Source organism: Anser anser, assembly GCF_964211835.1.
Source record: "Anser anser genome assembly, chromosome: 1".
Lineage (NCBI taxonomy): Eukaryota > Metazoa > Chordata > Aves > Anseriformes > Anatidae > Anser > Anser anser.
The window spans coordinates 33,974,158-34,118,336 of record NC_139720.1 but is presented as its reverse complement, the minus strand read 5'-3'; the positions used below and the strand labels follow the sequence as shown (position 1 = coordinate 34,118,336).

At 38.0% G+C, this 144,179-nt stretch overlaps 2 protein-coding genes and 1 long non-coding RNA gene across 4 annotated transcripts in view; 2 read left to right on the top strand and 1 right to left on the bottom strand.

Annotated features, from left to right (window-relative positions):
- The first annotated feature begins 35,205 nt into the window (after window positions 1-35,205).
- On the top strand, window positions 35,206-91,336 carry LOC310904847. The gene is made up of 4 exons (XR_014588622.1): window positions 35,206-35,334; window positions 79,373-79,428; window positions 88,336-88,418; window positions 91,142-91,336. It is a non-coding gene; the product is annotated as an uncharacterized lncRNA (long non-coding RNA).
- Window positions 91,337-120,526: 29,190 nt separating this feature from the next.
- Window positions 120,527-129,030, top strand: AMIGO2 (adhesion molecule with Ig like domain 2). Of its 2 annotated transcripts, XM_083803897.1 has the most exons (3): window positions 120,553-120,889; window positions 121,972-122,083; window positions 127,288-129,030. In XM_083803897.1, the coding sequence occupies exon 3, from the start codon at window positions 127,361-127,363 to the stop codon at window positions 128,924-128,926; it is 1,566 nt and encodes a 521-aa protein (XP_083660023.1). In that variant the 5' UTR covers window positions 120,553-120,889; window positions 121,972-122,083; window positions 127,288-127,360; the 3' UTR covers window positions 128,927-129,030. The 2 variants fall into 2 exon arrangements, with proteins under 2 accessions (XP_083660022.1, XP_083660023.1); XM_083803896.1 differs by lacking the exon at window positions 121,972-122,083 and having other exon boundaries at window positions 120,527-120,889.
- The window catches only part of LOC310883482 (uncharacterized protein), a 121,384-nt gene continuing 99,300 nt past the window's right edge, over window positions 122,096-144,179 (bottom strand). Inside the window, exons 11-12 of the mRNA XM_083803925.1 lie at window positions 143,149-143,303; window positions 122,096-124,299 (exon numbers count right to left, since the gene is read on the bottom strand). The gene's annotated coding sequence lies outside the window, so the exon portion shown is untranslated. The remainder of the gene's footprint in view (window positions 124,300-143,148; window positions 143,304-144,179) is intronic.

The window sequence follows — 144,179 nt, the reverse complement described above, 5'->3', positions numbered from 1 at the left end:
CCAGTTGAAATCAATACAAGTGCTCCAGACTGCCGTCCAAATTCTGCAAGGTGATTAATTAAACATGTCAGCAAAGAGTTTAATCCTGTTAAAGCCAATGAGATCAAGCATATACTGAAACATGCATGCATGCAAAAAATAATAATAATAATAATAATAATAATGAAAGGAAGCCAAGAATATTAAGGCCATATTTGAAATCTTGAGTCCAAAATTTCAGGTTTTCCTTTCACTTCTGATGGTATAAAACCTCTGAGAACTATTGATGAGGCAGGATCTGTTTCACTCCTCCAGGCTGAGTATATCAAATGACTTTTTCAGAGGTATCCCCAAGGCATTTAGGCTGCAAGTGAGAAGTGGGGTGCTCAGCACATAAGGTATCTATCTGTTTCCTTCATAAGAGTGCATTTGGGAGAAAAGTTGGAGTGTGTTTGGCTTCCAGTTTGGGATTTAGGTGCCACCAGTACGTACACCTTGCTTAACATGTCAAACTCCCCTCATAAATCTAGGTAATAGCCATAGGAGAATGGTATGTATGATTATTCTGCAACTAACAGGCATTATTATGCCTGGACCAACAGCTAAAGACAAGTTTGTAGGATGTACAGATAGTGAAGGAGAGCTCACTAGTTTCCACCCCAGATGTCTTTACCTTTTCATAGGTTACTAGAGTTTACTTTATGGGCTTTTATCATTCTCTGGGGTATAATTTTTTTTTTTTTCCACAAGAAGGATTACACTAGCACTCAAATATCTAGGAGAAAAATAATGAGTATAAGCCCATGGATAATTGCAGTATGTGTATGCCAATTTCCAGCCTCCTGAACTACAGTGAACTGTGCAGATAGACAAGGATATCTAAACCAGCCAACAGCAGGGAAGTCTAAACTGATTAAACCTTTACAGCAAATTTATGTGATTTACCATCATAAAGGCTTTAGTTATATTATTGAAAATGATCCTATTAAACTGTATATAATCGACTGTGTTGGTGTGTTTTATTAAAACCACTTGAATGATAAAAGACTTTTTAACAGAGATAAAAGTAACCCAGAAAGTGCAATTGTCCCTCTAGTCTTGAGACCAGCTTTGCCAACTGCTCACGTCAAAAGAATTTATAGTGTATAAATATAAAATAACATGCTGTTAGTTCACAGACTTGAGAGCAGAAAGAACTTTAACAAGCAGCCTTTCAGAACTTCTGCTCCTGCAGCTTTTTTGTTGCTGTGAAACAGAATAACGAGAACTGAACACCCTTGATGCCTTGCACGGTCACTTCAGCAAAGTCTATAAAGATACCAGAAGATTTTTATTTTATTTTATTTTATTTTGGTATTTTATTTTATTCTCTTAGTTACAGAGGTCCACAATCAAACAGAGTTATAGGTTATACATATTGTAAAGTCAGGCACTTAGATGTTAGGGTAAGCCAATGTTATATACAACTGTATAAACAACATTAATTTCACTCCAGCTTGTGCCCACCTTGTTTATGAATGGATTTAAGACACTGTGAAAAAAAATCCCTTGGAAATCCTGCAGTAGAAGTCTGTACCACAATGTGTAGACACAACGGGGGAAGGAATAAGGAGGGCTGGGAAGCTGTGGTACTTTACAAGTGCCAAGGGTACACATTCGATAACACAGCTAACTCTGCCTTTGCTACAGCTGATCTCACATTTCTGTGAGGTTTTTAGTACAGGCTGTTCTCCAGAGCCAGTGATTTGGTTTAACATGTGATACCTCCAATAAATTGAAATAGAATTTCTTAGGACAAAGAAGAGATGTTTCTTTTTTTTTTTTTTTTTTCCTTTCTACAATATTTCAAAGCCTTGCTGCAAACAGTGGAGATGCTAGAACTTCTCAGAAAGATGAATAAAAAAAGGTCATCTCTATCTGTTACAAGCGAGCATTAGAAAATTGAAGGGTTTAGCTTTTTTTCAGTAAAGCAAAGTGTTTCAGAATGATTTCAAGTCCTTTTACCTGATTGCTTACATTTAGCACAGAATCAAGAACAACAGTGGCTCACAGATATTCCTTCCAATCTACATTACTTATTTTATTTGCTTGTTGTTCAGTTCTACCTGTTTCCAGGCCACCTAGTAGGTTAGCTTTGTGAACATCATCAGTATGCCCTTTGGACACTAGCAATTCAGATGCTCATTTCCTAAATGAACCAATTAACCAATTTATACATTTAGAATTCTCCAAATACATATACATATATGCATATGTATATATGTGAATATATGCATATGCATTTAATGTATATGCATATGTATACATATATTACCACTATGAATAGTTAGCTTTCTTTTACAAAACAGAAGAAAATAAAATAGCCAAAAAGATCTGAAGATTAATTCTGTAAATAATTTGCAATATATTTGTGTTTACCACAAAGGAAGGTACTAAAAGTTCCTTATATTTATCAAATTTAATAAATTTTTGGTAGGTTTGCTGCTCTTGCTTTACACACATGGTAGAAAATAACTATCAGCTGAAGTCTTTGAAATGTGTGAGACTTTGCAAAGATTAATCCATAGGACTTCTTTGTGATTGCTATTCTGTCATGATTTCTGGCTTGAAAAGTTCCTGTAAAGGATGGTGAATGGATTACTTTAGTGCATGTCTACAGTGTACATGGTGGGATACATTCAAGTCAGCTTTCAAGGTACAGCTCCAAAAAAGCACCCTGCAGAGACAGTAGTGTGGGTTCAGGGAGAAGCTGAGCTCTGCAGGTGGCACATCAAATTTATTAGCTTTTACCATCCAAGGAAGGCTCTCACAAGGAATGATGAGAAAGGCTGCAGTGATTTTCTTAGGGCTAGGACCAGGGATTCCTACATTGCACATTGTTCAGATGCAACAAATGTTCTTTGAAAAATTTGACTTTTCAGATAGTTTCATAAACAGTGCACAGATTGTCCTTTTACTTACACCACTAACTTTAGACATATGCATAGTCTTTGCCAGATGGAAAATTTATCTGCACACAGCATTTTGTATTGGTATGACTGGCTGGGCTTGTATTTATGTTTCTTGTTGGCATGTCTACACCAGTTAGCTATAAGAAAAAAAAAGAAAAAGAAAAAAAACACAAACAAACAAAAACACAAACAAACAAAAAACACAACCCAACCCCCCAAAAGACGTTTGCAAACAGAAAGTCTAGTAGGCATAAGATACTAGCAAAGCATTATTTTGCCTTACATAATTACTCCAGCATATAATTTAATTAGGAGAAATACTCTAAACTGTATTTAAGGAATTGTTGTGTTGCTGTCCAGTGGTACTTTTTCAAGCTACATTTGAATTATTCTGTGACTCTATAAATGGCATCTCTGCTAGGATGCACCTATGCCAGCAAGCTCTCTTAGGTGCAAAGAGCTAAACATCACTCAGAAAAGAATGGATCTTTACCGTTACAGCCCCTTAGTGAGGACACTTCTGCTTGTGGAAAGAATTACTATCATTATAAAACTCTTCAATTTAAAGAGAAAGTTATAACATTTTTTTTTTTTTCTGAAATCACTAAAGAAAGGAATAGATCATCAAGTCGGGTTGGACTAGATGATCTTCAGAGGTCCCTTCCAACCTTGTCCATTCTGTGATTAAGTATATCCTCTTGTTGCAAGGCAGGATGAACTGTTCACTTACCATTTCTAAAAGACAGATGCCTGGATTGCTTTTCAGGATTCCAGTGACAGCGTTCTCTTTTCACAATCAGTCTACTTCCAGTGATACACAGTCTGCCCTGTTAGAAAGTTTTTTCTAATATCTAACCAAAATATCTCTTACTGAAGTCCATTACTCTTCAGCATAATGACATTGAGGAAGATAAGTGGCTATTTCCCTCTATAGAAATGTTTTGGAATATTGAAGTCTTATCAGCTCTGTCATCAATTGCAATTTATCAAAATAAGTTTCTAAACCAGTAAAATGAGCAATGGAGGAAGCTGTGAATGTTCAGCAAAAAAAAAATCTGGAAAAAGAAAGACAGTTGTCGGTAGTTGAATAGCTAAATAAAGGGATCAGAACCTCAGCCCAAGAACTGAAAAGATTCCCCAAATCAAAAAGTATTGAGAATCACTGATGTTCTATTATTTATGCTCAAATTAGGTCATTTACATCTAGTTTGGGTGTTCCTAGTAAATACCAAAGTAATAAAACATTACTTAAGATTTCTTATTACTTAAGAATCTTGCTTTACCCAAAAGAAAGAAGTATCATTCTTTGCTGGTTTAGGTTTGTTGTCTGTCATTTTAACCTATATGCACAGATTGACCTAGGGGTGAATTCATCCAGCTGTGCTTTAGACTGAAAGAGAGCTTATAAAACAGGAAACATGACTACATGTGAAGCTCAGAGTAGAATGGAAAAAAGAAATGCATTAAAGGCTAAGAGGCAATACCAAAGTCTTAAATGCATAAAGCTTCTCAAAGTAGGAAAGAAGATTTAAAATAAGATGTGATTAGACATAAAGATCTGGAAGGATGATGGACATTCAAGTCAAGGAAAATCTTTCTAAATTAGGATGATTAAAAAAATAAAAAATTAAAAGAGTTATGGCTGTTTAGGAAATGACTTAGAAAAGACTTATGGCTTTTTTATACAGAATTCATCTGTAGAATTGAATTTTTATAGATCATACATAAGAAGCAACTTATTAGAGCTTGCAGAAAATTTTTGGGATGGGAAAAATCTTAAACAATCATATAATTGATATTTCAACAGAAATTATTTTTTTGGGGGGGATTCTGATAAGAGTTTGTGAAGGACTGAAAACAGTTTTGTTGAAAAATAAACATTCTGTAAAAATGAAAGGCTATCTTTTTCATTTCAGAAATATTTTCTGTAACAAGTTTCAGCATTATTCTCTGTGTCTGGCTATCATTAATCTTTTCTTAATCTTCACCAACTTTTCTATCTGTTTTTCAGGCATCTTGTGATCAGTAAAAAATATATTGTGGTTAAAAATCAGAATGTTACTCAAGTGAATAAGAATAGAATTTAAATGTAAAATTTAGTAGGATGTCAGCAAAATTTATAAGTAGAATCCTATAAATACTGAATTTTATAAAAAGATCCACCTCCTCATTAGATCTGATGCATTGTCTTTTTGAAGAAAAGATGTGGACTACAGGAAATATGCTTAGCTCAGACAGGAAGGCAGAAAAGAGAAAGAGAGAGAGAAGAAGGGAGAGAATCCCTAAGGCTTTATACCGAGAAGGAAGATTTTATTTTTTTCCTAAATATTCAAAACAAACACTGAAAATCTGCCCAGTAAAATCATTAGGACTTGATTTCTCTGGTACACAGATTAGATATGCTGGCATATACCAGAAAATATTCCAGTAACCAAAAGAGTAGATAAAACACATTTTATAGTTTCTTCATTTATCAAAAACAAATGATCAAACAAACAGATTAAAATAAAATAAAATAAAATAAAATAAAATAAAATAAAATAAAATAAAATAAAATAAAATAAAATAAAATAAAATCTTATTTATCCAGCCCTAGCATTGGCCAGATTTTGACAGCTTATATTTTAGAGGAAAAAACAGCTCTAAGAGAGGAAGTGAAAAAAGTTCTTGAGAGGCTCTGGAATTTGGAAATTATTTAATTTGACTCCTGCATCTCTACAAAACTAGAGTTTATTTTTCTGTTAAACTCAGTGAGAGGAAATATTTGCCCTACTGACAGTCAAGTATCATTAGAAACCTCTTCCCAAGTGTTAAAACATCATGAAATGTATATAATATATTCAAAGGGTTCAAGCATATGCAGCAATTTAAAGTGTGCTTGTCAACTCGAGTTAAAAATGCCTAAGCTGTGCTATAGCCAGAATAAAAATACAGATTGCTTTTTAAATGAAATGTTGGGATTACTCTTTAGTACAAAAAGGCTAATAGGAGAAATACTGTGTTTTCCATGTACTCTTTGCATCTCCTAGTTTGATAAGCCCTATTTATTGCTGTGGTAGACTTTGGGAGTATCTATAGCATCGTTTGAAACTGCTTTGCAGGAGTCTCTTCATTTGTTCCCAGTTATAGAGCTTGAGTTCGTGGCACGCAGCACTCTGAGAGTACAGAAGCAGGAATCCTCCTGGAGCAGATGGGGGAAGGTACACCTGGAGTCACCACCCTGTGTGCTCCAGTGGCTGATGGGAGAACAATACATGAGACCAGAGCAGGACCAGCCAAAAGAGAAGCCCTGTGACTCTGCAAAGTGGGCACCAGAGTACTTTGTGTCCTCCAGCACTGTATGGCTCTTTCTTGTAGACACAGCTTTACCTTGCTGGGTGTTTCATATTTTATCACAGAATCACAGAATCACAGAATCACAGAATCACAGAATGGGTGGGGCTGGAAGGGACCTCTGAAGTTCATCTAGTCCAACCCTCCTGCCGAGCAAGATCACCTAGAGCACATTGTGCAGGATGGCATCCAGGCGGGGTTTGAATATCTCCAGAGAAGGAGACTCCACAACATCTCTGGGCAACTTGTTCCAGTGCTCTGTCACCCTCACAGTAAAGAAGTGCCCCCTCATATTCAGATGGAACCTCCCGTGCTTCAGTTTGTGCCCATTGCCTCTCATCCTTTCACTGGGCACAACTGAAAAGAGACTCACTGCATCCTCTCGACACCCTCCCCTCAGATATTTATATATATTCATGAAGTCTCCCCTCAATCTTTTCTTTTCCAGGCTAAACAGGCCCAGCTCTTCCAGCCTGTCCTTATACAATAAGTGCTCCAGTCCTCTAATCATCTTCGTAGCCCTCCACTCCAGTAGCTCCATGTCCCTCTTGTACTGGGGAGCCCAGACCTGGACACAATACTCCAGGTGTGGCCTCATAAGGGCTGAGTAGAGGGGGAGAATCACTTAATCCTTGCATAAGATTGAGTAATTGAATAAATAAATAAATAAATAAATGAGTCCATCTCAAAACAGATTTTCCTCTTTTGGTTACATTTTTGAGAAAATAAATAGAAGAAAATTCTACCTGGAATTCCTATTCTTGAGAATCTCTAGTTAGGTATGAGATGTGGGTCCTCTGAAATACATTTCTTGGCAAAGTGTAAATGGAAACACCTTCATATCTAAGGGTCCTCATTGACAGCAGCCCTGTGGAGAAGGACTTGGGGGTTGTGGTGGATGCAAAGCTCAACAAAACCCAGCAGTACACACTTGCAGCCCAGAAAGCCAACTATATAATGGGCTGCATCAAAAGAAGTATGACCAGCAGGTCAAGGGAGGTGGTTCTCCCCATCTACTCTGATCTCTTGAAACCCCGCCTGGAGTACTGCATTCAGCTCTGGGGCCCCGAGCACAAGTAGAACATGGATGTATTAGGAGGAGTCCAGAGGAGGGCCACAAACATGGTCAAAGGGCTGGAACACCTCTCCTATGAAGAGAGGCTGAGGGAGTTGGGTTGTCCTGCCCGGAGAAGAGAAGGTTCTAGGGAGACTTTATGGTAACCTTCCAATACCTAAAGGGGGCCTACAAGAAAGCTGGAGATGGACTCTTTGCCAGGGACTGTAGTGATAGGTCAAGGGAGAACAGCTTTAAACTAAAAGAAGGTAGGTTTAGCTTAGATATAAGGAAGAAAATCTTTACTCTGAGGGTGCTGAGGCACCAGAGCAAGTTGCTCAGAGAAGCTGTGGATGCCCCATCCCTGGAGGTGTTCAAAGCCATGTTGGATGGGCCTTTGAGAAATCTGATCCAGTGGAAAGTGTCCTTGCTCATGGCAGGGGGTTTGGAATTAGATGATCTTTAAGATCCTTTCCAACTCAAACCATTCTATGATTCTATGATAGATCCCATTAGTACTATAGAGTACTGCAAATCTTGGTGTCTTCTACTCAGCATTCAACACAAATGAGAGGAAATGTCTTGGCACAGGATGAAGACTTCACAAAGAATAAGACTGGGAATATCTACAGTTTTTATTTTGTGAAGTATTTCTGTTATGAGAGGCAATCATCTAGAATGCAAAAATCTCTGTTTATAGAATACATTGTATAAGAAATTATTGCTGTATTTATGGTTTTTTTTTTTTTTTTTTTTTTCCATACCTGAGTCTCTTCATATTTTTTGGGGTTAAGCCTCTTCTTGGTGAATCCAATGAGGATATAACTAACAACATAAAATTAAAGTTGAATATATTTCGTCAAACCTCAGTTTAGCAAGACTCTGCCTGATGAGGAAGAGGGAGAGAGAACTGCAAGGGCCACAATCTAAGGCAGATGGCTGTATCTTCAGTCTCTGTTAGCCTAAAGTGTATTTTTTCACTCATAGTTCTGTATATGCATTTTACAGGCACTTCTGTGGATAAAATGAGATGTAATTGAATCAAGTTTGTTTCTGAAGCTGACAGTTTGCTGTCATCTTAGCCTTATTAGTGTGTTTTGTTAGAAGTCATTTTCTTTTATCAAGTAACAAGCAGTTTGTTAATCTTCATTTTACATGGTAGGTCTCCAAAAGAACAAGAAAAACAACAACAACAAAATGAAAATCACATGCTATGTATGAGTTATTTATTTCAATTTCCTTGCAAATATTTTACTTCTATTTTAACTCATTCCAGTCTTTGGTCTTGTTTGTTTTTTCTTTTGAAATATAGCAAATATTATTTAAACATTGTATTCAGATAACAGCAGAATAAGTTCTTATAAAAGTAATCAGAAATAAAAATAAAAAAGTTTTATTAAAGAAATTCTAATAAAACTGAAAAAAGTTATATTTGGTAATAATCTAAGAGTAGAAACTATTTCAACTATGAAAAACAGATTTTGGAAGTGTGTCAGAATTCTGATCATAAGTTTTGAAAATTATTTTCTATTTTCTGTTTTGAAACAAAAGATATTACAATTCTGTCAGTTTTCCACTCAACTGAGGACTCACTACGTGTCCAATTGTCCACGTCTTAGAAAGGCATTAAACCAAAAAATAAACAAAATAACAATAATAATAACAATAATAATAAATGAGGAAACCTACACCCTACAGTCTCATCTATGCAATTATATCTCCACGAAGGACTGTTTTGATACATGAATTAGCTCTTCTCATTTAGAGTAATAATCACTGCAAACAGCATCAACTGCTGAAATAGAATCATATATCAAAGCTGAAAAAGTAACAAAAAAAATGTTTCGGTTTTCAAGAGAAATACTGAGCTCAAATCTTAAATAGTCTGAGGCTATTTTATATCACTTGGATAATGCACAGGTGATATGAATTGCTCATTACATTCACTCTGTTTATACAAGTCCAGTTTTTATTATGGTACAGCTACAGAAAGTCTATAGTGTACTATAAAATGAGTGTCTATGTGACATAAGTTTTTCACATTCTGAGAGCATGCTTAGGTTACATTTTTACCAAAAATGAAGCTTTTTTACGGAAGGCTTCTGAAAAGTGACGACAGCTTTTGCAATCAAATCACATGCAAACTAAATTGTTCATCTTTACTAAATTTTGATATTACAGCTCAGATATTTTATGTTCTCAGAAAAAGTGATTTCCAGAAGAGACACATTTAAAACATTTCCTTCTGAGTAGTCAAGCTGCTTTGATTAGGTTGGTGAAGATGCAGAATATATAAGACTGTAGGTTAAAAACTCAGCTGAGGCAAAATGAGATATACAGTCACTATGGAGCGTAGATTTACTAATAATTCTTGGAATCTGAATAGCACATAGTCCACCCAGAACCTAGTAGGAAATCAATCTTGTGGAAAGACAAAAATTAATATATATATTTCCCCTTAAAGTACTTTCTCAAATAGCCATCACTAGTTAATGGGGAAGAGTACAAAGAAGATACAGTATTTAAGCATTACTTTTGTGGCTATTTAACTGGCATAAGAATAAGAACAGAAAACCAGTTCTTACAATCTGATGCAAACATAAAAAATGACCACAATGAACCTAATGAATATATAAGAAACACTGAATTAGAATTAAATAAATTATCAAAAGAGAGAATGGAATTTTGGTAGATATTTGAATAATCTTAAGTTTAAATCCAGAATTAGCAGGATGCCTTTTTGTCTAAGAGTTTTACAGGAGATTTACAGTTGAGAAAAAGGAAAAGAAGCTTGAATGAAACAGCCAGGATGTGCAGACAAAAACAGAGAACTTATGTAGCTGACTCTGTGTCACCCCTCCTGATTTTGTAGGATAAGAAGGTGCACTTTTAAAAGCATACCTTAACTTTTGAATAAGGCTGAAAGAATGTTGTCTATTCCCAAGATTTTTTTGGTAAATTCTGGGACTGGTAAAATCTGATAGAATTTCCTTTTTTTTTAAAAAAAATATATATTTTTTTTATTTTTTTTCCACACACACTTTTCCTTACTTATCTCCCAACATCAGGTGTCAGGAGAGGTGGGTGATTTTTGTTTGTTTGTTTGTTTGTAGTGGATTTGGGGTAAAGCAATGAAGATATATGTAAGGCAATATAAAGGAATTATACAAGCAAGAGAGCTATGAAGCTTGAAAATAAAACTATGCATTGTACCAGTAAAACACCAGTTCTCTAGAGTGTTTTGTTTCTTGAAGAGTATTATTAACCTTCTACAGGAAAGACAAAAGAAAGAAACGGCTATTTGACTCATTAGGATGACTTTTCTTAATTATATTTTTAATTTTATTTTTTCCTTGTACTTTTGTTTATATATAGACATGAGGAGAAAGGGTTTTGTCTTGTGTGGAAATATATGGCAAACAGTTTTGTCTACAGATTAGAAATATTGTTTCTCACTTCCCATTAAACTTCTTTAAAATAAGAGCCCTTCACACTGGACAGTTCCTAATGTCACTTCTTTCTTAGGACGTTCACGTGTAAGTCAGCTGACAGGCCAAAGATTTGAAGGTGATCTCTTCCAATAGAAAAGTCGGGAGATTAATAAAAAAATAAAGAGGTTATATTGATGCTATATAAAGCAACACCAAAAATTGAGGAGACACTATAAAGAATGTAATTTCGTGTCATTTAGACAGTGTCCCCCGTGATATCCTTATCTTCAAATTGGAGAGACATGGATTTGATGGATGGACCATTCAATGGGTAAGGAATTGGCTGGATGGTCGCACTCAAAGAATTGCAGTCAACAGCTCAATGTCCAAGTAACATTAGTAATGAGTGATTAGTAACGAGTAGTGTTCCTCAGGGGTCAGTACTGGGACTGGCGTTACTTAATTTCTTTGTTGATGACATAGGCAGTGGGATTGAGTGCACCCTCAGCAAGTTTGATGATGACACCAAGCTGTGTGGTACGGTCAACATGCTGGACAGAAGGGATACCATCCAGAGGGACCTGGATAGACTTGAGAGGTGGGCCTGTGCAATCCTCATGAAGTTTAACAAGGACAAGTGCAAGGTCCCGCATCTGGGCCAGAGCAATCCCAAGCACAAATATAGTCTGGGCAGAGAATGGATTGAGAACAGCACTGAGGAGAAGGACCTGGGGGTGTTTGTTGAAGAGAAGCTCAATATAAGCTGGCAAGGTGCACTTGCAGCCCAGAAAGCCATCTATATAACGGGCTGCATCAAAAGAAATATGACCAGCAGGTCATACAGTTGAAACCAAGTGTAATAGTCTGCCTGCATCCAAAATGCTGAGGCTTTCATAAGAGCCTTCGCAAGGTAAAATAAATTGTATGATGATTACTTGATAGTCCAGCTGGCATCATTCAGAGCACTAACCTTTTCTCTAACAGAATGTGGAAGGGCTAGAAATAGGTTTCTGCTGATTATATTTGATTTACGGTCACAGAAAAAGGATACAAATGAAATGACTAAGACTTTTTATTATTTTTTTATACAATATCTTATATGAGCATAATGTGTAATAGGCCATCAAGCAAAGGTTGATTTTTATAGAACTTGTTAATCACAAAGGTCCAGAACTTCAAAAGTTATTGATTTCATCAAGAATGAGTCATTTAAACACCTTCGAACATCTAGTTTTAAATTAACGTGGAATGATATCTTTAATTCAAACTTAAGTAGAGAGCCCATTGATTGATTTGAAAATGCAGAACCAAATGTGTTATCAGAAAATTAATGTGACCCTCTGTTCTTGTACCAAATCATCAGTAGTTTGAGTTATTCTTAATGGCATAATAATTATACATTTGGGCCAAAAATTTCTATTTCAAAAAGGTTTTGTCCCCTGAGTTTACATGGTTCTGTTTAGGTAGGCTAAATCACCCTCAGAAAATCTGTCTCTCTACATTGACTTTGCAAAAAAAAAACATAGGATGTCTTTTGTAGAAAACCTAGGATGACTAAATTCCCACCTGGATTAAATGGAGTGGGATTAATTAGATGAGATAAATTGAGTACTGAAGACCTCAGCTGTCTTTGAAACTCTCCAGAGATTCTTCAGTTGCAGAATCCTAAATAGGTAGCTTATTCTAAAACCTAATGACATGTCCTTTCATTTTTTTTTCTTTTTTTAATTTTCTTCTATTTAAAGTGTTTCCATTTGCTTTTCTTTATACCATCCCTCAGTTTAATACAGGTTTTAATACTGAGGGCTAGACAAACCATTTTGGAGAGAGTGAAAATACATCTGAAGGAACTGGGTTCAAATCTACCAATTCATTTTACAGGTTCTGAATCAAGAGACAGAAGCACTATAGGCACCACCACGAATAAGTGATTACAATAAAATCCTTAGCAGGTCTGAGATCAACTTTGTGCCTAAATTGAATCACACATTATCTGCAGGAGTCAACCCAGAGCCCAATTTATGGCAAATAGCTGAATGTCAAGGAGAAACCCTTCTTGAATTTTGCTAGCTTTAGCATTCATTTCAACATACCAACATGGCTGAAATTAGGTTTTCCATGCCAACACTAGTTGCCCCCAGGCAGCCCACTTTCTCTAATGTGATGATACATGGCCAACATCAAGCAGACCAGACTGCCTGGGAATCTGCCTGAAGGGCCCCAACATAACTTGTCAGAAAAGCAGTGGGGAAAGAGGTAAAATTTAAAATTACAGAAAGAATTCTGATTTGCTTAAAATTGAGTCTCAGAAGTGCACCCAGCACTGTCTCTTCTCAGGTCAACCCAGATGACTGACGGCTCTGAAATATAATGCTGTTCTGACCTCTTCCAGGGCTGAATTACAAATTCATGAAGTCAAAGACACAGTGAAATGGAAGGTCAGTTAGCACAAAATTGGGGCAATTGAGAGCTGTGAAGATCTTGTCCTTTACCTTCAGAAAACAGCAAAAGGGACTGCTTGCAACAATTCAGCTGAAAACAAACAAACAAACAAAAACACCAACAAAAACAGGTAGATGAATAAAATCAATCTGATATAAAATAAAGAAATTCACATGTAAATAAAGAAATTTATTCATGTGCCTTCTAACGAGAAAGTAGAAATTGTACAGCAAGCATGAGGAATACCTGTTTGATCACAGAGTGGCAATATTTTCTAATATATTAATAGAGTATCATATAATTGAGTTTTGTAATTCAGTATGATCCTGAAACACAGTGTCAAGACAACACATGGCTCTGCACTCAAGTTCACACAGAAAATTTCCTCCATCCTTTCTACAGAAAATTTGGCAGAATCAGGGAATCTTGGAAGCTCTCCTTTACAGCACAAAGCATTAGATCTCATCAGTATTTGTCCTCAAATGACAATCTTAAGGAAAATTGTTGTGGTTTAACCCGGCTGGCAGCTAAGCACCACACAGCCGTTCTCTCACCCTCCCCCCCCCCACCTCTGGGATGGGGGAGAGAAACGGAAAAATGAAGCCTGTGGGTTGAGACAGAGACAGTTTATTAAGACAGGAAAAAAAAATAATGATAATAGTACTACCAATAATAATGTGTACAGAACGTTGGGCACCAAAAAGGACTGTTGTGGTCCTCTCTGGGATGGGGGAGAGAAACGGGAAAATGAAGCCTGTGAGTTGAGATAAAGACAGTTTATTAAGACAGGAAAATAATAACAATAATAATAATAATAATAATGGTAATAGTACTACTACTAATAATGTGTACGGAACAAGCGATGCACAATGCAATTGCTCACCACCCGCTGATCGATGCCCAGCCTATCCCTGAGCAGCCGGCCCCCCCACGCCGGCTAGCCACCCCTATATATTGTTTAGCATGACGTCAGATGGTATGGAATACCCCTTTGGCCAGTTTGGGTCAGCTGTCCTGGGTCTGTCTCCTCCCACCTCCTGCTGCACCCCTAGCCTGCCCGCTGGCAGGACAGAACGAGAAGCTGAAAAGTCCTTGGCTTGGTGTAAGCTCTGCTCTGCAACAATTAAAACATCAGCATGTTATCAACGCTCTTTTCATCCTAATCCAAAACATAGCATCCTACCAGCTACTAGGAGGAAAATTAACTCTATCCTAGCTGAAACCAGCACAAAAATGAAGACAAATAAGCAACACAACATGTACTACTATTAAATTGTAAGCTCTAAAGAAATGCTAAATATCTTGAACTCTTCAGCATTGTACTGTACTTCTTTGTATTGTATTGTACTTCAGCACAGTACAAAGAGCCTAAGTTTGTAGTCTCCCCTAGAAACATAAACAGCAATATGCTCTCCAGATGCTGGACTCCAGAAGAAAGCTGGAGACACTCCAATGTTAGCTCTTGACAATTGCTTAAAGGCTTTTTCACATTTCTAGTGCTAACTTGAAATATTTTACAGCCTTGGTTTCTCTCCAAATTGTATCTGTTAATCACAACAAACTGTCACACATTGTCAGTCTCCACCAGTGGAAATGATAATGAGCAGCTTCACTTTACAAAAACACATCTAACTGATTTCAGATTGATGGGGATGGCAAACAATTTTGCCCCAGTCTTTGATGAACATATTTGTGCAGCTTGGAAATTCCATCCCAAATGAGTAAATGTGCTCTTGGCAGTGGGAAGACAGATAGCACCAGGCTCTCTAGTAGCAGTGAACTAATCATGGAGCAGATGTTGATTTGCTGCACTTCATGCACTGTTCCCTAAACTTTGGGTCTCCATTAAGGCTGCAATCTGTAACGGCCTCTTCCACATATAGTTGCAGACTCCTGCGTAACAACTCCTCTCCTGGTAATGCTGTCTTAAAAATGCCATAGTTTCTTTTCCAAAATTCAAAATGTGGCAAATGTACTTGTTGATACTGCAAGTATTCTACCTTTTTACCTTATTACTTCTGGAAAGGCAGTACATGGCTAAAACCTCCCGCCAAGTTGAAGCAAACAGACCCTCTTAAAGGGTATGCTTACCTCATTGGCACATGTTCATTAGTTGTTGCACTTTACGTATTCTCTCTCTGGTGAAGGGGGAACATATGAAACTGGACACCCAAATAACCACTTCTGCAGTAACTGATAGTATGTTATTACCCTCCACAACAGCAAAATGATATTTTCTATAACAGCTCAGTGAAGCAGCTTGCTGGTTATACATTCTATACTTGGGCAACATCTTCCCCTCAGCGATGTAACAGGAGCTAGAAGTGATGTTTTGTATAGCCCAATGGTAGTGGTCATCATTGTATTTTAATTCTGTTTTAAGCAGCAGATATGACTTGGGTTTCAAACTCCTTCACCTCCCTCTGAACTTCAGGCTTTTATGATGTTTTCTAATAGCTGGAAAATTTAAAAGTATTATTAAAATACAAGTTGCTGACAGATCTTGATGCTGCCCACAGACACATTTGCATAAAATATGGTATGGAAATCATTCCACTGAAGTCTCAGGAGCTGGAAATCTATCGTGGTAATGTAGCAGAATGCAGCCATGTTTCTGCTTTGGACATAAAGAGTTAAATAAATGATTCACAGAAGGAACTGTCAAGGACTTCATCATGCAGAATACAGACCATATTGGAAACATGAAACACCTGCACAGGATGCAAGGCCAAGGACCCTACCTGCACACTGTTTCTATCTGCCCTCTATTTAATTCTGTTTGCGAACAAAATCCCATATTATTAAGGACTCTCTATGGAGTCAAAGTAATTCTTTTCTTTAATGCTCATAATGAACAGGATAATACATTTACTACACTCTATTCTCCAGTAGATTTTTGCAACTCATTTACAAAATTATAAATATTAAAGTAATGAAGGCTTTTGGCACTACACAATGGATGGCAAGTCTCTAATTACATTTCCTCTGTAAAATTTGATTGTTACAAAAATGCTTTCTTTATTGAAACTAGATGCTTGCTCGTTTGCCCACACCATGGTATAATACTACAGAGATCTCAAGCTGCTTGACTTTTCAAATGTATATTTGAAGGAAAATAATGATACTAATTCTGCATATATTTTTTATTTTTATATTTTTGTCATTTGAAGGAAATAAAAATTGAGCTTCATACAGGGACTGATAATTTAAGAGTCTTTGAATTAGTCCCAGATAAATTACTTTCTGAAACTTGAAAACTGAGCAGTAACAGTAGCAGTAACTGCAGAAAATTTAAGTAACTTCACAAGAACCCGATAACTAAGTCTGGTGGTATCATGAAAAATTCAGCACTGAGCTCACAGGAAGATGCTGTGAGCAATGTAGAAGCTAATACAGCTACCATGCATACCCAGACAGGCAAATGGTGCTCAGAATGATAAATAACAGAGAATGTTATCATCATCCTGTTAAATTATGTCAGGTTACTGATATTTACAGCCTTCTAAACTATCAAAGCAGTCACTGTATAACTACACTTCCAATACTAACACTGAGTTTTTCAGAGAGATTTCTGTGCAGTGGAAAACAAAGTCCTGCAGTACATCTATGAGATAATTCAGGTATATTTATTTATGGAGAAGAAACAAGCTGCAAAAATGTATTTTCAGAGTGGCTGAGTTTTCTTGTGCAATATAGAATAGCTCAAGCCTGTTTCAAAAGGTACAGGATTATGTAGTTTTTGACTGTAGGTGGAGTTGCTGGTCATTAGCCCTTCTAAAATTGGGCATATACACATATAGTGATGACTTAAAATGATGGATGAAATGTAAAGAACATGTAGCTCCTGTTAGGGAACCTATCCATTTGTTAATAACGATCTGAGGAATGTTAGTATAGCTGTACACTGACCTACTTCAGTTACTGTGTACAGATTTGGAAGAAAGCAACCACTTTCGCAAATTCAATACTATGCAATCAGACTTCTGAGGATTATAGGCAGTTAAGCACTTCTAAAAATCCAACCTCTGGTGATTTTCCAGATACCTTGCATAAAATCAGCCACTAAGTCATGTTTAGCATTCAGACATTTCTGGCTTCTAGTTCACAGGCTTTTGACTATTCTAAATTACTAACTTGAAAAATTAATTTGAATGATTACAGATGGAATACAAGACAGCTAAACAGTATACACCTGCACATTTCATCCTACTGTGGGGACGTTTGCAACTAAATCTTCATCATATCTACTTATGTCTACATACTTACATCCATCATCACTTAGTAGCCTTTGATCTAGGGAAAATTTGCAAGTGGAAGAAATAGTCTCCAAATTCACTACAAGAAGCCATATCTATGCCACATCAAAATCTGCTGAATGAGGGGAACTTGTGCAAAGGATTAAGCTTCAAGGAGCTTCATGTGAAGCTTCATCACTCACAGAGGCTGGGAATCTGCTGGAAGCTGGGAAGCTGCTGGGTAGCTGGAACACTCCCTTGAGCACAGTCAGATGACCTTACCATTGCCCTACTCTATTGACAACAACATGACTAATTCATTATTTAGCTCTTAGCCATGCCCTTACCAGGACATGTGTAGATGCATATTTTTAACCACAGTTCAAGCCAGGCTGCTGTCATGGTTTAAGTTAATTAATAGCAAACCAGCAATAGCCCCAGGGGGTAATTAGATGTGAATGGAAATCCTCTCCCTTTCAAGCTTCCTCCAGATTTCATCACAGATGTATAATCCTGTTCCTTAAAAGCCGCAGCAGGAGCTGTGTTTGGGCATTTCTCTGATCAGCATGTCCTGTACCCTCCGTTCTGCTGCTTCTGCCACCCCAATAGGAGATTTCCTGCCTCCCTGCAGACAGTGATGAACTTCCCTTACATGAACTAGGTAGTGGCTGGAGATGCACATCGTCTTAGCAGCCCTTTGAAGCAAGAAGCACATCTAGCTGGTGTTGCTAATTTAGTGCATAACACCATATGCACCTGCAGTGCTATATTAATAACAAGCGTCTTCCAAGTGAAGTCCTTGCCTCCCCCTTCAGTGCCTAGTTTTGCTACACAATGCTATCTAAAAGATTAATTTCTTCCCACTGGCAGCATGTATTGGAGATATTTAAATAGCAAACATGCACTCTGTCAGGTTCTGGATGGAAAGCTGAAATACGGATTTCTAGCTTTTTTTCGACATTCAGCTACAGCACCAGGAAACTGAGAAACCAAGAGACAAAACTAAATGGTCTACAGGAATTTTACTTTATTCTAGTTTGTTTTTAACTATATATTTTAAGAACAGCTCTCATACTATACATTAATTTCGGTTTATTTTTAATCTATATATGTAATATATATCCCAATGCTTAAAGAGAATACACACATTTTCCTTTGGTAGGACTTTTCCCATGCAAAGCTATTCTTTAACTTTGTTTTGGTCACTTTTTCTTGTATTCTAGATTTATAAGACAAATGAGGGCAGCTCTTTTCTTTGATGTGAAATTCATGAGTATTTCAAAAAATAATGATAATACAAAAAGTGTCTTGATTTTATATGACCCTAATATTTAGTTGCTTAACTGTCATGGAAAAAATTCTAAAACCCTAAAGTAACCATGAAAGGAAGATAGCCTGGCTGTCTAAAATTCAGGGCTTACCTTCATCTCACTGGTTTTCAGGAACATACAAAGTTATTTATGGTTAATATGTGGTTTTTTTTTTAACACTTTTTACATTTTTTCTCTTTTACAGTTTTATAAGTTACTACATCATAAATCCTAAGAAATATAAGAATTGCTGAATTCATTCTCTACAGTTATGTAAACAAGTTTTGCTTAATTATTAGTAAACATTTTTCATAACTTGTAAAATATGCCACCAGACTTGTTGTTGAAATTATTCAACCCTAAATATCAACAGAAATTTTAACAACAAAGCCAAGTCTAATTGTAATTATTTCCATATGACCACTAAACAAGTTGTGGATTAAAGAAAATTATGCACTTATTAAATTAACTCTTGCATGCAGAGTTTTTTCTTATAAGCTAAATTTTGTAGGTCCACGGTCCCTGAAATATTTTTCTGTCTTTCATATTTTTTCCTTCCAAACCCATCTGACTTTTATTTCAAGTCACATCACATCAACGCAGACTAAAAAAGCAAAGCACAAAACTATGACACCAATTATTTTCTTCTCAACTGCCATTTAGTAACAATGAATGCTTATTTTTAAAGCACTTTGTCACCCTTAAAACCCTAAAATTAGTATGAAAGTATATATAAAAATAATAATAATAATAAATTGTTCCCAGAAAAAGTCTTTGGGTCTGTAAAGTACATACCAAATTAAACATGACTTGATATGTTTAATTAAACATGACATGATATGTTTATCTAATCAAAAGCAAGATATTTCTGTCACTTCATTATAGTTACTACTTATAATCATAAAATAAACATTATTCTAAAATGTCCTTGAATATTTTTAAACTATAATTTTAAAATGCTATCTTTCTCATGTCTGTCCCTTAATAAAAGTACTTTAATGAATGGTAGTATCATTTCTTACCTAGTTCTAATGACTAAAATCTCAAAAGCAAGTAAGAAATGAGAGTACTACACAAAGTACACTCAATACTGTGAATTATTCTGTAAGCTGTTGCTTGTTCTGGAAATAATTTTAAATTGTGCAATTGCTGATGCCAGAAGACCATCTCAGATTATCTGTACCACCATGTTTCTTAGTTTTGCAATAACTGATTTCCTTATTTCCTTACTATTTGCATGTACACCAAACAATAATGTACTCTGAACAGTAACATGCAGAGTGTATTAATGAACAACATAAAGCTGTCTGCTGCTTGTTCATCTTGAGGACAGTTCAAGAACTGTAGTCAGCAAATGTAATTCATTGCAGGTGGATAATTTTTTAATGATGTCAAATAATTTTTTAATAAAAAGAATCTAAAACCACATTACAAGATCCAAAATACTACATATGGGCCTAATTTCCACCTAGATATCTAAACTCAGAGAATCAAATTAGAAAACACTTACTTTGCTCTTCTACATCTTGAATCAACTCATGTACCTGCATTTTTTCAGTGAAACCTGTTTTGTGTCTGCAAAGCTGGGCTTTTGCACACACCAAAAGAATCTGTTGCTTAGGCTGATGAAACCTATGTCCTGCTTACAGTTTTGTAATTTGAAAACTAGGTGATTCTTACAGTTACATCCCTTGAACATCAGGAATTTGCTGCATTCTGGGTGCCAATTCTGACAGCAGAGGAGTCAGCATTCCTGCTCACTATCATTTAAAACAAACAGTAGATGAGGGATGATGTTTAATGGTTTCAGACGTAAAGTGTGATTTAGTTCCTCTGACCTGTCAGTTTGTGGGATACTGTCCTAATCAGCCAGTGATACACTAGACAGAGGGAGACCTTTCTACTGTTCTTTGTTGCAGCTGCACAATTCTACAGACAGGGATGCAGAGAAATCCAAAATCAGAGAGGAGATATCTGCAGAAGCATGATTTAATACCTTGGCAAATGTGCTCTCGGAGAAGAATGGTTCCTGTCCTCCATGGTACTTCTGTGGTTTTACCAATGGAAATATAAATATAATATAATGATATAGAAACAAACAAACAAACAGAACAGGTACTAGAAGCCCCTCATACCCCTTTCCCCAGGACTCCTCTTCCTGTTTATACTGAGCAAGTTTTACAGAGAGAGACAGAAGGTGCCTCCTGCCAGAACACTGCAAAGCCTCCCAGCTTGAGCTCTTGGTACGATCTACAAGTTCATTGGTTTTCTCTTCCTCCCTCCTCCAGAACTGAACTGGGATCCAACTTTCTTGCTTCTTAACCAAATGTTCCCAGTAACCCAAACAGAGAACATCAGTGTGACCTCCTTCACCTGTGTTGTGGTAGGAAAGGTAATCTAGAGATCACCATATGGTTTTATTGTCAACATGAACCAGGGACATCCTAGCACTGCAGGTTCACTTAATCAGAGCACCAAGTCAGACAGTAAATCCACTCGGTGAGGCTCAGATGGTGCTTCAATTGCACCATTCTCTGAAACAGGTCCGTTAATTTGGCACAGGCCTTGTCGTCATTGTCCTGCCTGAAACTCATTTAACATAGAAAATATCCTAAATTCCACCCCAGATCATGAAGTCTTTCTTTTAGACCTGCTCTTTTTTTCAGACTTTCTAAACTTCAAACTATACACAAACCATTGTTACACAGTTTCATTACCTCATATTTCCAGATGATATAATTGGAGTTGTTCTGTGGAGTGTACTTGTAATAATTCCTTGTGTCTGAGTCCCAGTACCTGAAGTGCAACCCTTTTAAACAGTATGAACGAGTTTTACCACAGACATTGACTCAGGACATGGTGTGCAGAGCTTCCCACATCAAAAACACCAACCACTCTGAAAGACTGGAGTTATTTTCACTAATTGCCAGATTAGTCAAGATACTTTATCAGTGACTCCTCACATTTAACAGAAAAATTCCATGCTCAGCAAGACTTCTCATATTATAATCCTGCCTTGCTCCTAAATTTGGCAATTAAACAACTTCCCTGTCTGTGTTGTACAGACAAACGGAACACTTTAATTGTGTAAGGGAATTGAAACGTAGACTTAGACCTCCCTGGTTTTATGTTCAATCTTTTTAAATAGAAGTGTATTATTTATGAAAATGAAAATATTTCATTAACAGAAAATGCAAGTACTTCTAGTCCAAAACAACAACAAAAAAAAACATTTTATTAGCTGGAAATTGCTAGATCAATGACCAGGTTACAAATACACCTACAAAAAAAAACAAAACAAAACAAAAAAAACAGCAATACTCAACAGCCCTTTCCAAGAAAAATAAAAAGGAACCCAGATTATTAACAGGCAAAATGATTTCAGAATCCTTTATGCAGTAAATACGTGGTGTAGCTGGTAGGTTTCCACAAGGAGAGGTAGTGCACAACTGTCCAGTCATCAAGTGGAAAGCCCACCCCAAAACAGGCGATATTGCCTGCAGGGAGAGAGATGAGTGGCAGCATGAAGTGACCAGCAAGGCTCCCTGCAACTGCAGCAGCTATTTTCTCTGGCATTATGAGTGTCATTTAGATAACACAAACATAACTATCCCATTACTCCCCCAGAACATGCTCATAGCTGAACCATTGAGGAACTGGCAAATTGCTTTAAATTTGCTTTGCTGAGAGCTTATTGCTCACAAGGGACTGGTTCTTCCTCTATGATTCCAGCTGTTAAATTGCCTTCAAGGACACTTTTCCACACAAGCATTTTCTGCAGTGACTTTAAAGGAGTGGTGAAGTGATGTGGAGACTGTTGCTGCAGTTCAAACTATGTAAAATCTGTTTTAAAAACACTTTCATACTTGGAAAGTCAGGAAGTAGGAGTACATTCTTTACTTTTCAGTCTTTTTGAGTGTACTTTACAAACAATCTTATCACTCAGAGCATAAATTCATCCCCTCAAATAGAGGACCATATTTTTAACAATAAAGAATATCTGACTGTGACTCTTCTGAAAAGCTGAAAGGGCTGTGTTATCTCCTAACAGGTGGTATGTGGGTACTATCATGAATTAATGATATGGTATGTGGGTACTATTATGAATTAATGTGGATACATCATGAATTAATAGAGTATTTGATTCTTGGAAAAGCAAGGAGAGGGGTTAGCAGAACTGCCACCCTGGACTTCTGGAGGACAGACTTTGGCCTGTTTACGAGACTGATTGGTGGAGTCCTTTGAGAGTCAGTCCTGAAGGGCAAAGGAGTCCAGGAAGTCTCTGGACACTCTTCAAGAAAAAAATCCTAAAGGCACAAAAGCAGGCTGTCCCCATGTACCACGCCCATGACGAAGAAAACTGACATGGTTGAAGAGAGGTTTGTCTAGAGCTCAGGAAGAAAAAGAAGGTTTATGACGTTTGGAAGAAGGGGCAAGTCACTCAGGAAGACTACAGAGTTGTCGTGTGAGGCTGTGCAGGGAGAAAATTAGAAGGGCTAAAGCCCAGCTGGAGCTCTAACTGGCTACTGTGGTTAAAGATAATAAAAAATGTTTTTATAAATACATAAACAAGACGATGAGATCTAGGGAGAATCTCCATCCTTTATTGGATGTGAGGGGAAACACAGTGACAAGAGATGATGAAAAGGCTGAGGTACTTAGTGCCTTCTTTGCCTCAGTCTTTAGCAGCAAGACCAGTTGTTCTCCAGGTACAACTAGCCCCCAAAGCTGGTAGATCAGGGGAGCAGAATGAAGCCCTCATAATCAATGAGGAAATGGTTAGTGATCTGCTAAACCACTTAGATGTAAGCACGTCTATGGGGCCAGATGGGATCCTCATGAGTGTACTGAGGGATTTGGTGGAAGTCCTCATTAAGCTGTTTTCCATCATTTATCAGCAGTCCTGGCTATCAGAGGAGGGCCCAGTTGAATGGCGGCCTGTTATTCTGACTTCAGGGAGCTCATGGAGCAGACTGAGTGCCATCACGTGGCACCTACAGGACAACCATGTGATTGGGTCCAGTCAGCATAGGTTTATGAAAAGCAGGTCCTGCTTAAAGAACCTGATTTCTTTCTGTGACAAGGTGACACGCTCACTGTATGAGGGAAATGCTGTGGATGTGGTCTACCTAGGCTTCATTAAGGCTTTTCACACTGTTTCCCACAACATTCTCCTGGTGAGGCTGTCTGTTCATGGCTTGGATGGACGTATGCTTTGTTGTGTAAAAAAATGTGTGGGTGGCTGGGCCCAAAGACACTTGGTGAATGGAGATAAATCCAGCTGCAGGCCAGTCACTAGTGGTGTCGCCAGGTCTCAGTACTGGGGCCAATTCTCTTCAATATCTTTATCAATGATCTGGATGAGGTGATTGAGTACATCCTTAGTAAGTTTGCAGAAAACACCAAGTTAGGCACAAGTGTTGATCTGTTCAAGGGTAGAAAGTCTCTACAGAGGGATCTGGATAGGCTGGACTGATGGGCCAAGGCCATCTGTATGAGATTCAACATGGCTAAGTGCCAGGTCCTGCACTTGGGGCACAATAACCCCATGCAACACTACAGGTTGGGGGAAGAGTGGCTGAAAAGCTGCCTGACGGAAAGGGGCCTGGGGGTATTTGTCAATAGTCAGCTGAATATGAGCCAGCAGTGTTCTCGGGTGGCCAAGAAGGCCAACAGCATCCTGGCTTGTATCAGACATAGTGTGACCAGCATGACCAGGCAAGTGATTGTCCCTCTGTACTCCTCTCTAGTGAGGCCGCACCTTGAGTACCGTGTTCAGTTTTGGGCCCTTCACTACAAGAAGGACATCGAGGTGCTGGAGCGTGTCCAAAGAAGGGCAATGAAGCTGGTGAAGGGTCTGGAACACAAGTCTTATGAGGAGCAGCTGAGGGAGCAGGGGTTGTTTAGCATGGAGAATAGAAGGCTAAGGGGAGACCTTATTGTACCCTACAATTACCTTAAAGGACCCTATCACGAGGTGGGAATCAGGCTCTTCTCCCAAGCACCAAGTGATACGATAACGGGAAATGGCCTTAAGTTGCACCAGGAGATGTTTAGCTTTGATATTAGGAGAAAATTCTTCACTGAAAGAATTGTGAAGCGTTGGAACAGGTTGCCCAGGGAAGTGGTTGAGTCACCATCTCTGGAGATCTTTAAAAAACATGTAGATATAGTGACATGGTTTAATGGTGAACTTATCAGTGCTAAGTTGAAGGTCGAACCTGATGATCTTTCCAACCTAAATGATTCTGTGCTATGGTAATTGACTCCTGGGCATTCATTCATTACAGAGGCAACACCAAAACAACCCTGTAACCATCTTTCTCCACATGCCCCAGCTATCGACACACTGAAAGAATCCAACTTCAATGGGAAAAAAAATAAGCTAATACAAACCTTGTTTTGCAAAGAAGTGAAGATTAAAGTCAGAGATGAAACTATACTTCTATATAAAAACAACAACAACAACAAAGTTGAACAAAACCAAAAATGCAAAATGCAGACCCTCAACATGTGGGTATATTCTTGTGTTTGCAAGTGACCATTACTCATTTGGAAGAGGAAGGTGAACTATTTGGAGCTTAAAATTCTCATGGTACTTTTACACTGAATTCAATATTATATTTTACTGGCAAAAATAAAGGGTAATCTATTTAGAACAGACTTTTAAAAGATTAAACATCATTAGAATAAATGACTACCCACATGCAACATAAAATTGATACCCTAGTGCTATGTAAACACTAATGTTCATCAGTGCCTGAGATAGGAAGGTGAGGAGGTAATGCCCCCAGGCATCAGTGTCATGGTCCTAACACTAGTCATGCATTCATTATGTTGATGAGCCATTAGTATGTAATGCTTTACAGGCATCACAAATCGGACTAGAAACCTGAGATGTGCAAGGAAAAGAGCACAATGCACCTTGGAAAACCTTTTCCTGAGATCTGCAAATTTCACAGGTGCCCAGCACTGATTTCTCCGCCAGTTTGCCCTCCAAACACCTTATGATCCCATAAGTAATGAAAAGCACATCCATTGGCCAGGGAGCATGTTGAAGAAAAGTCAAACCTATGGAAAACAGTGTTGTTCCTATAGAAAATGTTAACATTTTTAGGTCCGCAGCTTGGAGGCAGAAGTAAGAAAAGACTGAAAGTAACTTTTCACTTTTGGTCTTGCCACAGTAGGGTATATCTGGCTAAACCATTAGGCAACACATTAGTACAATATTCAGCAAAGATTACCATCAGGGGTACCTCATTTGTGCATTCAATTGCTAAATAGCTCCTTCCAGTCAGCCATATGGACATCCTACCATGTTTATGTAATTTAGGCACAAATACACAGTCTTAGTGTGAGTCACCACAGTCTCTCCAATGTGTTATGAAATTCTTTGACTTTAGTCCCCAGCTATAAAACAAAGCTAATACTTTGCTTTCAATCAGCATCTTTGATTTCCAAGCTCACTAAGAGGTGCCCTCTTGCCTTCAGCATGGCCCCTCCAACATGGGGACCTCAGATGTCACTGAGCTGTCTGCCACTCCCAGAAACAGCCTGAAGACATTGCAGTTTCATAGGAAAGTCAAGTAAGCTTCAGTTGTCCCTTAAGAATCCTCTGATATGAGGTATCTCCTGAAATGTTATGCTCCTTCCCAAGAGAATGCAGACCATGATGGGCTGTGTAGGAGGCAGTGGAACAGCATCAGCTTAAATAAGCCAAGGCCTGATTCTTTGTAACAGGGTTTCCATTGTTTTTCTCTTTCTTCTTTGTAGTTTCCCAGAGCAGCAAGCTCAACACCACTCTGAAATAGTCACTTATCAGAGCCCCTCGGCTCTGATGCTTGTAGAAAACTGCCAATAACCTCTGAAGAGTTTATTGTAAGCATACAGAAATTCTGCCCTGCAGCTCTGAGTGCCCTTACCTTTCTGCATCGCACTCCGGAGGGCACGCAAATTGCTGCTGACCTTCCTGAGCTGGACTGGGACTAAGAGCAATTTAGCTGCTTTGGGGGTAGCACAAAAGCCCAAGCTAATCATATCGGAAAATGTAGCACACATGGCCAGTGACACAGTGATACAGCAAAAATTAGGGACCATGGTGTATCCAGGGTTCTTCAGACAACCATCCTGAGTGTCTCTGCACTGCATTCAGAACCTGTACAGACAGCTTTATCCCCCAGCTAGGCAGTCTGGCTGTCAGAGTTGACTGTATTCATACTCTGAAGATAAAGATAATCCTTTTGCTAAACTTCATACACTTTAAAATACATTAGTAGGAGTACTTTCTTCTCTGGTAATGATTTGTAGTTGAGATTAACGGCCTGATTTTTAAAAGTACTTGCCAGTAACCATGAGCTCTCTTTATTTACAACAATGTGTGAGCTTCCTGAATAGATGGAGAGGCTGGCTGGATTGCACCTCTTAACAGTAACAAACATCCTTGGCTTCTTCACCCATAAATATTCTTCACTCAATATGGGCACATGGTCACACACTGACTTGCAGATCAGTGTTACTGTCTTATTGATACTTTTTAAATATGTCATTACATTTTAGAACAACGACATTTTCTTCTTCTCAATTGCTTGGGCAATATGAGTGTATAATCAATCATTTTTACTGTTACTGCTTAGGTGCTTTCTTCAGGTTTCTTCTTGTAGGATCAAATGTTTCATAGAGAAGTGTGATGTTTTTATACCTAAATGCTGTCTGTTTTTGTAAAAACTGGGAAGCTCAGTCTCACTCTGCTATTGGATGCAGAAGAGATAAACCTCAGCCAGTAAACTCAGAAAAGATTATAAACTTCTCCCTCCAAAAAAGGATAGTAGCAATACTCAGGAGTGTTATTTCAACATGATTATAAAGATGAAGACTATATTTCATTATTTTTAATACCCTTTTTCAGATCCATTTTCAATTTTCCTGAAAAAACAAAAGCAGTATGGTGCTACAAAATCGACATTTTTATATATCAGCTTGCTACATACCACTGCTCCCAGATTGCTGCAGTAATTACCTTTATGACATTACAAGTGCTAATTTAGGATGAAAGCAAAATGTAGCTAGGAGCAAGAGGATTTGAAAAATAAAGATTTAGGATCCACCTCTGATACTTTTTCTACTCCTTGACCAATAATCTTTCCTTTATACAAATTTATATATCCCCTGCTTATATATATATGAAATTGTTAAATATCTATTGCAGTCAAGTTCTGGGTCATCATATGGTTAAGAAGGCATTACTAAGAACCATAAGAAGGACCCAAGACTCTGTGAATCAAATCAGTAAAAAAAAATAATAAAATAAAAAGGTAAAAAACCAAGTAAATTAATTGTGTAACATAATTCCTGCTTTACTTGGACATTTTCAGGGAGTTTGCACTACACTCTTTATTGAAAGTAGGTAACTGAAGCATGCATGCTGTTAGACAGCGTATATGGTAGGGTGAATATTTTGGCAGCCCCAGAGAAGCCAAATGGAAACTTCAGGAGCCACAAATTGTCAAATAAATATGGTGCCAGAACATTCAAGCAGAAGTGAACAATTAACAAGTTACAATTAACAAGTTATCAGACCTCAAAGTGTTGCAAGTATTTGTTTATGTGGCATCCCACCGATGTAAAGACAGCAGTTGTGTTTCCTGAGGACAACTGTTTCAAAGTGAGCACTGCAGAGTCATGGGAACACTGTGAAGCCCTGAAGGACCAGCAATGTAATGATTTTAAATGTAATCATTAAGTTTAGAAAGCTAGGGACACTAAGTCAATTTTCTGGTAAATTCTATGCCTTCAAGACTACAAGTCACACATTAAATTTATCACATTACATTTCTTTGAGGAAGTACCTGCTTGAGGGAAACAAGTTGGCAAGGAGAATCTTAGAGGAGAATCTCAGAGTTGATGATTTAGGCTTCATTCCTGGGGGTGGAAAAAAATTAAATAAACATGGACAAGTGTTTTAGACCAACAGTCCAAGAGCCTTATATTCTGTTTCAGGACATCCATAAAGCAGTACTACTAGAGGAAGGACTGACATAGGGGTGGAAGACTAGACACACAAATAAGCTGTACTTTTAGTCTGTCTTTCTTACTCAACCAGGCTAGAAATACAACTCAGTTGTACACAAACCTCTGAGTTTCTTTTTGTGTCAATATTTATTTAATGGGTACAATGTCTGTCTGCAACCAGGATGATGCCTTGTTACTCATTTACTTACCTTAGTGTTCATTGAATCATCTCCCATTATATAAAACCTAGGAAGTTTTTCATTAAAAATCCCAAATCTTAGGAGACAACACCAATAAAAATAGACTTTTTAGACTCTTCTATGATGTTTTTGAGCAGAAGGCAAAAGCTTCCACAAAATCACTCAGCACAGCTTTCGTTCATCTTTTTCACAGCATTTTACAGCTCTGTGGGCTATGTGAAGCATTTTCATGGTATCTGCCATCTCCTGTACAGCAGGTCATTTGGGGAGGCCCTGTGAAAAGTGCATTGTAATTGTGAAAGGAAGATGTCATAAAACTGTGAAAGTAGATCCCTTCTTTTAAATCCATGTAAATACAAATCTCAGCTTATTTTTTTAGTAGACAAAGCGTACTTGTAAAATTTGGGCCTGAAAACATACTGCAACAAAGTAAAAGAAACATAAGCTAAAGGTTGAAATTTGGCCCTCCTGTTAGAAAAAGATTGAAAAGACTGAAAAGACCATAAAATGGAGCCTGAGATGGAAGGGGAGAGACACTTCAAAGACATCTGGCAGCACAGGTGAGTCTGGGGGTGTGGGGACACTGGGCAGGGGCCAGCGGGGCCTGATGCTTTCTTGGCTGATACATGTCCAGTGCATTGTTGTGAGCACATGCTCCCAGTAATGAGTGATAAATCGGTTAAAGAGAGATATAAGTAATGGCCAAACACAAAGCCTTTAGGCACTCCATCTGGTAGGCAAAGTAGAGATTGATGAGCTTCATTAAATGACCAATTTTAGCATACTCCAATGGGGAAAAGCACACTATGCCTAGGGGCTGCAGACAGATGGGCAAGCAGGGGCGCGAAGGTGAGGAGCTGAATTAAAACAATCCTGAGATTAATAGTAACACAAGAAATGCCCTGATGGGCATCTAGCTGTTTCCATTACCAGCTGTATTCCTTGCAAGAAGGCAGGACCAGGCAGAATGCCATTTCATTCCTGGTTACTTTCTACATCAGAACAAAACCCTGATACTCTTCAGTGCTTTCAAGAAATATCCATCTTTGTATTTAAAAAGAGAGGTTTTTGTATTATTCTCCTTCTCTCTCTGCATCTCTGTCTCTCTCCTTTCAAATAAAAATTGCTAGCATAATGCTGGTCTCAGAATTCTTGCCAGAAAGATAAAAAGAAGTTGAAGTCATTGTGTCTTCATGAAAAGCTTTAGCTAAGTGGTGTGTTCCAGCAAAAATACATTTCTCTGAAAATGTTGTAATTGACTCAATTTTTCTTCATCTGTCCAAAATACAATGGATGGCTTTGACTGACTCTGCTCCCAGAACACAGCAGCGAGGGAGGAACTACCCTGACAAGGAGTGGAGGCAGGTCTCAGTCAACTGGAAAGGGCCATAACAAAGTTCAGGACCTTCACTGAGACAAGAAGGGGTGAGAAGAAAGGTGAGAGCCTCTGTGGAAATCTCAGTGAAGACCCAGCTCTAAGATAGCTTAGAGAAAAGTTTATATTTGTCAGCAAAATTTTGCCTTTAAATATTGTGGCACAAGCTAGAAATAAAGGCAAGGCAAAGACAACAGAACTCTCTCCATTGCATGCAAACATGTCATGCTGTATTTTCACGTACTCATAACTAACTCATCTAAGACACAATTCAACCGTGTAAAGAATTTTCAGGAAAGTCATAAGAGACTTAGTTTTGAATGATAGTTTGAGCTCCTTTTTCAATGGCCAAAACAAGAATGCATTTTTAAAAGGTTTTAAAAGGGGCCCAATGCTGTAATCACTTTAGTTATTAAAATCATAGGCTTTGACTCTAATGAAAGCAGAAATTATCCTTAAGTGAATGATTAAAATTAAATGATGAGTTAACGGTACTTACAGACTCTATTATTACTGTCAGTGGGAAGAATAAGAATTCACAAGATTGGATGGCTGCAAATCTGTCATTGAAAAATTTTCCTTTCTTCTCCACCAAAACAAAACACAAAACAAAACAAAAAACATCCTTAAGGTTTCCCTGTGAAAGAACTCTGGTACAGAGTGAAAAAGAACAATTTTTCACGTCTACTTTATATAGAAACACCTATTCAATGGTTTAAGCTGGCAAGACCACATCCATTTCAGAAGCTTATTTGCCAAAGTGAGTTTTTTCTCTTACAATTTCTTACTAGAACGCTCTTTTGAGAAGATATTTTATGAGGGGCATTTCCAGACCTGATTGTCTTTTTGCTGTTGCTTTGGCTGCAGCACCTGCCAGTAACATTTCATCTTCAAGTTTTCCACATCGTTTGCTGCTATTGCTGTCTTATGGTAAAGAAGATCCAAAGGTAAAGGCAAAAAAAAAAAAAAAAAAAAGCAGAACACATTACTTACAAGAGCTCACATAGTCTTCCAGCTTCTAATTTTAGAAGCAAACCCTAAAAAAAATAGATTTGCATTACTGGTGCTAGGGAATCCGGGACAAGCCAGTGTTTTTGTGCTCTCAGGAATGGGGTGGAGGCAATGAGGTTAAAAAAAAAAAAAAAAAAAGAGAGAGATTGGCATTTCAACAGACACATCTTGACATCCACAAAAATTATATTTCTTGCAAGTACAGTCCTTTGTACTTAGGATGCCATGCGTATGGCAGCTGCAACAGATCTCCCTCTTGATCTCCCTCTGTGTGCTACAGGACGTCATAACAGTCCTCATTTTCAGCCTCATTCAGAGCATCCCGGCTGCCTGGACATATACTAAGACCAGTGGATCTGAAGCTCTCCCCTGGGGATTTAGAGGTGCAGAGCTTCACTGTTATCATACCCCAGTTGTCCCTGTTACATCTCCATCACTTGCAGCTAGGTCTGGATTGCCATATAGATGCGTGTTGAAATCAGAATCTTGTAGAGGTGGAGTAGAGTTAAAGATTTTATTACATTATTTTATTAATTTATTACATTATTTAATGAAAAATACTTGCATTTTTTAAATAAATAAAGCAGCCATTGTGGTTTGAGATTTATGATATTATATAACAGGGGTGATGAGGACAATCAAATCTGGTGTGATGAAGGACCTGGTTCTCTAGAAGCAGCTCAGCTGTTGTGGAAAGAGTGGGTGCTCCACAATGACACCTTGAGGTTCCCAGCAATTGCTGAGAACATGCTCAGAAATTCCCAGTACTGAGCAGTAGAAGAGTTGTTCTTGCTAGGTACCTGCACAGGAATAGCTACAAGTAGTCTGGCAGCACTTAGACATTGAAATACTGTGTTGAGCAAGAGCCTTATCAAATCCTCACAGGAAAATAAATAAATAAATAAATAAATCTGGAAAGCTTTTAGAGCTCACAGGAAGACCCATGACTTGGGAATTGTCCATTTGTTCTAGGTATTCCAGAAAAGCATCAAACTTCATTCTCTTGAGGCTGTAATTCTTCTAATAGCCAGTAATTCATATTTAAAGACATTGCTCATTATCCTTTGGCTGAGTGCAAATATAAGTCCCTTTCTTTTTCTTTTTTCTTTTTTTCTTCTGTATCATGCATAATAGAGCTGAATTTCCTAGGCCTTACTACAGGGAAAAAAAAAATGGTCTGTTTAATAATAGATTATTCAAAATTTTGAGAAAAAAACAAGATTTTTTATTTTAATGCTTATAATAATGTGAACTTTGATTAGGTCTTTGGAAAAAATCTGAAGTGCTATCTGAAATGAAGAAATTCAATACTAAAAAATAAATATACATATAAAGTGATCTTGGGCTGATGAAGTTAGCCATACAATGGCAGTAGCTACAAAAAGACTGACATAATTTTGTGGTATGTAAAAAGAAGAAAAAACTAATAGCTGCTCTACAAAAGCTTTTATCCAACCACCCCATTAAAAAGCATTCAGTTTGAGGCATCACATTTGAGCAGAACATAGTGAAAGATACTTGCAGAATTAATTTACCATTTCCAGGCATTCCATATCAATACTTAGTGGACAAGAAAATGAAGTTATAAGAAGTCAATACCTATTATTAGTCATTTAAAAACAACTGCTAGCCCATGTTTATTTTCTTCTTTGATACAGAACATTCGAATAGTACATGTAATATGAAATGTTGCATTCCAATCTAGAATTAAAATACATTGAAGCTAAACCAGATAGAAGTACTATCAACACGGAGTCATGTAGTACAGTATTATTAATATTTCAAAATACCAGACTAAAGTAAAGCTTCTTGAAGGAGTAACTTGAGTAAAGCTTCTTGAAGGAGGTGCTAAGTAAATGGAGGCAAGTTAAAGCTGTTGTCCGCTGCATAGAGGTATTACCTTAGTACTGTAATGTAAAAACCATAAATGTGAGAAGTAGAAAAATCTCAGGAAAATAAGAAAAGGGGGGGGGGGGGAGGTAAAAAGAGAGAAAACGATAGCAGAATGTAAAAGATTTAACAAGAAATATGTGGCATGACAGTACTTTGACTGGTCCACTGTTAATCATCCCCTAATTACTATAATCAGCATAATTAAAAGTAACATAGTCTTTTCACCTTTCCACACTATGAAAAGTAATTTTTCAGCTAATGTGGGAACCACAGAACAGGCAATGCTAAATTGGTCTATTGGCCTTTGATTCTGAGTACAAATTTTCTGAATCAAGCCTGATTTTTAGGAGCATTTCAAGAGAGCTTGAGAGCTATAATCAATAAAATAATTGGATCTAAAAAGCCTAGTTTCATACATTTAATACATTCAGGCCACTTTGTCCTAAAAAATACAAGCTTTAGAGATTCAAACACTTGTGTCTAGTGAGAAGCTGGTAGAATCAATACGGATCTGATTTTACTTTGCCAAGTAACAAATGTTCAGAAAAAATAAGTTCTAAATCATAATTTGATTTACATCACAGTGAGCTTAAGCAAACTGTTGTACTGGTTGCAATCAAAAAGACCACAATTTAGGACATTGAATTTTTTTAATTTGTTACAGATTGAGATCAAGAATGAATTCTCTCAGTAATTCACTGTGCTCTAAAGGCAGAAGGTGAATTTTCATTGCTAACACTAATTTTGGGCTTCAATGATAGAAGAAATGGCAATGCTGGTTGTAAGGAACTAGGATAGACCTTACCTTTAATGAGCCCTTTATGAAGGCGTGATTCAAAATATTCACACGGTTTCCTAAGAAATCTCTTCTTTGGTTGTATCTGGGGCACAAAATCTGCCTTTATAAAAACTGAGGTATTTTCTTGACATTAGAGTGTGCCTTATTTTTCCATATTAACTAGAGGTTAGGGTACTTCTGAAAAAGCTATTTTCTCTACTATGTGAGTTCAAATCTCTCTATCAGCTCTCCAGCTGGGAGGAGAGTAATCTATCCCACCTGGAGATGTCCTTGTTCATGCTGAAGTTGGGCCTCAGTGCAGAAAGCAAGTCTAGAAGGTGGGCTAAGTCAGGATGGCTTCACAGACATCTATAGTTCACAAAGCAAATATATTTTGTGAGAGAAAAAAAAAATCCTAGTGAGCTCATACTACAGACGGGTCAAATAAAGTCAATGTCCACTTTCTACATGTTCTGTGTAATATTTTAGAAAGGGGTTTATGCTGTTGCAGAAGGCATGCCTGAGGCAGAAGATGGTAAATAGGTCTGTGAGGTGATGAATCAAACTCTCAGGCAACATGATCTAAGGTCGCTGAATGCAAGCCAGGTATGGATCTGGGTTTAAGTCCTAATTGCAAGAAAGTTTTACTGCAGTGTGCCTTGAGTCTTTTTACACATTCTCTTTAGTGGAACTAATAGAAAAGGGTTGGGTTGCCTGTTTATAAAAGACCTAAGCCCACAGACCCTCAAGACATTGAAAGGTTCAGTGTGCTGGCCCTTTGGCAGGAAATCCTGCAGCTGCGTTTGCCTGCTGCTTTGTTTGGGTCAACGAGCCCTGTCTGTTATCAAAGGAGAGGCATATGGGGGAGAGAGATGGAAGTCAAATCAGTGTAAAGCCTGATATTACACCTGGACAAGAGACAGGAGTGTGCTCACTTCTTATCGTTCATAGGCGCTGTCTTTTAAGTTTCCTTTCTTTTCCTGCTTTCCTAAAGAGAGTGTACATTTATTCCCCCTTTTATCGGTATGTGTCCTGTACACTTGGCAAGAAGCTCTGATCGTCACCCAGATGGGTCAGAGCCAGATATCTGCTCCTCTAGTACAAAGCAAAGGCACTCTTTGTTCTCAGTCCAGTAATATAGGCATTTTCAAATGATGTAGGAAAGCAAGAACAGGCTACAGTAATTTTCAGAGGCAGGAAAGATGCTAGAAGAGTGAGCTCCACAGCTACATTTCATGGCAGTCCTGTTGTGAGCCTCAGAGATTGTCACTTAGGAGGAAGCTCCTATTTCCCTGCACTGCTGGATACAATCTACAGGAATCTTCTACTAGCAGGTTTGTTCGTTTAACTTTTTTCAATACAGCTCTTAATTGGTGAAACCCTTATTGTGCCACTCATTTGACAAAACACTTTTGCACAGTTTTGTAATAGCATTCACTATTCACCGCAGAAGGTAAGCTCTCTGATATCATACACAATTTATCAGGACAGACACTATATTTCCTAGCTCACAACTCTGCTCCAGCTCTTTCCTCAAATTCTTTCCTACGTCATTTCCTCCTGCTCCAGAGTCTCTTCCTCCCTCTCTTGACTTCTCCCATACTGATTTCATTGCCTGAAATACCCTTTCAGATACATGGTAAAAGGCAGTTGCTTTGTCTCCATTTAATTCCTGTCAAACAGACAGGGCTTATACATTTACAGCAGAAATGCTGCACAACCTTCATTTCAAAGAAAGGCAAAAGCCATTACTCCCTGGCTAAGCTCCTTTCCAGGTAGACAGCTCTGTGTTGCTGTTTGTCTTGTCCATTGCTGACAAACTGGGATTGAACGTTCCCTTCCTGCCCATAATGTCAGCACTGAATCACATCTGGAAGCACCATGCTGATTGTATTTTAGTTTATTTTCCTATAGGAGAAAGCACAATTTGTTACATATTTGTTTTGTAAATTCCATTTCCATTTTAATTAGAAGACAAGTTCCTGCAATTTCCATCATAATTACCATAATCTGTTTAGAGCCAATATGATGAGTACAGACAGGAGAAGCAGCTGTGGTACGTTTGTTTTATGCTGGGTGGAAATCTTTAAACAGATAAGTATTGGAAATAGTTCTACAATCACTCTTTTTGAGACAATATCCATGTGCAGGAGTTACTTGATGGATGGTGTATAGTAGAATCTACGTAGCAGGGAAGAAACAGTTTAAAATGTGTCTCTGGATGTATAACAAAGATTATAAGCAGCACTTATTTTTCTGGTTTTGTTGTTTATGGAGGAGATGATATTGAGGATGCTTACATTTTCTTGGGAAATGACTTATATGGGTAGGCACATATTATGGATTTATTCACTATTGAATTTTATGCCTGTGTAACTCAATTGAGTCCAGAGTTAGAGCAATACAGCAGTAAATCAGACTCTGTTATTCTTAGCTACATATATGGAATCACAAGCTAAATTCACTGTGATATAACCATGAAGATGTGTGTTGGAGGATGCTTTAAAGAAGCCCTTCAGAAAGCACCATCAATCTTTCTGATTGTACTCACCTCTGCTCGACAGCACACTGCAGCCAAAGGAGAGTTTCAGTGGGTACTTCTGAAAAACATCCTTGCCTCCTTAGAGCAGAGAAACTGCTGCAGAAAATGTGGGAGCTCTCCCTGCTCTCGCTCACCTATACTGGCTTCACTCTTCATCAACATCACAGAACTCAGCTGTAAAACTGATCTGGATGAAAGCAGTGTAACAAAACTAATGTCAGGACAATGTCAGGAAAGTGGGGGATGGTCTTATTTTATGAAATCTCTAGGCAAATTCGTAGCCTCCTTTCCCTCATGCTCTCACACCCACGTACTTACAAGCCCCAAAGTGTGTGTGCCCGGGTGGTCTGTCAGGATGAGTTGTGTGCAATAAAGAGGACAAGAGGCTCTGGCTGTTGAGCCTTTACACCTTTTCAGTTCCTCTTGACTGAAGATGACAAACCAGCTGTCAGACAAATCTTCTGTATTCTTTAGGAGTTGCAGATTTTGCAGGGTGGCCCTTTGCTTCAGAATTGCACATGCTTCAGACTCCACAAATCTTAGGCAGTTTTGCTGCTAACCCTCTGCTCAACCTTCTTTGAAATACATTTTGTAAACATATACATCTTTATGGCTATTGTCCATTTTCCCATTGGGCTAACACAAAAAGGAATGGCATATGTGGTGTGCAGTAACCTTGTTGCCCCCATCCTGTGGTCAGACACCAGGGTCTTCCCCTAACAATACATCTCTGCTGGACTCTCAGCAGTGTGCAAGCCTCTGGGGAATGAACAAATTCCATGTTCCTCAATTTGATTGACTGGGAAGAGTCAGTGCCAATAAAGGTCAGTCTTTTAACACTCACTGCAACCTTAACATTTTTTAAACTCCATCCAAACACAGTATTTCCAAGGCTTGAGCCCTTGATTTGCACTCAACTTGATTTTTAAGAAAAATTATTTTTTTTGTTTCTGCTATAAATGTATGCAACCAGAGGCAAAGAGCATTTCAGTTTTATTATTACTATTATTTTAAAGAGATTTTAATAACATTTGAGCACAAACTTAAAACAAACTAAATCTGAGGTGTTATTTATGACTTTTTAAAACGTGTTCAAATAGTCACTTCCATGGCTTGTATTTCTGGCCTTAAATTACTCTATGAATGTATTTAAGTTTTCATTGTTATTTGTTTCATGTTAGCTGCCATTTGCTAAAGTTAAATTTTAAGAAAGTTGTTTATTAATTGCATGGCAGTATGATTTTAGCAGTATCCTATTTAAAAAAAAAAAAGTAAAGAAAACATTCTAAATTGCTCTGGTTACCATTTACATGATGTTTCATTGCACATACCATTTAAAGAGTCATGATTTGTTTGGAAACCTCTTTGTGCAGATGTACTGAAGCAGCTAATGTGAAGTTAACCACGTAGAAAATGATTGTTTAATAGAATAAAAGGTGTAAGGTTTTTTATCAGGATTCCTCACCAGAGAAACGTGAAGTGTCCAAAACTTTGCTTATCACTGGATGGGCTAAGTTAAATTAGCCTGGTTTTCTTACTACATAAACTAAAATCAATTTTCTATGGTTATTGATACAGGATTTGTTTACTACCAACTCACTTAGAAAGACAAATATGCTCTGCATTAGACAGAGGCAAAGAACTGCGTACTTAGTTATAAACCTTATAAAAAATATTTCAGACTAAGTATTGCCTTCTGTCCCATAGCTTTCACAAAGGCATGAAGTTGGCATTAAGTGTTGGAGCCAAGCTAACAAACTCCACAGTGTATGGGAAATGTCCCCAGCCTTGCAGAAGTCCCAGAAAGGCTGAGGTTGGAAGGGACCTCTGAAGATCATTTAGTCCAACCCCCCTGCCAAGCAGGATCACCTAGAGCACATTGTGCAGAATGGACAGGCAGTTTTGATTACTTATTGTCATAAATCTGGATCCTACCCCTGCATTTATAAATATGTGTGGGTACTATGTGTCCCAGATCTACTGATTAATTAATTTGATGATGAAGTCTATCTTGTGCACAACTTTTGACCTTGTGATGTATAGGGATAGTGATAAACTCTACCATCAGGAGAAATTAAGATATGAAGTATCTTACTGTCTGAACTTCCCTATGTATGAAGGAGGAAATAAATATAATCTATAATCCTTTAAGTAATGTAGATAAATAAAAAAGCCACAGTTTTCAGATACACTGCAAACATGCCTGTCTGCTGCCATAACACAGCAGAACATCCAAAATAAGCATCACTCTGGTTTTGACTGCATCCAGAGAAGAGGTCAAGCACGTACTTGGGTATGCATCTCAGCTAAGAGACACTCTTGGCTCCTGAGCTTCTGTAGCTTGAAGAAAAGAAAAGTCTGACTTCACCCTGAACTATGATTTTCTTGGGAAAACTATGTTGGTAAATTCCCCAACAAAAGAGTCGGAGGAACACCTGCCAAGTGTTCAGAGTGCTGCTCCCTCTGCATGATTTATCAGTCAGTTTGCTACTGTCTAAGCCCTTGACTTGGCTAGAAACTGTAAAACATTAGCCACACCATCTGGGTCTGATGAGAATGAAGCATAAGGCAGCATTTTCAAAATGACAGAGTCCTACCCGTTCAAATGCTCAATCACTCATACCTTTTTCAGTCTCGGTCGTTTAGGTGAAGTTGATTTTTTTTTTTCCATAAAAATCTCTCTCACAGATTGATGCTATTCTATTGCTAAGTGCTTTCCCCTCCACACACACCCTGAGGCATCATGTGAGTCTTGAGCAAAACCGATGACAAAAGCAAGCCTGTGGGAGCCTCTGATCGGGCGGAGCTGGTAGAGGATTTCCTGAATGCTTCTCAGAGGCATGGAAGAGGTTAATTTGTTGAAAACTAAGTTTCCCAACAAATTCTCATTAAACTACAGGCAGAGTTTGTCTGGAAATCTGTCACAGCTTCTGCTGGTGCGTCTCACAGATGCTGGCTGTTTCAGCATTGCCTGGATCCAGGGCAGTCTTACCATGTGTCACGCTCTAGCACTCTAAACCACAAACTTCCACAGTTTTCATGCACATAGCCCATCCGCCACAGGGTGTGGGAGCACTGAGATAAGAAAGGTAGTGTAACAAGGTGTCTGGGGTAGCCACCAACCCCAGACCAAGCCAGACTGCCCTTCCATCTGGAGGAAGTGGCAGAAGACTGAAAACCCGCAGGGCTAAGCAGGTTGGTTGCAAAGCTACTGGCACACTCATTGCTCCCCATGGCTCCAGGACTCCCAGCTCCCCAACACCAACATGGTGCCAGAATTGGCATTTAAACTCCACACAGCAGACTCAGATTCAATTTCACCTTTTCAGTGTTTTAATATAATATTGTCATTAAGGTAATAATAATAATAACAACAACAACAACAATAATAACAAGCGCACACACACACACACAAAAAAAGGAATTATTCAGAATTTTAGAATTTCCTAAAGAATATAATCTGATTACTTACTGACTTTGGACCAAAAGAATGAGAGATGAGAGCTCAGCACTATTCATTCCATCAGCAGCACATAGAATAGGGAGAGGAACACCATCCCACCCAGATACTTGCTAACAGATATTCTGGCTCTTCCACAGTCTCCATCATAAAACTACAAATAAAAGGAAATAGAAGAAGGAGAAGGTGGCTAAACATAATAATAATAATAATAATTATTATTATTATTACTTAAATAGAAGGGTCAATGTCTACAGTTTGAATAAAGATCATTGCCTTTCAGTAAGAGAATCCTAACAATGTCCAAAATCAAACTTTTTTTTTTTTTAATAAGACAATGTTGTGGGTTTCATAGTGCAAAGTGCTGACTTTCTCCTGTGCTTTAAACAAGCTCCTTTAATGCTGCCTTGTTGCAATTTTCCACTAGAGAATGAATTCCTGGCATATATTTTTTTTCACTCTTCCTAAGGCCATATTTGCTTGCAGCAAGATGAGAATTCACTTTCAAGGTGGCAGCCCACAAACTTTGTAGAAAGTGATCTTTAAATAGGATTCTGATGAATTTATGGAGGCTTGGAATGAAACACCACAAAACATTTACCTTGAAGAGCTCCAGTTTCTTAAATCAGTTTTTCCAAAGTACATTTACAGTAGCTGTCACCAAAGATAGCTCATTGCTGATGAGCCTCAAATGAGCACTTCAAGTCCATGAGACAGAAGGTGCATAAGCAATCACATTAATGTCATCTAACCAAGCTAAATAGCGTAAGACAATTTTAATTTGCATGTGACGAGCTAAATTGCAGGGTTCACCTGTAGCAAAAATAAATCCAATGGTGATCATTGCTTTTGCTTTTCTTAAATTAGCATCTGCCAAGTACACAATAAAAATTCCAATAAAAATTCAGGTCACCAAAGGAAAAACATATTCCAAAGCCAAATGTCATCATTATTTCGAATTACTGTGACTTATGATACAGAAAGCAATATTTGGTAGCCGCTAGCTATACAGTGGCCTTTTCACAGTCATCTGCAAGAAACAGTAATAGTGTTGATAAAATATGATACATTTTTGTAATGTCACAGGCTTTCAAATACTTGGAAGAAAATCCCTGATAACAGATGGAATGTTTTTTTGACATTCAAATATGCATTTTTATACATGGGGTAGTCAATGAGAAGTGTCAGCTTAATAAATGGTGGTGCTTGTGGGTATCAGATAGTTTCAGTTGGCTTATTTTCTGTGAAATATTGTGGCTTTATGTTATTAACATCAATTACAAATGACTAGTAGTTTTAGCTCCATACATTGTTGTGCATAGGAGTCTCTTCTATAACATGTTAGGATGTTCAGCTGTAGAATATAGCACCACTGACATAGAAGTATACATTTACATGTTTTAATGAAGATGCTCCAAGGAGCTCTAAAAAAATGTCCATCACACTCTGAAAGTGTGAAGATGCTGAACATAGTTTTTTGAAGGAGTGGGTTTTGGGGAGGGAGAGAGTTGAGGAAAAAATGACCCTTATAGTAAAAACTTTCCACAAGAACAATCCTTTTTGGTTAAATGTTCCCTCCACCAAATATTTCTTCAGATCAGAGTGGAATTTCCCATAGAAATCAAAGAAATACAGCTGTCTGTATGCTAAATTCTCTCTCTCTTCCCACAGGATGTGTATCAGTTCGTTTAGCTAATCTCCTGGAATTTCCTTTTCTTTTTTATTATTTTCCCAGGGAAAAACAAAAATAAACAAAACAACAACAACAAAACAGGTCTTATGGTTTCTCCTTGAAATTCGAGCTTTGCATAGATTAGCTAAATTTCTAGCCTCATTCAGTTAGCAAATCATCAGAGAAAATACTGCAGAAGCTGGTACTGGCTCCTGTACAGCGTTTTTCCTGTCACATTTTGTGACTTTTTTGTAGTTTAATCAGAATACCATCTCTTTTGTATTCTTTGGCTGAGCCTTATGAAAACCCTGAACCTCAGTTCTCGTTGATGTTAATGTTGTAGTCACAGCCATTTCAAGTGACAATGGACTCCAGAGTGCCTAGGGAAAATAATCAGAAAATACATGAGAACATTAAAAATGTGTTGTTGTTTTTTTTTTTTTAATTTGCTTTTTTTTTTAAAAAAAAAAACCAAAACATTAAAGGCGAGCATTACTCTGAGATAATTAAAATGATTCCATGAATTTGAAGCAATTGTGCTGTTACGTGATTTCATGTTGCATAATCAAATAGCTTTGTATTGAAATCACCCACTTGATTTTTGTGTGATGAACCCCATGGCAAAACAGAATCTGCAGTGCAACCTCCTACTTCCCTCCCCCTTCCAAAATAAAAGTAAAGAGAATTAGAAGTCCCTAAGAAAAAATCTGGCCTAAATAACAAAGAGAGACTGTATCACAATTTACAATTTAATCATTTTTACTGCAGAGTGGTTCAGCTGAAAGGTAATCCATTTAAAACAGAAATTGGGTGTTTGTAATGCATTTCAGAATTTGGGTGCAACAGAGATAGAAAACCTACCATGACATAAGGAGAAACCACACAGTAACAAACATGCATATGGCAAATCTAACACAGATGTAATCATACAGATAAAGCAGAGGCATTCAGTGAAAAGCCAAAAGGCTAACCTGATACTTCATCATTTAATAATATAGATATATATATAGGTGCAAGAGAGTGGAGAATCAAGATGATAAGCATTGCATATTCTAGTTAGAACTGTAGCCTTTGTCGTAAAACCATTAGTTCACAAGACGTGCTTCTTGGGATCATTTTCAATTTACCCTAAATCTACACGTATATACCCCCCACCTGCACTTCAGCTCTTTCAAATGTATACAGAAACTGAAAAATGCTGTGCCTAGGTTCTTCTAGGAATCTGAATCCAAATAGATGATAGCAGAGACAGTAGAGATTCAGTCTGTCCCTGGAAGGATTTTAAGCACAACTCAAGTTGCTTGATAAAGAAATATATTCAATTTTTTTCTATGCCAGACTCACAGTATGAGAACAGATACTGGGTTAATGAAGATTCAATGCAGCAAAATCGAATGTAGGCATCAAGAACTTCCTGTAATCAGATATTAGAAGTTATTGTTTCATTTCTTTTCCCCTTCAGCAGCAGTGAGACAGAAAGAACAGGCAATTACCATACCCTTTTCTAACTGCCTCATACAGCCACAGCTGAGCCCTCACATACACAGCATTAATCTCCTTTTTAAAATTAATGAAGACTAATTAAGGAAAACAAGACTCCACAAGGGGAAAAAGAAAAAAAAAGGAAAAAAAAAAAAAAAGCTTTTGTGTAAAGATAACTATAGCAACTGCCACAATGCCATTCTATTGAAGAAGGCCATATACAGTGACTAGCCGTAATATGAACTGATAAATGTTATCTCTTTAGAAGAAGGTTGGATATGTGAATCAAAAGTTACTTTCAACTCTTATTTTAAATGAGATTAATAGTAACAATAATGGTATGAAGCTGCTGGATATTCTGATGTGAGTGAAATATGGTGCAATAGAGAAAAAAACACATTAATTGAGTTTTAAAGAAAATTTTACATTTTAAATATATTTTTAAGATATGTGCTGCTATTATAGGGTGTAAATTCTGAAATTTGGAGAGACTACAGGATAATGAAAAGAGACGTGTTTTCTAGGAGTATATTGATGAAGACATTTTTAGGAATAATATGCAACTGTTGCATACCAGTTGTGGTATAGACCAAGATTCAGAAATATTCAGCTGCTAAAACCTGTCCCTACAGAAAAACATGTCAACTAACGAAGGGGCGCTGGAGGCTGTGTAACTTCTCTCAAGTAATGCTGAGTCATTGTATTTCAGGCTGATATTCAGGGCAAAATCGTCATCTATAAACCCCTTTTAAATACATTTTTAAGCTCACGTCAATCTGTTATCCCAGTATTTACCATGTAATCTCTGTAATCTCATCTCATACTCAAAGAGAAATGTGAGAGAGAAATTGTTCCCTGTTCATCAAGTAATCTTCCCAGAACTAAGTCTCTGCAAGTGTAGGGACAACACTACCACCACAATATCACCCACATCAGCTGCAAGTGTGCTGTGATTACTCACTATCATTTGATTTATGGCAATCTCTTCCTCCCCATAAATCAGAAATCTGAGCATCAAATGTGGGATCTCTAAATGTTATGTGGGTTTACCAGAGATCAGTCAAGCCAGATCAATCTGCTGCCTTTGAAGAGATAAGTGAGTATCTAGAGTAGTGAGAGATGGAAAACTGCACTTATGTTTGGCATTTGGCCAGGCATAACATAAAATTTCACATAGGGAATTATCACTTATACTACGGAATATTAGGAAAATTGTGAGGTCAGTAAGGAAATGGTTCAAAAGAAGACAAAAATAGTGATGAATGGCAACTACTAGACTGAGCGAAATGTTTCGATGAAATTTAAAACAAAACCAGCTATGCAGACCAGGACTCTCTGGGCATCACTTTGTGTCACACAGACAGAGTCAAAACTGAAGACATCATCACCATGATTTCAGGGGCACAGAATATTTTACAGGAAGAACTATATGACTTCATTGTACTAATTATATAGTGTTATTTTACTAAACCTTAACTGAACTGAAGTTTCTTCCATTCTGCTGGAAATAACAGAAGATTGAAACCCTAGGAGCTGATTGTGGGATAACATTGGACTACACATATCATGAAGCAGGTTCAATTCTAAAATACATCCAGTTTGTTGCAGATGTGCAACTGCCATTGGCATTTTACCAAAATAAAATAAAATAAAATATCTGATCCGGGAAACTGTGTATGTTTCTGACTGCCCATTGTCAAAATAATTAATTTAAACAAAAACAGAGAAGGGTTACAAGGTTGACTAAGGAATCAAAAAAGGATCATAAGAGGACATCAAAAGAGATTTCCTCTGTTAACCAGAACATAGACTGGGAAAAAATATAATGTTTGTTTATAAATGCACTAAGATGATTCAAAATTGGAGGAGAAAATGCTTTATGATTTAAAAGGCATCAGCAATTACAAAAAAAAAAAAAAAAACAACTAAAAAGATTTAAGTTTTAAAGCCTCAGCATTTGACTTTAAAATTGCTTCTAACCATCTGAGAAGTGAGTTCAACAAATGCAGCTTTCCAGGTGAAGCACTGGAAACAATCACATCACATTGATTTTATGAGTGATGTTGTCTAATGTGTCCAGCTATTTGCATAATAAGTAAATAATAAAAGAAAAAGGAGGATTGCACAGGGCTACTCTGAAGTAAGAATGAGATTAAAGGTCATCTAGATATGGTCACTTTGATTTGATTAACTGCTTCTATGTCAAACCTGTTGGACAGAGACTTCAAACAAACAAACAGACAGACAAAAAACCACAACAACCAAACAAAAAAACAACAACCCTGGTATCTGATGCTGCATAATGTTACTTCAGCTGGGGAATTAGGCAACTATTTGCTACAAAACAGTATGAATTGAGTGCCTGCAAATTGCAACCAAGTTAAGAAAGCCAAAGCAGATTTTACTTTGATAAAAGTTTGCAAAACAATTCTTGATAAATTAGAAGTCTTCTGGAACTAAAGTTTACATAACATTCTAGATTAAACATACAATAAATGGATTGAGTTTACTAAGCTGTTAATATATTTTGAAGTAAGAGGAATGTGCTTAATGTTAAAGTTTATGGAAAAAAAAAAAAAAGAGGATAAATTTACTGTATTAATGGACTGGAGCTAGATCAACAGGAATGCCTCCTGCTGACCTGTGTGCTGACCAGCTGTGTTTATGACACAGGCATTTGGCCTGGTCTGCCTGGTCTTGCAGAATCTTAAAAACTATACCGCTATAGGAAACTTCTATTTAATTTTAACCATAAAATATTGTGAATAAGGTAGAAAAGAATGCCATAATCCCAAATAAACTAGAGCAAAGCATGAAGCACACACACACACACACACACACACAAAAATTAATTACTGTCAGTGATCTCTGTGACTCTCACACAGTCATAGATTTCCTCAGTGACAAGGGGCAATCTTCTCCAGAGGGGCTGGACTGCTTTGTCGTCTCTCTAAGGACTAGCTGTGATTTTTAACCACACAGGAGATCCTCTGTTCATTTCCTATATACAGAAATTGATTAAAAGATCCTGTAACAAGAAAGATTACTCAGGAAAGGCAGAGATACCAGAGAGCAAGCTCTATTTCTGGTTTAAACCTCTAAAAATGGGCTAGGCCCACAGGACATATATTGTGGTTCCCTAGGGTGCAGCTCTCAGATCTCCTTGTAACTTTACTATTCCAGTTCTCTTAGAGAAAGGGGGTCTTCTTCTTTTGTTAAATGAGTTAAAGGGGAAGGGGGATACACAATATTTGCCTTGGGGTGTGAGTAAAAGCAAGGCACTCATTTATAAAGTTCCTCATGGAATTTGGACACTAAAACATTCTGTGTGGGATTAGAGGCATGTATGTTAGCACATGCAAACAAACTGGAATAGGGAAGCATTTACTCAAACTGTGCTGATGGCTGACAGTGTTACATGGGAAATATTAGTTGGAAAAAAAATAAATAAATATGAACTGTATAGAAGAACTGAAAGATTAGAGGACTTGAACAGCATTGGATAGGAATAGGATCTTCCTGGAAGGAGATTCACTTGAGGAACTAGTTTTAGTACCAGAAGGTTGCCGAGAGAGGTTGTGGATGTCCCATCCCTGGAGGTGTTCAAGACCAGGTTAGATGAGGCCCTGAGCAACCTGATCTAGTGGGTGGTGTCCCTGCCTATGGCAGGGGGTTGGAACTAGATGATCCTTGAGGTTCCTTCCATCCCAGGCCATTCTAGGATTCTAGGATTCTGTGGTCCACAGGCAGTGTTCAGGCACATGGGCTCCCTAAATGTTATCTCCCGCTGCCACTGCTGGAGGCACAACTCTGGGCTAGATGGACGACTGGTCTGACTCAGTGCAGTATTTCTTATGTTCTTACAACAGCTTAATTTTTCATTACTGACTGCAACATGAAGTTTGGGAAGTTGCTAATGAAATCTGCCAGTAAAAGAAAGCTGCCTGCCAATGTAGAGTAAGAATGAGCAAGAGAGACCCGGATAACCTCAAGGACGTGAGCAACAGAAGTACCATCAAATTTATTAATGCAATAATGAAAACCCATGAATATATTGCTAAGGATTTTTGCTTTAAACTGTAGCTGAATATTGGTGAATGACAAAGTGTCCGGGAGATTAAAGAAATCAACATTGTGACTAGCAACTATTAAGCAGGTCTAACATTTATACCAATTTTAGTTTAACACACTCTGGTCAGATCTGTCATTATCTCAACCCTTTGTGCCCCACGTTGGGCACCAAAAAGGATTGTTGTGGTCCTCTCTGGGATGCGGGAGAGAAATGGGAAAATGAGGCCTGTGAGTTGAGATAAAGACAGTTTATTAAGACAGGAAAATAATAACAATAATAATAATAATAATAACGGTAATAGTACTACTAATAATAATGTGTACGGAACAAGCAATGCACAATGCAATTGCTCACCACCCGCTGACCGATGCCCAGCCTATTCCCGAGCAGCCGGCCCCCCACCCCGACCAGCCACCCCTATATATTGTTTAGCATGACGTCAGATGGTATGGAATACCCCTTTGGCCAGTTTGGGTCAGCTGTCCTGGGTCTGTCCCCTCCCACCTCCTGCTGCACCCCCAGCCTGCCCGCTGGCAGGACAGAGCGAGAAGCTGAAAAGTCCTTGGCTTGGTGTAAGCTCTGCTCTGCAACAATTAAAACATCAGCATGTTATCAACGCTCTTCTCATCCTAATCCAAAACATAGCACCCTACCAGCTACTAGGAGAAAATTAACTCTATACTAACTGAAACCAGGACACAAAGTAATAGATAGACAAAAGGATGTGGCCATGAAAATAGAGAAGCACAGCAAAAGTATCTTCAATGAGCACATTATTTTCATTTTATCTGTACTTTTGGGGAATATTTTTTGACACTCTGGACACTTATTTTCAAGAGGATTTACCCAAATTATACCAGTTTTAAGGAAGAGCTTGTAGGTTGCTCAGAGGAACAACACTCTTATGAGTGATCTTATGAGAGTCCAAAGATATCTCTGAACTACAGTCACAGTGCTACATAGAAATACTAGCTTTAACCTAGCAAGCCTGCATACTGTCAACAGCCCAGCTCCAACAATAAACAGTTCAGTGTGGGCTAAATTACTGTAAAGATTGCTACCCACATTCAAGATATTTAATTAAAAGCTGCTCACATATCTCTGCTCTTCACCTTGGTCACAACAACAACAAGAAGATAGATATCAGGTTTTGCACAAGGGTATCATTTATAGTGACAACATAAAGCAGCCTAGTTTGTTTGCTTATTACAAAACTCAGTAAAAATAAAAATAAATAAAAATAAAAATAAAATACAATAAAATAAAAATAAAAATAAAAATAAAAATAAAAATAAAAATAAAAATAAAAATAAAAATAAAAATAAAAATAAAAATAAAATAAAAATAAAAATAAAAATAAAAATAAAAATAAAAATAAAAATAAAAAGGGGGGAAATAAGATGTCAAAAAATACAAAGCAAGCATCGAGAAGAGAACTTGACATTAGGAGATATTTAACTTAATAAATTACCTCAGAAAAAAAGAAAAAAAAAGTATCCATGAATATATTCAGCCTGGAAATGAGGAAAATTTTCTAATTAACCAAAGGGTGAGACGTTAAAACAGAATTTCAGTCAGAACTGCAGGTCTAAAACCTAACTATTTTTAATATAGGGCTTTATTAGATTACAAATAGGATTTAACATTGAGATTATTTGCAGTAACAGTAATAAAAAAAGTTTCAGGTGCTGTTATGACTGAAAGCATTTATAGATTGCATTACTTACTTTGCTTTTCTTTAAATAAGAAACTAGCTCTCTCCCTTTTATATGAAAGGTAAGATTAACCCGAAGTCTTATAGCTAGACAGTTCCTTTCATCTTCCCAAGCATTAATCCTTACGATCAAGATTTTGGATGCATTCAGTAATCTGTTTACTCTTTAAAACGTTGCAAATTACAAGGTACAAGTGAAGATTTCCAATAATTACAACTTCATTTCTCATTCAAATTCAAAGGACAGAAGAATGCAGATTTGTATTCATTCCTTTCCAGTCTGTGCATAAACACTTCATTTAAAAAAATACTTTGCTATTCTGAAGGGAAGAAAACAGAATAATTCCTTCTTATTTAGAACAAATTCTGATATCTCATTAAGATCACAGCTCAGTATCTCTCCAGATACCATTGTGGCCTTATTCCAGTATAAGTACAATTGATCATGAAACAGAAAACTCTTAAATTTCTCTTAACATGGGAAAGCAGATGCAGAACATAGGTGTACAAAAGACAGACCTTATGAGTAATCTGCACATTTGAGTAATTTATTTATTTTACAAAGAAATGTTTGAAAGAAAACTACGCTCACTGACATAGAGAGGATTAACTAGGAGGAGATGCCAAGCAACAGTACTTCTAGATAGGAGGTCCCTGGAGCTCATGAAAAATTGAAGTGTATGAATTTCACAGGAAGCACATTTCATAACTAGAGAGAAGATTCTGAGATAATGGGAAAAAAATGCATCATCTACACGAAATATTCATATCTTGTCATAATAGAAGAGAAAGACAAATAACAGTTTTCATACTTTCAGAGGAAAATAAAATTTCTTGTTCCCTGCTACAACCTAACTGCAAAGGGAAATTCTAGAATGAACAAACAAATAAATAAATAAATAAATAACTTTTTTATATAAAGACTCACCATCTGTCATTGAATAACTCTTCTCAGCTAGATTACACAAGATAAATTACTTTAGGCTCTTTCAAATCAGCAACTGACTGTTCTGAATAATGGATTGATTGAGGGGACAATGCTATACTTGCAATAAATGACATGGAAGAGGTCAAAACAGACAATAAGCAAACCTACTAAAACTGAAATAAATGTTAAAGTGCCAGCTTTGAGGTAAGGAAAGTATATATGTATATGCATAAGTATAGATACATTTCCCTCTTGCATGTGTTAGTGATTTAATCACTGTCTAGCAGAAAGTCAATATCCCCACCACACCCTCCCCCCAGAAAAGGAAATTAAAGTGCTTTTCAGGGTAAAGAAATGTGGTGGTGACACTTTCTGTTTTTAAACTAGTAAAGCCATGAGGACTTTCTGAGAGGAAAATAGATTTCATTTGAAAAACCTGCCATCTGTACTATTCTGGATTTCTTTATATGAATTTTCTTTCTGAGACAAAGTCATCTGTACCATAACAGAGGATCATGTTCTCATTTACAACAGAGCTCCATTACACAGCTCAAAGAACGTTTCCCATTCATTTTTAATCCTGGCTGTGAACCACTCTAGCTGAAACTGGGTGAGAATCAGTCCTAAGAGCATGTACCTAAAGAACAGACAAAGAAAGATAACTAAGCTCAATGACATTAACACCATAACTTAAAAGTAACTGTGTTTTTGTTTTGTTTTATTTGAAAAGAAATACAAGGAGCTATAATGCTTTTTTTATTCTCCTGTTCTCTATGGAACATGAAAAAAAAAAAAAGTGTGCATCGCTAGGTTTTATAAGCTCTAAAAATAAACTGGAAGAAAAAGTCATTAATTGAGGTAGGAAAGAAGAATAACAGACTGGGAGTCTGGCCTTTGGGATTCATTAGTCTCTGCTTCTGTATCAAACATCTAGGGAGCAAGAAAGTATCTTTAGATAACATTTCACAAACTAATTTGGTCTTTGAGCTGTGCATTTCATCCAGCTGAGTAAATATTATTTGCAGCCAACCAACTAAGTCATTACATTAGCTATAGTGAAATTGCTGATTTTGAGCACTTAGAGTGAAGAAGGTCAATAGCAACAGAGTGAATTAATAGGTATGTGGCTTTTACGAAGTTCCACAAAGTTTAGCCTCCCCTCATTTGAAAATAATGCTTGGTTTGAATCTAGAATCTTCAAAGGCAAGGTAAATCTTGCCTTGGGTTGCTGTGACAACCTTAACACAGTTTCTGTGAGCAACCTGAAATTGTATCTGAGAATACTGTACAACCGCAAACTCCCTGCCAGACTTAAGGGTAAAGGGAGAATTAAAGGAGAGGATGATTTTTATGGCTTTTGTAGTCTTTGCTAAGAGAATTTGGCAGGTTTATGAACAGCAAAAAAAATAGAATTTAACTTCCGTTGGTTTGGGTTTCTTGATATTTTTTTCTGGTATTATAGGCTCAGGGTCTTCATTACCCTGGAAGGTTATGTCTACATTGAAACATTAGGACATCAAACCAGTAAACTCTGCAGTTTGCCCTGGAGGCTCAGCTTAACTATAGCACAGCCTGGCTCCATTTAATGCAGAATAACTCTATTTTCTTCCTAAGGAAATTAAAACTTCTGAAGGAAGAGAAGCAGAGCAGAGGGGAAGAAAAGGGAGTCCAGATTTAATTGAGATATTTACCCTGGTCAAGAAGATGGGAAATATTACTGAGGCATCTTTGTTCAAGAAACTTGAGGGTGTTTCTATTCATCACTACAATTACTATTTCAATTCCAAGGCCAGGCAAATCAAAAGAAAGGACACATCTAATATCTGTTCTGTGACTCTGTTTTTACTGAAGGATTAATACACCTAAACATATGAGTCCTCTGGCATGTCAGACAAAATCCTTAGATAAACTTATTGTCAGTAATACTAACAATTCCAGAAGAAATTACACAAAGAGAAGCAATGAAGTCATATTCTGTGTATCATGAAGATGCAACAGTGGGCAGAGATTTTCTTTATAAATATACATAAAATAGAATTCTTCATAAATCACTCTTCAGAACAACTTTGGTATTTGGAAAGTCTGTTCTTCAGAGAAGCTAAACATGCAGACTTTACTTTGAGTAGATGAGTGCGTCATGAATTGATATTTTGAATGTAGTTAGCTGTTTGTTTTTTTTTTAATCAACATTGTTTATTTCCATTAAATTTGGATTAAAACCAGGAATAATAATAACAACAACAATAATAACAATAATAATAATAGAATACATTGTCTACAGAAAACACTCATATCTGTCATAGAATAGAAAGACAAAACAAAACAACAACAAAGAAAAAAAAATGTTTATAGAATAAGAATCTTCTTAGATATCCTCAACAAATCTGTTCCAAAGTTTTCACCCCCCTCACACACAGCACACACAGAAATGCACTTCTGAATGAAAGAGCTAAATACTAAGATCATCATCAAAAGAGCTGATGTAAAATCAACATTGCTGAATAAACACAGAAAAGAAAAACTAATACTGTATATTGGTAACAGAATCCTAAGCTTAAAATTGCAGTCCTCTAACTAGGGAACAGAAAGCTTGCCATTCACCTTGTGTATAATAAAAGTCAGATAATCCTTGACCAGATTCCTTATCCTTTTTCATCTTGGTTTATTTTATTCCATATGTATTCAATGAATATAAAGATAGAATCATTAAACTGTGCAAGACCAGATATGTTCACACATTTCAGTTCTTCAGAAATGTAGGGCTTGGGATTTACTCCTAGATAAATGAAATATGTTAAAAGGGCTAAATGAATTAGCAAGATTAACTTTATTTATGAAAGACACTGTCACACATTTCATACAAGCATACATAGACAGCGCTAGATTAATGTTGCAAGCTTATGATCTCCAGAAATTTTTACTGAATTTCAGTTTCCTGATGGCAATTTCTTGTAATAATAGGGACTGCAGGTCTTCAGAAGAATTGTCAACATAATAAGCTTTATTTCAATGAATAGCAGTTCTGCTCAGAAAAAAAAAAAAAAAAAAAAAAAAAGGCAAATTCCTGACCTGTTCTACAAACTTAAAAAAGGTACTCTATAGAAAATATTTTCAAACTCCAAGCAAAAATTTGTTTTTTTTTAAATATATTGAGAAGTACTTTTGTATTAAATGTATTTTAATAAAAGTAAAATGTATTTTTTCTTTATAGAAGCTAAATAACAAAGATCAAAATCTCTGTGGAAGAGAAAAAAGTCCATCCTGAGAGGACATGATTTCATATGATAGTGAGATCTTCCATCAGACAGCTGTTAATAATCACACCGGGGATCACGTGTAACTCCTTTTGTTCTTAGTTTTTAGAACACTGGGTATTAAGCACTCTCCTTCTATTTCTCCTCAAAGCTTCTGTGCTGGCTGCAAATATGTGAGGGATGAATCAGAAAGGAAGAAGCTGGGAGAGAAGCTACTTCTGTTTCTGGCTCATTGTGATATAAATAGTGTCCAGAGCCTGGTGCTCTGCCAGCACTAGGAGCAAAGGAAGTTTTCTCCTCCACTGTGCAAATAATGCTTTTATCTCGATAATTCACAGATGGTCTATTAGTATTGAGGAAGTATTACCTTATAGAAGAACCCTGTCTTCAAAGAGCAGATCTATCCAGGTCTTTGTTCAGCAAGGTGCCTAGTCATATTTCTGACTTAAACACATGGGTGACATAATTATTCAGTTCTATCAGTAAGTGACAGCAATAAACTCACACAACAGGGTCAAGGTGAGTCTGATAACCTCTGGATTATGAATGTCAAACTGTGACCATGTGCTCTGCTGTCAGCATGAAAACATTGGAAAACAACAACAATCCAGTAACTTGATAGCTTCAGGGAATGTAGCTTACTCTGAGTGCCTGCTTATTCAGCCTGCATTGTGTCTGGCTAATGTGTCATATGTGGTCTTGATCAAAAGCCAACAACATACCATTTGCTTAGCAGAACTGTTGGCTAACACTCACTTTTTTTTTGTGATGAGTAGTGTGGTGTGTGAAAAATGTGAAAGGAAGATTTTACTATTTGTATGATGTCATTGAAGGCAGAGAGGAACTGGCTGAAGTGGAAATGCAAAAGACATCCTACCAAGAAGGTGACTCTGAGGAAGAACTGAGTACTCCAGGACATGTCATGAATATCAGAAGAAACAAAACTCTGTCTCTGCACCCCATTTTCAAGGAAAGCAAGATAACAGCTGAGACAATCTGAAGTCAGCATTCAGAAACTAGGGGGTGTTGTTTGGGTTGAAATTATACCTCTAATGGTAAGACAAGCACTGAGGATCTTAGCTAAGCTAGTAGGAGTGTTAGAAAGAGGACAATGAACTTTCAAAGGTTCTGAAAAGTTGCTGAGGTTTCCCTTGGGAGAAGATGGTTACTGAGTAAGAGAGGAAACCATATAATTTTAAGTTATAGGATTTATTTCCACTTCAGATTTTCTGCATATTTTTCTTTATTGCCTTCATGAAATTTCATTTCTATACTCCTAACATATTTTATGTGTAAAAGTAAATAATTAAATAGATAATACAGAAATAATTCAATTAGCTAAAAATTACTACTGCTATTTTAAGAATTGGCAGAGCAGATTCCAAAGGTTGTTTTGAAACAGAAATCTTTTAACCATATTATATCACCCAGGAAGACAGCCTTACTGTTTCAGATGAAGTGTCATTTCCTAGTTCCCCTATCAAATGGTTACCAAGACTTTTTTAATTGTATCTGCTATTTGAAACCAGGGAGTATGCCACTTGAATGAGTGGAAGAAAAGCAGAATGAAAAAATAAAGTTATCTATGGCCTTTAAACAGTTACTTATAATTTGTTTATATTTAGCAAAAGAAAACCCACCTATAAAATGCACACATATAATGTTTAGATTAACATATTATCTTATCTTCTTTTTGTTTATTACAAGCACTTCAAACATTGTAAATAATTAGTAATTTTAAGTCAAAGAGTATTCCCACTGACTTCACTTGGGCTGCTCTGATGCAAACAAGCACAAGTATATGACAGGCTAGCAGAGTTGGAATCTGAGCTGGGTTAGAGAAGTGAAAGGCTGTATAGGCTTGATTAAGAACTTCTCAATAAAACATTAAGTCAGAAAATGCTGTTGCAGCAAACATGATTTTTTTATTTTTTTTATTTTTTTCTGGTAATGCCTGAGATTTCTCCATCTGAAGCAAAGGAAAACTTCACAGTGGAAGAGTATAAGTGAAGAAAAATTCACTCCCGAAAAATCAGAGCTCTTATCTGGGCTGTGAGTGTTTGATGTTTACAGCTCTTTTATGCCTGGTTTAAACTAAGAGGCTTTAGTTGAATCCCCATCTAAAAACTAATTTCTCAGCAGAACTTGCTAGAGATTTCATATACTTCCAAACTTACCTACCCTTATTCCTGCATACAATCTCTATACCACAGATACCACAATGAATTCCGAACTATAAGTGATTACTAGTGAATATTTATATCAGTGTTTCTAGGACAATGTATTATAAACTGAAATCATTTTCTTTAGCCAGAAAAGCCAATGTCACTGTACAAGTCATAGCTTAATCGTTTGATGTGCTTTACCCATCTTATGCTTGCAGCAAATCCCAGTTTGATTATATGGTCAGCTGTTTGCCCTTCTTTCCTCTCTTGCTTGAAATGTATTCCTAGATGCTATAATTTCCTGAGAATTGCACTTCTGAGAAATGTTAAACAATATTGTCTGAGAAAACAATAAACAACATCCCCTCCAAAGCTTTTTCAGTTAGCACAGTTTCCTCTGTCCTCCTTCCTGAGGAATGCTCGTGGCAGGACGCAGCTCCCCATCAAATTTTCTTCAGCAATAAAGCTAATTAAAAAGCTAGCTATATCTCCTGGAGTTTATCAGCTCTTTCCTGAGCTAACCCTATTTGTAAGACTATGCCATAGAACAGATCTGTGAAGCAATTCCCTTAAAACAAAAAAGGATTTTCCACTCTGAGAATATGAAGCTATCATACCCCACAAACGTAATGATTTTGCATTTAAATCATAGAATCATAGAATGGTTTGGGTTAGAAGGGACCTTAAAAGATCATCTAATAAGAGCTGTTTGCTGTATAAACCTGGATGAAGTCATGTAAGTACACCATCATTCTGGTTCAGGGATTATTTCACCATTTTATATATGCTTATTGAACTATCTGTAGATAAGTATAGACCTTTAAAGTTATATATATATATACAGAGTACAGTTTCAAATGCATGTGTAGGTTTTCGTATATATTACCCCACTACAGAACCATTAATTATCTTGTTTATTATTATATATATTTTTTTTGTTTTAACAGGGTATCTACTTAGTGCTACAGATGTCAGGGAGGAATTAAAGCAATACTGTTACAGATAAATTAAACACTGCATCACTGCTGTCTCATCTATTCTATAAAATGGGAAGCTCGGTGTTACGTGCAAGCATACTCACAGTTTTCTGTAATATACAGTAAACCTCCTAATGTCTCACTTCTTATTTAGCATTCTGCTCTATTATGGATAGAATTAAAGGAGCTTGCCATCTCATTAATAGTTTCTAATTCACAGTGACTTATACTTGGATTAATTTTTAGGCTTTTACTATATTGTTTTGGTACTTGTCTACTTTTAAAATCGAGCAAGCATGGTAATTCAACCGTAGTTGGTCCACTTCACATGAAAGCAACAGGTTTTTTTAGCTCGAGTGATAATTTGTTTCCTTTTTGCCTACTGTGTGATAGTAAAAGATTACAATGGCAATTTTCTAGAATATTTAACTCAAAAAAAAAAAAAAAGGAAAATTCATGTAATTAAATTTAGGTAGTCATCTTGATGATACAAGTAGAAGACTTCAGCAAGTTTCAAGTTTTCAGCCATAGCACCATAAATTAGAGCTGTAATGGCTGGTATCCTTTCAAAGAAAACAGATAAATATGGCCTGTTTAGAATCAGATTGTGATTTTCTCATTGTATTAGTCCATTGTTAATCTTTTCTAAGAGCAATAATTACGATTACAATTTACAAATTGCTTTGAATATTTAGTAGAATATGCTGAACAAGATAAATTGTTTAGAGTTGTTTTCAACAGAAAGCTTATCCCTTTCTCTCATATCTAATTTAAAACAAAATAAGTTCCAGAATTTAGTAATATTTGGAGATAAATGCCTTTTTTAGCATAACAGGAAAAATGGTACATTTAAGCAGGTTCCCATTCTTAGGAAGTAAATATCTACAGCATATTGATTTGTTAAGTTCTATTGAATACATTTTTAAATATCACTCTTTCAGACTTATGAGCTTTATTTATTTATTTATTTATTTATTTATTTATTGTGAAAGAGATATTAAATGACCATTATGCTTTGCCCAATGTTAGCAAGACAAGACTAGATAAGTGGCAAGTTCGGGGCACCACACTTTTAATAAAAATGTGAATAAATGGAGAAAATCTAGAGAAGTGCAACAACAGAAATCAAATTCTAGAAGAGTGGGAAAGAATGAGAGATTGGGGGTTATTTTTCACAGCAATAAAAATCTGACTGGCTTCAAATGTATGAATACTTAAAAAAAAAAAAATTAAAATACATAAAAGACTGTTCCAAAGAAGATTATAGTAATTTGTTCTCTGTGTTCGTCTTGCATAGAAGAAGAGGTAATGGTCTGAAATTGTACAAGAGGAAACTTAAACCTCAGAGGGAAAACAGGGAGAGTTGGGAGCTGCAGTAGATTGACTAAGGTGGTCATTGCACTTCCTAAAGTTGTCTTCAGGACCTGACAAACACCTGTCAAGAAAGGTGCTGGGGTCATTGAGCCTGTTGCAAGAAAAAGAACAATGGACTGTATGATATTTCAGGGTCTCACCAAATTAATCTTATACTTGGCTCATGTTAACTGCACAGCAAAATCTAACCAACTTCTTAGCAATAGTAAAGTCACAGTGATACAGACTTTACCAAATCTTTACTTACCAAGGCTTGTGACTTTACAGAACTTGCTGTACCCAGTCCTTTTTCCATGTGCCAGCACATGTTGCTGCCTCCTCCTATTTTTATTTGTGGTTGCTAGTTTCAAATGGTGCAGGTAACAATTGCCCCTGAGTTTCTGAGAAGGCCAACTCAAACTATACCGATCTTTTCAAAAGCTATTGTATCTAATCTTACACTGACACAGATTGATAGCTACAATTTGCAATTTCTGAATCAAAGTATACCTGCTACTACGTGTACCCTTAGAAAATTATCCTGCCATAATTCTCAAGGCATCACCCCTCATGGACAAGAACTGTTCTAAAGTCAATATTTCTGCCCCATACACCTTACCCCTCTCCCCACAGTTCCTAAAGAAAACAAACAAAAAGCTGAATTACATCACCAAAAATGTGTTGATCCCTAGAGGCTCAGCTTTGCTTGCTTGAACAATTTTCCCCTCTTCTTGTTGCCATTAAGAATTGCCTTTCAGCTCACTCTGTCCTCTTACGTGGCTCCTGAGTTCCTCAATAAGCAGGATGTGATGGTGCCTAACAATCACAGAATCATAGAACGGCCTGGGTTGGAAGGGACCTCAAAGACCACCCAGTTCCAACCCCCCTACCACGGGCAGGGACACCTCCCACCAGACCAGGTTGCCCAGGGCCTCTTCCAACCTGGCCTCGAACACCTCCAGGGATGGGGCATCCACAGCTTCTCTGGGCAACCTGTTACAGTGCCTCACCACTCTCTGAGTGAAGAATTTCCTCCTAACATCAAATCTAAATCTCCCCTCTTTTAGTTTAAAACCATCCCCCCTTGTCCTGTCATTGTCTGTCTGAGCAAAAAGTTAGTCTCCATATTTTTTATAAGCCCCCTTTAAGTGTTGAAAAGCTGCAGTAAGGTCACCCTGGAGCCTTCTCTTCTCCAGGATGAACATCCCCAGCTCTCTCAGCCTCACAGGAGAGGTGTTACAGCCCTCTGATCATCTTTGTGCCCTCCTCTAGGCCCATAACCCTCCTCTGAACAATTGACTATCCTAAAGGCTGCTTAATCTGTGGTTGGCATGTAGTTAACACATTTTTTGGCCTAGGTTAAAACAATATCTTTAGAAACTGTCCCCATCTCTCAGGTCTAGTATTTGCCTTTCAGCCTTTATGTTGAAACTGTGGACTGGCAGAGCCAAGAATATACGTTTCATGATGTCGGGGAGAACTAAACAAAGAGAACCATCTTGTTCCTCCTGCTCAGATTAAACCAAACAAAATTTCTCTTCAAGTCCCTGAATGATACTACAAGAAACTAAGATGATATTAAAACAGAAATATAATCTTTTTTTTTTTATTTTCTTATGCTAATCTACTTATTTGCAGTGAATAAACTAAAAAAAACAATACCAGAAACCAAGACTAAACCCCAACATTTACCTCTTCCAGCTAGTTGTTTTAACCACTACCGTCTCTCTTTTGCTCTTCAGGAATCACAAGTTGTTTCCGCACAGGAGCACAAATTCAGCATTAAGTGGGTGGTGAAGGAGAGAGGAGGAAGACTGTCTCCCAGTCAAACCAGCCTAAGTCTAATCATAACTTAATTCTCCTGTAGGTATAGACTAAGATCTGATTCGATGCCTTCGGTTTCCTGAGTGAGAACTACAACCAGAATATAGGAAACTTAAGAGGTAGAAAATGCATTCTCTAGAATTTCTTCAAAATAAAAATTACATGAAATCCACTTCTTCCAGTTATAATATCTCCCCGAAAGAGAAAGATCCAGGATGGAAAACCTAATTGAGAAGGGCTAATTTTAATGCCTAATGCTAAAGGAAAGGCATAATTTATGATATTTTATTATTTTTCTTTATTATGGGATATTTTTCCCCCTTAAGGAAAGCCTTGAACAAAGACATTCTATTGCCTGAGGCTATCACTTTCCAGATTCAAGGGAGTCACAAGGAACATTTGTCTTTTCCATGACAGTTTTTTTTATATATCCTGCAAATATTGCAATATTTCCATGAATGAAAGTAATGATACACAAGCAATGAAACTATTTGTCCACAGGTCATGAAGGAAAATAAAGGGAATGAAATGGAACCACAATGGGAGAAGGAGAGGTATGGTGTTTAAATAACAGGAAAATCTTCACTTCATGCTTTTATTCTTGGATCAAGTTTCTGGAAGCATCAAATGAAAGAATAGATTATACAATATATGGAAGAAGCTTCTAGGAAGTTCAGATTTGTGGGACTGGAACAGCAGAGAAGGGAGATGGAAAGACAGGAGCAGATAAGACTCATGTCCTGATTGCTTATATTGCTATCTTTCAGTTAATAAACTGCTTAGGATTATGGGGTTTATTTATGTCACTGGATTCCTAAACAATACTAAAATCTAGCCCTCAGCAGGGCAAGACCGTTTCTGATCATTGTTTTGGAAAACATCATAAAAATAAAACTTTCCTTACCAAACCCTAAATTTTCCTGCAGTCATGGCTGCCGGATCACACACACACACAAGATAATAGCAGCTGCCAGGGTTTAAACCAGCCCATCACAGAGACAGGCTTTGCTCTGAGCAGAACAGGATAAGACAGAACTACAATTAGGCAGCAGCCTTTCCACACTCTGGGCTTGAAACTGTGGAGGCAACAGCAGGAGTTTTCATGGAGATTATCCAGCGCAAACACAGCTTTCTGTTGCCATAGTAGATACAGAGCTTCTATCTTCTTAGCTGCAGACAAGGGTTGGGAGAACAAATCATGGCCTATTATAATATTTATATTCTGAGGCAAACACAAAAAAATAACCTAATACACATACAGCTAGAATGGCTTATCGTGGAGTTAGCCATTTTTTTCTTTTCTATGTATCCTTTGGGGAGGGGGAGGGGGATTGTTTGTTTTACCACTGACTTGCACTACTTATGACAAAAAAAAAATAAAAATTATTAAGCATACAGGAGCAAGTTCTCTTTTATATTAATAGGCAGTTTTCATTTAGCAATAAACTGATGACTTACATAGACAAACATTTCAGTATTTAAAAAAGATATAAGAGACTTGGAAAAGTCACACCCTAAGGAAAATAAATGTTCCTTGCTTACGCTGCTGTATATGGATATTGAGTAATATTGGCTGAGGTAGTAACTTCCTCATAGGGAAGCAGGACCCCAATTATGCAGAATTTTACTGAGGCATTTGAGGCACTACTGCCTCTAATAGAAATGTTTTAATAGGCCTGGGAGAGTGTCCAGGCTAAGAAGGGTTAATGCATGTTCTGAAATCACTAGTATAGCTGACGATTTTGCTATATTGTGATGTTTTTCTGTCTCATCACACACACCTCAGATCTACCTATAGGACAGAAGCTAAAAGAAAGAGGGAAGATTGCCATCCTTTCCACTTCCAAGGATTTTGACCCTAATATTTAAGTTTGATGTAGCAAATATGATAATTTTTACCATTATTTCAGACTTGATGACTACTGTCTCCAAACCATTCATTTTAGTTGTCCTCCCACTCTCACTGCTCCTTGCTCTGTCTGTATGATGCAGAAACAAAAGAACAGAATATATGAGAGATGATATGCACAGTAGCTTACTAGAACAAAAACATTACTCATCTCCTCTGGAGAGCTTGGGGACTCAGAGAAAGAAGACTAGCATTCATCCCTGTTCAGAACTTAGTTGAATCTTCATCCATGATCTGAGACGGAAGTGATGAGGTAGGTTTTGCAAAGACCGTCACCAGCATCAGAAGAAAAAACAAGATTTACTCGTCCTCTGGACCTTTTACATAGCGTGCAGTTCTCTGCTCAGTGTACCTTTTGCTAACATAGGAAATTATTTTAGTCTTTACAAAATTTCCTACGATAGGACACTTTGTCTAGTGACTAGGTGAAATGCTGCTGGTTGCCCTGAAGCAATCCCACAACTGATGGCAGTAAGGAACAAAGGCACAAGACTAGAGCTGAGTGATTTCTTTATTTTTAGCATATACAGTAAAAAACTGTTCTGATGATGCTGAAGACACTCACAAAAGTGGGCTGTATTCCTCATGTCCCTTTAGCTCAAAAACTTTTCCAGAAAGATCCAAAGACTGTGCCAAAAGCTAAGGAGTTAGGCCTCTCAATAAGTGTCTAGAGACTGAGTCTCTCTGTGGCTGAGGACCTGGAAACCACATCTTTATTATATGAAGATAATTCTGGGTGCTCTCGGTGTCTTCTAGTCCATGTCCTATTCTCTATTAGGTAGTGCCATCTTCACCAACACAGCCATGTTCCCTTTCTGGCCCAGTGGCGTGTGTGGGTAGGCCACAGCACCTTAACCCTGAATACAAGGAGCTTTTGCATCATAACACCTAGCTGAGCAATGCAAAATAAATAAATAAATAAATAAAAACAAATGAACTGAAAGCCTTCAACCTGACTTTGGATGAAGGGCAGTAAAGGGGTAAGTGCCTTTCAGGCAGTGAGAGCCACTAAGCCTGGAGCTACATCTGAGAAGGGTGCAGTCCCTTTCCTCAAGCCCACCTTCCCCAGTCTGAGCATGCTGGCTGTGGGAGACCAGGAGAGGCAGGAGCTGCTGGTGCTTTCCTCCAACCCTCTGTAGACAGAGCTCGTTGTTAAACACTAAACCTTTTTTTTTTCTTGTTTTTTTTTTTTTTTTTCTTTTCCAGTCCCTCCCTCTGGACAGAAATCCTGAGGAATTCAAACATGTGGTTTGAGCCAAGTCACTCTTCTTTCTCTCCCCCTGCCTTTGTATAGTTTGGCTGACAAAACAAGAAAAGCATACATGTTTACTCAGTTTTTATTTTATGCTATGCCATCCATTTCTGCCTGAGCACTATTCACACAGCATTATCCAATCTTTGTCATTTAGTCACCATGGCTGAAAACTTTTCTGTTTGGCCAGATAAGAACGAGTCCTGAAGTAAGCCTAAAGCAGCAGCAGAAACCCTTTCATATTTGTCCCTCACTTAATTTATCCTCAAAGGGTTTATAAACATCTTGTTTTGTACCTGAAGTTGAGATGTTTGTCTATCCATAAATTTGTGATATATGTCACTGGAAGAAAGCAGAGTCTGACAGCACAACAATGAAAAAGAAAGACTTTAGTAAAAGGATCTGCAGTTTTGCAGCTAGTTCTCTTACTAAAACCTCAGACAGCTGAGGATAATAACTAAATAAAAATTAAGACCTGACATTCCCAAGAAAATCCAATCTCAGATTTTCAGGAGTTTAAAAGTGTAAAAGAAAACAGTATTGTGGAAATCAAGAGGAAATAACAAACAAACAAACAAAAACACAAAGCTTTAAGATACTTTCATGTTTAAGTACATACAAATTTTCAGAATAACTTAAGATCTATTAACAAAGAAATAAACAACAGCACAGTCAAAAAGATCAAAAAAATCAGTATCACACAGAGTAAATGGACCATATTCTTCATTGGCTTGAAACTCAAATGTCAATTCATTAAAATAGTATTTTACATAAATTCATTTTCCCTGAGAACACAGTGGTTATTTCAATACATTCAAATACATTTTAAATGTTAGATTTTATCAAAACATATATCATATATCTATTTTCATCATCTTAATTTTTACAAATATAAGTGCTCTCAAAAATTCTGAAGATTTAATTCTTCCATTTTCTGTATGATTGAAGGACAGCATATAGATGCCAATGAAGCTGATATACCATGGTGGATCAGCTGAGATGCAGAGGAAAAGGCTTGTCTATCCCAGAAGGTTTTAAGAGATTTCACACCATTCTTCTATCCCAAACTGGAATAAAAAGATGAAATACACTAAAAGTTTATGGCTGAAGCCTTCACCCCAAAAAAATGTGCTTTAGGTCCAGCAATTTGCTTTCATTTATTTATTTATTTATTTTAAGATTAGCTTCCTTATATTTTATATTGAAAAGTTCTTTGTGACACCAAAAAACTTGGAATTTGTAAAATCTCAAAGGAGAATATTTGTTAATTTTGCATTTTTCTCAAATTAATTTTCAGAACATGGCATTTTGTTAAACATCTCTATTATTAACTTTTTGCTCAGATGAGGTTTTGGAAAATTCTGAGGAACTTTTCGACTCATGACATTTATGGTGTTTTGCACACTGGGTGAAGGTCATTCTTTTTGATCTCTTCCAGATTACGTTTTGACATAGAGAATATTTTTTGGTGTCATCATTTCATGCTTTTGTACAAGTGCACTAAAAAATCTGAATAATTTCATCATGCCAGAAGCACAGGAAAAGCACAACAAAACAAGACAAAGTTCTCATGGGCTATTTTATGAATTTGTTTAAGCAATATAATGAAAAACTAAACTTTTTTTTTTTTTAGAAGGTATTAAAATAAATATACAGAGAATATAAGCCTTACCCATAACACTGTGAGAGAGCTGGGTCAACAAAGCACTAATTAACAGCATGAGGCTCTCAGCAGGAAAAATAATGTGACTCAAAAGGATTTACCAGTCTGGAGAAAACATTACTACTTTATGAAAATTCTTATAAACACGGTGAGCTAGTGAATGTATTTTCTCAAGAGCAGCATATTCACGCAACGTGTCATCAAGCCTGTTGCCTGGATTCAAATGTTTCTGTACAGTACAAATCAGTAAATCTTAAGAAGAGTAAAGCATAAGGATGTAATGTGTAACTAGGTACAGAGAGGAGCACACATCTATCCTATAAACCCTGTTCTGAGATTTCAGGACTTAAAACCCCTTCAAAACCAGGTTTATGTGATACAACCATAATAGATGAAGCAAGCATTCCTGGACTGTAACAGCAGTAAACACTTAGAATTATTGGTTTTAAGGAAGTTTTGATATTATTTCATTCCAGTTCTGAACAAATACTGACGTTCCTAAAAACACACGGAAGATTAGATAAGGTTCAGCTACAAAAAATGAGATGCTGTACCGGCTATGTGGGTTGAATAACTCAGAACCACCCATGGTTGGAAACCACTGTTCCCAGTGGCGAAAGGATGGGAATATTCCTCAGAAGACATGTTTTGGCTAAGCCTAATCCAAAATCTAAGGCACTGGGATAACATATTACCTCCTTGGCAGGCCATAACCAGTTTCTGGGAGTAGAAGCTCTTGTTACACCAACCTCCATTCACTGATGTCTGGGGTGAAAGCATTCAGTTTGCCCATCTGTGCATTGACAGCAAGAGTACCGGCTGCAATCCAACCCTTGTACCAGCTCTCTTTCTAAATGCTTCAGACAAAAACTAGGCTTTAATGTTTGCAAAGCACTTTGAAGTTAAAAATTGCCAGGGATAACACTGCAAATAGTTTGAATGTTCCCCTGGGATGTTTTAATGTACACTCTCCAGCTAATATTCATGAGCAGAGGTTGACTTTCAAAACAGAATCAAATCTTCGTCATGAGATTGCTCAAGCCAAAGGTAAACATTTTCACCCAGACCCCTTCTGTGTCAGTGATCTCCCTTAGCACCTCTCCAAAACAACTCAGAATGTCCCAAGATCAAAGATCAACTTTCACAGCACCTGACCGTATTTGTGGTGTGTGCAACAGGAAAAAGGGGCTTGGTACTCAACCAGAATCTGAGGGCCCCAAATTTCATTTTGTTCCTGAGGAAAGTTCAAGCCTGGCTCTTGCAGAAGAATTTCCAAGTATACTAAGTTATTCTAGGAGTGGAAAACATACATCTCTACTTTGCCCCTAGAGATCTTTTCTCCTTGTCTGAATTATACAAAGACTTCATAGCCTTCATAAGCCTATAAATGCACATCTACTAACCACTAACATAAGGCCAATAACCTAGGTCCTTGGGAAAGTTCTTAGACATCTGCCTTGCTAGCCACTTAATGCTACATTCCCTAGGCTTTCCTGACCAAACATTTCATTCAAAGAATCTAGATTTTACTAACCAGCCCACCTGCCATCCTCTGACTGCAGCACCTTCATGGGAAGATGGCTTTGAACCCTCTCAAACCAGAGTGTCAAAGCTGTGTCTCCTTGCAAGTGTGATCAGATCATTTATCAAGTTTGCTCAGAAGATGGAAACCAAGTAGCTCTTCATTACTTAACATCGTTAAGTTTAATAATGTCATTACTTAATTTTCAAGGATGCACTGAAGAAGGGTCTGGGGAACAGCAATATCAAGATGCTAAGCCTCCCCACAGTGCAAACACCTCTTGTATTGCATAGCACAGATGGAGGTCTAACGGATGACAACTAAACTGTCTTTTCTGGACCAGATCTATGTTCTTATTTTCCCATGTTCTTCAGTACAGTCTACTTAATTCATACTTCCTGAGATCAATGATTTTTTGATTGAATTTGGAGTTGCATGCAGTAGAGAAATTGGACGTAGAACTGACCAGACAGAAATACACCAAGAGAGAAGTGTTTGCAGATTTGAGGAAACAACTGACTTACTTTCAGGGGCAAATAGTTCATTTACAAGCAGTCCAAGTGGACACTCATTGGAGTGGTTTTACACACGGACAGAAGGAGAAGGGCTGCAGCCTCCTGTTAGTATTGCTTGATGGTGCTCAAAACAACATGATGAGGGAAGTACTATACAGTCTCACCACAGAGATATTGCTAGCCCTGCCTACAAGCAGTTTCATTTTTCAAAGCTGTTCCACTTACTATGCTTCAGAAACATTCCTGATACTGAAAAAAATTAAATCACACTTTGTAGTACGAGAGTGTTTTCTTCCACAGAGCCAAGAATGACAAAGTCACAGAGAGGATATTTTCGACATATAAGGATATGTTTTAGACATCCTTTCATACTCATAAGTATTATTATAAGTAGCTGAAAGATTTGCTTAGATGTCCGTGCTTCTGAGCTTTTAATAGCAACTAAAGGAAAGATTTCTCAGTCGCTAACTTCTGGGTACATAATTTAAAACAGAGGATATCAAAAGATCTTGTGAATCATTGAGTGCAATACCCTTTAATAGTGCCAGCATATAATCCTAATCTCAACAGTTTAATGAATCTGTAATATTTTATTTCATTGATCAATTAGTAGTTAAGTTTCAGAATTATTTCCCTTATTGATCCTCAGCTGTATAAAGTAATCACTACCTATTCCTTGGAGAGGTTTATGAAGCAAAAAGTTAAAATTGTCTAAAAGGTCACTAGAATTTATAGATTGCTCAATTACAAAGAAGAAATATCGATAATTAGTTAAACAGGCTTCTTGCATCTTCATCAAATTTATAGGAGATAAGTAAGAGCTTCATTTCTGGCTAACTTCATCTCTTCAATCGTAAATACTTTGAAACTTCTATTATCTTATTTAACTTGGAGAAATAAAGAAGCAAATGGAAGTGTGCTTAGGACAGGCTAATTATAACTGCCCATCAATTTGAGAAAAATTCAGTCATTTAGACTGTATCTCACTGTAACTCTCAGCTTTTAATTCTCCAATAAACAAATAGACATAAGAAAATGTAATGATATTTCCCATGAAACATAAAAGCAAAAAAAAAATAATTTAAATTAAAATCAGAAAAATGATATAAATTTATAATATGATTGTAAAGAATACTGTAAGGAAATTTTTCTTAAAAAGATAAGGTGACTTTAAACAATATGTAGCATTTATAACCACTGTGCTCAAACTGAGTCTTATGGCCTATGTTTAAGAGCATTTTTTATTAATTTTCTCAGTGATGGTTCAGACTGAGCAACAACTTAATTAGTTCAAGCATAGTGTCAATAAGAGAACAGGTGTGGATACCATTATACCAAAGAAACAGGGATGTGTGCTGCTCAAGCTAAAAAAGCCCCTGCTTAAATCAAACATTTGCTTAAATCAAGCCCTAGGGTCCCTTATGCTATGCTCTTCTGTTAAAAAGGAACAGGAACTGGTGGTTTCCCATCACTTATTTCAGAATAAAACAAACTGGAAACTCCCGAGCTGAGAGCTATCGAGTCCTAAATAGTCCACCTTATCTGAAAATTTCAACTGCCAGCAGGCAATTGCTCATCTTAAAATGTTCGTCTAGTGTTTGCAGTACTTCTGGGGATGGTTCAACAACCATTAGTTTCTTCAGTTTTTCCATGGAATGGCATGTTGATGTCCATGGTGTGAAGCAAGTTCTCCCTGAAATACTTGAACCCATACACTGAAGTTGCATTACAGATAAAAGTGCTTACATTTCTAATAATTAAGATGCCAAAATAAGTTTAAAGAAACATTGCATCACTATCAAACCATGAACAGATATCAAATGAGACCAACAATCAAATTGAGTTTGCTTTGGAAATAAAGACATTACAGAGGAAGCAGAAGAACACACAATCTTGAAAAACATAAGGGGAAGAGAAACTGTACACAGCAACCAAAAGAAAAGCTTTCCCATCAAAATGAGCTCTGCACAGTCTGTCAGTATCAGTGTGACCAGAAAATCCATTCTGATCAAAATAGCCATGAATTGACCCCTTGGGATTTTCTTCAGGACTTTAGAAACAACCCATGGAATGAGCAATTTTCTTGCATTTGTGTTGTTTTCTGGGACTTGAAATTTATCCATGTATCCTTTCTGAAACTTCTCCTTCCTAGGAATAACATCAAAAGAAAAGTAGATGTAGATGGCCTTCCTCAGCCTGCCCTGGAGCTGACAGCATGACCCAGAGGATGTGCTTACCACCACATAAATAAGCAAAGGGAACAACCCTTCCTCTCTCTCTTCCTCCCTTCCTTCCTCTAATACTCCACCTGTAGTTATATCATTTGAGAACAGCAAAAGAGGCAGGAGAGGAAAGGCTGGAGAAGCGGTTAAAAGAGGCAGAATGGCATTGGGAGAGAAGTTTTGGGATAGGAAGGAGCCCCTTTTTCTGGAATGGCACACTGGCAGGAGATGAGCAGGGACTCACAGCAGGAGAGGCCGGGAGCTGAAGGATCCTGTGCAGATGACACCACAGAATGGAGCTGTGGAGCAGGAAAGGCAGGCAGCCATGGGCAGGTGGCCTCTGGGAGGACATGGCATCTGGCATGGAAGGTGCAGCTCTCCTCAGATGCTTCTGCGTGGAACCATGATTTGAGGCCAGACATCTCTCCCCTTCTGCCCCTGTATCTGCACCAAGAACAGCAGAGCCACCATGGCTGCTGCTTTTCTGTGTTTTCTCTTCTATTCTGCTTATAAACGTTATTTATGGCTGAACCAGGGCAAATTGCACTTCCAGGATAATGACTTCAGACAGATCAACAGAATCCATTTGCATTTCACTGGTTTTTGGCTTCAGTCCTTGTTTATGCCCTGAGGAAAATGTTGGTAAATTTGGGGAATTGTCTGCTATTGAGTAGACTTTGGGGAAAATGTATGTCATACTAAAAGAGAGTTGTCTGCTTAAAGGAAGGATTGCTTTATTATTATTAATTTTATTTCTCTATAACATTAATTCTGTAATTCATTTATTTTCTGAAGTAATAATGCCATGTTGGTCATTTGCCACAGTAATAGAGGGTGATGTCATGAAAGTTACAGATTTTTGATGCTTTCCTGCAGGAAGCTGGCTTGTTAGAGGTGTTCACAACAAATGATGAAGAAAAAATCTAATGGAAAGAAATCCTCCAATAGCATGGGATTTGGAACACACGGATTTTTTCTATTTTTTTCTGGAAAATTTTTTAGGTGTAACAAACAAGTAGGAAGAGTGGAAGGAGGATGAATATTATCACAGAGAAATGCACAGACAGTACTGTCAGTGGGATGCTTTTGCACAGAGCCCAAATAGCTATTAAATATTTCCAGTAAATTTCCTCTTTAAATGATTACTCATTTTCTGAGACATTCAGCTCTGAAATGAGTGATTTGAAGACAGATATAAAATAAAGAATTACACATGGCAAAAGGCAAAAGCTCTAAAAAGTTAGGCCAAGTAGAGACCCATTATTATTTTGTACTTTGTTGTACATTGCTTTTGCAATTGAACAAGCAATATTCAAAATATTTTATAGAATACAGCACAAAAAAGATCATGGAATTGGAAATGGAATAAAAAGATAAATGCATAACTTTATATAATGTAAATATTTTATAGAAAAAAATATTATTGGTAGCTACCTTGAATTTATACATAAAAACTCATTGTTTATTCACAGTTCACACTCACTTAGGTACCACATACATATGGCCCAAAATATTTTTCTATAGTCAGGATTATCTTGTGGGCCCAATAATAAAAGTATTTTGAGTTTGATAGATAAATTATTAAGACTTGGTCATCACAAACCCTAGACCATCTTCATCAGCCATACCATGTAAGAATTTGACAACAGACATTGCACACACTTTTGTACTGAAAGTCAGAATCTTCACTGAAGTTAGCATTACAATGATTATTTGCATGAAGAATTTTATTAACTACAGCTACATCTCTTTTTTTCCTCATCTCTTCGTACTGTTAAATCTGTTGGTAGGCTGCTGTAGAGCCATAGCTACAGCAGTCTACAAACCTTGTCTCAGAATGTTGTTAATGTTGGACTTAGAGGGATTTTTCCCAGATTCCTAAGGAATGTTGAATTATTCCAATCCTGCTTTGATCACCTTCTAGGAGTTGTTATTTGTTTTGTTTCTTCTCAAAAATAACTTAATGGTCAGCAAAGTAATTAAAGTATCAAGCACATAATGCTGTTTTATATATATAACTGCCTTAAGGTTTAGAGTGGAAAAAAGACTGATGAAAGAAGACATGAGCCACCAGCTATGTGCCAAAGCAAGCATTTCTATTTAAAGAGTACCACTACAGCTCTGTCTCTGCTGACAGCATACACCATACGCACAGTGCCTGATAAGAAAATATCAAGCACCAGAGGACTTCAGATGGGATTAACACACATTATGGTCCAACATAATCATTATGATAATCTCAACCGATCCCTGGAACTACAGGTCATGTAATAAAAACCAAGCAAACAAGCAAATAAACAAAAAAAGCCTGTTCTACTCCAAGGTTTTGAGGACAAGGAATTAAGACAAAAAGTTTTAAACTGCCCTCCCCTTGCCATTCTGGTATGGGGATGCTGTATTTAAACATTGTCTCTACCAGCATAGTAGGATAGAAATAGCTCATTAGTTCCTGATTATGTGGCTTTAAAGTAAGATTTTCCAAAGTCTTTCAAATGTAGACACTTAGATCGCTTTGAATATGAAGGAGATATGTAGGCTTTAGGCTCTTCAAAGCTGTTCTCTGAGAAAAATAAGGGATTTTGAAATTTCTCTGGGTCTTTTAAGGTCTTTTATTTTTTAATTTAATAAAAGTTTTGGATATTGCTTCAATATTCAAGTCAAGATATTATTTAAATTAGCCTTATCTTAAACATATATAATTAACTTAAGGGCTTGAATATTAAATGCCTCATGTGCATGTATGTGCAATACCTTATGATTTTCAAGCATGGCTATGAATGTCTTTTCCTGTGAGAAACACATTATCTATCCTATTATCTTTTTTCCATTACCTTCCTGTAACATGTGAACTGTTTGGGGAATGAGGTGAGACTTCATGCAAAGCTGAATGTTACAGAAGGGAAAAGTCAGTATTATCAGATGATATTATTGATGATATTCGCTATAAACCTTATGATAAAAAAAAATCAATACTAATAATAAATTTTATCAGAATACATTTTATCTTCTGCTCCAAACAGAGCACAGACCTAATAGATTGGCTTATGTGTACCTCCTGATGCAGGATTGATTTTATTTGGCTTTTTTTGTTTGTTTCTGGACCCTGGGTCCATGAGCCTGGCTATTTCCAGACTGGTACATATTGGATGGCCACAAAACAACCTCTAGTGTCTGATTTTTCCTTCAAAAGATTTGTGTTGTAATGCCAATGAAACTTGACTGTTTTCTTTGGAAAATATAATGACATGAAAGCCTAGGGTAGATCTATAACTGCAGTACATTAGACCTTCCCACGGCAGATCATCACGTCTTACTTACACAAAAGAGAAGTTTCTCCTACAGGAGTTCCTACTGGTTTTATGTTTCAACATACCAGTCTGAACAAGCAGTTAATATCCTGCCTTTCTACAAAGACAATTTAGGATTACCAACAGCCTTTACTTCTTCCGGTTGTTTTGCCCTCCCTGTAATTTCTAAATATTGGTTTGAATACTGCCATAAGTAAGGCAAAAAGCATTTTTGTTGCATGGAGCAACAAAAAATGGAGTTGTGGGACTGTGATAAAAAGGATGAGGGGTTCATCTGGGAAGGCTCAGGGAAGACTGAAATGGCTGTGACAATAGTAACATTGAAGGACTGGGGAAAGGAGTTGGAGTGAACATAAGGATCCTGGGTATATTGTTGAGGACACATATATCCAGGCTGAGGGGAAGCCGGGCACTGAAGAGGCTGAGCAGGAAGGACAGAGGAAGAAGGACGTGTCCTCTCCCCCCTGTCCCCTTTGCAACAAGGATACATGCCTGCAGGAGATGAAGCATGCAATGACTTCAGCCACAGTCCCTCCACTCACCTGCACTACTTGTGCCAGGACCACGTCAGCTGTGAGCAATGGATGTGTTCGTTATATTAATTTGGCAGGCTGAACACAGAGTGCAATCCAGAACCAGCTGCTGCCTCCAAAAGTGGAAGCAGTAATGAGAGCTGTTTGTTGGAAGCACCATGGATCCTTCCTCAGAGCCCTGTGCTGGAAAAGTGATGTAATTTATTCTCCCCTTTCCAACACAAATGCATCTGGACTATCAACTCCAGATTTGCTTTATTTCCATTTTCTTTGTTTCTGTTTAATTAAGCTTCCTTGTACCTAAGAGGATAGTAAAAAAAGCAACAACAACAACAACAAAAACAACAACCATAACTATGAAACAAAACAAACCTAAATGGCTTCTCAAGCAAAGAATTAAATGTCAGCACATTTACCCAGAAATTAAAGTCAAAGACAAACATCTTCTCCTTAAAATTTGCAGTGTTGAAGTTTTCATCTAAACTATCTGTCATTGCATAAGTAGATTCAGATCACACACACACACAAGAAAAAAAAATCAACATTTGCTATATGGTCTTGTATGATGCTTTTTTGTTTCTTAAACAGGTTAACAAACTGCCTTCTCAAATCTATAAAATATGTAAATGAGAAGAAAGAGTAGAACTTGGATTGCTGCCCTTGAACCCAATCCAGGCCGAACTTCATAATTCAGCCCAACACAGATTTTAGCTTTCTTGATTTTTTGAGACATTTGAGTAAGGACTCTATTGTTATTATCATGCTGATGATGGCTCCTAAACTCCTTAAATGTCAAACCATGTTTAGCAGTATGAGACTACTTTTCCTACTAATAAAAGAAAACCAAAGATGCCCCTATCCTGTGGCTAAAGCATGTTCCTCACAGGGATGGTCCTTTCTCCCTGGATCTGCCACAGAAGGGATGCTCCCCTGAAAACACAGGCACCACTGCTTTCCTTCGAGGCAGCCATGCTCCTGAAAGAGTTTTCAGCTCTTGGATGACACTGTTCTCCTGTTCCCGTTCTTCCTCAACAGCTGTTCCAGTGTCTCTTTCTTCTCTACCTTTCTGATTACTTTTTTCTGGTTTTCCTCCAGTAGTTTACTACTTGATAAACCTTTTTTCCTCTAATTAAAGACCTCTGTAGATGAAATACTTTGTGTGAAAATGAAGCAAGTAAAAAAGATTTTAAGACTATTTGGACTAAAACTAAAAGTATTTTGCTAGTAGAAGAAGGAATACCAAACTCAGCCTCATCCTTTCAGACCTGTGACATGAATCGTACCACTCATATGTCAGCACTGGAGAATTTCACACTGAGATGAAACAGAAATGAATGTGCAATAAAGTATAAGGAATCAACAAATGGTAAACAAACAAACAAAAAAAGATCCCATTTTCAATATGCATGCAGTATGGACTACAATATGTAATTAAGCACTAAGAAATAGCAAAAAATAGCATTGAGAGTATTCCAATAGAATACTAATATATATGGTACCTACCCACAGACTGAGCCATTTATAGCATCAGTGAGTAATAAACGGACTGTATAATGAAATAATTATCCCATTAAAAATTGTCTACTTAGAAAAGGTAGAGACTTCCAAATTACAGACTTATTTTGTGGAGGAATACATCAACTGCTTTTTCTGTAAAAACTAAGGTTTCAGAGTCAGAGAGCCAAGAAAAAAAAAAAGCCACCATCTTACGTGACGGCTCATGAGTCAAGCAGTGGGAGCTAAGATGGAAAAAAAACAAGGCAATATACTGAAACAATCCAAACAGCAGAAATTGCTGCATTTAGCTGGAGTACTAGATAGAGTCCTTTAGACCCAGTGAGAAGGTGCTACAATACTACTCTTCATGAGAGTCTACTTACAGCAGATGCAGAGGTGTCTACAACAGACCAGAAGCAATGCTCCTCACCTGCTTTGACGTCCTGGAAGTGCTTTATGACCATTTCTCTGTGTTATATGGTCTCCTTCTGTGTCAAGGAGGAAGAGGAGACATCTCCTGAGGGTGTTAAATGCCATCCCCAAAGGCCTCAGGAGGTGGTTCTTTCTTTCTATTCACTGCAAAAGTAAACTAGACAATTGCCATCAAGATGGATAAATTTAGGCAAGGATTCACAGAAAGAGAAAATCCAGTTACATAGTAGATGAAAGCTTTCACAATAAAGGTGGCCATGCATTGGAACCAATGTCCAGAAATGCTGTGCAATCTCTACCCTTGAAGATATAAAATTGTTGAAAAAAGCCCTGAGCAACTTGGTGTAGCTTTGAAGTTTGTACTGCTTTGGGTAGAGTGGCTCCACAGGTCTCTTCCAGCCAAAATTATTCTATGATTTCATTAATCCTTTCTGCAGAATGCTTACATTATTTATGCCCCCAAAGCTCCTCATGCCTTCATGACTTTTTCTCCTTGTGTCATGCTGTGTTTTCCCTGCACACATCCAACTGAGAGAGCTCAGAGTGGTCCAGACATTGAAGGAAGCATGACACAGGTCTAGCTTGCCTCCACATCATACACATTTTTCAACCAAATATTTTCATACCATATTATATCTGTATTGGATTAAAATAAGGGAATTTTATTGAATATTTTCAGCTACAGATACTGTCATATCTATCTAAACAATTGCTAATGGGTATACAATTTTAGAGGGTTTTTAGCAAGTGAAAACATATTAGCTGAATGTTTACTGTACAAAACAGATGTAGCATTCAGAAATGAATAATCCAGTGATGTATTTATGAATGCATTGATTTCAAATATATATATATATATTTGAACATATTTGAATGCTCACTTTGACATAGAAATAGGAAATCCATGGATGCATTTCCATCTGAGCTTTTTTTGACCATACATGATATCTAGAAACCCTTAACAAAACCTCACTTTTATCTGTATAGGCAGTCCTGCACCATTTATATATTATAAATAAATACAAATAAATACAATGAATGTTGAAGAATGAGGCACTGCTGAGAGAATATACTTTTTATATTCTTAATCTTTCATGTTAGTCAGTTTTAATTAGCTCCAATTAAGTTTCTATTATGCAAACAGCTTCAATACATTTATTCAAGGATCCCATGTTTAAAATACTGATAAACAGAGCCCAACAAATATCAGATTAAGAAAAATACAGTTCCAGATTCAGTCTAGCTTGAAATTGCTGTAAACTATATGAGAGCAAACTGTGAATTTAGGTGATGTGTCATGAACACAAAGAGGTTCTGTCCTACAGAGGACTTGTCTACAGGACTACTGAAAGAACCTGTACTAGTATTAATCTGAGTTGATTCAGTACAGGTGGCTATTAAAGGCAATGTGAACCCCCAAACCAGCTGCTACAAATTGTTGCATGATGGTCATCCTCAGCTGTTGTTCTCTCTCCCTCGAGCCATGCCCCAAGTTGTATTGGGTTTGTGTGGTAAAGTTGTGGTAACAGGGGGCTGCAGGGGTGTCCTCTGTGAGAAGAATCCATAAACTGCCCCATGTTAGATAAGGGCCAGCTCCAGATGGCTTCGAAGGGACCTGCTGCTGCCCAGAACCATGCCAAAAAGCGATGTTGTTTGTGCCTCTGGGAGAGCAGATTCCAGAAAGGGAAAACAGCTGTGCAACAGCAGCTGGGAGAGTGAGGGGTGAGAACCAGCCCTGCAGACCCCAAGGCCAGTGCAGCAGGAGAGCAGGAGGTGCTCCAGGCACACAGCAGCAGTTCCCCTGCGGCCCGTGGAGAGGCCCCTGGTGGAGCAGGCTGTCCCTCTGCAGCCCATGGGTCCCACACGGAGCAGATCTCCACGCTGCAGCCCGTGGAGGAGCCCCCGGTGGAGCAGGTGGATGTGGCCTGGAGGAGGCTGCGGCCCATGGAGAGCCCCCGCAGGAGCAGGCCCCGGGCCGGAGCTGCAGCCCGTGGAGAGGAGCCCACGCAGGAGCAGGGGGTCTGGGGGGAGCTGCCGCCCGTGGGGGACCCGTGCTGGAGCAGTTTGCTTCTGGGGGATGGACCCCGTGGTACGGAGCCAGGTGGGAGCAGTTCTTGAAGAGCTGCTGCCTGTGGGCAGCCCCCGCAGGCTCAGTTCAGGAAGGACGGCATCCCGTGGGAGGGACCCCACGGGGAGCAGGGGCAGAGAGGGACCGTGAAGGAGCGGCGGAGAGAAAGCGTTAGGGACTGACCGCAGCCCCCATTCCCTGTTCCTCTGTGCTACTCAGGGAGGAGGATATAGAATAGGGTGGATGGGGGAAGGTGTTTTCAGTTTGTTTTCTTTGTTTCTCACTTCTCTACCTTGTTAGTAATAGGTAATAAATTACATTAATTTCCCTACGCTGAGCCTGTTTTGCCCATGATGATACTTGTTGAGTGATCTCCCTGTCCGTATCTCAACCCTTGAGCCCTTTCCGTCGTATTTTCTCCCCCTTTTGAGGAGGGGGAGGGAGAGAGTGGTTGTGGTGGAGCTCAGCTGCCCAGCTGGGTAAAACCTCCACAAAAGCCTCTCCAAGGAGCAGCCCTGTCCTTCTTCTCCCTATGCACCCATAACTGGAGCTTCTCTGTGGTGTTGCTCCATTTGCACCAAGGTGCAAATACTAGTGGACTTTGGAAGTGTTTAAAGGATTCTTATGGCAACTCCATCAGATGAGCCAGTATGTTAAAGGGACATCTTTTTACACCGTTTCCAAGCACAACGCCTAAAACTCAAAGTTTAAAATTAAATAAACTTAATTAATTAAATTAAAAATTGGTTAACCATTAGACTATTATGGTTCAGGTACAGTAGCAAAGATTTTTTTTGGTACATGCTTATGGTTATGGTACATGCTTATGGTTAACTAAAAAATTCTAATAACTGATATTGAGCTTGCAAGATGATTTGATTGTGTTTTCAATCTTTGTAGAATTAAACTCCGTGTTACATATCAAATAGGTTAGGTCAAATTCCTAGAAACAGAAAAAACAGTATTGCAAATACACTTGGATTTCATCAGCTGAAATGTATTATCTCAAATATAAACTGTTTTCTAGGCAGTACACTTAGGATGCTCAGATATTGAATCTGACACAGAAGTTCTCATCAAATCTGATATAGATAATATAATAGATAGGAAATAGCCTGATGAATTGAAATGATTTCACATCACAAGTGTCCGAATTAATTCTAGGAGAATGAACTGAGATTCAGCCTACAGATCCCTTTCTACTATGCTTTTTTTCCGGCACTCTTTCCTGTCACATGGAATGGAGTATCCACCAAATAACAATAATACAAGCACCCCTCTTACATGACAGGTCTGAAATGTATGTCTGGGCTCTCCCTATTTTCTAACACAAAGCTGGATAGATGTCCATCAAGTAATGACCAACGTTTTGGTCATGACAGCCATACTTCTGAGTACAGAAGGCTAGACTGGCTTTGAGTGTCACTGTAAATATCCGCATGGTCTGACCTCAGAAAAATGTGAAGGATAGCCACTTTACATAATAGGATTGTAACAATAATTTGTTGAATCCACACTATCTTTGTTATTCATTACTTCTAAAGGTAAACATTAAATCTGAATAGAATATAGTCCCACTTAATAATGGGGCATTTCAACCCGAGGCAGAGATCGTGATACACAGGGAACTAATTTAGAGCTGTCCGGTAATCTGTATTTGCTAAATACTCCCCAGGGCACAGCTGTGCTACTGGCTGCTAAAAAAATAGAACAGTCCCCAAGTTAATGTGCAGCTGTGGTTTGGGAAAAACAAAAACGAAACAAACAAACAAAAAAAACAAACAGGGAAACAAGTAAATCCTGTACTTACTTGATCTTTTTGGAAGATATATCTCTTCAAAGTCCTGTAGAAAATCTGAATATCCAGAAAATCTACAGAATTATATAAGCACAAATAAAATAAAGCAATTAGGAATAGTGTCTAAAGTTGCAAACCCCCCGGGTCAAAAGTTTTTTTACCATTAGCCAACATTCCCGCTAAGAAAATCAGTAAAGAATAGGCATGTGTTCTGGAGTATGGCATGCTGTCACACCAGAAGGTCTGGCATGTAAAGTAACTCTAGGCCCAAAAGCCCAATACATTTTATTTCCCTTCAGGCAAGCAGAAAGAATCCTAGCCAAAGTTATCAGACACCATGACGATCAAAAAGAACAATCAATCAAGTCAGGCTCTCTAAGATGAAAACTTCATATGGAAGGATGTCACGTTCTTTAGACAGATCCTCTGTTCATCAGAAACGAAGACTTTAATTAATTATAGTATGTGAAAGTTCATGTTGAATTATTGAATAGTTCTGAAAAGAGAGAAAGAGAATGAGAGAGAGAAAGACTGTCATAAAAAAAATCATTCTCACTTTTTTAAACCTTCAGAATTTACTTTTTTTTTTTTTTAAAGGCGTTACACTTTGGAATATATATATTTCCAAAGTAAAATAAAATAGTTTATTTTGGGTCAAGTACAAATCAAACAAAAAAATACTTGTTCTTCCAGCAAAACTAAATGTATATTAGCTATTCACTTTGCTCTAAACTATAGACTAGTACTTTCAAGCAGAAACAAATTGGAAAGCACTGAAATGAAGGAAAACAGGTGCCTTTTGCAAGAGAGAAACCAGCCCAAGGCAAATCAGCAAGGAGATCATGAACATGATGGGGATGAAATGCACAACGTCTAAATATCTTCATGACAGCCCCTGCCAGTAAGGTTCCCACAGAGGCCAGGCTGTTATTGAAAACGTTTTTCTTGGCAGAACAATAAAATAACACCTGATCTCTCCAGGGATGGGGTTGATCCCAGCTGGATCCCCAAAATGCCACTTGCAGTGGCCTGCATCAGCAGTGGCAAATAAGAAGCCACACTAAAAAAAGAAAAAAAAAAGAAAAAAAAGTTGTTTTTTTTTTAAATGAAAAGCTATTCATAGACTTTTAGACCCACAGCTTTAAGTTTTGTTTTTAAAGCCCCCTTCCTCAGTTGTTTAGCACTTACCTTATTTACATTCACTTTTCAGAGCTGGAGTGGCCATGTGCTGAGATGCTGGGAGGAGAGACCCTGCAGCACAGGGAGGTAGGAGGTGAAGCTGTGTTAGTCCTGTCCCTCCCCACAACTATTCACATCTCTACAAACAGAACAGTGTAGCTGCTCTTACTTTTCTTCAGTCATTTTCTCTTCTGTTTTCTCATGGACTGGATCAGCATACTTTTCATTCAAAAACAATGACAAAGTTTCAGGTGACTTTTCCATATTTAGGGTCAGAATCCAGATCAATTAATCCATCCAAATGAACTTCAGACTGGCAATGGTTTCACCACAATTAGATCATTATTTTCTGATAAAATCAGGAAGGGCTCTTGCATCATGAAGACCAGCCCTCCTTCAGCCAGGCTGCAGTATTTCACTCCTGTAATAGACCAAAACAGTTGTATTGAAGGCACATCTTCTTAAAAGCAGCTTCATTTTAACATTTATCATTGTTACTCTAAAAGGCAAAACAAAATAAATCCTGTTTTCCTACAGGGCATAAATGCAAAGTCTCAGAGGTGTGTTTGTGGGTTGAGGTTTATAAATGCAAAGCTGGTTTCTGTCAACCCAACATTTTGCCCCAAACTGTCATTTTGCTGGTGGAAAATCAGTAGGCGGAAAGCAGAGAGGAGGGAAAAAATGCATTAAGAAAGATAAAAACATTTTTCAGATTTTGAAAAGAAGTATGTTTAATTCTGCTTCTGTATTTTATTTTCTACTGTATTTTATTACAAATGGTGATTTTTTATGCACTGTATATTACACAGAATTTTACAACATCATTGACAACAGTCAATGCACAGCTTTCAATGCACGGCTTTTGAGGCTGATAATGTATTCTGCTGGTCAGCATTGATCATGTGTTAATATACTTTTTTTTGGAAGCAAGTACAAGCAAGCCATAATTATATATTCCTTTACACCAGATACTGTCTCCCCTTGCTCCCCTCTGGCAGTGGCTCCTCATCTTTTGGGTAGCCCCCTGAAGCTGATGTTGGTTAGCTCAGAAACAAGAGGGTTTGACCCAAAGACTTTATGACCATTGTGAAGAATCTGCTTTCCTGAGCTGGGTTGTGGGTGGCACCCCTGGCTACCCCGTGCAGAGCAATCACTTCTTCCTAGTTCCATGGAGAAAACAACAGGGCAAGGCTGGGAACACCAACACCAGCACCAAGACAGGTGAAGGACAGTGGTGTGCTGTCACCTTTCCCCTCCCACTCCTCTGCCTCAAAAATCCCATCCAAAGATGTGCGTTGAAGAGAAGAACAAGTAACTGCACTGATAAAGATCACATTATGTTGTGTACAAACGCTATTGGGGACGCTACAGTAAAAATAATAATTGAAGCCTAAGGCAAGCTCCTGCCTTTCTTTCAACCCACACAATGAAAGTTTGGAAAGCAGTAGAAAGTAGGGAGTTCTTCACAGTGGGCAGCTGATAGCTCTGGTTTCCGAGACCAGGCCCAGCACACACATAAAATTATTGGCTTCTGCTTCCTTAAGTATCTCTTAATTAAAAGACCTGAAAAGAGCTGGTTCTTGTGTTATAAGAAAGTGTAATTAAGCATACTTGAGGGTTTCTTGTATGTTCTAAATTGAATAAAAAAAATCATTACAACTGAAGACCTAAGATTGAGGCAGCTAGGTCAGCTCTCACACTCCAGTTGTGTTTTCCAAATGGTCATCCATGGTCAAGCCTCAACACTGCACTCCAGTAGGCAGTTCAGGGTAGATTAACCCAATAATTAACACTTTAATTATCCTGCTTTTCTGTAGCAGTATACTGATTCGCAGCAGTTTCAGTAGTGGAAGAACCCTGGAAATATTTGACACTTCTCTTTTATTAGTGAAGTCTGCCTTTTATTTTATAGTTGTATATAAAAGTATTATATAGGTAGTCTATATACAAGTATATATAATTATATATATATATGTATACACACACACTGTTCCCCAGTAATTATATCTTTATAGTTTAATTTCTTGTCTAAGTCCTCACTGTATATAAGAATTCAGAGAGGTCAGTTTTAAAGAGTTGAAAGACAGGTGACAGGTAGCCCCATCTTTCCTGCTGAAGGCTGAAGGTATCAGAGGAAGATTGTTTTCATTTCTCTCCCTTTCTTTCTTTCTTTTCTCTACCTCTCTTCTCTCCCCCTCACCCCAAAAATCAGACCATTACCCAATTCAATCAAATGATCTATGGGGCTCATTCTGTGTGCATTCAAGTCATGAATCTCCCACTGCTTTTGATAAGAAATCTGCAGAAGCTGGCATTACTAACCCGTGTTTGTATGATGGGCTTGGGTCCTCACGCCACAGCTGTGCTAAATGCACCCAAAGAAAACACAAACCCAGTGCAGGACTCAAAGCCACGTGTCCATCATGCAGCCGTTCAGAGCACCCAGTCTCAGCCTCATCTAATTTTGTACCAGTGAAACTGCGTCACTGCTCCATAGAGGACAACATGTTCCTTGCATTTTGCTAGAACTGGGCTGATTGTAAATTATTTTGGAGCATATTTTCCCTTGGGTAAATGCACTCTCCAGGAATGTGCAGTATACTTGAGAATATGCTTCTGCAGCTTAGCAAAATGAGCAGTAACACCAACTCACTCACCCATTATTGTATGTAAAACAGCTTTGTATTTGCAATTACCAGGAGAAGTGACAGGACAGTACCCAACTGGGAAAAGTGGAAGCTGCTGAGATTAATTAAATGTTCCCATGGCAAGAACTATTCTGGAGTACATGCCAGGTTTCAAAAGAAAAATCTTTTGTGTTGCTTTTTTGTTTGTTACCATACAATACGTGGTCCCCCCTCCCCACCCCCCTGCCTTCGTTCTGCTTTTGACAAGCAGACACTTTGAAAAATGAAAGCTTAAAAGGTCGACTTCTACTAACACAAGTACATTCAGTGTTTGTAATGTCAGGTTTAATTCTAAAGTGAACACTAGCAGAACTGATGAAAAATACTTTTAATATGTGGCTGAATAGAGGAAAAAAATCCAACATAATAATTTTTAAACTGTAAAGGAAAAGCAGGAATCCTTTAGGTATTCATAGCTTGAGAAAAAGTCTAGAAAGCTTTCAAAAGACCAGTGTTGATCAAATGATTACTGCCATGATAACACAGACAGGGTTTACATTTTAGACTGCTGCTTCTGTAAAATTATAAATACTAATTGCACAGAGTTGAAAAAGATGCATTGCTCAAGACTAGCTGAAACTCTGAACTGGGGACCAACAGATGCCATTTCGAACAGTGCTTATACACCAAAAAGGGGTTTACTTCAAATCCGTAAATTCATATGGAAACAGCTGTAAAAATAGAGTTCCAGCTAGCTAAATCTTCAAATAGTTGAAACCTTGCCAAAGGTTGATTCTACTCACAAATTGTTTTGATTGGAGTCGTGCCTACCAGTTGAAACAGGCTCAAGATCCAAACATGGTAGATACCATGCACCAGATTTTGAATTCCCAATATTTAAAATCCTTCCTGGTGTTTTTTTCCTTTAAAATACTGAACACTAGATAAATGTTTACCAGGCTAAAATGTTGAGAGTGTGAGTGCCCAGGGAATCAGCCTGATTTTCTACTACCATGTACAAAAGATCTGGGCTGGGTTTAATCCATATTAGCAGAACTTCAGCAGCAGATGCCTCTTTCCCCACAGCGTAGTCCTGTAGATCCAGACTAAGCAGGAACATTGAAGTGAGAATGAGGGAAAAGGGAAGGGAATGGTGGTACAGGGCATAATGCAGGTATACCCCAACAAGAATGTGAGTCCAAACAGAAGTGTCATGTCAAAGCTTTTCAAAACTGGATCATCCCAGTAGGGTACCACAAGAAAAAAATCAGAGATTGTGGTATGGCAGTCCATACAGCACTAATTTCTTATATCCTTTTCAGCCACTTCACCCCAATGCTGTACTCCATACCATCATAAAAGCCTCTTTGCGGTCTTCCCATTTCCCCCAGCTTATGAAAGAAAAAGCTCCTCTGTATTTTTCCCTCTTGAAAATGTGCATTTGATTCTTTCTAAGAAGAGGGTGATTGGATGTCTTGTCAGCAGTTTTCTCGGAGTTAATTTTTGGAATAAGATGGAGTCGCCTAATAGACTTCAAAGGGTTTCTTCAGAAATAGAAGTTCAACTTTTTCAAGGAAGAATATAAGGGGATTTAAGGATTTTTGGTAAGGGATGTTCTCACAGCTCTATTCTAGCCGTTTGAAGCCGGAATAATCAGCCATATTTTATTCCCAATTCATTATATACAATTTGGTTTCCTTATTTGTAAATTCTCTCTGCATTTTAGTGCAGAATGAAGCACACTAAAATTCTGATTAAAGTCTTTATTAAGTGACCATCTCATTATATTTATTAAAAGTCTGGGTTCAAAAGTTCATGTGACTGAAGATTTACTGCATATTTTCCTGCAGGCTGCAGACTGTGCTAATTTTAAGAGTAATTAGCAGATTACTGGAAGCTGAGCATGTGTACAAGAGGCGACTGGAGTTCCAATTTATTTGCCAGAATCTTTAGAAGTGACTTATTCATTCTTGATTCAGAGCCAAACAGCTTCTGTAAGAAGCATTTTCTCGTAGATGTTTATAATTTGCAGCATAGCACTGCCTAGAAATTGCAGTCCAAGTCCAGAGGACCAACCTTTATATATATATATCACTGGAAGAGAGAGCCTGCCCTAAGGATCTAGATGTTTCATTTAAACAACAGAGTAATAAAATGATGCCCATGCACTTTCTAACAATTTAAAGAAATAAATCAATTCATTAAATAGTGAAAGATTAGCCATACTTCTTATTATTCTTTTACTGGAAAGCACAACATCTTCTACATGTCAGATATCATTCATTGCATTTTATAACCTAAATAAGGTCTTGTCTTTCTCCCATTACATTCTATAGTAGTTTTTCCAAACAGGAAAAGCAGTACATTTTTGTTTTTTAATTAGCTTAAATTGTCTGATTGCCATCTAAGACAGATATTAAATCATTTAGGTAACTACAGTGTCATTTAATAACATTTGTGTTTAACAGATAGGATTAAAAGACTAGACATTTTCTACTTCTAATCATTACGTTTCTTTCAGTTCAATGTTTAGTACAGTATTAAATTGTACATCGTGAAGTCTTGTGTTTTGTTGAATACCACCAGTTTTTTTTCTACCCATCTTTAGAATAATTTGGGAGATACATTCTCAAGCTTGTGCAACCTATCTATGTGGAGGTAGAGACCTTGTCCACTTGCATCTATTTTTCATTATATACAAATTTGAAGAAATTCTACAGGTGCTCTGTTTAGAGACAGTAGTATCAGAAATGAATTTCTTTAAGTGTATGTCTACTCAGACACCATCCAGGTGTGTGGAAAATAATAGAATAGCCCAAATTATAAATTATCAAAAAAAAAAAAACCCTCTGACAAAGTGTGGCTCTTTGGATCAGCTCAACCATGTACCGTAGTATAAATGAAGTTTCCTCATTCTACAGTTTCTAAGTTCTGGTATGTGACAGTTAACTAACAATAAATAAATAAATAAAACTAAAAATTTCCAAATATTCAGCCTTTTAGGTACCTCAAAAAGGACTGATTGGAGATAGGATTTCGTCTATTTCTATTCTTTCTATTTCTTCTATAACAACCTCTTTAACTTTCTGTATTTAGTATGAAGAAACAGTCTATGTAATGAAGAGCCATTATCACAAAATAATTCACACAAATATGCAAAATAATTAGAGGAATCTAGGATGGATATGGTGAGTCTTTCACAGGCCAGTCTGAAGAAAAAATTTGATGTAGGGTGGATTTGAATGTGTAGGAAAGGCTTAAATTTTAAAAATTGATAAAGAAAGATGAGAGTACGTTGAGAGAGGTAAGATGGAGATGTAAACTGCAGTAATAAGGTAGGAAAATGAAGTGGGACTGTGCATCTATTATAGGCAACAGCAGAAAAGAAAGGTTAAAGGAGAGATGAGAAAATGAGTGTCCCATTGCCCTGAAAACAGTATTTCTTATCAGTATAAAAGAAGCCTCCTTCCAGCAAAACACTTAACCACATGTTTGGCTTGAAGGTCATGAAGAGGTTCATGAAGCCAAATGAGCTAATGTCTTCAGTAGGCAGTTCTCCAGTATTCAGCTATACAGAGCCACCACTACACCAGCAGCGGAACAGACAGGTATCTAGACAGATAGCTGTATTTACATTTCAGCTTTACCTTGGTTCCTTTTAACTCAGTTTATAGGGTAAAGAGGGAAGTCAGTCACTAGAGCTATACCAAGAAACCAGCCAGGGCTTAGCAGTGCTCCTGCACGTAGCACTGGCCACACAGCTTGAGGGTTTTGCATGAGACGGGGACTACGCCTGACAGGCAGAAAGGGCAAGGCAAAAACAAGCTTATCATACTGACATCAGTTATGCCATGGACATTTGTCCACATGACCAGAGAGCACACCTTGTCCTCTTTTATTTACTAACACGAATGTCACCAAAACAACCCAGTGCAGAGATATCCAAATTAACTCTAATTTGCCACCTCAGCTACTGGCCTGTGTCTGTACCACATTCTGTAGCTTAGCAAGGAAGTAAGTTCTGGCACTGCACTGTAAAGAAAGCTTCATACGGATATACACACACTATGGGCTGTGTTTACACTATAAGCTTTCACCATTTTGAGAAAGCAAGTCTTCTTTTCCTGCATAAAGCACAGCCATATGTTTGAACTAGCCCTTTGCCCCCCCTAGAGTATAGGCAGGCCTACAGCTGCACAAGTTTTAGTCCTTGCTTGCTTTTGCTTTCCTACCACTCCAGTATTTGTTGTGCCTCTTACATTTCTTCTACTTAGAAACCAGTTGCAGCAGTGCTAAAATAGAAAGCTCAGTGGCAGCACTAGTGTTGCTCCTACAGGGTTTATAAAGCCTGCTTCACCGTTTCACCGTCCTCTCCAGACCCACTGAAATAACAACTACAACCCCAATGCAAGCACACACAGCCCTAACAGGTTTTTTTTTTGATGTTTCAGTCCAATTATTGTGCACAAAAATACAATTTGAGCATTTGCAATGATATGAACAGCTACGCAGAAGAAAGGCTATTATCCTTTTTTCCCTTTCCTTTGTATCCAAGCTAAGAGTCTTGGATAATGTGCCATCATTTGCTTGCAGGGAGTTTTGCTGAGTTGCTAAAAAGACAGAAAACTAAATTTAACTTAGTTGTTCAATGGAATAACCTTAATGGACTTCAAACCTACTGAAAGACTGTGTTTGGCCTATTTTACACTGAAGTGCTTTTATATGCACTTTGCAAAAGGTATGTTTCACCATAGATGCACCCATATAATATAGAGCAAGCAGGTTTGACCATATTCCAAGCGGATAAAAAGCAGCTGTGTGGTCATAGCCATAGGGTGGCAAACCCACGCTAGCACATGTTGCCTCTTCAGATGGGTTGCTTTGGACTGAATAGCAATTTAACAGAATCACAGGGCCTTTCAGCAGGAACTAGCTTGTAGAAACACCTTATCAGGCTTGCAGACATACCTTACATCACTGGAGATTAATGCTGCTTCTTCACAAGGATTGCAGGACTGGCTCTGTTGATTTTGTGGACTGCTATTCCTTACAAAACTCTGAAAGTACATGAGAAGAATAAATTCTTTTCAGAAAGTGCTGATTTTAACTGACTTATGCTTCTTAAATTCACCTTTGCAGTGGTTGGGAATTGCTTTGCTACTAAACCCAAAACAATTTGTTTTGATTTAACTCTGTTATGTTTAGAGAATCTCTCTTTACTTGCATTCTGTTTGATAGACTGCAATATTGTAGTTAAAAGGAAGAGATTAACTAGGACTGGAAAAGAGGAATAGATACTATAAGTTTCAGATGCTATAATAGATACTATAAGATCAGCAAGTTAATCACAATATTAGGTACCATCACCTTTTCCATTCTCATTGCTGTCAATGATGTGTTAACCATTGCCGTATTGATCTGCAAGTTGTTGAGATCTAATTGTGCCAATTTAGAAAGCTAGGCTAAAGAGTATGTTATTATAAGACAACATAAATATTACCATAAATATTTTATTTCTACGTTTTATAGTTTTATCTTCTATTGGCTTTTTAGGCAATACAAATAAAATACCATTATATAATATTATATTATTATAATTATTAATTAAATATAATAATTATTGATATTATATAATAGCATTTTTACAGACCATCTAGTATAAAGTCAAAAGCATAACCAGTAAAATAAATATGCAAACAAACAAACAAAAAAGAATTCAAACCTTCCCTAAAATCCTTTTTCCTGTAAATTCATAAAAGGTGCTGCCTTAAAATAAATAAATATATTTTTTTTTGGGGGGGGGGGGAGAAAAAAAAAAACACCTGAAAGTGTTTAGGGAGAAGGAAGAAATCTATTTAAGATCTCACAAAACTGTGAAGTTTTTCGTTATTTCTTTTCCATCATACTTCTCCAAACAGACACATGGATTTTCAGCCTTGTAATTGTGTTCCTCGAATTCCAAAATCATGGTGTTAAGCTTCCCCTTCCAGTGCTCTGACCATGTCCATATGGCACCAAGTCCACAAAACCACGTCCTGACTTTCATCAAACCTTACATCAACCTGAGCTCAGTGTTGCTCTCATAAAGTTAGATGGCTTTTTATTCAATGAGGCCATATACTGATGAGCATTAAGTCTTACTCTGTAACTCTCAAGGGCAGTAGTCATTCTTATGATGTATGATCTTGGTGACTGTCATGCTTATGATAATTAGAAAGAGTGATACCTTTCAGGTCTTTGCTTATACAGTGGTTGTTGCATCTTGTCTACAGATGTTTCCCCTGTGCAAAAATCCCCTCAACCTGTACTGGCTTATTGATACAGCCTCAGCTCTCTCTGATTTCCATATTAATCCCTCTTCTTCTAGTACATGACTCTTCAAAGAAATTGCCTAAGGAGAAGAAAAGAGACAGCAAAATACGATGATCAGCAAGTTAATCACAATATTAGGTACCATCACCTTTTCCATTCTCATCGCTGTCAATGACGTGTTGGCCATTGCCGTATTGATCTGCAAGTTGCTGAGATCTAATTGTGCCAATTTAGAAAGCCTAGGTTAAACATAAATATTTTAACATAAATAACATAAATATTTTATTTCTACCTTTTATACTTTCAGTTTGCATAATAGCACACTTCTGCCCAGTCTCTGCTCCTTATGGCCTATGACTTTGTTGTGCTGCTACCAAGCAAGAACATTCATATGCAAGTCATACTGCAGTCACACAATAGCAAAGCAGCTTTCAAAATTACATAATTTTTGTCAGTATATAATATACAATTTTCCAGTTGGATTTCAATTCATCATTCCTTGTGAACCCTAACCTCTTGCAAAGTCTGGAATAGCATTTCAGTTTTCATTTGCTTGCTTTGCTCCATATCTTTTCACTTCACTGCCACCAGGTACTATATCAACTGAACCACATTGATGCTGTCACATTTCCAGTTATTCCTACTCAATATAGTCTTCTTATATTTTCAAACAGCATGGAGTGATTTGGGAACCTGTTTGATAAGCTGGTAGATAACTGACTGGCTTTAAAAGCCAGAGAACTTCAGCTGGCTCTGTTATTTTAGGCTAAATTTACAGGACAACCCTAGAAACTAGCTGCTGAACAAGCTGCCTCACTGATCCCTTCACTTTTCTCTAGTGTGTACTTCTCAAGAAGTGAAACTGTCATTGAAGCCACCTCCACTGTGGTGTGATAATGCAATCACAGTATTATCATAGCATGTTTACAATGCTTTTGGAGTGCATGCAGTCAATTACCAGGACTTAGCTGATGCACAGCTCCCCTCTCAGCCAAGGTGACACAGACACCTCTGACTGTGTTGAAGTTAGCAACAAATTCTGCTGAAATTCTTGTAAATCAGTAATCTTCTTAGAAAGACACAGCAGAAGCTACCACACAGTGAGATTTGAAGTACTCAGCCTAATCATTACAGAACACTTTTTTTTTTTTTTAGCTTAAAAGAAATATTCCATAGTCACAGTGAAAGACCTAACTGTTTACAATGTATGACCCCCATCAACAACAACAACAAAAGGCCTTTACATGGCAATATTGACACGATACTAATGTAGAGAGACTGATCTCTCAGCAGAAGACACAGCTCCTGCAATCCTTACCCTAGGTTTATGTTTGGAGAGACAGAGAGACAGAGAAAGATACAGAGAGAGAGTTCATGAGACAAGATTGCTAACAACTTTATTCTTTTGTTTTGGGCTGCTTTAGTTTCCGACATTCCCAGAAACTAACCAGCTGACAGCATAGTTCTAACTTTAGAGCAAAATCAGTTATTTCTTCCTTCCAAGTGCATTGTATGTCTAAGTCATATTGAGAATTATATTGTTTAAATATCTTCACAACTGTTAGAAACTCACATAAATATTTAATTTAAACAAGCATCTTCAAAGTGTCTCCTTACAGTCAGTAACGGACCCTTCCCAGACAAATACAGCTGGATGTTTTGAAATCCAGCATGATGAACTGTGGAAAAAAAATAATAAATAAACAAACATTGTGAACTGCATATTCAAGGCAGTATCTTTGTCCTCTGAAACATGAGCTGTTTATACTGCAATGACTGTAGCAAAATGTGCAGTCCTTGGTGGATGGCTGAATGTTGAATGATGATCATTACACAAAGAGATTTTAATTCTCAGCCTGCTGGAGCTGAGGTGAGGGTGAAGGATGGCAGGTAAGACTAATCTTACTTTATTTTAGCTGTCTATAATTTATGTCTTCATAAGAGCTAGTTCTCATCCATTGTGTTCATGAAGAGTTCAGCCAGGAGAACCTGACAAATTATTCCTCCTGCCCATAAACAGGTGTCTACATTTGATCAGAGGGATCTCATCTTGAACCCTAGTTGGGTAAATGTGATCAGTGATATATGTAAACCTGAGACATGAGTCTGCTCTTTAAATCATTGGCATTTTTAGAGATTTAAAGAGAAGCAGGATCGATGATTTTCAAGATATAGAAAAAGTAATTATACTATAAAATCTTATTTAATGTCTTCTTAGAAAACAGCATGTCTAAAGGGACATTAGGTAACTAAAATCTAAGTTGCAAGACTATTCTAGATTTCACTGTATCAATGGTAAACATTGTTACATTTAAACATTTTAAATGGGAATTATATATATATATATATATATTTTTTTTTCCCCCTACGTACATGGAGAAAAAAAATACTGGAAAACAATAGCTGGGTGTTATCTTATTACCTCAGAAAAGTTTGCAGAATTAGGACTTCTATGACAACTGCAGAGTACAACAATGTATAAAATAACATGTGATTAAGCAGAATGACCTAGGACAAGTTACATAACAGATGTTTTAGCTAAAGTAGCATATGTATTATATATTTGACAAGTTTCTGTCTCTATAAATCAGTACTTGTTTGCAAAGCCATAAAGAAATAATGTGTTAGGATACAAACTGATGTACAAGGAAAAAAAAATCTTCAGGAAAAAATAAAATGTTTATTACGTAATTTCAGCTGTCAGAGAACAACTAAACTTTAAATATGTAACAGATGTAAAATATTGCTTTCTTTGGATGCTATTAGTATTATCAATGATTAAATAACCAAGGCACATTTCAAGTCATTATGCTGAATTTTGTATTTGCAAACAAATAACCACTGTCCCATTACTGTTACAGAAGTGCTCCAGCATGCAGGTAACCTCTCACTGAGCAGCACCTGAGGCAACACTGGAACAATTCTGTCAACCACCGATGAATTTTAGAAAGTTACATGATCATACCTGCACTGTTTAAAGTTCTCCTGCGTGATCTGGAACAAGAAAACATCACAAATATCAGCACAGTATAACAAATACCAAAATAAATGTGAATACTAAAAGTCATGAATGTTGTATATCTATGCCAGTGGCAGCTAACTAGATCAATTTATTTCTGTGGGGTATATATTCTTTACTGCCACAGATGATCACCTTTAGATTTATCACATGGCACTTCATGAGATCTAAAACTTCTGCATTGCTGAAATCTTTCTTGATATGTATTCCTATCTGCAAGCAATAAGGGTAGCGCAAATTTATTATTTTCATGAAGAAGCAAGCAGAACAGGAACTCTAGTACGAAAGAGTGGTCAGAAGTGATACTCAAACTGTGCACATATTGCACTCGTGACCCATCATGGTAAGTCATAAAGCCCTCTTTTTGTCCAATACTGTTCCTTTTGTCTGGTTTTAAAGAAAGACATGCAGGTATCTGGATAGAGCCAGTCACTAATTTGCTACAAATACCTGGCAGCTATGTTTTTTACTGTAAACACCAAACCATTGCTAAACTAGTTGTTACATTAGCAAAAATGGTCCAAACCAAAAGGGCAGCAGCTGTGGAACCAGAGAGGGCCTTAAATGTTTTCAGTCAGACCTCATTAACATTGCCATTAATTCTCCTTACCCTTTGCCAGAACAGGGACATTGCTGCTAATTGTCTGCTATGTGCTAATATTTAAATATAAACAAAACAGAAATTTGCTTAGGGTTTGCCCTATTATGCTGATCATGGACTTCAATGGACTAAGAGCGGCACTATAGATATATATCTAAAATTTAGGATTTAAACAATGTCTAAAGGGAGCAGGTTACAGTTGGACCAACAGCTTCTAGCCAGAGCTCAGCACACAATGAGAACGGAGCCAAAAGGGACAGTACTTTTGCCATTTCTACCCAGATAACTTTTATTTAACTGGTTATTTCTCCTGAGCAAATACTACTCTGGTCCTAGCAAAAGTTAGAGCTACTGTTGACCAGCTTTGACTTGTTTCAGTTTGCCATGACCCCACGAGGCTGCTCCCACTGATTCACCCCCACAGGAACACCTTGTGTGCTGGACAGCAGGAGGAGATCTGCTGCTTCCTCACCTTGTGCTTTCCGGAAGCATCAGTCCCCAACAGCAGGGGCATATGCATCTTCACATTATATCTCAGTGTTAAGCCAGTTCTCCAGCTCTTTTGTGCCCAAAGAAAGAGGGATGGCCAGTGACACCATAGCGAAATAAAAGCTCAGAGTAAATAACTGCCTTTTGTCTATCGAGATGCTATTAGGCTCCCTACCAGAGAATTCAGTGGATCATGGCTAGAGTACTGAACAAACCATAAAATGTGAAACTAGCAAATGGAAACTGTAAATATCTACAGTTATACATGAAGGAGTAATTCAACTGAAATATGCCAGATACTAGGACAATGCCATTCCTTTTAAACTAACAGATAGTTTGATAATAAATGTTGATATTAAAAAAGACGTTAAAAATAATGAATTTATATAAAGTTGCTAAAGCTTAAAGATGTTTTTTAAGTGATTGGATCAAATGAAAGCAGATGCCTGTCTGCATATGTCCAATATTAATACTGAAGATTTAATACCTACATCTACTTTATTCAAAAAATATACCTTTTTTTTCAAATAAATTCAAGCTCTTTATGTTTGGTTTTAGCTTTCCTGAATTGCAATCACAACAAGATCTGAGTGTGTATCTGTTTTTTTCAGGCTTGTTTTGGTTTTAATGTTATTATTTAGTAATTCAACTGAGATGGTTTGAAATTAAATTTAACTAAAATTACATTAAAGTGGAACAACAATCACTAGACAGTATGAAAAAAAAGAAAAAAAAAAAAGAGTGATGCTTGTTGGTTTTGCCTGAATTACAGCAATTACAGCAGCCTATTGAGATTAAGAGCAACTAAACAGAACTCTGGCATAAATGTTGTCTGGCTGACTTTAAATGGGGGCCATGAATTTTCCCTGCTAGTACATACTATATGATGTTGCAATGAGAGTAGAACAGAGAGTCATAAGCTTTACAACACAGGTGACATCAGAAAACATTGACTGTGGGCCCTCTTCTCTACAGATCATGGCAACTGCAGTCATCAGTTCTTTTAACAAAAAACAAGTTCCATCCCTTTCATAGCTACAGACTATGTTTACAAAGAAAGTAAGAATTGACTGACTTCATTAAAAGTAAGTCACGGCCTCCCCCTAATTTCAGTAATTTCAACAGCAAAAAGATACGTTCTCCTTGGTCATCAGGCCTACTGGAGTGTGTGCTTACAGAAGGCTGATCTACATATAAGCTCTATTTTCTTTGTCTTTATCACAGCATGCAGGATTTAGCCTTTGAATGTGATTTTTTTTTTCCTTTTTAATTTCCTCATTATTTTCTTCTTAAAGCATCCTTTAAATATTAAACAGCATGAAGTAATTGCCATAAAAGCACAACTGATTACTGGGTATTAGAAATCGGATGTTTCTTCACAATTTCAGTGCAGCAAATTGCAAAACAACCCTGTTAGGATGAACAATTCTCCAGGACTCCCTTGGGTTTGTTATAGTAAAACTAGACTGCACTGGGAAAGTACTGACAGGTTTTTAACTTCTTTTCATGCAATTAAAGGAATGGAAACAAAGTGAAGGAACACTACACGATCCCATGAGCTCTCCAGAGAGCATCCCACAGAACATTCTGCAGAAGACTGGTGGCCCACAGAGCACAGTCAAGGAGCTGCTGAAGGAGAGTGTCATTGCAATAAGCCTGGTTTGCTTGCAAGTGAGTTAAGTGTGCATTTTAAAGCACATTTTACTACCACGTATTTTACATTCTGTACAAAACTCATGTAGACATTTCCTTAATTTAATTTTATTGCATCTGAGAGGTAATAACCAGGCCATCTAAAGAAGAAGCGTACCAAAGTTTCTCACAATGGGACACTCTAAACTCAGAAAGTATGATAGCCCTTTTTAGCATTAACATTGACCTGAATATTACAAGATAGAAATCTTCAAATTGTCTTCCATTTCCTAAGTTCCTATCATATTTATAAACTATTTTTAGACTGTACTTCATAAGCTAATTTACTTGTTTATAAGAATTCAAAATAAAATTATTCACATTGCTATTTAACATTGATACATTTTTCCACACAACCAAGGGTAGACTACGTTATGCACTTTCTGATTATAGATATAAATGGGCTGGAAATTACATGGCATGTTACACAGAAGAGAAAAGGGGGAGTAAAGCAGAAAATATAGACAGGAACTTTCAACATCCTTGATACAGAAATACACACCTTTCTCTGAATAGGCTTCACACTGTATGTTTTTGTTTGTTTGTTTGTTTGTTTGTTTTTTAACACTTATTCTGAGAACAATTTTGCTAAAGAAACTACCCCTAAATTCTGGAGAGAAAAAAAAAAAAAAAAAAAAAAAAGTTCTTCCTTTCAGCTCTTTCTTTTTTCTTTTTAAGGGCAATAAAAAAAGGAAAACCTATTTGTCCAAGAGTTATTTTAACTACTGCAATGATCCATAATCAAGTAACCAAGCATCTGCAGATCTAAAGATGAGCAACACAGAGAAATCTGATGCTTTATGAGACTCTGCTTTGCTTTCACATATACAACATTTAGTAAGCATGCCCCCCTTAATATACTGTTCCTTCAATATAAGACTTTAATTTAACTGCCCTCTCAGAAAATGCCCAGAAATAATAGGCAGAAGAATGACTGGGAAGATGAGGTACCATTCACTATAAGTAACCCATGTACACATAGCTCATGTGTTTTTAAAGGCAAAATTTTTAAAGGCAAAAAGGTAATACAACAAATGTATAAAAGCAAGTGTATTAGTTGCCTATTTGGGAAGGAGATGTCTGTGAAAATTTTTTCTTTCTTACATCTTTTTCTTGTCCTATCAAAACAACAGAAAGACTCAATTTCTTTTACTCTTATTTGGTACAATATTACCACTGTGTTTTGCTTAAATTTTATTTTATTGCTTGAAGTATTAGTCCTCCATCAGTGTTTACGATTGCAAGCATTTTTAGCCGTGTATATAAAGCCCCAGTGCAGGATCAAGTTGTGAAAATTTAAGACATTTCACAACAGTTCACAAACCAAATCTCACTAAAGGAAATGCACAGATCACAGTGGACATTGAATCAGATACACAGTGAATGATCTGGTGCACAATAAGGACACTGAATTCCATTAAAGAATTAAAAATACTATACACAGCATTATATATACATACGTATGGCTGGTGGCCAGTCACTAGCAGTGTTCTTCAGAGATCAGTTCTAGGGCCAGTTCTATTCAACATTTTTAACAACGATCTGGATGTAGGAGTCGAATGCAAGTTCGCTGATGACACTAAACTGGGAGGTGTTGTTGACTCCCTGGAGGGTCAAGAGGCCTGAAGAGGTGTCAAGATAGATTGGAGCATTGGACAATCAGCAACGGCATGAAATTCAGCAAAAGAAAATGCCTGGTGCTGCACCTGGGTTGGAGTGAAGCCAGACACGGGTACAGACTGGGAGATGAGTGGCTGGAGAGCAGCTCTAAAGAAAAGGATCTGGGGGTGCTGGTTGGCAGCGGGCTCAGCATGAGCCAGCGGTGTGCCCTGGCAGCCAAGAGGGCAAAAGACATTTTGGGGTGCATTAAACACAGTGTATCCAGACAGTCAAAAGAGGTGATTCTCTTGCTTTGCTCTGGCCTCACCTCGAATATTGTGTAAAGGTCTTGGCTCCACAATAATAAAGGACATTAAGGTACTTGAAAGTGTCCAGAGGAGGGCAACAAAACTGGTAAAAGGGCTGGAAGGCATGTCCTATGAGGAGAGGCTGAGGACACTTGGGTCACTTGGTCTGGAGAAAAAGAGATCTCAGAGGCAACCTCAGTGCTCCCTACAGCTTCCTGAGGAGGGGAAGCACAGAGGGAGGTGCCAGTCTTCTCCCAAGGAACCGGTGGCAAGATGCACGGGAACAGCACAAAGCTGAACCCAGGGAGGTTCATACTGGGCATGAGGAAAAATTTCTTTGCTGTGAGGGTGGTCAAACACTGGAACAGGTTTCCTAGAGGGGTGGTTGATGCCCCAAGCCTACCAGTGTTCAAGAGGCATTTGGACAATGCCCTCAGTAATACGTTTTAATTTTTGGTTAGCCTTGAAGTGATCAGGCAGTCAGGTTCAATGGTCTTCATAGGTCCCTTAGAACTGACATATTCAATTCAATTCAACTCAATTCAATTCTATATATATGTGTGACTTTAAGACTGCCAAAACATAGCATAATTGTTATAACTTTATCATAATTATTTTTAGCGACATAAGTTGCTAAATATGGCATGAAATTAAATTAGTCAGGCTATTCAGGCAAATGTAATGAAACCATCTACCTTTGGGAAGAACTAATTTCTAATTTAAAAAAGAGAGAGAGAACAAGACAACTGTTTAAAATCAACAACACTGAAATATTTGCTTTTAACCACGGAATGATTTACCTTCTTTCATTCAAAGTTGTTTTCCCGGATGTGTACTTAACTGTGTTTATGTCATGTTTATTTTAATAGAAAAAAAGATTAATTTTTTAGACATTAGTACAAGTGTAAAGAGTTTAGACATAAAAGACTTTCCCAAGACTTCTGATTAAAAAAGACAGAAACTTACAACTACAGGACCTATATACATTATATACACCAAAATGCTCTGAGAGTGATGTCCCTAAAGTAGGGATTGCAATTTCTAAACTGAATAAGCTTTTAATATATCAAGTACATATATTTGTGACAGATATTTGTCTGCTGAATCAATGAGCATATTAGACCCAACAAGATCTGAAAGCTGATGTAAGATACATTCAGTTTTAATATAAAGGTATTCTTAATAGTCAAAGAAATTATCAATAAAACAAAATAACTACGCATTTGATGTTTTTACATTATTTATTTATTTATTTATTTCAGGCTGTTAAGATTACATGTTAAGATTAATGATTAAATTCTGAGCCACAATGTCAATAACAAAGGCTCTGCAACACGCAAATCCCCTAAATAAAAAGTGAAGTAGTTTACATCCTTCAAATCTAATTTTCCATTTCTCAGATATTTGGCCATTTTCTTCTTACTCATCCACTTATTCATCCAGAGGGACTGTGGTTCCCTCTCTCACCTTAAGCACCATCTCACTTCAGAAGTTCAATAACATGCAAATGACTGAAAGGAGGAGTGCCAGCATGGGTGTTTTGCCATTACATAAGCTCAATAATATCAGTGGACTTAATGCTAGGAGCAGCATTTGGGGGATGTACAAGACACAGCCTAGATTCTTCCATATTCTTAAAACACAAGCTCCCCATTTCTTTCAGATCCTGCTATTACAGTTCAGAAAATAGAACTGAACAAAGTAAAAATATTTGGCACAGTATCATAAACAGTCTCCTATATTTAATAACACTGATAATACTGCAATTGTCTTTTTTAAATTTACTTTGAGTTTAATCCCAGTTGTCATATCTTGAGAACTAATAAGAAAATGTGGTGCCAAGAATATTCATATTATCCAGTCAAGCTCATTTAATGAACTCCTCAGCAAAAATAACCTATGATAAAATGCCAAAGTAAATAAAATGTCTCAATGTAAATGGCTTGCACTTTCCAACACGCAGTTTTCACAGATACGGCCAATTCAGCTTCTTATTCATGAAGATTTGAGGAATCAAATATTGCTCCATGAAGTCTTCCAGCTAGCTGTATAGGAGCTGAAAGATGTGAGTATTTATAGTATCACAGACAATGAACCAGCTGATCAGCACAAGCAAGAACATATATGAAAGGAAAAAGCAATAAGCTACATAATAAAGCATGCAACAGCTTCTCAGATACTTTTATGATCTCTAACGGGACTGTTTAGTATGGCAGGTGTTTACTAAATGACAGAGATGCAATGCCTTCAAAGTAGTAAGCCATAAGAATTATTTCTTTGTAGTCATTTAAAACAGGAAACTGAAATGGATAAAAACTGGGACAATGACTGTATAAAAATAATTAAGCCAGCAAGATTTTCCTCAGGGGTTCAGAGGAGATGAAATTACAGTCATTTACTCTATATTAAGTGCTAAGAGTGTGCATAGGGTTATACAGACGTGGGAGAAAAGATGACATTTCCAACTAGTTTTCTAATCAGTGATTAACAGAGATTAGTATATGCCACTATATGTAGACTTTTCAGTAGATCTACTCAACATTTTCCACTAATGGCCTTATTCTGTAGAAATTCCTGTTTCTAAATGGGAATCTTCTGGAGCTCTTCCACTTTGGGAAGTCAAGGTAAAGTAAAAGTAAGGTATTAACCTACACCCTACCACTGACATAGTTAGCCAGGTATGTTCCAAAGTGTTGCAAAGCTAGAAATATCCAATTCCATCCTATTTCCTGCCTAACAATGTAGATTTGCTTTCTTCAAGTGCTGGGAATTCAAGCTTTTAGGTGAGGGAGCTACCTTCTCTAAAAGTACTTCCAGCTGATCTGAAGTAGTTATTACACTATCAAGTTGATACCTTTAGCATATGATCACGTTAATTTCCCTAATCTGAAAAGGTATCACAATAAACATTATCCTCCTTCAATGGGAAACAGTCAGTAAAATCACAAAAAGACACTATGGTCTCTTAAAAAGATAGATAGATAGCAGAACCATAAAATAACACCTGATCTCTCCAAGGATAGGGTTGATCCCAACTGGATTCCCAAACTGCCACTTGCAGTGGCCTGCATCAGCAGTGAAAAATAAGGCACCGAGACAGAGAGAGAGAGAGAGAGGAAGGAAGGAAGGAAGGAAGGAAGGAAGGAAGGAAGGAAGGAAGGAAGGATTAAAAGAATAAGGGAATGAAAGAGGAAAAAAAAAGAAAAAAATAGAGAAAATAAAAAAAAGAAAAAGAAAAAAGAAAAAAAAGAAAGAAAAAGGAAACGAAAAAGAAAGAAAAAGAAAAAAGGGGAAAAAAAGAAAAAAAGAAAGAAAAAAAGAAAAAAGAAAAAGGGAAAAAGAAAACGAAAAAGAAAAAGAAAACAAAGAAAAAGAAAAGAAAAAGAAAAAGAAAAGAAAAAGAAAAGAAAAAGAAAAAGAAAAAAGAAAAAGAAAAAGAAAAAGAAAAAGAAGAAAAAGAAAAAGAAAAAGAAGAAAAAGAAAAAGAAAAAGAAAAAGAAAAAGAAAAAGAAAAAGAAAAAGAAAAAGAAAAAGAAAAAGAAAAAGAAAAAGAAAAAGAAAAAGAAAAAGAAAAAGAAAAAGAAAAAGAAAAAGAAAAAGAAAAAGAAAAAAAGAAAAAGAAAAAAAGAAAAAGAAAAAGAAAAAGAAAAAGAAAAAGAAAAAGAAAAAGAAAAAGAAAGAAAAAGAAAAAGAAAAAGAAAAAGAAAGAAGAAAAAGAAAAGAAAAAGAAAAAGAAAAAGAAAAAGAAAAAGAAAAGAAAAAGAAAAAGAAAAAGAAAAAGAAAAAGAAAAAGAAAAAGAAAAAGAAAAGAAAAAGAAAAAGAAAAAGAAAAAGAAAAAGAAAAAGAAAAAGAAAAAGAAAAAGAAAAAGAAAAAGAAAAAGAAAAAGAAAAAGAAAAAGAAAAAGAAAAAGAGAAAAAGAAAAAGAAAAAGAAAAAGAAAAAGAAAAAGAAAAAGAAAAAGAAAAAGAAAAAGAAAAAGAAAAAGAAAAGAAAAAGAAAAAGAAAAAGAAAGAAGAAAAAGAAAAGAAAAAGAAAAAGAAAAAGAAAAAGAAAAAGAAAAAGAAAAAGAAAAAGAAAAAGAAAAAGAAAAAGAAAAAGAAAAAGAAAAAGAAAAAGAAAAAGAAAAAGAAAAAGAAAAAGAAAAAGAAAAAGAAAAAGAAAAAGAAAAAGAAAAAGAAAAAGAAAAAGAAAAAGAAAAAGAAAAAGAAAAAGAAAAAGAAAAAGAAAAAGAAAAAGAAAAAGAAAAAGAAAAAGAAAAAGAAAAAGAAAAAGAAAAAGAAAAAGAGAAAAAGAAAAAGAAAGAAAGAAAAAAGAGGATAGGTTCGTCTTATGACAAAGGTTGTGTATCTATAGGTTGAGATTTCTTAAGGATATTCAAGCTTGTTTGTTTGTTTATTTTTTCATTTATAGAGCAGACCATAAGTATTTATAGTTAGAGGCACTGAAAACAACCAGCTTCTGGCAGACAAGATGTGACTGAACATACCGCATGAAAAGTGGTAATATTAATCTTTGTTGTTTAACACCACAACCCAAAGAGGCCATCTGCCTGTCATTTGCAAATGTTTCAAAAAACCTACTGAAGCATAGATGTGGATGGCTTGTTGGAACTGTGATAAGACCCAAAACTGTATCACGTGTATTAATTATATTCATTCCTAATTGCTCATCCTTTAGGAAATAAACAATACTGTTTCTACTGAACATGACATACGAACGTTTAAAAATGCAGATGGGTGTGTGGGCACAATCAGTTGCTTACTGAATGCCTGAAGAAATTCAAGCCTGACATGTGAATCCTTTATCCCATTATTTGTTCTTCCTGCTCTTGGCTTATGGTAATTGAAAAAAAAAAAAAAAGTAATTTGATGTGCATACTTCATTATTGATAAAAGACAAATCAGGCAGAAAGATTTATAAAAATGATGTTTTATTAAGCAAGGCCAACCCAATTCTAGCAGCCTGACTCATGGTCATGATGAGGAGTGGCACATCTAAGCACACAATACTGCTTCACTGGGTTCACTGGGGAAAAAGGCAGTACTCAGAATAAAAAACAAAATCAAGCCAACAAAAGAGCCAATGTTCATGAGTCACATTAGCTCTTTGCTCCCCGCAATTGTCTGCTGAATGAATTTCAAGTCTACATAAATACAAGGAGAAACTAAACAAAGATGCTTGCACTTCCAATTCCAAACTTATTATTTTTCTCTTGAACTTAGAGTCTTTGTCATTTCCATTATACTACACTTATTATATTTTACAAGCTCTCTTTCAGTGAATAAGGTTGGGTAATTAGCAGTACTGTCAAACTTATCTACCAGTGGCTTTAATTACCTTAAGAGAAGTATAGTTTCCTTAGCAGACAACCTGGTCTGGGACATGCTATTTTGATCTAAGTCTTCTAATACTTCAGTGTCAAGGTTCATACTATAATAAGGAAAATTGCTCCTAAACATTCGATGTCAACTGATTTCTGTTACATTGATTTTCATTTATTTTTTATAATATCACAGTCCCTCTCAAATGAATGTGGTCAAAACATTGCATAACCTGCCTTTTCCTCGTTTTCTGAATGGCTGAGGAGCCTTTCAGCAGGTAGCTTCTTCCAGGGCTAGACATATCTTTAGCCAGCTAGTTATGATCACACCACTAGAAGATATACCAGAGACTAAGATGATTACAGTTTCCCCTTTCTCTCCCACTAGCATTATTCAGCACCACTTGTGCATGACAACCCCATTCACAGCACGTCTGGCTCAATCCCCAAATCAGACATTTTTCCTTAATTAATTGATGACTGTTCACAATATGTTTTCTACTGTTCTGGTTTCTTGTCTCTCATTAGCAGAAGGGGTTTTGATTGACTCTTGATCTGGAGAAGCATGATTTACTTTAGTCTGCTACATTCGCAGACGGGTCCATTGCTGGGAATAGTCTTCTAGAATATTATCTATGTGGAAGATTGTGTTTTGCAGCAGTGGCCAAGGGCCCATATGCTGCCTTACAATTACAGTTCTGCAGCACTCTCAGATGGAGGTAAACTATTTTAAGGGTGATTCAGGGTATACATACATGGTCACACTAAGACACTTAACATGTTCCTGCTGATCAGCTGGTCACCGATCCACAAATGAGTATGTGCATGTTCTGAGTTTATCCATTTGCAAAGTAAAACATCTGTTGCAAATACTAATTTTTCCATGTCAGACACTTCAAAAATTTGTAAAATACCTAAAACTACATTCAGTCTTTATCAGCACAAATATGCCAAAACAAAGCAATAACCCTAGCATGCTAGGTAGGTTCTTCCCTGTTGAATTTAAGTATTTCCAAGCTCTAGGCTCATCACAGACAGTAAGTAGATATTATAAGAATATTTTGGGTCATTTCCAGAAACTGTGATTAAAAGTGATGGTCTGGTCTAGAACTGATCCACACCACTGAAGTACAGCATACAGTGGCTTTCAGACTGCAGGCCTTCAGGACAGGTCTACATCTTTGCCACAATGCTGGAGATCAAGAATACAAAAGCTCTTCTTACCATGCAGAATTTGATGGCCTCTGCTCTCCTGTTAAGGAACATCTCCCTCTCTGACACTTTAAAGCTTTCTAATGAGGAAAACATTTCTGGAAGATCTTCTGTGAGATGAAAATATAACCTATTTTTCCACCTGATTGACTGGCCGTGGATTTTTCCTAGGCTAACAGAAATGTAAGGCATTTTAGAGACCCTCAGGACATAGGATGATAAACAGCCCAAAATTTCAAGATTTAAAAAAAATCATTTTGATCAAAGAAAACATTCACAGCACCTGTATTAGCTGCTGTGAAGCTGAGGCATTGTGCATGTAATGCAGGTCGTCTAAAGCACTGCAAGATGAACAGTATTGAACGTTGTGCTATTTTTACCTCCAGCTCATTGAAGTGTTCCATTGTTACTAATATATTTAAGCAAAATATTTCTAATATATTGTCACTACCAGTAGACAATAAAACTTAAATATTTATTATATACATAGTAATGTATGTAACACATGGCATATAATGCATAAAAATATTCCAAACTCTCAAACAAATAAATGAGAGTCTACACCAGCAAGTATTCACAGTCTACATCAATACAGATGGTGCATTTGTGTACAATTAAGAAAAGATTTTGGCTCTGAAGATTAAACTTCATCATTCCTGCTTTTAACTGTGGCTCTGTTAGTAAACGTAGGAAAAATTCTACAGGTATCAGGTGACAAGTCCTGACTAATTTTCCCAGGAAAGATTATAAAACTAAGATTTTTTTTTTTTCTTAAGGGAAAGGAATTGTATTTTAACAAAGTATCTCATTCTATTTGAACAGCTCTTCTGAAACTTTTAATTTATCTGTCTTTCCACACTTAGCAGCATTTTCTGTTGCAAATTTTACAGAATTCTGGCAGATGTCCTCCTGTTTTCCTAAAGCTTAGGTCACTGAACTCTTTTCAGAGGCCTATTGTCTTCCTTTTCCCCTAAAAAGGAAAATTTTCTTTCTCCTGTTACAAAGACACAGTACAAGAAGGACAGCTTAATAATGATACGTATTTTAGAGTATTTTGCTGGCAATATGTTCAGCAGGTTCTCCCACTACATTTTAGTACTACGAAGACAAAGGGATAAGAGCTCTCAGGTTGCAGATGGATAAGAGCTCAGTTTTTAGCTCCTGTTTTTTCCCTAGTAGAGCTCTAGATGGAACGGCTTTCATTTTCTGCTCATATTTAGCCTCGGAAAGGGCTCTACAAACATACCTTTAATAACTATATGGCAACAGTTTCCAGCTTTCCCACAATACATCTCACTTCATATGACTTCTCTTCTTCCTCGTTCCCTCTCCCATTCCTCATTCCCAAGCTCACAGTTTGGACTCCAGCCCAAACCATTTCTCTCCATGTCAGAGTTATCCTTCTACAGTGTGTACAAAGGGCAGAGAGAGAGGGGCAGGAGAAATCCTGCAGCATTCACTGTGTACTGCAGAGTCTTACTCAGCTTGTCATACATACAGAAAAGCCTAAGTATAGCTGGGGCTACAACAAAGAGGGGCTACTTTCAGCTTCTGGTTAAACAAACCTCTGTAGATAACTCTACAGAAACTGCCTTCTCTGGATCTCCACACTTTTCCCACATGTATAGTGTTTCCAGCTGGAGAAGCCTTGAGAAACTCAGAGAAAAAGACATAAACATTTCAAAATCCTATATACTAGAGGGTTCTGTTCCAGCAGAGAAAGCTCATATAGCAAGATTGTTACAAACTTTCCAGCATTTTGGTTTCGGTTTAATGGACAATTTGAAATACATTTTTTGTTGATCAAAATGTTTTATTTGAAAATGCAAATTTGAAAGGGGGTAACAGAACATTTTTAATATTTTCATTTTCTTCATATACAGCTCCTGCAGTGTATGCTGCACTCAACATATAGCTTTAGCCAACTAAGAACTGCTTACTGTTTTCGTGTGCAATCTATCTTTGTCCAGTTGTGAACTACACTTTAATGACAAGTTCAGTAGAATTGTGAATGTAATGCTGGTACCTACCCATAACATACATGCTGAACCATTCTACCTTGTGTTCATTCTACCTTGTGTTCAGTCAGGTCTCTCTGATGCAGCAATAAACTCATTCTCCTCAGTGGTTCATGAACTGTATAGTAAATAACACAAAAGAATGTCAAGGTCTCTACTCAGGAAATTATTTACAGAAATGCTGTAGATGGAGAAGTCGCAAGAAGTCAAGCTGTGTACTTATATAGGTGGATTTGCCTTTGAAGTACTTTGTACAATCTCCTCTTTCTGAGTTCCTCAACAATTATATCCTTGCCCTGCCTATATTTTTTCCATACAGATGACTCAAAAAGAAGCGCTTACTCAAAACAAAGGCTGCAATGAATTGCTTTTCCTCATTTAGCCAATGCCAAATCCATCTTCCTAAATACACATTTATCCAAAGAGATGGCTGGACACAACACCCTGCAGATTGGTTCTTGTCTCCCATCTAGATCCCAGTCTACTTTTACTCTCTCCCTCTCCATCTCATTTTCTGGTGCACTAGTTCCTGTCTGACTCCCCAGTGCAGTTCACTGAAACAGCAGTTTTTAGAAGCTGCAGACTTTTTATCCCTGGGTTAGTTTGCTGTTTTTCCTTGATGCTCTCTGGCCCAAGTTGCTGGGCCATTATTTTTTTTAGACTCCTAAAAGATTAAAATTCCTTATATATTTATGTAAATATTTTTAATGTTAGTATATTTTCTATTAAATAAATATGTTTAAAATGTATTTCAAATTATGATTGGTTTAAACAAGATGAAAGATAAACTAAAATTCGTTAACTAATACATATCCTTGTACAAAGTATCAAAGAGTCATCCCTGGTTGTCTGGATGGAGGGTGTTTTTTGAATTTTGTAAAGAATCAGTGGCAAATGTACCTTTAATCTCTTATATCAACTCTAGCTTCACAAAAATGATACAGTTCCATGAAACTGATTGAGGATTTAAATCACAGTAATGGACATAACACTAGTATTTCTCCTTTTACCAACCATTATCTTTTTTTTTTTTTTTCCAGTTTAAAAGCTCACATTTATTTTCATTTCTGTTTTTTGTTCATTGGAGTCTCTTTTCATTCTTCAGAGGGGGTTCCTATAACACAGACAAATATCCATAAAGATCCTGTATGGAGAATTCTCAAGGAGATTCAATAAGATTTGTTTTGTTTTCGTTGCTTGGTTGGTTGGTTGGTTGGTTGGTTGGTTGGTTTTGTGTTTTTTTTTGTTTTGTTTTGTTTTGCTGTCTTGAATTGTTTTAAAGAAAAAGAAGTATGCATTTCATTGCATAGCAAATGCAAATGTTCTTAAAACAAGCAATAAAAATTAAATGACATTAGGATAATTATTCTTTTGAAAGCAATGATTAGGAAACAGTGTTAGCATGAGTGAATGAATTGAAAGAATTCCTTACTTATTCTTTATTATAAAGCATATTCATAGCTTTCCTCTCAGCTACTATCATAAAACATAATATTAATTGAAACTTAATAATTGTCCTAAATCTATCTTTGTGTTATTAATACATATACTGGAAATATTATTAATTATATGTGTTACTTTAAAGATACTAGCTCTTCTATATCAAAGCTCCTTCTGAATTTCTAAAATAGTGCTTTACTATCCAATATTTTACTTACGACCAAACAAAGCTTTAGGTGATGGCTGGATTAATTTTGCTGAGAATGTTGCTGAGATGTGGAAAGACCTCCAAAAAATTGCATGAAGGAACTGCCAAAGTTTGACATTAAATAGCAGTCTGCAGAAAGGTGGATCAACAAACCACTTGCTACTACTCCAAATATAAGGTACTAAATTAAATGTCTAAACACAAAAGGGAAAAAGAGTTCCATGTCCCTAGTCATTACCCATCAGTCACACCAAGCATTAAAATGTTAGTCACCGAAGTAGTACAAGATTTTAGGAAGTTTAAAGAAAGTTGAAAATGATGGAATATATTGGCTAATTGCCTAGAACAGAAAGTGACTAAAAAGTTATCGTTTTTTTCAGGACATTGTCTTTTTGCCCATGAATCAGATTATTTGGTTGAGAAACCAAAAGTCAAGAAAGTGATAAACCCTGTATTCTTCCAGATCAGAAATAAAAAAGAGATGCAGAGGATCTATTAATTCTAAATCTTTGAAAGACTCAGTCATCTCCTGATTCAGTTAAGCCAATAAGCACAACCAGTATTTCTTCCACATGACAGAGCAATTTAAGTACCTGATATTTTTATTGCTTTTATTAAAGAACTGAAGAAGAGTTTCTAATTCAATAGAAAGGAAATCTGGTTTGCGTGTAAGTGGATCCTAATTTCCAATCAAATACAGCTTGCCACAACTTGCAAACTGTACATTAGTTACTTAGTAAAGACAAAATATATTGTTTGCATTTTTCTACTTTGAAAACCCTTTAAAACCATTTATAAATACATGCAATAGTGTAGAAGTTTTTCAACTAGATTCATTTTGTCTTTTGTACATCAAGATGAATCTTCAACTTAAGTGTAAAGGTCAAATTTAACTGAAAGTCAGGATTCAAATGAGTTATAGTTAGCATACTATTATGCAGAATCTTAATTACCATGTAAATATGCAAAAAAAAAAAAAGGTTAAAAACAAATACTTAAGTTTTCCTGATCATTGATTTAAATCATGATTAAAAATCAGTGAATTAAAATGCGTAAATTCAATTTGATTAATGGGCATAAACCAGACAAAGGCTGAAGCATGCATTATAATAACTGAGAATTTATCCTTAGACAAGATCTGAAAGTGAAACAAGCAGACTTTTCTTTGACGGTCCAAACACTGAACTGCTGTTTTAAAAATATTAGACACAATCCTCTGCTTACCTTTGAGTAAAAATATTAACTTCTAAAACAAGTAAACAGATTAAATAATTCAAAAATTGTGTTTCATTTCCACTTGCAATGTTATGATGATATGTGAAAGACAAATTATTTTTTCTTTCAGTCATGAATTAGATAAATTGTTCCAGAGAATCTTCTGGACTTCAATGTCAGTAGGTTAGCAAATGCTCCAGTTTGTTGGAGATTAAACCAGTGACATCAACCATGGTCTTTTTCTAATTACACAAATAATGTAAGCAGTAAAGCCCTGGATTACACTTCTTCCTAAAAGTAAGCAATCTGCTGTTCTAATTCTGGCTTGCACGAAGCTTGGATCAAATTATATGCATGTTAGACATATCCAGGATAAACACACAATTTCAGAATCAAAAGGATTTCTCGCAATTGCATGTTCCAGTCTTTTTCAGACAGACTCTGTATCAGTAATGTTTATTACTCCTAAGAAAAGCTAGGTCAATTTTTAATTAATCATAAAACAAAAACAGCTTTCTTATTTATTACATGCAAAAGTATGTTTTTTTCCTACTCAAACATACACAAGCTTGAAGCTAATTTCCCAATCAGAGAAGGATTACTGAGTCTTGTGTTGGCATGATGTAGCAGAAAGGCATGATAATGGATTTGGGCATGGGTTTTTGTCAGGGTCATGCCGAATTAGTGGCATCTTGGAAGGCCTTTGTCTTCCACACCTATCAGTGAAATGCATATGTTGAAGATGCAAACAGAGCCAATGACTTAAAAATAAACCATACCAAATCAAGGTTAAAATAAAGCAGGGGTTACTATGGGTGAGGATGAGTAAATACTGAAAAAAAACTATAATGGGAAGTGGTGGACACCCTATTTATTAATGTTGATAAATTGTGCCTGAATACATTTCTGAAAAACATATTGTTCAAGTATCTGTGTTATTACAAGGGGACCGTTATGAATCTTAGGCTGCTTGCATAGACAACACAAGAAGGTATCACAACCCCTTCTTTCCCTGAAGTGTGTGCAGTGAAGAAGTAGCTTCGTGCTGAGTGTCACAGAAATGACCCTGCCCCTGGCTTTGCCCCTTGAAACTCCAACAGTTTTCATTTACCTCACTATTTGATCAGGTGTCATGTGCATGTCTGTATTCTTGGAAATTTATTGCTGATTGATGATAATTTTGATGATGGTAAATATTAGATTTACATTTGGGAAATTAACTTTTGATTGCCAGATATTTAAAAGGAAATCAAGTTTTTCTAATATATATATACACATATGCATTAAAGAGGAAGCCTGCTGTTTTCATTGCTGTGCAGAGCTCATTTAAGACATTTACTTAAATACTGATTTCACTGCAGAACACAGACACCAAAGCAAAACCTGCTCAGGAAAGGGATGCTACTATTTTTTTTGTGCTATATTCAAGCTTCACTTTCTGGAATCTTTACCTCTAAATACAAAAAAAAAAAGTGACAGATCACTTAATTAACCTGCAAAGAAAGAATTCACATTGTAACATATCATACATGGTTTAAAAAGTACTTTAGAAGTTACATTTGTTACCTCAAAGTAGAAGCAGGTATTACATAAAATCTGGGGAAAAATTGGAGAGGAAAAGATAATAAAAGTGGACTGTGGGCTCAGGAGAAGTAAGATCCTCCTGCCTTGCCTGAACTTTGCATGGCTCCAAAGGGACTTTCCTGGCTTCTCAAATTTTTGTGAAGACTATGTGGAGAGCTCCCAGAGCTATCAGAAAAGGAAGTGGAAACAAGGCAATCTAATACCACAACACAACCAGAAATGATACACCAGTCATATCTGTGATCTTTTTGTGACAGAAGAGGAAGATGTTTTTTAAAGTTATAAGTGCTTACAAAGCATATAAATGTCATTGTAAATTAAGTGTTTCAGAATAAACATTTACTACCACACAAGGTACTAAATGGTTTGGAATGAGTGTACTGATCCCAAGCCAAACACAGGCTTCATAAAAGCAGAACTGTGCACTCATACAAAGTCCAGCAGAGTCTCAGATCAGAGTTGAGAACTGCAAGAAGGCTGCAAGAATTGCATTTCATTGTAGGGGGTATCTCACTATAAAACATCACCATAGTTTAAATTTGATATTTTTCTTTTAAAGTATTGAGTTCTTTCAACGACAGAATTCCCCAGGCTTTGTTTCTTACAGATCTTGCAGCCCTGTCATAATAATGCCAGGTTCTCTCCTTGAGATGAGCCCCCATCACCTCCCCATGGTGCCACCCATCTTCCCCCACAACCCCTCACATCCATGTCCTCCAGCCTGGTGCTGGGGCTGGTTCCCAGCTCTTCTGTGCTCAATTGTTGTTCAGCATTCACCTGGTGACCAGCAGACAAAGCAAGCAACCTACAGGTTTTCCCTCAGGAAGGGTTTCTTTTACACAGTTTGATATGCAATAAATTTTAGTAACTTAATAACAAAACATCTGTTCATCTAAGAAATGTGATTAACATTGGAGAGTAGAGTAAAACTTTGTTACCACAGAACAGAGATGCACACAGGGACCTAGGGACTGCGTAATCCTTATTGCCTTAGGAAACCTGCTTAATGATTCTGTTTTAATGAAACCCATGCAGGAAATCTGCATGCATCACCTTACACTTTCGAAGAGAACCTTAACAAGGTTTTTCCTCTTTTATTTATTTTTTTTGCCTATTTAGACCCTACTGCCATAACCAAACCAGGTGCTGACGTAAGTATTGCCCACACTTGTAAATTTCTACAATATTTGGATGCAAGACATATACACATTCTCTTTTATTTAGGAGGCTTTGTCATACAACATTGAAACAATCAAATACTGCTAATTAAAATATCAATGTAGATTTTCAAACATTCTTAATTAGTTTGTACAACTAGGAGAGAGACAAAATTAGCTTTCTTTTTTTTTTTTCCTCCCAGTGTACTTTTGAAAAAATATTACTACCTGGCAGCACTTTGTGATATGCTTGGGTGGATGTAAGGATAAATTGTAAAGCTGATTTCCCCGAGAACCTTAAGTTCTCCAAGGTTAAATCCTCAGGCTGGCAGCTATTGGGAGCAAGAGGAGGTTCTCTTAACCAGTGCTGAATACATGCAGAGCCAGACTTCACTGAACAAAAGCTTAGCTTCCAGTAAGATCTCCTTCCCATTAGATTAGAAACACATAAACTGGGGGAAGGGAGAGAAGGCAGAGAGAAAAGTACATTTCTGTCTTCTGCAAAAATGGTGGGAATACAGAGAAGAGCTCTGTGACTCCAGACAGATGCTGTAGAGTACCCATATGCTTCACTGTATACAAGTGGTTGTCTTAGAATATTGCTGTCAGAAAGCTCATAGAAAGCTGCTAGCCCCTGCAAATACCCACACTGAAATTAACATTTTTAACCAAAGCAGCACTGACTGATTCAGAGGTTTTCTGCTCAGGAGAAAACCTGTCAGTCACCTCTGCCAGGACTGGGGATCTAGGATTTCTCATCTTGTACAAGTTGAAGCGGGACACAGGAAATGGTTGCTCAGAGAGGCTGGAAACTAGGCCAGAAAAATATTAGGCCAGTGTGGAATATTGTGTCTCCAGTTGTGAGATTTTCACAAGGTAATAAGGAACTGAAAATAGTGACTTGCAGTGGTAAGTGCTTAGTGCCCATAACAAACAATAGTGTTAGCAGTCCTTCCAAAATTAATCCCTTGTCCTCTGCTTACTAATTGATAGGACAGACTAATAATGTAGACCATAAGTTCACACGAGAACATACTTTTTCTATAACTTCAAGTATCTACCAGCTACATGTTGTCAGTCCAAACCAAACTGAAAATCAAGTCTGACTAAAATTAAATTTTGATATGCCTTCATTAAATGAAAGCTCTAAACAGGAATGGCCACATCTCACAAGCAGTCTTGGCTCAGGTAATGTTAGCAGTTGCAGTAGCTTTGATAAACACGGAGCTTCCAGGAATAATTTTTTTTTCTATCATACCAAATTAAATTCCCCTCAAAAACAACTGAACTATTCCTCCACCATTATGACAGGGTCCAGAACAGTCTGAGAGAAGTAAATAACTGCTGGAAACTCACCACCAGAGGTGAATAGGCAGGGTCAGAAAATAGAGTGTTGACTGTATCCTCCCAGTTTCCCAGCCAAAAGATCTGAAGAAATGTAAAGACAAAATCATCCTGCAGCTGCTAACAGCACTACCCAAACTGTGGAATAAACAGCATAGATGACCTGACAGCTTCAGTAAAACCATTCATATGTACCAGCTAAGGACATGCTTAGCTGGGTCCAAGCCACGGGTCACATCATAAATCTCATAACAAAAAGATAAAAGAAAAATTGCTGGTGCTGATGACTCAAGAAGAGACAGGTAACAATGACCAAAGATGAAAAAGACAAAGTTGGTCCAATATAAAAGTCCATCTCACTCTCAAAATTTAGCTCTATGAGTTGGGAAAATTTCCCTCATTTCAGTTGGAAAAAAAAAAAAAAAAAAAAAAAGGAACTACTAGCAAAATAAAGCTGATTCTTACCATTGTCTCTACCCATACCAGCTTTCATGATGTCCTACTGAATGCAAACACAACTACATAAATCAGCACTAGCAAATCCAGAGAGAGAGGTACTAATGGATCTATGTAAGGCAAAGAGTAACCAGAAAGGATTCCCAGATTGTCATCTCCTTGCAGCTTCTCCCAATGTGTATGATCAGAATTGTTGTAGCTATGCCATCAAAACAGCGAGTTATTTTTAAACTCCAAAGAAGATATTTGGAATTCAAACTGCTAATCATATTTGCGTAGAAAGGCAAGGAAAGTTCGTAATAACATACATATGTATTGTACTGCCTTATTTGTGTTCATTAAAAGCAGATGCTCTCTGTAGCCAAAAGAACAGAAGCTTGCAGCAATAGAAAAGCAGGCTTGGCTGGTTAAAGCACAGCAGTTATTTTACTACAACATGTGTTGTTTTTCAAGCTTCTAGCAGTCAGCTGTCTGCTGGAAAAAACATGGTCATCCATGAGGGCACAGGGAGTTGATCAAGTAATAAAGGCTTTGCCTGATAAAAGCTGATCTAGTTCTAGGGGCAAAAGAGCAAAACTCCTTCTACAGGTCACAATGGCATTTTATTTCCACTGCTTCAAATGCAGGATTCCTGTTTAATGTGTTTTATTTAATAATACAAATAAAACATTGCACTGTTGTTGTTTTTTTCTTTTTTCTTGAGCACAGTAGAACATGCAATAATAAACTTATAAAAATCAGCTGAAGGCAGATCTAACATTCTTCCAACATCAAGATTTGCTGCTTTATAAATCTCTTCCCTCTGGTTACTTACTGACACGAATGATAGAGATGTCTGTGTCCTGGGCAAAAAAATTGCATCCTATATACCATTATGATCTTAGACAGTCTCAAATTTTGCATTTTAAATTTGTGGTAGATCTCAAAAGCATTTACAGATGAAACTATAGTCCAAGAAAGGAAAACATAAGCTGAGTTCAGGGAATAGTGATAATGATGGGGTGAGTTTACCTGAATGAATAATGGATGTCCACTCTGCCCTGTACTTTTAAAGCTTTTTGAGTTGAGCAGGTCAGAGGACTGTAAAGAGTTGTTTACCAGAATTATCCAATGACTTTTTAAAATCAGAAATATCTTCCACAGTAACTCTGTTTTGTCAATCAGATCAGCTGTAAATGAGGCTACACTGGCTCCTAAGTGAAAGTACCTACTGAAATAAATTATGCCATATGTATATAGCCATAAACACATCTGATTGCAGTCCACCACGGTTAAAGGCACAAATGGCAGAGATGATGCACAGGGTCTTCCACTTTCTCTTCTTCAGGCTCTGGGTACTGTAGTCTTATGCTCATTTGTTCTGTTTCTAAGGTGGTACCCCAAGTAAATGAGGTTTATGCAGATAGGCTGTCTGTCTCTGTAGCTTTCTGTCTTCCTGGGGACTTCAAGTTTCAGTCAAACTTACAAAGGAGTGGAAGCCTCTGTCATAATGGCAGACCTACAAGCCTCATAAAAATAATCACCTAGATAAAGTAGAAATAACAAGCAAATGCTCTAATTGTGTGAAAAAGTACTGAGCAAGTCAATGTGAGCTTTGTGACTTTACTAGCAACTCCATATGGACAGGACACATGGCAGATGCTCTGATCACATGAAAAGCTTCAATTGGAGCTTGCAATCAAATGTAAGACACAAAGATTAAAAATAAATAAACAACTTTCTTGTTTCAGGTGCTGAAAGAACTAGTTGCTTTTTCAGGACACCAAAATGAGAATAGAAATGGGAGGCAGAGAAAATTAGTCTCTACCATATGCTCTTCCATGCTCCCAAACATTTCTGCTTTACTTAATGTTACCACGGGTGGCTACAGCAGTGGCTTGTGGAAGCTTCCACTTGCAGCAATTTCTCTTGCACAAGAACAAATGGTGCTTAATATTAATCATTTTTCAAAATATTATTTTCCCTCATTTAAAATTTGATCTTAAGTCCTAAGCTTGTCAAGTTTTTTTCCAACTATACTTGGAGTTGAAATGACAAGCTGTTTCTAAATATTTTGAAATTATTCTGAATACATTATCTTTTTCTCATTTCTCAGTTTCTCAAAACTAAAGTACTCAAATGCCGTCAGCCATGTATGCACAGGGTATGCTGTCAAGTCCACAATTTAGTCGCTACTTTTGCCAGATCATATGCCTCAAAACACAGTCAAATAATACCTATATATATATATATATATATAGTTCTTGCCCTTTATATCAATAAAAAATTTAGAGGGCACGTAAAGCCAATCCTCATTATGAAACTTTGCCTAGATAGATGCTGACAGTGATTTTTACCTCAGTGCAAGACACAAGGCAGACCAAGAAAGCAGGGGATTCCAGTTGCTGCAAACTCGAACTGTGGAATAAACTGTTCTGAACAACACTGTGACCGTTTCTTCCCTGAAATCTAAGGATCAGGACAAAGAACAGAAAGGTCCTCTGCAAAATCTGAAATGGGTCAGAAGCAAGCTTAATGTGATGGGGCACACCAGTACCCCCATGGACATTGCAAATGAACACGGCCATTATGGAGACATGATGTTGTGCTGGACCATGTTTTTTATGAGCAGCACACTCAGCACAAAACTGTAGCCTTACAGTAACCCTTGTTGATTTTAAGATGTTTGGCTATAAATAATGGGAAAATGTGTTGGTTTATTTCAGCTCATATATTGCCAAAACAAATAAGCAGGGAAGCTGCTTTCATATCCAGGATCACGGTGTCAGTTCCTGACTTTATTTCATATATCAAATTTATATTTTTTTTTCAAAAGTGACTAATGATAATGGATGGTTGCTCTCATCCCTGTTATTAGTTCAAGTGAAGTCAAATCAGTTTTGGCTTGGACTAGTATGGATCATAAAAGCCTTTGCAAAGTATGTGTTGTTCACCAATGTACTATATATTTTTCTTTATATCCTGCATAGTCTTCCTATGTTATTTGGCAAATGCTTGCTAAGTGCTGGAAGTAAAATGCTTGCTTAAAAAAAAAAAGTACAAAAGTACACCAGCTGGCAGAAGATGTCATAGTAATTGTTAGGAATTCCAGTTTGTTGCTTTGCAAAAAGTAAAAATATGACATTGGTTCACATCTCACAAAGAGCATTTCCAGTTCCTTACAGCCATAGTGCATGATTATGAGGAGTTACAGATCTATAACTGCCTTTTGTAGAGATTTGTGGGCAGAAAATTATCTGTCCTTTGCAGCCATATAACTACATCCCCCAGAGCAAGCTCACAGCACTGATGTACCAGACCTAGAGTTGTCGCATCAGCCTCCACACACCCGCAGCACCATGCTCCCAGGCAAGTTGTGCTGGTCACAGAGCGGTGGCCCACGTCTAGCGCCTTGAGTCATATGATAAGGAAAAGATGCAGAGGAAGGCTGCAGGGGGGGGACTGATCTTGTAGACAAGCTTTTAAAATCCCCCTTTTTTTTTCTTTTTCTTTTGCATGGGACCCTTATCTGCAACGTGTCACCTCCTGTGCTCTCCCCTACGCTGTGAGTCCAGGCGCAAGCCAGAGTCACCTGAGAGATCAAACCTAAGACTGACCATTCCCGAATTGCCATAACCAGCATGTGGGGTCTTGGTGTGGGAGGGAAAATGTGCAGAAACTCCATGAAAAGTGTGAGGGGGAGCAGGAGGTAGGAGCTAATTAAATGAGTCACACACTCAATATGAGACACTGCACAGAACCTCCTCAAGTTTCCTACCAGTGCTGCATATCCACAAGATGGGTTTCCACTGAGAAGTGTAGCCACTCGAGTGCAAAGAAGCCCATTGCTGCATTCGTGAACCATTAAAGTCAAGAGGGGGAGATCTCCCATCTTCCTTTTCCCCGTGTCTCATATTGCAAATCTAGAGGTTATTCACAAATACTGCATATATTGCCAAAGGGTAGTATTAATGTTTTAATAAAAAAAATCCACTTGCATATTCTCTTTTTAGATGTTGTTTTAGAGTTACTGTAGTAACTCACTACAGCCCATTATACAGCAAAATGAATGGTATTCTAAAAAGCTTTCCTGCTTTTGGGTATGAGAGTGACATTTGGTGTCTCAAGAAATAAGTAACATCTGACTGCATTCAAAAATCACCTTTTTAAGTCCATCAGCAAAGTTTATTTGCATGGAGAACTGCATTTTAAAGGTTAGGTTACCTACCTGTTATCACACAAATGCTATCGTACTGCTTTAAAAGAGAGTGCTCGAGGCCATGACAAATTACTTTCCCAAATGTTCTTACTATTAAAGGCTAAATTCAGTGAACCAATAACTTTCTGTTAATTTGTAACATTTTCTGAAGTGCTGCCTTTGGAATAGAAAATGAAAATAAATTATCCTCCAGTGCTTAAAGATGCCTACCTTGCATGTAAATGCAATCCAAAGACTTGAAGACTACTGAAAAAAGTTTCTATGTGTATTTGAGATCTGCAAACTCTAAGATTCAAGGACCCTAACAATCCACAGGGACACAGCAGCCACTGACACTTACTCACCTGTGTTATTCCTAAACCCTCAGGTTTCAATGGCTAATCTAGTCCAAAATAAACATATCTTAGAATTCTCATTTCTTTTCATAACACACAGGAAGCACACCTTTGTATTGTGAACACCTAGGTAAAGCTCTTTGACTGTTTTAGAAATCAATCAAGATACAAACTGCGTGTTCTGTAAGTTATACAGATGGGACTGGCACACAAGACAACCCTTAAAGTAAATCAATTTATTTAACTGACAGAGACATCTAAGATATGTCTGCTGGTCTTTTTCCCATCGTCAGTCTCTATGAAATCCTAGAGGTAGCAAGGACATCAGAGAAAACTGCAAGTGACAACAGCAAATCTGCCCAACTGAGAAACTGACATTTGGGGTTCTAAAGGAACATCTGAATGGAGAAAGGGCAAGAAGTCAGGGCCAAATCAATAAACAGAAGTACTGAAAATCTTTTATCCTGCAGCATACTCCCCCCTAATGAGAACCTCAACTTAATGCCAGTCACTGTCTCCCTGTTCAACAGTATTTACCAGCTGGTGGCAATTCTGAGAGCAGAGTGGGGAAAGATGATACTCCAGACAGATGATACTCCATAGCTCTTTGAACATCCCCTCCAGACCTGCAGATCTATAAACCTGAAAATAAGGAGCAATAGAATAGGTTTGAGTGACAGAGAGGAACAAAAGGCACTTCTGAGGATGTAAGGATGGGGAGCAAGGAATAGCTTGTCCCTCTAGGGAGTGAGTACAATCCTGCTAGGTAAGAGTTCCAGTCACAGGGCTAAAGAATCAGTCTTTTATTTTCTTTCTCCTTAGTCTAATGAATAGCAGTTATTCACATGGGGGAGTGATAAGGACCTTTTCAGCAGGAGAAAGAAGAAAAAAGGCCAAGCCCTTAGAGACTGAGAAGGCTGGTGAGCAGTGGTGGAATGGAAGAGCTGTGCACTGGGCCCAGCTTCAAACCGGACAGAAAACAGAGCTGGAAAGAGTGGTTACAACCCTCAGGTGACAGTCCTGCTCATCATCTGACATACACTGACAGCCTTAAAACCCAGGCCTGTCTCTGCCATTGCTGCCAGACCTCTTTGTTCTCGTCAGCCCCTGAGGCACGGCAGTATTTGACCCTCCAGTCTCCAGCTCCTTGGACATGACAGCAGTCATGTTCTGCTTCAGGGCATGCCAAAAGCATTGTGGTCTTGACAGGACCCAGTGCCTGTGCATGTATCTCACACTGAAGCCCAGACAGGATCCATGGACCCAATGCTCTCTCCCATGGGGCTTGATGCACTAGGTGTTGTCCGAACTCTTTGGTTTTAGACAAAATATATCGCTAGATATTGCTTTCTCCTAAAACATGGCTGGGGGAAGAGGAGATACTACTCCTCTTAGGTACACACAAATCAATGTTTAAGTCCTCATGCGGCAGCAGCTCCGAGTTCATGCATGTGGGACTGCAGCCCCCAGCCCCCAGCCCACTGAATTACACTGACCATCGGAGTGGGCCTACACTGAAACAGAATTAATTCAGGACTGAGGCAGAGGAATCACAGAAAGAAAGATGGCTGTCTAACCCTTTTTACTGCATGTTACCCAGTGGCTGTAACAGTATATAGCAGACCTTAGACTGGAGACTGGCACTCTTTCTTTCTGTGTGAGCACTATGGTAGAAAACCACGCTCCAGCCAGAAGCAGAGTGTGACAGGAGAGGTGGAAGATATTTCTTTCTTTCAGCAGCCCCTTGGCTTCTCCTAGTCAGTCCCTAGCAGAACAGTTTTGTTGCTTGCTCATCAAGGGACTGTAAATTCCCTGAAGCCAAGTCGAATCAGGATGCTGCTTTTGAAAAAAGTCCTTTAATGATCAGTTTAATGATATAATTGTAATAAAGTTGCTGTTTTACTAAAAAGAGATTTTTTTTAAAGATAATACAGGCATTTATGTATTTGTGGGGCTTTCAAGAGCACAAGGAAAATATTGCTATTAAAAGCCCATCTCAAGCCCGTCAGTCTCCTTAGTACTACACAGGACATGAAAACAAGAACAGTTCCATTGCTGAAAAGCTTTGACTCTAATAGATAATTTTGTACAAGGGCAGGGAAACACAGGCAGGATCCTGATGGTTTTGGAAGAAGGAGACAGCTATCAGCAATTCTCTGCAATAAAAATCTCTACTGGTGATGCCAGAAAACCTACATTTGTAGAGATTATCACAAGAAAGGCTTGGTGTCCTAATTAATGGACTGTCAGCTTCACACAGCTTGTGCCCACATACGATCAAGAAAGATTTTGGATAGGTACTGTTTTCACACCACTACTGTTTGCTAGAAGAAAGCTAATTACCAATTGTTCCCATCCAAGTTAGAATTTTAAAAACAACATTCTTTGTAATTTAGTATGTAACAAGTGTCAAAAGCACCTTTAGGCTGTGAATTAACACAATACATTAGATTGCATCACGCCATGAGCAAACTTGTCAACATTCAGCGGGAACAAAGAATCGCTGGGCTCACAACCAGCTGTTGCCAGACTTACAAGAATGCTGTAGCTCTGAACTCCCTTCAGACCGTTCGATGTATTGCTTGATCGTGATTTTTGTGCAAAGTCTGCTCCTTGGCAGATGGCCTCTGTTCATAAGCTGAGCAGGTCATGTAAGGATCATCACAACTCCTGTTGATTTCTTGAGCATCTGGGACCTGACTTCTCCGACACAAAAGCAAATCCCTGTCAGCATTCATGAGAAAAATAATCCTGGAAAACAATATCTTTATTGCCTTAAGTATTAGGCACTTCACTATGATTTGGATCCTGCCTCCCCAAAGTAATTATCACTATGTCAAGATTTCATGGTTGGAATCTAAATAAGTTGGCTACAAGCAGTGCCATCACTGCACCTACCTGTGTTTCACAGTTATCATGGTCTGAACAAACTGCAGTTAAAATTGTTATCATTTTAAAACCAGATTATTTAAAGAAAATATGCAAAGTACAAATGGATGGCTACTCTGTATGCTATCATGTCACCATTCCACAAGTAAGACTGTAAGAAGAATTCAGGCTTAACATTTTCAGTTTTGATAGCAGGGGAAGGAAACAAAACACTAATATCACCTTCCTCAGAGTCTATTGGCAGTGTGAACAACTCAAATTTTACCCACTATTTTATATATTGAGGCAACTAGAAATGCTTGATGGTTTACTCTAGATGAAGACAACTAGCTTCTTTAAACACATGAACATTCACCCGGAGTGTCTGAAACCAATCGGTGTCAAATCAGTAACCTGGAGATTGAAATTATTTCACCGGTGCATCATCTAAATACCCAGAAATGCAGAAAATAAACACAAAATATGAATGACTAATAAAAAGCTGAATTTTTATCATAAGATAGGGATCCAAAAGTATTTGAAATCAATAGCAGTATCACCCACAGCTCACCAGGCTTTAATCTGAAATGAATCCCATTTTTAACAGATTCCTTGTACTATACTAAAAAATTTCAGTTTGCTTGTAGCATGAATTTTAGGGCAAGAAGGATCCCTTGAGCATTACATGTAGGCACGAACCCTGATATTAAACACCGGCTCGTTATGTGCCCTTGCAAGAAGAAGTGTGATTTACAGCAGCTTTAATACACAAGCCCCCTTTGCTGAGAATTTTTCTATAAACTGTATGCCCGGATGACAATAAATCCCCAACCCCTGCTATTCGCTAAGCCAGTCCCTGTTCAGCTTCAGCCTCTACACGCAGGGCGCTCGAAACGATGGAGGAAATTTAGGCAGCAACTTCACCGGGGAAGGTTAACAACCGCCCAGGATCAGAGGGAAGGCTGCTTGGATGCTTTCAGCTTGCAGCTTTCCCTCTCCCTGACCCGGCAGCGGCTCTCGCACAGCTCAAGGCAAGCCCGAAAGTTGCCGGGGGAGCCGCCGCCGGCTCGGTGAGAAGCGGAGCGGAGCGGATCGGGCGCGCCCCCCGGCGCAGGGCCGCGGAAATCCCCGCGGATCGGAGCGGGGCGGATCGGATCGGAGCGGGGCGGAGCGGAGCGGGGCGGGCGGCGCGGCCCTCCCCGGGGCACCGGCGGCTCCGTCCCGCTGCCGCCGAGGGGAAGCGGCGGCGGGGACCGGGGGCGGGGGCAGGAGGGGATAAAAGCCCCGGCCCGCGCCTTGCTGCTGTGGCTGGCAGTCTCCTGCCTTCCTTCTTCATCCTCCTCATCCTCATCCTCATCCTCATCTTCATCATCATCATCATCATCATCACCATCCTCAGCCGTGCTGCCGGCGCTGGCTGCGACCCCAAACTTCCCCCAGCCGCCGGAGGAGAGGAGAGGAGCGGAGCGGAGCATGCGGGGCTGGCGGCGGGGCCGGCACCGGCACCGCGTTCCCCGGCCATGAGGCGGCCGCCGGGCGCTGCAGGTAACGCTGCCCGCCGGGGGGGGGACCGGAGGCGATCTCAGCCCGGCAGGCGGCGGGGGGAGAGGAGAAGAGAGGAGAGGAGAGCAGGGGGCCGGGGGGCTGCGGGGTGCGGTGCTCCCCGCCTGGCTCGCCTCCGAAAGGGTCGCCGAAACTTTGCCCCGGGTCCCAGCAATGGTCCTCGGGGTGCTGCCCCGAGCCCCCGCGGCGCAGGAGGGGGGGCTCTGAAGTTTAGGCTGTGGGAGAAGCTCCTGGAGGCGGTGGGGATGCTCCGCTGGGCAAGTAAACTTTCGTGGGATCTGGCATCGCTTGGAGACTGGTTGGTGGTGCTGGACGTGAGGCACCGCTGCTTGTCACCGCGTTTTTCTTAATTATTTGGCGATCTCCTTAGCAACTGAAGTCGTCCGCGAGGTTGGAGCTAGGACGCAGCTTGATTTACAGAGTAGCATGGCGAAAGGGGTGCCTTGCTGGTCCGCTGAGCGTGTTTCCCTTCTGCTCTTAAAGAGGGGCAGGAGCTGCGGGATGCTGACTTCACGTAGATGGTGGTGCCGTAGACACATTGCCGCGATCAGCCCAGCTCAGTCCCTGTGGCACGTCACCCAGCTGCTCAGTTTTCTTTATGCCAAGTGAATTACCATGGGCGCAAAGAAATAAATAAGTCTGTCTTCAGAGAGATTCGGTCCTTAGTGAGGGATGTGTGGGAGAAAATAGTTTTAGCTGGCCAGGTTTACTGGGACAAATTCCTCCCCGATCCAGCACTGCTGAGATCTGGCCAGGTGCTGGCCAGAGAGACCACTCCATTTGCCAGGCTGACCTCAGGATCAGCTTGCTGCAAAGGTGATGTAAAGCCATTTTTTCATCTCTGTTAGGTCCTGCATCAAGCACAGCTTAGCCTAGTTCAGGGATTTAGTCCAGTATATCAAGGCATCACCCAGATGTAGTTCACCAACAGGCTCTGCTCCCCAGTCTGTCATGTCACTGAATATCATGGATTATGATGCCTGGGTAATCCAGATCTGCTCCATCAGAAATGCTGAGCACAGCTGTCAGAGGCAGGTTCAATGCAGAATGCCTTTGCATCCTAGAGTGTTAAAAGCAGAGTAAAACCTGGAGATGTGTGAGGTGGCCACTACAGTGATGTTTCCTTGGACTGTTTCCCCACTACACACAGAATGGAAGTCTGTGCAGACCTTCTCAGTAAGTCTAACATTTAGAAAGATTAATTATGTGAGATGCCACTAGTCTGTTTGCAATTAATGGTTCTATCGTGTACTTAAGCAGGATTTGTAAAGTTAGGCTTAAAAGTATTAATAATTGTACTTCTATAATATTGTTGCTATAAATGACTAAAACCCCATTTTGATGGTCTTCTCCCCCCCCCAATTGTTCATGATGAAAGCTTTCTTATGATTTTTTTCATAAAAAAAGGACTGTGAGGAAACAGTTTTAACACCTGTGCCATCACCATTTTGTTTCATCTGTTATTCTATTTAACTAATAAGGCCTTGATTCATCTGATATCTAGACAACTGAAAGGGGGAGAGCAACTGTGTGGGCATGCAAGTCAATGGGAAGGTGTGGAGGTGGGCGAATGACTTGTGGGCTGGTGAGATGGGCTAGGGGACTGTATAAAGTGGGAGGATGTGGCACAAGAAGAGCTAGGAGATGTAGAAATAGTGCAGACCTTTTGGAAGATAGACTGAGGTCTTTAGTATTTTTTAGTGTTTGAGCTTGTGATTCTATAAACTCAACATTGGGGTGGGGGAGTGGGGGGGTGTATACAAATATTTGCATTTTCACTGTGCAGAAAGTGGCAGCCAGGAGTGAGACTGTTTGTATCACCAGTGTATAGGAAGATGTTATTCTTACTGTAAAGCAGATCGATCCACTTTAACACTGAAAAGACTAGTGGTAGTGTTTGCAAAAGCATTCAGGTAACTTGTAATCTCCAGTCCCTTTCACTACTTAAATTAAAAACAGTGCCACATACATATTTTTAAGCAAAGTCTCAAATGAACTGAGAGAAATAGTTTGGTATACAGGTTTTCCTGGAAGAAACAGAAAGCTGGTGTAGAGATTACAAATATAATATTAATAGGAGAGAGAACGCAGAGAAAATGGTAATGACTGTTTAGGACATTAGTTGATTTTTGCAGTGATAACTGGTAGTGAGGAAATTCACAGGCATCCAGCATTCCCATTTTCCATAAGCAGCTCTGGGTGCTTGTTAATTCCAAAAACCTCATGAAAAAAAAATATCAAAACCAGGAGCCAAATCATCTAGGCATTGATCTGTTGTAGTCAACTGTTGCTGACAACAGAGAATATTCTCTGTGATATGAGAATACATCCTGCATTTCTTCTTAAATGGTTAAAAAACATGTGCACCATTACTGCACAGATGATTCATCTCAGGAAGTACTGTGTTTTTGGCAGTGAACTTAAAATATCACACTTAACACCACAAAGAAATGAGTTCTTTGAAAAGAATTCAAGTGCAAATCCCCCCACCATGCCCTTCACTCACAAAAAGCCATTTACCCAGCTCATTCAGAAGAGAAGTGAAAATGGTGAAGTATTTATCCAGAGCCTGTTGGCGCATGTTAGCTGCTAGTATTTAATAGCATTAATTCTTGAGAAAATATGTAATATTGAAGTTTGCAAAGTGATACTTTTATAAGACTTTTTCTTCCTTGCCACTTAACAGCTGCACATAACCAACAGCTAACTGTTTATGCAGCCATTTTGAATGGGTTCAAATGATCACATAGATTATGAATATTTGTGTTCAGTATGCTTAGCTTTGCTACCAGCATGTGAAATTTATGCAGAAGTGTGGGGGAACACAAGTACTCAAAGGATGGAGCAAGCTGCACCTCAGCAGCCCAAACTTCCAGAAGGGCAAAGGCCCTGTTGAGGTTAAAGGCACTGCACCGTGATTTGGGCACAGCAAGGAAGGTTTCTGCTTGGTAGGGTGCTCTCAAAATAACCTGGTATGTGTATGTCCATAATTTGGCTTTGCCTTGACAAGCAAGCCAAGTTGAAGCAGTTCTCATCTGGCAACTTTAATGAGCTTTGGAAATGGACAAGCAAGTTTTCAGCACTTGTAGACTGGTTTTCTTCTTGGAATTCAAAGTTATGCTGATTTACACCAGCCCCAAATCTGCCTTTGGGACTTGGTTGTAGGCGATCTCACGGTTTCTGGGGAGTTAACTGTAGGTGTGGACAGAAACAAACATGCAAGGCTATTTAGTGTATTCAGCTTGGTAAGCCTTCCCAAACTGGGCATTGACCTAGTACTTTCCCTTTGGAGTATCTCCAGGATCGCAGTTATATTCAACACAGGAGCTGATTTTGAAAGTGCCATTCATCTTTTCGCAAGTGCTGTTCCATGAAAAATTAGTCTGCAGAGGCTGCAAAATCAGACAGTCAAATATTAGTGGAAAAGGCAACCTATGCAACATTAAATTATCCCCCATTTAGTGAATGTGTTATAATTTAGTCTTTATGCACCAAGGTTTTATGATATACAGTTTTCACATACCTAGTTTTGAGCAATGTACTAACTAAATGAGCAGTTATGAAAATCTTTTTACATCTTTCAGTGTTTCCATTGTGCCTTATGTACTGCTTGCCATACAAATCCACAGTGGAGTACAGAATCATTTCCTGATGTTCAATTCTCTAACGCTTTCATAGGTCTCACCCTCTAGATGAACTTATATCTGTTAATTTTTTCCATAAACAACTAGCTATCTAGAAAAAACACCTCAGCTAGGTGCTTAGGATTGGTTAAAACTAATTCCTCTTGGTTCCTAACTTCCCACTGACAATCACGTTGTTAGATATTTCAAAATGACCTAAAAACCTAGAAGACTTTAGAATAAAACCTTAGTATCAAGATTCATAATCAATTAATTTATTTTTACAATATTCTTATACTTAACATTATGTTTCTATATTTCTTTTATACACAGGGGAGCTAGGAGAAAACTTTATAGTCAAAGCTGTCAGCTAGAGTCGTATCATTTTGACTCTCATCTCGACACTTCTTCAGATCAGTCCTTCCCAAATTTAACATATACAAGCTCCTTATTTTCTGAGTCTCAAGCTGATGACTGTAATAAGCTCATGATTTTCTAATAGTCACCAGTTCACATAATTTGCCTGATGTCACAGGAATTCTGTGGCAGACGCTAGGATATGTTGCAGCTGTCATGTACAGGCATTTACTTAGCTCTTGATGTAATCACCCTTTCTTTTCCATGTTCTTCAATAGATCCTGTGCACAGTGTGAGAAAAGGCTTTGGGAAGGGAGAAATCTAAGTGATCGTGTAACTAAGGGATGTATATAAAAATTTAAATGGCACAGAAAACCTTACTTGTGATGCTAATTTTTGAATATTTGATTTGGCTGCCCTGTCATTCTCTTAATATAGTTTTGGGGAACGCAAGCATTTAAACCCAATGTGTATGTAAATTCTTGTGCAAGGTGAATTCTCCCCTCCTGCTGCCTTCATATTTCTTCTTTTAATGGGTCATTAGAAGGTTCAGCTCTCTGCATTCATACCGCAACCTCTACCATTTGACTTAAGAATAGAAGACTTGGCAGAAGACAGCAGCCTGTCAGCTTGGCAGCGTGTTAGAGAGGAGGGGAATAAGGAACTGAGGGGCAAGTGGAAATTAGTGCATTTCACATTAATTAATTGATTGCATAGGTAATCTTAGACTCACAAGTAGCAGATGCAAATTCTCCATAGAAGTGTGTTTTAATGTTCACCTCTTGATACACTTGTCTTTCTTATGCTTAACCCTTTTATGTCGTTTATCTCCTCCCCGTCTGCTTTCCCAGGCTTATCGTATGCTTTAGCTGAGTTCTGTGCCCTGATGGCATCCAAACTATCTCATGTTTGTTTCATTAGCTACAATGATGTTCCATTAGCATCCTCCTTTCCTGGTTTTGCCCTTCCTTTCCCACGCATATCTTATCTTCTCTTTCCCCTTAACCCCTTCTTTGCCTGCATCTCTGCATTAGTCCTCCACCTTCTAGGTCTTGATTTTAACATCCCTATCCTTTCTTCATCCATCTCCCCTCATCAACGAATACAACACCTTTTATTCTGCTTCTCTCTATTTAATTTCCATTTGATTCTCCCTGCTGCCCTCTGGCAGCCTCCCATCTCCCAGCTCTGGGACATATCACTGTCAGCAGCCCGGAGGAGCTCTCAGTGTGGGGTTGCCCTGCTCAGATACTATACCAACGGGTGGGTGAGACTGGAGGAATGAGTTCAAGTTTAATATGTGGGAGCTGAATACCACGCTTGATCTGTGAAGGGGTGGGGATAATCAATGCATATGGATTCACCTGGGAATTTACTGGCAAACTCTTAACAGGTATCCAGGGAGAGCAAGAGTGAACAGAAATGTTCATTGCTCTGCTAATTATGTGTACATTTTCCTAGGAGATGGCAAAAAACATATACCTTGGCATGGAACCACTAGCCTGACAAATTTTAAGTCCCTGCTTCAAACTATAGTGACGCTAAAATATTCTCAGAAGAGTATGGCAGGTTTTGTTCTTATTACTTGAGAAGGAAAACTAGCAAAACATTTTTTTCCCTTTAATGAGTTTTGAGAAACGGCTGACTCATCCTAACTGAAAGGTCCCAAAACTTCTGCTTGAGGTAGGCACAGGCACGGGAAATTTCCTCCAATAATTTCCTACAATTATTTTGGCAAAGGTAGAAGTAACAGAATACCAAGCATTCCAGTTGAACACCTTGAATAACTTTAAAAATGGACTGTTGATACCTGAACTATCAGTTACTGAATTAAAAATAAAAATAATAATAAATCATATGACCTTTAAAGTTAAAGAGGCTGATAAAATTCTTTGCTTAAAAATGTGAGGCGTTCTCTGGGAAGAAACACGTATCGTAACTGCTCCCTGCTAGACAAGGCAATATTTTTGGATAAGATTTTTTGTTTGTTTTTGTTTTCTTCCTCTCTCTACCAGAAGTTTTTTGCCTAGGCTGGTTTGGAAACAGCTAGGAGATGCCTTTGCCCATTCAGGTTCCACAGATGAGCATTTCTGATTTTTTTTTTTTTTTTGTAAATTGTCAGAAATTGCATTCCTTAGTCCAAGACTGAAGAACAGTTGCATTTTTTTTGAAGAGAAAAACATGTCTCTAATGTGAATGTTTACAGATGAGTGAAGAATGTCATGTTTACATAAAGCCAGCACTAAGCTAAAATCATCTAAGAACAACTAGATTTTCTAACTAATTGTATGAAACATTGATTAATTCACTGTATTTGTTCAGAAGGCATGCGTAAGAAATCAGGCAGGGTATGAATGTTAAATGTTAACATGCTATACCTCTGTATTCCTCTTTTGACAGCGATTAGTGCAAAGCTAGCTGCACATGTAATCTGTGGCAAGGAGCACTGGGATCCAGCTAAGAGCCAGCGACAATGTCTTTAAATTGCCGGACGCTTCCTACTCGACTTGGAGTTTGTAAGGTGAACTGCAGAGGGCTGGCATGCCTCTTGGTCTTCACAGTGAGTCTCTGTGGCAGTGCCCCGGGGATGTGTCCAACAGCCTGCATCTGTGCCAGCGATATCGTAAGCTGCACCAGTAAGAACCTCTCTCGGGTGCCAGGAAATCTCTATAAAAGTATGAAAAGGCTGGATCTGAGTTATAACAGAATTGGATTCTTAGAGCCTGAATGGGTCCCGGTGCTGTTTGAGAAGCTGAACACTTTAATAATCAATCATAACAGCATTAGCAGCATTATCACTGGAAGCTTTTCCACAACCCCAAACCTGAAGTACCTAGACTTGTCGTCCAACAGCCTGAAGACGCTGGGCAGCCCTGTGTTCCAGGAGCTGAAGGCCCTGGAAGTTCTCCTGCTGTACAACAATCAGATAATGCAGATAGAGTCTTCAGCCTTTGGAGGATTGTACAAATTACAGAAATTGTACTTAAGCTATAACTCACTCTCACATTTCCCTCTGGACTTGTACATTGGAAAACACAAGCTGACAGAACTCGTATTGCTGGATGTTTCCTATAACCACATCCAGTCGATGCCTATCCAGCGCCTGAGTTCGGTGCCAGCCAAGCATCTCAGTGGAGTTTATCTTCATGGCAACCCATTTTACTGTGACTGTACACTGTACTCCATGCTGATCTTCTGGTATCAAAGGCACTTCAACTCTGTCGTGGACTTCAAAAGCGAGTACACTTGTTTGCTGCGATCGGACCCAAGAGGTTACAATAAACTGCCTTTACTGCACGACAACTTTCTGAATTGCTCTGAAAGCACCATCAACAGCTCTTTCCAAGCCTTTGGGTTTATTCATGATGCCCAGGTTGGTGACAGGCTGATCGTTCACTGTGACAGCAGAATCAGTGATGCAGGCACGCACTTTGTTTGGGTTAGTCCAGACAATAAATTGCTGGAGCCAGACAAGGAGACAGGCAACTTTAGGGTGTTTCATAACGGGAGCCTGGAGATAACAGATGCCCAGCTAGAGGACTCTGGGCTGTACTCCTGCATTGCAATAAATAAGAAAAGACTATTGAATGAAACCATAGAGGTTAGAATAAATGTGAGCAATTTCACAGTTAACAAGTCCCATGCTCATGAAGCATTTAATACAGCTTTTACAACCCTTGCTGCCTGTGTAGCCAGTATTGTTTTAGTACTCCTCTATCTCTATCTGACCCCCTGCCCGTGTCAATGCAAGACAAAGAGGAGGAAGAGGAAGCTGAACCAAAGCAGTGCCCACTCATCCATACTGAACTCCACACCGCCTCAAGAGCTGCCTGCTGATGAGAAGAAGGCCAGCACTGGCAAACGAGTAGTTTTCCTGGAACCTGTACATGAACCAAAACACAATCAGAATGGGAAAGTAAAACTGTTTCCTAATGACAATGCCATAGCTGAGAGCATCTTAAAAACCACTCGAACAAAATCCGACTCTGATTCCGTCAACTCTGTGTTCTCAGATACACCTTTCATGCCATCAACTTAGTTTGCTGCCTGTGTTTGTATTGTGCAGTCACATTTCTGAATACCTCCTTTGCTTGTAGCAACCATCAGGAAAAAGAAATAAAGAGAGAAAATGTTTTAAAAAAAGTATCTATTGTCAGTCCTTGAACTGCGTCTCCTCTCTTTTGTGAGTGCAGGGCCATGCAACAGGCGTACCTTGCTTGAGAAAAGCAAACAGCGTGGCATTCATGCGAATGCCTTCAGTGAAAGCCTAGCCTTGGTTTTTACTCTCTGGGATGTATGCAGCCATCTCTCGTGCTTATTTAAAGGTGCTTTCAGTGCAGGTAGCTGATTTCTCAGGGCAGATGCTGACTCCCACAAGAGACTCCTGGTTCTTCTGAGTGCTCCCCTCCTCTGCGAGGAGCATACGGGCAAACTGAGGTGGCTACAGAGGAAAGTGCCCAACCTTCCTGCAGTTCCTTTCACAGGTCCGTAAAATCTTCACATTAAAATCATGGAGGAATAGAGTTTTCCTGGACTGATCTTAACAAAAAGATTAGATTTGCCACCAGGATGCCTAGCAGTACTGGATAAAAGTTTATGGCCATAAACTGATAATGTGTTTTCCAAGAACCGTGTGAAAACTTTAAATGTGTGTGTTCATTTTATTCCAATCTCAATTGAGGGATTGCTTATGAAATGTAGTTGTATTTGTTTATAAATATTGACACATAAAGAAAACTGGTAAAAGTTAACATGTTACCTTTGTAATTGCCTTAGGGGAGTTCTCGGTCATGAGGACTCAAGCTAATCTGCAGTAACTAATTAAGCTGCAATAACGTGATTGCTCATTGTCATTTGTCTTAACCTTCAGTGCTCACAATATGCTTGGTGTCACATGTGGTGAACAAGCCCAACACTGTCACCATGGCTCCTGCTTCATCTTAGGGGTGGGCTGCTTCTGTTTAGGGGTAACCTCACAAAAGGGAGGTAATATCTCGTTTTATCCTTTCAGAGTACTTGGTTCAGGTAATCTCACAAAATGTGCTTCTTAATTTTTTAAACTTTTGTTTTTTTATTGAAGGAGGAAATAGTGCTTGGACAAATTTCTGAAAGTGCAGAACACTTCACACACAGTGAATTCAGAAATTGCATCTTTTCCTCCATGTTTGGCCCAGTCTTATGCGTACTGCTTCCCTCCTTGCCCAAATGTATCATTGCCAAACTTTATGAACTCAGTAATATTGACCTGGACTGGTCATTCAACATTGTTTGCATGAAGTGTCATGTTATTGTAGAGAACTTACTCTTATAATTGCTATTTCCATTTATTTATTTATTTATTTATTTAAAGTTTGCTTATGTTGGGACTGGGCTGGGCTTTGCCAGTCTTTCTCGCATTGAATGCTACCAGCTTCAAAGGAGTTTTACAAGGAATTGCAGCTTACCAAAGAATAATTGGAGTGTGTCTGTTTCATTAGGCTTTTGGGGAATATACTGAGATGGAGAAGGATAAATAAAATCGGAGTCAAAGTGCCACAGGACATGGCAACTGTAATTTATTTTTGTGAGGCTTACTGTAATAGTTGTTTGCCATTTTTCATGATTTCTTTTGAGAGGCCTGTTGTCATGCTCAAGCTTACATCTGGCTGAGCCAAAGCTATCAACAATTGATTTGCTACATGGAAGACTTGATGTAGCTAATTGTTTGAAAGCAAGCTGGCTGGAAAACAGATAAGATCAGGAAACGGTGTTGCTGGGTTGTGCACAAAGTACATGGAATTAAAAAACTGCAGGAGATTTTCATTCAGATATTCAGGGAAATGGAAGATAGGAATTGTTTTTCTAGGCTTAAAATAATAAATATTTAGGAGAGAAGGATCACCAAAGGTTTGGGTCTTTTGCTTATGCCTTTATCTATATAAATTTAAAACTAGCTTCCACTATCAAGTAAGTCAGTGTCCTTTTTATAAAGCTCTTTTTTATCTGTAAATACACATTAAAACAAAATTAGTAAGTTTTCATGTAAGGTCTGACGGAAAAACTGAAATGAGTGCTACAGTTGGGTCATCAGGCAACTAGGGAAAGGCCTGACTTTTAAGACACTGACTCCTTTTTAAGATTTATTTTTTTTTTTTATTTGAAAAGACTTAAATAAGCTGCATGATCTTCTGATGTGCCCCACTCGTGCTGCATGTCTTCCAGTTTCTTCAAGGAGGGAATCAGGGACTAGGCTGAAATTGTGAGGAGACAGAATAGGAAACTGAGATGCAAATATTCCCGGGGAAAGCTGTGTGTATCAGTTACGGTGCTGGGCAGATGTCATGGTCCGTTGTCATACATAACATTAATTGACCTGGATTTCTGTGTTTACAAGTGTGCTGACGGTCAATTCCAAATTGGAGTGGAAAAGCAAGCAGCCTGGTGCCTGGTGGCTGAGTGCCAGCTGCACTCATCTCCTGCACAGCTGGGGCTGAGCAGGTGCCCCCTCTCCTGCTCAGAGGGCAGTGACACAGAGCATTGAACTATTCTTTTTAAAACTCTATGTAATCTTAAAAAGTAAAATAAAATATGGAGAGATCCTACACCCTTTCCCCTTGGGGCTGTTATCCTGCTGGAAGAGCATAAGGCTTTGTGGGATCAGAGTAACGCTGCCAGATGAGTGGAGCAGCTGAGTGTTGATCTAAGCCGTGGATATTTGCTGTCGTTATTAATTGACTGTATTTCAGTGACTGCTTCAAAGCGCTCAGAGTTGCAATAGTGATTTATGAGCAAGGTGTTAAAACTGAATATTTTGGAGGAGCTGTTGGCTTGTTTGCTGCTGCTTTAAATATCACAGTCTCTTGAGTTCAGTAGGTGCAGCTTTAATAAAGATTTCTAAAGTCTTTAATGAATATTCATCATACCGCAACAATGCCACAGATATACAATCCCAGTCTTTTCCTGGGGAAAGCAGCTGTTCCTCTTTTCCCACCAGGAAACCAGCCCCACTGAGGCTCCTGAGCTGGGATCCGGCACTGCTGGGCCACTGCACAGCTTCACAGCACCCAGGGGAGCTGCAGAGACGGGAGGGCTCAGGGCCGGTGCCACCCCAGCAGCTCTGGTGTGGTCTGGCAGGCCTGTCCTACTGCTCTGTCGTCCCCATCAGTACACATCTTGGTTTTCAAGTTACTGTTTCCAGCAAGCCCCAAAGAGCTGTATGTTATTTTTAATGCAGAGTGAGCTTAGTTCTGCAAGGTGTCGAGTGCTTTGGATCCAGTCCAGCCATGCTCTTTAATTTCATTTGCAGTAAGGCAGAGGTACCAACCCACTGGCAAAATGCATGGCTGGGAGTGGGGTTGCTCCCTGCCTGTGCCAGATGTCCAGCAGGAGGTCTTCCATGTGCAGCTCAGATAACCTTGGAGTTATCTTGGAGAGTTTTTTTTCTCTCTTGTCTACTTCCAGTGCCTGATCTTGCCACAGAAGGTCATAGAAAAGGGCTCTAATCTATAGCTGAATACAGGATCTTTTCTTGGGGCTCCCTTGAACCTAGGTCCTCCATTACTTTAATTTTGATAAGTGGCTTTTCTTTTACTCAAGGATCTCTTGCATCAGCTCCGGCTGTCTCACAGATCAAAAATAATGATAACAGCTGCAGGTGGCTCTCGGAGGTGATGTCATTGCTGCCGTGTGTTTCTAGTACTGCCCAAGTCTGCAAGTCATAAGTTTTTGTGCATGTGCTGGAAAGCAGTTATGTGAGGCCAGCATGGAGCCTCTCCAGCCTGCCCTGAGTGCAGTAACAACTGCGTAACTGTACCAATAACTGCATAGCAAGCATAACTGTAACAATACCACCTACTCAGCACCTAGAGTAGCAGGTGAAAGACTGCTAGTCTTCTCCTCTTGACCTCAAAAAAGTATCTGAAGGCGACCACTTCACTGAAGATGAACACATTGTGGCCTTCTCTAAAGCAATGTAGAAGTGACAGTCCTCTGTGGACAGCCACCATCCATTCCTCCCAGCACATTTCTCTCTTTAGTGAGGTCAGGGGGCTTTAGAGGCTGATCCTTTACCATTTGGCTGCGGCAGGTGCAGGGACTGTTTCCAGCCTGGTCCCTAATAGTTCTCTATGTCAAGACTGATTTCAGTCTATGTCAGGACTGATTTCCTGACAATATCTTCTGGACCTACTGCAAAGTTGCTGGATCAATTTAACTGATACTTCCAAACAGATATTTCCAAATGGCTTCTAAATGATGGGAACTGGCATTGATAAATAGAAGCTTTTAAAAATACAGGATACATTTTTCATTTACAGATAGGACAATTTAGATTTTACTGACTTTCTTTTTGCTCTTTTTGGTAAATGATGCTTGAATCATTATATATATAGGGGGAAAAAAAGTGCATGTTCAAGTCATTTTTTGTGTTTCCACTATGTTTATATCTTGCAATTAGTCCAATAGGGCTCAGATGTGGATAAGAGAGAATTTGAGAATTAGGGGGATAAGAGCAAGAAATAATTTTGGTCAAAGTTAAGTTAGTATTTTTAGAAGGGCTGATATCTGAATTCTTACCTTCAGTGGGTACATGATAAAATCATCAGATTAAACGATTTATGAGTTTGCCTAAATACAGATTTTTTTGGTATTCTGGAGGGTCTTGGTGTTTCTAACAGAGTTCTGTCAGTAATACACATACAAAAGTGATTTGTAAAAAATCAAAGTGTAAGAATATAAATGTTTGTTTCTGAAGAAAAAACATCCCAGCTTTGCTGAGGAGATCATGTCATAAGTAAAAGGACTGTGCCTCTCTGCCTTACTGAATAGAAAGCTCTAATTTTAATATTAAAGAACTGAATAGATACAATGGAGAACATATTTTTCTTTTGAATTACTGTTTTATTCTCCTATTAGGTAGATTTTTTTTCCTTATACAAATAATATCTTGCTTTGCAGAATAACTTAATCAACATGAATAAATATCTTCTCGTTTGCTTCTTCTAATTAAGTGAACTACATTTGGTATGTGAGGAGAGGACAGTCAAGAATGGCACCATCAGTTTAGTGACACACAGGTATCAGGAAAAGTCAGTTGGCAATTGAGTTGTTTTCTTTGCTCAAACGTGAGATTAACCAGGCATCAACCTGAACTTTGTGTTAATTTAACTGAAATTTTCTGTCTCATTTGACTAACTTACTGTGGGTTATTTAAGTCTGTTTAAGCCTTTTATTTTTCAGGTAAATAAGACTATTCATGCAACATTTTGCATCAACTTCATTGATTTAAAAACAACAATAATGTGAAACAACTCTGTTAAAGTTTATGTTAACATTTATTATTTTTTGCAACTCTGGTATACAGAGAGACTGTACAGTCTGCATGAATATTTGTGAGGACAGTCAGGGATCATCTGAAAGTATTTCCCTGGCAAGCTAGAGCCAAATTGCATCATGCAGACCTTTCCTAGACATGCGGGAAGATGCTTTCTTCAATCAGATTAGTTCAATCAACAAACTCAATTGAAATCCTCATTTAGCCCTACCACAGATTGCCTTTCCAGTTCGGTGCCTCTGTTTGCACTTTTGAACTATGTGTGGAGCACTACAGGCTGCTACAGCATATATCCCTGATGGGAAGGTCAGTAGATGGGAAAAGCATCAGGGAGGGAAGGAATGTGTTTTTTCAAGAGCTGCCAGCTTCTCTCCTCCAGGGTTAATAGCCAATGGAGTCTAAAACCAAAATACTTACCAGGACCAAAGAAGCCATAATCAACAACTCCAGAAGGGGTTAGCAGCTCTGATGTGTGCTCCTTCTGCAGAGCACAGAGCCTTGGCTAGTGTAAACACTGCCCTTTGCATAAGACACAATGTCCTTTCACAGAAATGAAAGGATTTCTAGCACTTTCCCTGGTAGCTGAGGTGCTGTCGGCAATAATACAGCACAAAATAAATTAACTCAGATAAGCACTGCTGTTGCCTGGAGCAGTTCAATTAGCCTTTTGCACTTGGAGTTGAAGGGTTTTATAGCACTAGATAGAGCTTTAGACCAGACTACATCTGACTTTTGTCCCCTTTGCTCTTTTTAACTGGCACCAGAATCAGTGAAAACCACTGTATTTATATATATATATATTTAACTATTTAAGACAAGTAAAATCTAAAGTCTTTCCCCAGGCAGTCAGCTATTGCTGAAACCTCGGTGGAAATGAAACAAAGCTAGATTTATCCTGTTTTAGTGCCAAAACTGAGATTTTGATTTAAACTGTGGCGGGAATAGTATTGGTCTGATGTTACTATTGCCGCTAGCACACTCAGGTTTGTCAATCAAGGCTGAGTCCTGCTGAAGATGTTTATCAAAGTAGAAGAGGGTATAAATGTTTCTCAACATTGTTTTTTAAAGCAGAAAGTATATTTGAACTATTGCCTGAAATCCTTTCAAACCCTATTTTTTAAACTAGCATTTATGAGGACAAGTGAATGACATTTATTACCGCAATCCAACCTGGTTGTACTGATTTGTAATTCTGGGATGAGAGAACTTTCCCTTGATTTTTTCTCTTCTTCCCTAAAGAAGATAGCTTATCTACTTTTCAATGCATATGCATCCCCTTGCTTGTTTATTTTCAAGCACAGATAATCACTGCATACAATTTAAGCAAAATGATCGTGTTGCTGTGAATGGTATCTGTGATCCATATGTGCTGTAGAGATAAGCTGATTTGTTGAGTATGTTGTCCTGTGCATCATTTCACATTTAAAAAATATATTTAGACATGCAGCTATTATTGTTGCTACATTTGTGGTATATAATTTTCTTAAGATTTCTATCCCACTACAGATATATATATATACCAAAATGTCAGAAATCATGGTATTTACTAAAAACATCTTTTTTGTCCTTTATTGTTGTAATGTTTTTTTCTTTTAGCAGTCCCAGCTATTAATTTGCACCTAATGCAGTCAGTCTGGCTTTCAACAACACCTACTTCATATCAGTTGTGAAAACAGTCTTCTTCTCTTAAGCTAGCTAGGCAAACAGTTTTTCTTTCTGAATACCAATATTTTAGCTCACATCTGCAAGGCCTGCAATAAAATTTCATCCTAGGCGGAGTCTGTGTCTTGTTTAAGAAATGTTGCAGGTTTTTAGAAGCCATATTCTCATCATTTATTCTGCAACAATTTTATAGGGTTAGCATCGTGGCTGCTGACATTATTGTTTTGTAGTAGAGAAAATGAATTCTCATCGGTGCTCCATCTGTAAAATTGCCGTTGCAAAGTGCCGTTTGCTTTATGCAGAGTCCTCGCGATGAATTCCTAGCTCAATCATGTGCCTGTCGTGGCATGCAAGTGCCTGGGGATGGTAAGAACACAAGCGGCCAGACCCTGCTCCTTCCATGCTCAGCAGAGAGAAATTGTTGGAAAGCAAGCCAGAAGGATCAACACACAGTTTACTTGGCACATCCATGGTGATTTGTAATTGTTTCATAATAAAGAAATGTAACAGAAGGAAGTTTTAAATTTCTCATCATCGTGATGCATGGTTATAAAGCTACCCTGTTATTACTGTGCCATTTTCATATTCTTCGAAAGTTTAAATAGAGCTCTCTCTCTCTTGTATAGACAACAATATCAGATTAGACCTATGCAAAATACTACACTCTCTGGGAATAACAAACTTCCCACAGCTCTTGTACAGCCTGGCACTGTAAGTTATAAGCATTGCAAAGGGTACATTCAGATATTACAAAGAATTATGGACTATTTCTCATTATTGCTGCAGGCATGTCCTCTGCTGTACCATGTAGGATGCATTTCATTAAGGTGAGGTGTGTGAGTATTCCTTATTATTGAAACGGTGCTCAAGGGGCAGAGTGAGGTCTGGGGCTCAGGGATGGCCCCGTTCCCTTGTGGCTCAGAAGCAGTGAGCTCCGCTTGGTCCCCGCACTGTCATTATTATTATTATTATTTATATCATTATTATTATTATTTATATCATTAAAAATAGAAACACCATAGAGGGACCTTTCTGCCAGAGGAAATGCTACCCTTTGAGTTAAAGGTGAGAAAATAACATGCAGGGGTCAGATGTGAAAACTGGAAAGTAACAGCAGTACCTAGGGAGGAACTCAGGCTTCTGAAAATATCTTAAATCTTAATACTGCCTTAATAATTTCCTCCTGTATACCAAACTGAAGCATTATTTGTTGTCTCAATAATGCAGATGCAGATCATTTAATCCCATAAATGAGCAAACCTTACACTTTCTGGGTTTTATCTTTAATTGTCATCATGTCATGGGTTTAGGCAACTTAGCTCACAGTAGGAAAATGACTGTAATATTAATCCATTATCTCCCTAAGAGGCAGTGGATAATTGGAGTGATTTGTAAGAGGTGGCACAGGACTAGTGACCTAGGTATTTCCTTAAGTTTCTGTGCTTTTGAGTAGACCTCTAACTATCTTCAAGCTCTTGCTTATAAAAATAAATAACTTTCAGGAGAGATGCTAAAATCTTGTTAATGAAGTAGCAGTTTTTAGGATTTTATTTTCCATCTACAGAAAATCAAGTAACTACCTTAATTGTGCCCTAAAGACAGAATGTAACATTTTCTTCTTTAAAGACATATTTATTAGAAGTTGTGACATTGCAACAGGTTAAGTGTGCTGCTGTCAGCTTCATCAATTAATATTGCACCCTTGTGGTGGGAGAATAGCTGACACATTAACAAGGAAACGTGTGTACATCCCTGGTGGCTAAATATAGACAGGTAAGGATGGCTCTCTACGGTTCCCCAAACAGCCAGTGTGGGAAAGCATGTCCTCATAAAGGCCAGAAGAAACACAGCTCTTCTGTCTGATAGCTTTGCCAACTGCAGCTGCCACCAGAACTGACGGATGCCACAAATTTCAGGTATTCCAATACAGTGATATAAAGCAGACTAGGATAAGCCTTATCTTTCTGATAAAGAACATTTCTCTTTCCCAGAGCTTGTGAGGGGAGTTTGATCAGGCCTGTAAGATTTGAAAAAGGAGCTTCATGCATGCATAGGAAACGGTAAGCCACAATTTATGACTCCTTGGATAACAACAGCAGAAATACTTTGTAATGGTATTTTGGTAATGCCTGCTTTAATATCTGACACAGAGCATTCCTGTGGAGCCTGATTCATCAACAGCTGCAAAATGTTTTGATTTCTTGGGTCAGAAAGCATTACAATAGCTCATATTATATTAAGATCTGTCCACACCATGGACCCTTCTTGAATGTCTCCTGGCACCACAGTAAGTTTGCCTTCTACTTTACAGAAAAAATACTTTCACAGGTAGTTATCAATTTCACGGATAGTTACCTTTGTTACCAATATACAGTGACTGTATTTTCAAATAAATGATGACTTTACTTGCTGTGACCATAATATTTTCACAGAGGTGAAAACAGACTCTTAACTGTAGCCTGCTGCCATCTGCTTAGGTTTCCAGGAGAGTTAAAGAAGAGAGAGGAAATCTAGGGAGACGAATGTCATTGAATGTACATTAGCCTATGGAAATGATGCTATAGTCTAACTCTCTGAATCCTCTCAAAAGGTCATGATGCTATTGGCAGCAGCATGTGTGTTTCCCTAACATATGAAGCCAGCCCTTGAAGTCTAGATCTGTGCTGTAGTAGCCAGAAAGGAGCCCTGCTGATCAGTGAGGATTTGATGCCAGCTTTCCCAGCTGCCAAAAATGCTGATTTGCACTACGAGGATTCAAAGCCTTTCACTGCTGAGAAAGAGCGGTCAGTACTCACTGCTCCATGGAGTAGCACTGGTGTATTACTGACACCAATCTGCTGACAAAACCTGGGCTCAGGCTTTGCTTTCCACCAGCCCTGCTTCTTTCTGTGAACAATAGCAGAATCTGGAAGTACTTTTTTAAGCTCTTGTTTTCACTTGATTTCTACATGAATTCATGAACATAAGTCAGACTTACTTGTGTGGCTCCTATGCAGCCTTTTTCCCTTATCTCCTTTTCTCTGTATCTCATGAGCATTGCTCATGGTAACCTGAGGCTGAGATGTGCACCTAGCAAGAGATCCAAGGAGAACCCAGGAGGTCCAAAGAGGAGCCCCCGAGGAGTCCCTGAAAAAGTGAATAATTTGGAAATATCCAGGTAAAGTCTGGCAACATAGAACACATCATTCTGGATTGAAGCCAAAGACTAAATTTATCTCTTAATATTCAAAGCAAGGTTCTATGAATGTTTCAAAAATCCTCTGAGATTGTCAGATTGACACGAACAATATATATAAATATACTGTGTCTGTGAGCAATTTTAATTTTGGCAGCTGAAGCACAAAACCACTGCAGTTTTCTATCATTGTTTCCAATTTAAGAATATAAGTAACAAAACCCTCCAATTTAGTCACCCACTATCTAGCAATCACAACATCAGTGAAGCTGTTAAAGCTAGAAAAGATTTCAACTGTATTTTAGAAGAAAGGACAATGAGAGAAGCCTAGAAATCAGTAAAATTAAGTGTGACTTGAGTCTCTGAAGTAGGTAATCTCAGGGATGGAGGACATCAGGAAAGGTAGGAATTGCTGATATCTACATCAAATGCACAACAATAAACTTAGAGGAGACAAGTTAAAATATAGGGGGGCAAAGTGCATTACACAGCACCGAGACGTTGATAAGAACCTGAAATCAAAAGGAGTCATACAACAAGTAGAAATAAGGAACATAATTAGATATGAATTTAAACAGAACATAGAGAGATCACAATGGTTAAGGTGTTGACATTGTTTTGGGACATAAAGGCAGCAAAAATCTGCAAGATATAATAAATGCATGAGAAACAAAAGAAAGGAAAAGTAAAAGCTCTTTGCTTAACAGGCAATGCACAGAGTACTGAAGTGTTCACTGTCTACACACACAAAGATTAATTTCTGATCAGATACTTAACCACATTTAATGTGAGAATAGGAACATAGCCAGAATAGGGAGAAATTAGGTGAAAAAATGTCTGAATAAGCTAAGTACAATTGAAACCACAAGGTCCTGATGACATTCACTTTTGCTTGTTTGAAGGAATAGGAAGAAATCTCTGAAGTACTCACTATTATCTTTTTGAAAACTCAACAAACATGGGCAGCTCCCAGATAATGCAAGAAGAGCAAATATAATACCTACCTTTTAAAAAACAGCCCAGGAATTATAGATTATTCAGTGTAAAGCCAATTCCTGGAATGATTCTGGAACAAGTGGTTAGGTAACCAATTTATAAGTGCCTGGAGCATACTAAGATGATAAAAGCTGCTGACAGATTTGACAAGAACAAATTGTATTGACCCGATTCCCTTCTGACAAGTTAACTGGCCTTGGCTGGATAATAGGAACAGCTTTCGGGCCACCTGGACAGTAAAACAGTGGAACAGGATATTGACTGAGGCTCTTGCATTTTTTTTTTTTATTATTTTTTTTAAGTAGAGGGTTTTTAAGAACATACAGATGTGTATGTAAGGCATACATGTGCTGGAAATGCTGTAGGCATCTTTGATCTCTCTTTAGAGTACGGTGTTGGTCTAGAGGATCTGTAAGGTCATTTTTGGCCCTACACCTCTATGTTTGAGAGATGTTTGTTTAGATCCCGCTAGCCTTGCCCCATGACTTGTCCTGCAGGTTTCTTGTCCTGGATGCTGGCAACTGAAGACTGTCTAGGATTACATAGAAATTCTTTTGAATAAAAGTGACTGGAAATTGAAATAGTTCATGTGTGCTGCTTCTTCTTCTAGAAATATGAGCAAAATGGAAGTATCCTTTTTTTCCTTTTTTTTTTTTGTTTTGGTTTTGCTCTTTAGGTTCATACAAATGGTAATTCAGAAATCTCCTCTGTCCCAACAGTGCGTTTGAAATAGTACCAGAGGATGCTAAATAAATTAGTTGTCAGACAAACTGTGGTCACTCCATCACCAGAGTGAATGCAATTCTGTCCTGAAATCATCTCGTACTGAACATTAAGCTTCTGGGAAAGGCGTGGGCCACCATGGGAAGCAGCTCCACAAACCAAGTGTCATTTGGGTTTACATTTCAAATGTTTCCAAGTCACTGGACCAAGATATTGCTGTGGCTGAGAATGCTGATCATTCCAGGTGAACCTTTCTCTGTTCCATAGCCTCTGTGAGAGCCAGCAGGTTTAACTTGTCTTTGGGGTACAAAGGTGGGAAAACTTGTCAAACACTTTGGGGACCTTGAGGAAGTCTGGAGTCTGCTTGCAGTAAAGGAAGCATAGCATGAAAGAGTGGTGTTGCTGGTTTGGTTTAGTGCCACTCAGCAGGAGGAAATGCACAGTCTGGGCTGGGCTTCTGAAAATGAAAGAGGTTCACTTCCTCACTCAGAAGATGGGCCTGTCGCCATAGATGGAACAGAAATGTTCCTTCTGCCCCACAAAAAAAATTATGTGATTGCAAAAAGTGTTCAAAAACAATGTGACTGTAGGGTTGCCTTCATTGTGTACAGTACACCTCATTCAACTGCTGACTACTTACCAATATAACCTGTAGGTGTATTATCAGGTATTAAAATATTTCATCCTCAAATCCTATTGCATTTCCAATAGCACCTCCACTGAAATGGGGCATTGATCTGCTGGGTGAGCAAGGCAGAGCCACCTCACTACAGCTACCTCTTTACCACTTTTTCTGCCTTTTTTTGAGGTCCAGCCCCTGTAGCAAAAGCCACCTTATACTCATATAATATATTTCTTTTTACAGTGTGAAGTAATGAGGAACCACAACAGAGGTAGAGATCTCTCACCACGTCAGTGGAAGACATTAAGATGTCCATAATAAGTGGCATGTATAAGCAGCCAGACCTGTCTCAAAATCTTGTTATCAGCTAACAAAAACAGAGCTGGAGTCTGAACAAGCTTGTGATTTTAAACACGTCTGAAAACTTAATGTCTGTAGGTTTTTCTATTAAAATAATGAGACCTTATTAAAAGCTAATTGCTACATTTCATTTTAAAGTGGAAACTCATAAAGAATACAAGACATATTTTAGCCTCATGCAGATTTAGGGCTTGACTGTTCTCTTTCACATGGTTGCATCAGAAGAAACTACTAAACATAATAAAATATCAATAAACTAGATTGAAAGCAGAATTAGGGCCCACTGTGCAGTCTGTTTTCTTCTGAGATCCTGACAGCAAAGCAGCAATGTGATGGAGATTTGCAAAACTAGTAATATTCTTCTCAATTTTTACCTCAAGTGTGAACTTTGACTGAGACATTTTGGATTTCCCACAGTATTTATATCCTAGTACACTGAAGTATTCAGGGCACATTCAGTCATCAGAAGCATGACACTGGGCTCCTTAATAATTTATTTTTCACACTTGATGGAGTAAAAAAAGGCTCGGAGTTACCAACATTCAGCTGAATGATGTCTTTTTATGTGACATGATTTTTTCTATCTTTTACATTAAGGACGCTTTGCATCTGTGACACTCTGGGACACTTTTGCAGAAAGCTGTACATGAGCATGACAGATGATAAAGCCAACTCTGGAGAGCACAAAATGGTGCTGAGTGGACTCTATTTTGGTCCAGGCTTCTCTTTAGACCCGCACTAAAGCTGAAACTGTATTCTAAGCAAGGAATGAGCCTTTACCTTGAGATGATCTTTGTAACTTCAGACAAAGTTACTAAATTTACCTGTGCCTCGATTTCCCATAGATAAAATATGAAGAATGTTCATGTACTGATTCACAGTGGTGCTGTGGGTATAAAACCCTAGTAAGGACTGTCGGACCCCAGGAACTGAGGCAGCAGTGGGGGCACAGGGGCAGTTATGCAGACAGCTGGTCTGGGGCTACCAGCTACAGATGCCCTCAGCTCAATCCAAAACCAAAGTGGGACCCAGACTCAGAATTTTCTGCCAGCCGCCTGGAAGTGTGTACCCCATGCTGCACGTCTTCCTAATCCAAATGCAAAAGAGCAGAAGAGCTGCTTCCTGGTGTCAGGTAGGTGGCTGGAAGTTTATGTTCTGGACAATTTTTCAATTTTCTGTCTACTTTGTAAATAAGTAACTTTTCTTTTAAAATATTCATGTTTACTGACTCATCTTGAAAATGTAACACTTACAGAAAAGGGCAACACTATCCTTGGGTTAAAAATGGTGTCAGACAGATCCCATTTTCAACAGTACACTCAAATAATTTATTTCAGGGCATGCAGGTATAGCTGAGATCAGACTCCAGCCTTTCGTAAGTAATCCATGCTCCTGTGGTTGAATGTCACTCACCTTTATGCACATTGGATGCATCTTCCAGGCAGAGAACTCATCTTGTGAGAGATGTTTCAGTTCACTGAGCAGCATTTCACAAAATATTACAACTGTCTCTTGTATTTTGCAGATGCAATTTCCATTCTATTATCTTTTCTCCTACACAATTTTTTCTGAAAGAATTATATAAGGAGAAAAACCTCATCAGTAGCCTGACACAAAGAAAAACTATTTGTGATCAATGTAATGTGTGCATTGATTAAGTTCCCTGTGGAGCCTTCAGCTCCGCGTCAGCTTTCTGAACACTAGATTTTGCCTTTACATCTCTGGTGTAGCCAAGATGTGTAAAAATTAATGTAAGCTGACAACTTCTTCTTAGTTACACATCTAAAGAGTCTCAAGTGGATAAGCTATTCCTCCCCAAGTCAAATGTGACTTATGCTTGCTAATTGGCTCAAATCTGCCTGTTTTAGATACTAGCATATAAATTACCAAGGGCAAATGGTGGCTAGAGCTAGGGCTTTTGAGTCATATCATGCCACAACTATTTTCATTAAAGCCACCTGCTCTCATTGTATCTCCTCAAGCCCAAATCTTTACAGAAAATATGTTTCAGAGCCAGTCCCAATTCTCTGCTTTGTAAAGCGACTGTCAGAGTTCCTGTCATGTGCTCGAAGATGGCATCGTTGGCTTCCTATGTGAGAAACGGGGCAGTCCAGGACTGCACGTTTCATTCTGCCAACAGCCACGGGAGCAGACACCAGGAGGAGAGGCAGAGACAGCTTGGGAAAAACAAATAAACAAAAAGAATAAAGCTATCATGCTAGAAGGAGAGGAAATGTGTAAAGCAAAGCTGCTCAGAGAAGGCCTTGCTCAAGTATGAGCTCCAAAAAGAAACTGTTCCAGGTGTCTGAAACTGTGCTGGGGCTCAGGCTTTGTTTTTATGCACAGACTCGGTCATCATGCCACTGTACAAAAGGAGCTGTTTTTGTGTTGTCTGGAGTTCTCTGTATGAATTTGGGTAGCTATAATTTATTTTATTTTAAGAT

Coding starts and splice junctions, on each gene's coding strand:
- AMIGO2 (XM_083803896.1), top strand. CDS start 127,361: ATGTCTTTAAATTGCCGGACGCTTCCTACTCGACTTGGAGTTTGTAAG.